Genomic DNA, 134,416 nt, shown 5'->3' with positions numbered 1-134,416 from the left:
GCTCCTGGCGAGAGTTGAATGATGGCAAACACCCAAGGCCCTCCTTCGGCCGGCGGTCTAAAGGTGCCATCCCTCAGAGCTAAGGGAAGCAGCCTTGGCTGTTCCCCACAGCCAGGGTGGAGTCATAAGTCTAATGGGCGTGGCCCATAGCCTGTCAGACTCACATCTGAGCCCAGCGTATTTGCTGTTTGGCTCTTACCTCTCCCCTTGGGGACCTGAAAGCTTTCTGATGGACTGAATCCTCAGAGCACTCAGGCATTGGGGGGGGGGGGCCACACAGACCCAAGGAGAAACTATAGATATTGGATAGCTGTTCCTGGGAGGACAGAGGACTCAGAAGTGAAACAGGGAAGAATGGCCCCAGTCCCAGGTGGAGGCTCCCAATGACCTCTGTGTGCAAGGAGACAGGTGGAGAGCCAACTCCTTTAGCTCAGCAGTGACCTGCCAGGTCTCTCCAGGGAACCTCCTAGGGAACCCTTCTAACCCCATGGACCTCTCTAAGCATACTTCATCATCAAGAGGAGAAACCGTCTCCAATAAGAACTCCTCAACTCCTCTGCCTCAAGAGGAGTGGAACCAGAGATGTACCTCACTAGTAAGGTACCTACCCAGAATATGTCAATGAGGGATTGGGGACATGGCTCAGGGGTGGAGCCTCTGCCTAGAATCTCCCAGTGAGGGGTTGGGGTGTGGCTCAGTGGTAGAGCCCCTGCCTAGAATCCCCCAGTGAGGGGTTGGGGTGTGGCTCAGTGGTAGAGCCCCTGCCTAGAATCCCCCAGTGAGGGGCTGGGGTGTGGCTCAGTGGTAGAGCCCCTGCCTAGAATCCCCCAGTGAGGGGTTGGGGTGTGGCTCAGTGGTAGAGCCCCTGCCTAGAATCCCCCAGTGAGGGGCTGGGGATGTGGTTCAGGGGTAGAGCCCCTGCCTAGAATCCCCCAGTGAGGGGCTGGGGATGTGGTTCAGGGGTAAGGCTACTTAAAATCTACCAGTGAGGACCTAGCAGTACAGTTCAACGGTAGAGTGTTGCCCACCATTCATATTCATTCACAAGGCCTTGGGTTCAATCTCCTGAACTACACACACACACACACACACACACACACACACACACACACGAGAGTAAAATGCCTTAGAAAACAGAAACATAAAAAATGCTCTGCTCCGCTTTTATTTCAATAATACTACATTAGACTGCAAAGCTGAGACTCTACCACACCCAGTCCACAAGGTTAGCAGAGGACAATGTCAGAAAGAGAGATGGGTCCAAGGACCCCCTCGTTTCCCGCCAGCCGTGCGTCCTAGAAACTGTCCAGGCCACCTACTCCGTCTCCAGGACAGCCAGCCACCATACCATACGTAAAGGAAAAAACACAGAAGAGGGACCAGCTACCACGCAAGCCCTGTTTGTGCTGAAGACAGAGGCCCCTATGGTCAGAGCTGCCTCCTACACTCCATGGGCGTAATGGGAGAGAGGACTAACCCGCCCCTGCTTAGGGGAACCTGTCAATCATCTTCATCAAGGTCCGATTCCCCAAAGACATGTTTTAATCTAATAACATCCCTTTAAGGCTTACAAGGAGACGGACAGGTGTTTTCTGAGACACACACACCCCACTCCTGTCCTGCTCAAGGCCAAGGCTGCTATTAAAGGGAGAAGAGGCGGCCTGTTCCCGAGGGCTCATGCTGGATCTCGGGAAAGGAAATCTAAGTCGCGAAGACACACTGGGAGCAGAAGGCTTCAGAGGGATCCTGAGCTGGGGACACCTCAGCCGGTGTCCACTGAGGCAGGCGAGCGGCACAGCTTGGGGAGCAGACCTCGGCATTATTCCGGTGTGCAGAATGCATTCTCTACCAACCGTCACTCATGTTTCAACGGTAGCTCTGGAGGCAACTTCATTCAGCCAACCACAGCCCAGAGTGGCTTAAAGCCCAGGGGTTGAACTTGCCCCACACTTTTAGGGGATGCCATAGGGAGCTCAGACACTGGCGTTTGCTCCGAGTCCCTCCGTAGGGCTGAGCTTGGGGCACACTTAGCCAGTGGGCAAAAATAAATGCACTTTTCAAACCCCGTGCCACGTGTGAGACCATCAAAACATTACTAAGCGAAGGCGGGGTCTGTGTTTGCACGCTCAGCCCCCGCAGGGCCACTGTCACCGCACAGAGCACACTATTGGGGTGACGCTGGCTTGATCTCTGACCCCATGAGGGGTAGAGTCCGCTGGCCTGGCTGTGCCTGGCGCCCTACCTTAGAATTTGGAACAGAGGAAAGAGACGCTGAGCGACCCTGTCAGGAAGTCCACTGAACCCTGCAGGCCCCCAGCAGGAAGGCGGACCCTGGGCTCTGGGGTCACTCCATCCCTAACTGCAGCCAGCCAGCCCTTGAGTTTTTCTGGGCAGCCTTCACTTCCGCATCGTCCCAGGGGCTGCCCACTACCTGAGCCGCGGTGAGCGGTGAGCGGTGAGCATGTCCTTCTGCCTCGAGCACGGTAAGGTGGTCTGGAGTCCCACCCACTGGGAGGAAGGCTGGATCCATTCCAAGACCGCGGCTCTCTGTCCAGCCTTCTCGGGGAACATTTCTATTTTGAGGGAGTTTAATTTGAGTCCAGTCAGAATCACAGTGGATGGGTTTGCCTCAAACATGCGAAGATGCAGACAGCTGCTCAATAAAAAAAAAAGGAAAAAAGAAAAAGAAAAAAAAATCCCCAAATAGCCCTTGCTCTATTTTTTTTTTTTTTTTGCATTTTTATAAGTTCTTTGAAAGGAAAAAGAGGAAAAGAAAGATGAAGAAATGCCTAGTTTCTCCTTCTCCGCACGCCCTTCCCAGTGTTAAGAAAGTCCTAGAACGGAGGGCAACGGGACTAAGGAGAGGACCCCGGGCATGGTTTTGCAGGGGGCACCCCACCCACTGCATACATACCTGCCCGTCCCCTCTGGTTCTGCTTTGAAAAGAGGAGACATATCCTCCAACGCGCTTGCTCCCCGGGATCCTGGAAAGACGGCCCACTGCGACATCCATACACCGGGGTCCAGGGCCCACGGACTCAGCCCTGCTGGACCTGGAGACCCACAGCTGGGACCCGCTGGGCCGCCCTCAGGGGTTAGGATGAGGACAAAGGGACAACACCCTGATTTGATCCTTTGTTTGAAATGCACCAGCCCCAGCCACAGGGTCGGTCTCTCCCTTTCTGAAGGGACATCCATTTGCCTGCAAGACACCCTTACAAATCCCATATCCTCCTCGCTACAGAATTCAAACGAGGTCTCCAAACTGCCGCTGCTGTAGAGCTAGGCACTGGGAAAGTCTGAATGACCTTTTATTAACATTTTTCCAAACCAATATGTGTTGGGTAGGGTGTGTTTTGTGGCTGAACTGAGTGGGTGATTTATTTATTTATTTGCTTTGCTACAAGCACCCTAAGGAATTATGAAAAATACTTGGTTTCTGTAGTTTATCCCATATGCTCTTAATAGGCTCACAAATATAATACCATTATAAAAAAAAAAGAAAAACTGCCAAGTCTGCTAAAAAAATTGTCATAACACTAAATTATTATATAAATATAAAACGAGTATGTCTGTAAAATATTCAGTCAATGAACATCCCTAGGTGATGGTTTCGCCGTGTTGTTTTTATTCCTGAGAGATCCATAACGCATTTGGGTACGCCACGCGTCACCACGTGAGTCAGGCAGTTAACGCATGTGCTTTTCGGAAGGGTGTCTTCCCCATAGAACAAGCTATAAAAAAAATGGAGAGATCTGGTTGCTTTGTGTGATAGGCATAATTTAATGTCTTGCTTATAACACTGCATCTTAAGGAAAAATACACACTGTCCTGTGTGGTTATTTACAATATATTGCTAAGTCTATGCAAATGGGTTTCCCGAGCCCGGGATTATATAACAAAGGTCAACAATGTTTGAAATATTTTGAAGCATATTCCCAGTATGCTCAGAGTACGTTGCTAATGTCCGATATATGCACATATATCTTAATATATTTCCAGATACTTCTGTTCGCTGTTCTCTCCGATGCTTCCCACGGAATACCATTAGGAGGGTGTTTGGCTTTCTGAAGGGAGCCAAATGTTGCTATCCGTCTCGGAAAAATTTATTAAGGTGGCTAATTATGCGGTCCTTAATATCGGGTTAGTAAGGAGGCTCCTTGATGCCGCTGTAGAAGAGGGAAAACCAGAAGCATTTCCTTGGCACCGAAATGAGATTCTCAACAAACAAGAAGCTGAGTGCACACTTAGGAGGTCTTAGTTTGTGGTCACAGATTTCCAAATTAGGCGTGTGTGTGTGTGTGTGTGTGTGTGTGTGTGTGTGTGTGTGTGTGTATACAAGTGCTTGCTATCAGGTGTTCACAGAACCAGCATGGAACATCACATACACACACGCGCGCGCGCGCACATACACACACACACACACACATGCACGCACTTCCCAGGTGAAGACTCCATTCTCAGTTTTTTTAAGAATTTGTTTTCATTTTTAACCCTGTGCATGCATGTGTCTGTGTCTGTGTGTGTATGTAATGCGTGTGTCCAATGGAGACCAGAGGTATTGGACTCCCCTGGAGCTGGAGTTACAGGCTTTACCTGGGTGCTGGGACTCGAACTCCAGCCCTCTCTCTGGAAGAGGGGTGGCACAGACTTGTACCCTCTGAGCGACCTCTCCCACCCTCGTTCTTATTTTTTTTTTAATGTGGGAATTATTTGGCCATAAATAATTCAGATACTGAGGGGAAACTGGCTGGTCGATTGCACGAAGATGGGAAAAGGTTTCTGAACGTCAGATTTCCTGCGTCTAAGCTCTGCCCCAGAGAGGATGCAAAGAGAGCTCTGCTTGTTTCGAAGGTGTCTTGACAGAGCCCTCAAAGCAGCCCTCCGTCCCTGCTCATCATGAAATCACTAGGTTGCACTGCGACACCACATGGGAAGCCACTAGAAGAATGTGGCCATCTCCGCCTTCTTATGGCTGAGACCCCGTGTCGAAGTCACAAACGCTGAGCCAGCTTCAGGTCACCCTGATCTTTAAAGTCCTCAAAACTACAGAGCAAGCCGGGCTTGGTGGCACACTTCCGAAATCCCAGAATGTAGGAGGCTGTGGAGAGAGAATTGTGAGTCCCAGACCAAGCCTGGACTACATAGCAAGTCCAAAGCTTTCAGCCTAGGCTACATAAAATGTCCAAGGTGAGTCTGAGCTGTGTAACAAACGCAAAGTCAACCCCGGGCTTCATTAGCAAGTTCCAGGCTAACTAGCGTAGGCTCCGTACTGAGTTTCAGGCCAAAAAAAAGGAAAAAAAAACAGTCAGGGTGTGAGAGGAGTTCAAGGCGGCTCCATGATGAAGGACGCCAGCTGCCAAGTGCTGTCCCCTGAGTTCCATCCTATGACCCATACTGCTGAAGGTGAGCACTGACTCCTCAAGTTGTCCTCTGACCACACCACACACGCTAAGGCATGCACAGACACAGACACAGACACACACACACACACACACACACAGAGTCATGCACAGACACAGAGAGAGAGACAGAGACAGAGAGAGAGAGAGAGAGAAAGAGAGAGAGAGAGAGAGAGAGAGAGAGGGTGTGTGTTTTGCTTTGTCTTTAATTCTTAAAGCTCTTTGCAGACGAATTCCCTTGAGCAGGTGAGAGGGCTCAGCCTATCAAGGAGCTCACCATCAGGCCTGGTGGCCGGAGTTCCATCTCCGAGACCCACGTTGTGGAAGGAGGGAACCGGCCCCTGCAAAGTGTCCCCAGACCGCTACACACAAACCCACTGTGGCGCGTGCAAGCCCTCATGCGTGCATGCACAAATAATGCAAAGAAATAAACGTTAACTTTTTTAAAAATCTTTAAAGCACAAAACAAACTTCCAAGGTAAAAAAACCTTCTGGTGAATCCATTGTTTTGTTTTGTTTTGTTTTTCAGACATTGACCAACCCCCCCTAATAGCCTTGAATAGTAGGAGGTCTTTCTTTCCGGATGTGATGGGGGGGGCTTTCAACACATTCCATGCGCCCTCATCAATACACCAATCACGATCTACCCGGTGACTCCTTTGCAAGGGACAGAACCGACGGGCCCGGACTTCCCCTAAATAATGTCTTGCAGTCATGAACCACAAAAAGGAGTGCTGTAGAGCCATCTGGAACAGCGTTCCTGGTTATCAACTGGGCATACCTGGGGAGAAGGGACCTCAGCGGAAGAATTGCCTAGATAAGGGCATTTTCATAATTAATGATTGACATGGGAGGGCCCAGTCTACCATGGGCAGTACAACCCCTAGGCACTGAGACAGCCACGGGGAGCCAGTCAGTTCCGTTCCCATCTCCTCCAGGTTCCTGCCCCAACTTTCCTTCATGATGGACTACGACCCTATAAACTGAAATCGACCCTTTCCTCCCCAGATCGCTTTTGGTCACGATGCTTATCACAGCAAACACACACACACACACACACACACACACACACACACAGAAGCAGAATACCGATCTCCCCAAAAGAGGCCAGTTTGCTCTTCCTCCGGAAGAGGGCACCACGGCCACACCTGGCTCCCCCACCCCCCATGCCTTCTTTGGCTTGAGCTTCCCTGAACCCCAAAACGATGATCCCTCTTGTGGGGGGAAGGTGGGAAGGTATGTGTGAGCGGCTAAAAACAGCCCTTGTGTCCTCCCAAACCTCAAAGGGGCTCTGTGGAACGCTCCAGAAGGTTTGGAGAAAGGGATTTCAAAAGAACCCAGAGAGCTATGAGCATCTTTGTTCTCCCGCTGGAAACTCAACGGTATATAAGAGAGAGCAAATGTTAAATCATTTAAAGAGAGCCATTCCTCATAGTTCTCAGTACATAAATGTGTTTCGGTACGTGTTATTGTAAAATAGTGTCCCTACTTACATTCTTATACATCTGTTGTTGTGTTTACTCATCTCTAGTTCTGACTTTTAGAAATAGCAATAAATCTATTTTTTAATCCCCTCTCCTGATGACTGATTATTCATCGCTAAAAGGGATGGAGGGGAGTCCATGTGAGGAGTGATCCACCCTCCCCAGCAAACTCCACTTTTACAAGATAAACAGGGTCCGGGGAGATTCCTCTCCTGTCCTGGGTAGTTTATGCAAACTAAATAAGGAGTTGGTGGCAGCTCAAATAAATATAAATTACCCTCCGGTGGAGACTCCAACCACTTGTTACAGCCTATTTCAACAAGAAGGAGGCAATGGTGACATCTACACAAACAATGCAATTCATTTTTACGCCGCAACCCTAATGCAAAGATCACAAATGGCTTCACGGAGACTCAGTCATCACGGAGCTAATCTGAAGGGGATGGGAAGCTGGAAAGGCAGGAAGAGGAGGGATGGGATGGAGTCGCCATCTCTGAACCTGGGGGAGAGGGGAATCACCAAACCAAGGGCCCGGAGTCTTGGTTGTTTTAGCCACAGCAAGGGTGGGTGTCTTACTCTCAAGAAACGTGCAACTCTGTGAAACTCACGAGGGTGGGTTCCATCCTGTAAAGTCACCCACTCCATCTGCACAGGAGCCAGGAAATTTAGGAGAACGGAAGGGCATCATCCTTGGCGAACAATTCTTTCTCTGCCACAAGTGACAGATTACTTCCCAGTCAATAAACCAGTTCACATGACTGGAAAGGAAGACAGCCACCATAACTTTGTGCACGCTAGGCAAGCATCCTAGCACCGACCTATGTCCAACCCTTGTTTGGTTTTGTTTGTTTGTTTGCTTGCTTGCTTTGTTTTGTTTTTAAGACGGCTCTTGCTGCGTAGCCCAAGCTGGCCTCAAATTCTCTGTCCCCTACCTTCACCCCTGGAGTACCTGGATTACAGTGGGTACCACCATGTCCCAGTAGTTTAACTGGCTTCTTTGAGGTTAAGTGACAACACCAGTCTAACAGGCAAATGCAAAGATGGAAAACTGAAGATCTATACATGTACATGGTTAGTGCACACATGCAGATTGTTAGAAATTGCAGTAACTATTTGACCAACTTTGCAGCATGCTGAGTCAGGGACTAGAGCTGACCTCACACAGAGGAATCATCAGTTGGTGTCACTCATTTGTTCCCATCTGATATCTACCTGGTTGCTTTAGAAGGTTTGTTTTAATATATCTGCCATTTAAAGTGCCTTCCTGTTTTATATGTGGTAACTTACACCCCAGTCTTCTGGACAGTATTTTTTTTAGTAAATTCCAACTATGTCCTAGAATACCTGATAATGCATAGTGAAACACTCTCTCAAAAAAAAAAGGTTAAGATATGTTACAATGAATCTATAAGAGGGCCATACTTGGTTCTAATGGTGTAGTGGTGTAGGGTTGTTTCTGTTTTTGATGTTGTTAATTTTTGGTTAGCCATTAACTACAAGCTATCCTTCCCAGATGCTTCCTGGAAACATAGTGTCTCTGGGCCACACAACAAAAGCACATCGGGATGTGATGGAGAAAAAGACAGAACCTTCCTCGGCAGGCGCACTTGGAGTTGGCATGGGATGGCAGAGCCTGGGGTTTGAGCTCGAGTTCTAATCTCAGCTTTACCAGGGGCATGCTTGGCCGGCCTCCATCACACAGCATCAGTTTTGGGTTTCTCCTGGCATGAAGAAGGGCAGTATGGGAAGGATTACATAAGACGGCGTGTCTAGGGGGTCAGGAGAGGTGGCTCAGGGGTTAAGAACACTGGCTGCTCCTGCAGAGGACCTGGGTTCAGTTCCCAGCACCCAAGTGGCCGGAGTCTCACAATCATCTGTAACTCTAGCTCCAAGGGATCTGGCGCCCTCTTCCGGCCTCTGTAGGTACTGCGTGCACAAGATGACACTCATACACACACCAAAAAATAAATAAATAAATGAATCTTTTTCAAAAATAAAAAAGCTGCCATGCTAAGGATGGTGGCTGGGTAAGTACTGGACATGTCCTTGGAGTCTCTTAAGCTCCAGTCAACCCCTGGAACCTCTCCAGACACCTGAAGTGTGACGCAACCAGACCGCGGGAAGCCATTACAGGGTGTGTTGATGAAATGGAGCCCCATGGGAACCGCTTCGGGACTTAAACCGAGACCTCACACACATCCCACCACACAGCCATTCAGCTTGTAGATTCCCCAGCATTGCCAAGGCCAAGTGTAGCCTTGGCTGTGGAGATCTCCGGTATCGTGACAGACGTGTCTGGTGGCTGGAGTCGCGTTATTCCTGGGACCCTCACTTGACTCTCAACCACAATGCCCCACCCCACCCCCAGGAAGGCTTTTTTCAACCGAATTACAAAACACAAAGATAAAATACTAGGAAGTACCCATTTTTCACTGGAAAGCCAGCCGGCAGAGCCTATAGGTTGCAAGCATTTTTAATATTATACTTTTGTGCTTTCCTAAACTAATTTAGCCTGCTAATTTTCTGTAATTACCTGAACGCTCGTAACTTCGCCTGGTCAGATGAGTTCTGCAAGGCTTATATAACCGACATTAAAAAAGACGCATTTAGCCACTCCGATTGTTGAAGTAACAAAGCCCTTGCAATCCGGGGGTTATTGTATTCTCCCAAAAGTACTTAAATAATAGCCTAAAATCTGAAGAATTACTTTAATACTTCAATAAAAATAACCCAATTCAAAACATTTTCAAAGAAACATAGTTCTTTGCTCTAGGCTACCAAGTAATGGCTGAGAGAAAGTATATAGCCTGTCACTTCTGATTAGAGGGCTGAGCCTCTGCGCTCTGAGTGAGGGGCATGTCTGGTAATAGGAAGTGCAGATATTAAAGTTAATAAAATAATGCGGAATACGATCTATATGAAACTTGACCAAGTATTGCTCTGACTAGCACATGCATTAGTCTGCTCAGTCAACTGCTGTGGCCCCGGCGCCTAATGGGCAGGCTTAATTTCTGTTTCCGACCAGAGTACAGCTAAAAATTACAATCTCCAGATTAGACAAATATTTTATCTGACTCCCTAACAAATGTAACCAAGGGTGGCTGACACATCTACACAGATGCCCGGTCCACCGTGAGAAAGAACGACAAACGTTAGAGACCACTCGGCTTGAAAACTCCGAGAAACCCCATCATCACTGGGGTCATTATAAATAATTAGCTGTTGGTGGCTGGGAAAGGACAAGGGTCCTTTCTCCATTTCTCTCCCCTCCCTCAGAGGCTCTTGGCTCCCCCTTGGCACAATTAGGGCCTCTCCAAAGAACTAAGGCCCCTGCACACTCATTATTGCATCTTTAATCTAAAATCCCAACACCGACCGTAATGGTTTTGCTTTTCGATACATTAACCTTCAACTTGTATTTCCACTATTAAATAACCCCGGCTCTGAGAACCACCTAGAATTCCTTTTTTTTTTCCCTAGTCACCTTCATGAAGCCACGCGGTAGCCATGATGTGACCCTCTTCGGGGATTTAAAAGCAATTCCACGGGCTAATCTCAGCAAACCCAGAATTAAAGTTCTTGTTTCTATATTTCACTTTCAAAATATTTAGAACTTTGACGTATGTGACATTATGTTTTCATTAAAACAGCTGATTTCAGAATGCTGCGCTGAGCAGAAACGCCATAAACACTTTATGATGAACTGCCACGCTCTTAATTAAAACAATAAATCCAGCACACAATATTTGTGCAGCCTCGGGTCTGACCTTTGCCTCCTGCTATCCGCCGCCAAGCCGCTGCTGCGCTCCCAACGCCCGACGTGGAAGGGTTTAAAACATGGTCTGCAAAGGCACTAAAGATAAAATAAGAGAAAAGCTACCATTACTCTTTGCAGTTATGATTAATTCAGTTCATATTTTACAATCTGGTTATGGAGTAAAACTGCGGATTTTACATCAAGCATTTGCCGTGTCTGTACCTAATGTATAAAAATGCTGGATATTTTAGGAAATGGCACCTCGCTGGCGCGCCCCTGACGCCGTGAAGGACGGGGACCGGGAGTAATCAAAGTAGACCAGAGTGGCTTATCCATCTGAAGCGGTGGACAGGGCTCACCCGCTGGTCAGCTTCAGACAACGATGGCACCCGTTAGAACCCGGCCTTTCTGCGTCACCTGTGCTGGAGTAGTTCAGATGCAAACGGTCACTCGGTTTACAACATCCACCCCCCCCCCCCCAAAAGCAGGCGGCAAAGAAGGTTGCTAATTGAAGGCGTAGTGACGGTGCACTCTCTGCGCTGGCGTGGCGTCACTAAGCAACCTTGTGGACCACCGCCATCTCTCCAGGGGCAAGGGCTGTTCTGAATTGCGCCAGTGCGCACTCCTAAGAGAGGGGCCTAATGAGTGTCTGGAGACTCCGGGCTATATCTCTCACCACTAGATGGAAGGGCAGGTGGCAGGTGGGTTCCAAGAGAAACGTAAGCAGCATCCCCGTCTACGGTTGAGGCAGAGACCTCCGGCAAGGAGGGGCTAGAAAGGACCACAACGCCGTAATCCCTGTAGTACTGTATCCCTTCTGCGCCTCCCCTGATAGGAGCAGATGTTCTTCGGCCCTGGCAGTCCTCTGTCTTTCCAACCTTCTTTTTTTTTAGATCTATTTTTATTATTTTAACTATGTGAGTGTGTGTGTGACTACGTGTGTATGTGTACATGTGAGTGCAGTTGCTCATGGAGGCCAGAAGAGGGCATCAGATCCCCCTGGCAGGCAGTCAGTTGTGAGCTACCCAACAGGTTGACTGCTCCGTAATGAACTCAGGCCCTCTGCAAAGGCACTGCACACTCCGCTAGCCGTCCCTCCAGGCCTTTCCAACCTTCTCCAGCGTCCCAAACCTGCTGTGTGTTCATTTGATAGACACCTCCTGTGCACGCGCACAGAGCCCCTGAGCCCAGGGTGTCTGCTCCTGCGGGCTATAGTCAGAGCTCATCAAGGTTCTAGAAAGAGGTAGGCCAGGGAAGCTGTCAGGATCACAGGAAACCATCCAGACTCCCAGTCCAGGACCTGGGTCTTTTCTACCTACTACAGTTGGAGAAATGGAAACCCGGGGTGGCCAGTGTCCACTGCAAAGACAAGATCTCCCCGCCCTCGATTACTGGGCTTCGGGAGAACAAACGAGAGCCGTGGAGCTTGGTGCCTGGACGTCGCTTCTGCCTCAGCGTGGGGAGTGAGGCTTAACCAGGATATTTAACACAACGTGTGTTTTTCCCCAGCTCCCTTCCTGTGGGGTGAACCCTGGCTGCACACAGAAATCTACCTGGAAGGACCAACTGCAATCGACCAAAACACTTCAGGGGGCCGGGGGGAATGTATTCCGGCTTTCGAGGCTTTGGGATTTTTCTGTCTGTGGTCACCTAGTCCCATTGGTTTGGGCCTAAGGTGAAGCAGGATGTTATGGCGAGGAGGGGATGGAGGAACAGACCTTGTCAACTCGTGACAACAGGAACCAGGGCACACCTTCAACGCATGAGCCCTTTTCCGGGGAGAGGGGGGTAGTCTGTGCCCAAAGCATAATAGGAGGTAATGGAAGGAGATACCCCTTAACCACATATGGTTCCAAGAAACAAAATGCGGTGGGAGAAATAGGCAGCCTCGCGCGCGCGCGCACACACACACACACCCGCAAACGAGCCATTTCACCCATCTGGAAACAGCCTGTGATGCTCGGTCGGTGAGTCTAAACTGGTGTCCCACGTCTTCCTCGCCACTAAACGAACGCTGCTGTCTAAAACGTTTCACCGTTCAGTGTGTGCTTTGTTTGCGACGGTGACTTGGCTTTACAGTTGTTGCGTGAAAGCCGCAAGAGGAGCCGGCCAACGACTTTCGTAAAAATCTGAAGTGGAGAGTGTTGACTACTGCCTCCTCTGCTGGGCGACGGTGGGGATCAATTGCAATCCTGCAGGAGGGAGGCCGAGGGGAGGTCTTAGCAAGGTGTGCCCGCTGCTCTCAGAGGGGACCCAAGTTCAGTTCCCAGCACCCGGGTCGGGAGGCTCACAAGCAGGGGATGAGACGCCTCCTCCAGCCTCTGCAGACACTGTACTCGTGTGCATGTGTGCAAACACACAGGCACACACACACACACACACAATGTGGTTAAAAAATAAAAATAATGTTGTTTCATTCACAGCACCAGGCATAGAAGAAAAGAACCCAGTCAATGTTGTTGAATAAGGGCAGGGGAGGGACTGTCTCTCTTTACCCCATTGCTCGGGCCTGGCTGAACCCCTATTTCTGGGAACTGGCTGCACCTTCTCACGCAAACCTAGATTCAAGCTAAGCTCTCTCAGCCTAGGGAATAGAAGAGCACAGTCCCCTGGAGCCACCAGGTAGGATGCGGGGGTTCCCGTTGGCTGGACACTCTGATGATGCTTGCACACATGATAGTGTTCTGTGCCTCCCTCTCAGAACGAGCGAGAACGACACGATGGACTTCGAGTTGTTAGCCTCTCCCAAGGTGACTGCACATGGTGGTATATCCTGCACACTCTCCTACCTGGTTAATAAGACAGACTAGGTAGGAGGGCTGATATCCCGGAGGACAAAATCCACAGGGTGAAGGGCAATGTCAGCTTTATCACTGCTGTGACCAAATTCCTAAGAAAATCAACTTAAAGGGAAGAAGGATCTGTGTGGACCTGTGGTTCCAAAAGGCCCGACCCAAAGCCCTTGGTTCCGTTGATTCTGGACCCCGTGGTAGGTCAGACATCCATAGTAACAAAAGAGCTTACTGGGAGCTACTTTTCTGTAGAAGACGGCTCTGCCAACTGTCTTCTACAAGACAGAATCTGAGTTGGTGTGTAGGGGGGGCCGTAGACACAATATGCACCAGGCAGCTTCAGCCTGTGGCCAGTCACAGTTCCCCACCTCATGCCTGGCCACCAAACACCCAGATGAACCACCCACTGCCCCTGTCCCCAGTGCCACTACGTGCAGAAATGCCAAGCATCCACACCAGATTTGGGCAATCCATGGCACCTTCCCACTGTCGCTGTACCTGCTGGGCTGGTCCCTAAGCGGGCGTGCCATCAGGCGTGGCGTCCAGCTGGGGCCCTGGAGCCCCTAAGAAACCTAGTTTTTACCCCCACCGCTGCCCATTCCTCCCTGGGTACCTGCCTGCAGCCCTGCTATTGTGCCCAGCTCTCTGCAGAAGATGGAGGCCAGGGCTGCATGAGGAGAGCAGGGGCTCTCCCAGGGCTCAGCCCCGCTTCACAAGGGGACAAATGGACCATTTCATTTCCCAAAACAGTCTTCCAAGAACACTCCCGTACGGGGCCATAAAAAAAAAAAAAAGGCTTAGACCCAAGATTTTTTAAGAAGGTATTTTATATCTGTGAATATCTACTGAGTTTTATGCCCCTTCGGGGTGTCCGTGGGCTGTGGACAGAGTGGAAAAGGTCTCTCTGCAAGCAATGGCGAGAAACAAGTTGGGCTCTCCGCCCTCTGGTTTTAGGGTAATCCTTGGGAGTTTTGAAAGTCCCTTTTCCTGCCTAGAGCCGGCAGTGGGCTGAAGCACAGCGCCCTCTGGTGGTTGATCGGCGTTCAGAGTCCCAGTTCCAGGTCCTGCAGGAGACTGGAAGCCTGGGTTGCCCCGCCAAGGCAAACAACAGCAGTGCAGGATGGATGGGGACCTTCAGGGGACCAGCCGACCTGCAGCATCGGCTCAGCACAGGTGCCCCCTGTGTGCATGCGGTCATGCAACGGGCGTATGCATGTGTGTGTACATGCAGGGTAGGCCTCTGACCCAGGAAGCGTCAGAGCCTCTCTTCCTGGGGTGGCCACTCCCCAGTGCCCAGGTCTTAGAGCTGGGACCCCCAGTGTTTACCTGTCATTCATCATCTTCACTCATCCTTTATAGCATGTTTCTTACACAGAGAGAGAGAGAGGAGAGAGAGGGAGAAAGAGAGGGGGAGGGAAATAGAGAGAGGGAGAGAGAGAGAGAGAGAGAGGGAGGGAGGGAGAGAGAGAGGGAGAGAGAGACAGAGATAGAGAGAGGGAGAGACAGAGAGAGAGAGGGAGAGACAGAGACAGAGAGGGAGAGAGACAGAGAGAGAGAGAGAGACAGAGAGAGAGAGAGAGAGAGAGAGAGAGAGAGAGAGAGAGAGAGAGAGAGACCCAGGAAAGGGGGTCCATTTTTAAAATGCTTAGGACACACACACACCGTAAGGAACTCTTGTAACAACCTGAGAGAGTGTTCTGACACGGGACACTTGTACTTCCTGAGGTTGGTGAGCAGGGAGTTGCGTTGGCCAGAAGGGGAAGGATGGCTGGGAACCCGGCCCGTGTCCCATTTCCTAACAGTGCACGCGGACAGCTCACGGCTGAGGGCCTGCAAGATGTGACCACAAGTCCCCACGGCGAGCCTCAACACGCCCGCCCTTCCGCCATCTACCTGTTGGAAGCCCGGCAGCAGGTTCCACGGCCCAACCTGGACTTAAAGGGGGCATATCACAGCCAAGCCACTTACTGAACCCATGACTCAGTTTCCTCATCCTGACAGAGGGAGACCGGCCCGGAGCATGCTTCCCCGGGGTTAAGATAAAAGAGCAGACACTAGCCGCTCGCACGCCTGGCGGGCGCTGCTGTGACAAAAAAAAAAAAAAAAAAAAAACACTGACCAAAAGTGACCTGGGAGGAAAAGGTTTATTTAGGTTCACTGCTCTCAAATCACCGCGTCCACCACCGAGGGAACTTAGGCAGGGACAGAAGAGCATGGAAAAGCACTGCTTACTGGCTCGCAGGAGGCAATTTCTCAGCTGAAAGCCCCTCTTCCCGGGTGACTCTAGCTTGTGTGGAATTGACGCAAACCCCACCAGCACACCTGGCCTGTACCTGAACACTAACCCTTACCCGTCACCGTCCTAACCACTACCTTCCTCACTAACGCCACCCACCCCACCCAGTGTGAACAGCAGCCCAGTGACCCGTAAAAGGGCCCAACGATCTCCGTCTCCCATCAGCCTCTGAGGACACAGGACGTCTGCCTGCCCGAGGGATCCCATAGGCATCAGACTCAAGCCTGACCGGCTGCCCCCCCCCGTCCCCGTGTCTGTCTGCAGGCTTAATTCTTTCTCTCACTCTGAGGTCCCTACTGTCAAGCTTCCCTGTCGCACGGATCATGGGCGGAGGCTAAGACAGCCAGTGCAGAGGTCCAGGAACAGCTCCGAGGGGACGAGGAAGGATCCTAGTGTGTCCCCAAGTCTGTTTCCATCTGGAACTCCGAAACGTCTCCAGAGACGCCCCTTCGCTCTGCAATGGAAGCGAGCCCCCGCCATTCCAAAGCAACCCTCCGCTGCTCCCCCAAAGCTTGCATCCAGAGCACCCCACGAAACACAGGTTGCAGCTAAGAAGTATGGAAATCAGGAAGCGGGACTCTGCTAACTCTCACGGCAGCATTAACTCATTCACTTGCACATATGGGGTATTTGGATTCCAGTGGGTCTGCTATATATACAGCTTATTATACAGTAGGTGCGACTTGGGAGAATTAATGTTACCATAGGAACATTTGGATCAAGGCTGGCTTCCAGGGAGGAGAGAGAAAAAATAAGTTTTTCCTGCTCAGCGTACTTCTCTGTTTGGAGTTGCAGAGAGGAAGGAGTCGTGTACTGGAGTCAAACGAGGCAAGAAGGGGCTTCCCCTGGTGGCTTGGGGAAGGTGAGAATTCCTGGAAGCAGTTTGCTGGGGAGGGAAAAAACAGAAAGTTGGGAATCGAAGCCAGAAGCCCCTGTGTGTAGCTCAGATGGCTGGGAGGGAGGGTTGGGGGAACAAAGCCCTCCCTGGCTAGAAGAGAGAGGCTGGGTGGCAGATTTGGAGCACTGCCTTGGGGACAAGCTAAAATACCCCCCCTCCATCTCTAAAATAAGATGTCCTCACTCCCCACCACCATACGCCTTCTTCAGGAGTCCCTGGTCATAGAAATAAACACCATTTAAGGCCAAAGGCAGGTCCAGGGTGAGTTAGGCGCTCTGTTTCTGGTTAGGTGCATCGCAGGGACCCATCCTAGGCTGAAAGGAGTGGAAAATAGATTGGGAGCTGTTTCACCCATGGCGAGTACAGCACTTCTCGGTGGAAAGCAACGGCCTTGTGTCTATCTGTAGATGACCCCCCGCCCCGCCCCGAGTCAAACTCCACTGGTAAAAAATTAGAGTACCCATCCACTAGCCTATTCTCGACACATCTAGGTATGCGCTGAGTCCCCACAGGTTCTGAAAGTCATGTGCCTGCCATGTCTTTTTTGGTAAGCACAAGGTCTGATGTCTCCCCCCCCCCCCGTCCATGTCTTTGCACATCTAGGGGTTCTAACAAACCACAGACGCTGCGATGGAGCCGGCGTGGTCATTCCACACAAACCAAAGGCAGCGTTGCAACCCTGGAGACTCACGACCCAGGTAAAGCCAACCCCCCACCCAGGGAGCCGTGTTATCGACCTCTCTGCATCCCTAGAGCGTGGCAACACACCAGGCATGCAGAGCTGGCCCGAAACAACTTGGCTGAAGGAGCGAATGTCGGGTCCAAGATGAGAACAAAAGGAAAAGGTTGATAAGGGGCTGGAGAGACGGCCCAGTGGTTAAGAGCGTTTGCAGCTTTCACAGGGGATCCGAGTTTGGTCTCCAACCCTCAGGTAGGGAGGCTCTAAACCACCTACAGTTCTAGTCCCAGGGGATTCAGTGAGCTGTTCTCATCTCCACAGACAGACAGACAGACAGACGCGCGCACGCGCGCACACACACACACACACACACACCACACTTACAAAAAATTTTTAAGTTCTTCTAAAAAGAAGAACAAAGAAAGAACAGGGCAAAATCCAACCACTGCCCACTTTGTAGCAAGGCTCTGTTGCACCCAGGAAGATGTGTAGATAATGAGACATTACTGCCTTCAAAATAGGGGGTAGGTGAAACATCGCCACACTTAACTCCCGTCTCTCCAGGATCCAGGCCTACACCGACCTAGAACAGACACCCCCTGCCAACACCTCCAACAGCATCAAGATGGCCAAGAGGCAGAGACCTGCCTGCTCAGGAGACGTGAGAAGCCTCACACAGTAGGGGGGGTGGGGCTCACTCTGAACCACTGACCACCCACACACCCTGTGGGTCCCACACGCACCCAGGCTACCTGATGACTGTAACTGAAGCTCCCTCCCCGCTAGGCACTTCAGACACCTCTCCAACACCGTGACAGCAGTTCAGGGGGCGCTGTCAAAGAGGAGGGCAGAAAGAACACAGGGTCTTACCAGGGGGAGGCGGGGGAGGCGCTGTGAAACGCTGTGTCTGGACACTGCATGGCTGTTTTGCACTCGTGAACTGACAGCAGCCTTGGTTTCCTGCACAAGACCAAACCAGCAAGATCAGCTACCATTCCCGCAGGCAGCACTGACTGCACTCGGGGGGGGGAGCTCGTGAAAGAGGGAAGGAGAGGGTGTTGAGGGTGTTGGGGAGGGGGAGGTGACCATGACCAAGATATATTATATGCATGTATGAAATTGTCAATGAATAAATAACAGACTTTTTTTTGGATTTTCCAAACAGGCATTTCTCTGTATTGTTTTGGAGCCTGTCCTGGAACTCGCTCTGTAGACCAGGCTGGCCTCGAACTCACAGAGATCCGCCTGCCTCTGCCTCCCCGAGCGCTGGGATCAAAGGCGTGCGCCGCCAACGCCCGGCAGATAATTTTTTTAATGCAACAGGAAAAATAGAAGGACTGCCCCCCAGTTCATTTGAAGCCAGGTCATGAAAGATATGCAATAGTGGGGTGGGGTGTCTCAGTCTTCCCAGGGTACCCCAGCTCGGCGGTACCCTAACACCCTGGGTGGGAGGGAGCAACTCCTAGAGATGGGAGGAAGTCCCCCTGCATCCTCAAGGAAGGCTGCATTTTCTCTTCCCTCCTGTCAGTTAAAATAAGGGAGGACTTGCAGTGTTCTCCAGCCGGTGTTTGCCAAGTTTCTCACGGCAGACCCGCAAGGGCGAAGGTGATTTTTAACCAGATACCGGCTGTCCTCCGAGGAGGACAGACAGCTGGCTGAGGGTTTATCTGTTTAACCATCCAAAGACCCCGACCGTAGCCCCACAGCACCCGACATGTTACCACTCTGCTCTGTGTCGAAGATGTTTTCTCTGTTCCTTTCACTCACTTTTGCTCAAGCGTGGTCGGTTTTTTTTTCCGTTCTGTCTATGGCACGGATTTTGAAATTAAGCAGTTTGTGTGCAGACAGCTGGTGGTTACAACTGGCCTGTTCCCTTCAGCCCGACCACAGAGAGCCAACTTGCAAGGTATACAGCCCCGGGGAAGGGGGGCACTTACACACAACACCCACCCATCCTACCCACCAAGGGGGCAGCTCGTGGTGGAGGGAGGGGCTGTGGTGTCAGGGTATGAGGATGCCACAGATAAAAACGTAGAAAGGTCTCTGGGCTCTGGGGACACCCTGGAACAGGATGTGAATCACACATAAGTGGGGGCGGGATTATTATAAGCCCCTCCCCCTGTATGCAAAGTCGGCCAGCTTTAGAAAGGAACAGACAAAAGTTGCCTTACCCAGGCTCCTGTGCCAGCTACACCTCGGGACCCCTGGAAATTCTTTTTCACTAGCTTGACACGTCTGTCGGACTCACTGTTGTCTTCTCCTTGAGGCTCTGGGCCATCGTAATTCAGACCCTTTCCTTATTATCACTGCGGTTTGGTTTTTACATTGCTGGTCTCGTGCACGCTAGGCTGAGCTCTATAACAAGCGCGCCTTCCCATTTTGTTTTTGTTTTGTTTCTTGTCATCGTTGTTTTACTCTTGCTGTGTGGGGTGGGTGTGTGTGTGTGTGTGTGTGTGTGTGTGTGTGTGTGTGTGTCAGCGCGTGTACACACTTGCCCAAGTTAATGTACACCATAAGCATGCAGTACCCAGTGAGGCCAGAAGAGGGCACTGGGTTTCCCCTGGAGCTCCAACTGGACATATGCTTGTGCCTGTACGCGTGTGTTTATTTGTGGGCATGGGTGTGTTGGTGTCACAGCGTGGTAATCAGAGGGCAACCTCAGGTGATTGCTCATTAACGGCCCAGTCCACTGTGGGTGGTGCCATCCCTAGGCAGAGGGCCTAAGCTATAAAATAAAAGTGGCTGGGCAAGCCAGTAACCAGTATTCCTCATGCCCCTGCTTCAGCTCCTGCCTCCAAGTCCCTGCTTTGGTGTCCCTCGGCGACGGGCTGTGACCTGTGACGTGAAACAGGCCACCCTTTCCTCCCAAGTTTGTTTCCGTCATTATTTTACCAGGACAAGAGAAAACAAACGAAAGACGCCCTGCCCTTGTGTCCAGATTGTTCTGGGTGCTGGGGATTTGAACTGGGGTTCTCAGGGGGTTTTTGGGTTTGCAGGGCTTGCCCCCCACCCGCTGCGCCCGTGCCCAGCCCCCACGAGGCCTCTCGCGCCGTGAAACCTGGACTGACTGCCGTTGCCTTCCAGAGTGTTCCATCTCCCATCCCTGCCTCCCCAGTCCCCACGAAGCAGAATCCCCACGCCACTCGGCTTTCCCACGCCACAGTGCCAAGTCCTCCCCACCTGTAGACCACCTTTATCTCATACTCCCTGTGTTTGGCCGGCTCTTCTACATTCTTCAGGGACCCACCGTGTGGGTGCCGGGAACCGAACCCCGGGTCCTCTGCAAGAGCAGCCAGTGCTCTTAACCGCCGAGCCACCCCTCCAACCCCCCTGAAACTGCGTTTTTCGGCGCCTTTCTAGCTGCAGAGGCAAGATCTGCCTGTTTTCCTTCCTCCCGGGAGGCCCTTGAGATCGGGATGCTCTTGCCTCAGCCTCCTCCCGAGTGCTGGGACTGCAGGCGAGCGCCGCATGCCCAGCTACAAAAAGACACGTTTTTTAAGGAAGCCCTGGTTTGCATTATTAAGCCACGTACCCCGAAAAGCTGCCGTCAAGTGAAGGAAACCAAAAAAAAAAAAAAATAGGACCTCATCAAAATGTCGAAAACTTTTACTCTGGAAAAAAAAACAAAACCGTGAAGAAGCTGAAACAACAGTCTGTGAATGAGGAGAAAATAGTTGCAAACCATAGGGACTATGCAAAGAACCACCAAACTTCAACAGTTAAAGCACCTGATTCAATGGTGTCTCGAAAAAACAAGGAAAAAAAAACCTGATTCAATGGACCCGAAATGAAAGACACTCCATAGCAAAGGGGTATGCTCCCACGTTAAATGGTCTCATGAAAGACAGGGGAGATGCTAAAGGGCTTGCTGTCCAAGCATAGTGCCCTGAGTTCAGATCCCAGCACCCATGTAAAAGGCTCTGTGTGCCGACATACCTGTAGCCCCAGACTTGGGAGGACCCACGGAAGGATGCTTGCTGTCCAGCCAGTCTAGCCAACTAGGAAGTCCCAGAATTTACACAATGGAGGACTATTCAGCCAAAAAAAACCAATGGAATCTTGAAATTCACAGCCACATGGGCGGCACTAGAAGAAACCATCCTGAGTGAGGAAACCCAGTCACAAAAAGAGAAACATGGTATGTACTCACTCATATATGGATTTTAGACATGGATCAGGGGAGTGCCATCATACAATAGCACTGCCAGAGAGTATGGGTAACAGAGCCTTCATCCAGGGACTGATGGAAGCAGAGGCAGACTCCCACAGCTATACACTGAGCTGAACTCAAGGAATCCAGTGACAGAGAGGGAGGACTGATGAGCAAAGGGGTCAAGACTGGGCTGGTTTAACCCACAGAAACAGCTGACCTGAACAAGGGGGAGCTCTTGGACCCCAGACTGATGGTTGTGTGGAAAGCATGGGATTGACCCAGACCCCCTGAATGTGGGTGTCAGTGAGGAGGCCTAGGAAATCTATGGGGCCTTGGGTAGTAGATCAGAATTTATACCTGGCGTACAAATGGACTTTGGGTGCCCATCCCACAATGAGGGATGCTCTCTCAGCCTGGACTCTTGGGGAAGGGCCTAGACCCTGCCCTGGATGAAATGACAGACTCTGGAGATCCACCATGGAGGGCCTTACCCTACCTGGGGATTGGAGTAGAGATTGGGTGGGGGACTGGGGGACCTGGTGGGGAGGGTGGGGGAGAAGGGGAGGGAGAGGGAGCTGGGATTGACATGTGAAACAAGCTTGTTTCTTGTGAGGAGCCGCCCTCGCTATCGCTATTGCCGTTAGAAGATGGCGCTGACATCCACTGTCAGTTGGAGTTAACTGTCGCTGTCAGTTGGAGTTAACTGTCGCTGTCAGTTGGAGTTAACTGTCGCTGTCAGTTGGAGTTAACCGTTTAAACTGTGCCTCTCCCGTGACGTCATCTGGGGTGATGTGCAAACCACCAATCCCGGCTCTACACATCTCACTCGGAGCTCCTAGGCTTATATAAGGGGCTGGGTTTCTTAGCTTGGGGTCTCCCTCTAAGAAGCTGATCATCTATCTCTCAAGATGCATTAAAGCTTTACTGCAGAAGGATCCGAGTGTTCTGCGTCGTTCTTGCTGGCGAGACGGTAGCGCGGGACATCTGGTGCCGAAACCCGGGAACTCTTCAACATCGCCGGCGCCGCGGGAGACCCCTCGGAAAACGGGGCGGATTCAGAACTGCAGGGACGTAGGTTCAGAGAGGTATGCTTTATCCTGAACAACCCTTTTCTCGACTTTGGCCTTAGTTTGTCATCACCGTGGGACGGGTCAGTGGAGGCTTTGGTGCTAGTCCTGTTTGTCCTTCTCCTTCATCGTGGCTGGTGCTGACAGAACGGCGCTGTCCGTCTGGCGCTGTCCGTCTGGCGCTGTCCGTCTGGCGCTGTCCATCTGGCGCTGTCCATCTGGCGCTGTCCATCTGGCGCTGTCAGTCTGGTGCTGTCAGTCTGGTGCTGTCAGTCTGGTGCTGTCAGTCTGGTAACGGAGTTGAGCGCGTTTTTTAGATAAGCTGTCAGCGCGATGGGGTCGTCACAGTCAGTGGTTACAGCCTTACAGACTGTGCTAAAACAAAGAGATCTTAAAATTGCACCACGAACACTTCAAAATTTTGTGAAGGAGGTAGATAGAGTGGCACCATGGTATGCTTGTTCCGGGTCCCTCACTGTGGCCTCATGGAACAAGCTAGGTAAAGAACTAGACAGGAAGCATGCAGAAGGAGATCTCTGCTTAGGTACCAAAGCCATTTGGAAGCTAGTTAAAAACTGCTTGGAGGATGAGGCCTGTCACCCTGCTATAATAGAAAGTCAGGGAACCTTAGAGGAAGTTCAGGATAGCATGTCAGAAACTGAACGGAGTGAGAGAATGGGAGCTCGCAAAAGAAAAGACATGTCTAAGAAAAAAGGCCCTCCCAGGAAGTTAAGAAAGGGGAGAGAAAGAAGGGAGTTATCATTCACCCCTTAACAAATCTAAGAAAAAGAAAAAGCCAGAATCTAGTCTATACCCTGCAGTAGAGCTAGAAGCCTTGGAGCTAGATAATTCTGATTCTGACACTCTGGATTCTAGCGAAGAAGGTGGTCTAGAGGAGGAGGTGGCACGGTATGAGGAAAAAAGATATCACCCTGATAGACACCGGCCACTGAAAACAAAAATGAATGTGAGGCCACCGCCTATAAATCCGGCGGGCTCACGCCCCTCAGCGCCTCCGCAGTATGAGCTTCGGCTGAATACTGGTACTGACTCCTTTTTACCTTTAGAGGAACGGAGAAAAATACAAATGGCTTTTCCAGTATTCGAGAATGTGGAAGGCGGAAGAGTACATACCCCCGTAGATTACAATCAAATTAAAGAATTGGCCGAATCCGTTCGTAATTATGGGGTCAATGCTAACTTTACCACATTACAGGTGGAAAGGCTTGCTAATTTTGCCATGACTCCCACTGACTGGCAAACGACAGTGAAAGCAGTGCTTCCCAACATGGGACAATACATGGAATGGAAGGCTCTCTGGTATGATGCAGCCCAGGCACAAGCTAGAGTTAATGCCACGGCTGAAGATGAGAATCAGAGGCAGTGGACATTTGAAATGCTGACAGGTCAGGGTCAACATGCCCTTAATCAAACCAACTACATCTGGGGCGTCTATGGTCAGGTGTCGGCCGCCGCTATTAAAGCATGGAAGGCCCTCACAAAAGGGGAGAGTCCAGTGGACACCTTACAAAGATTGTCCAAGGACCCCAAGAGCCATTTTCAGACTTTGTGGCCAGAATGACAGAGGCCGCCAGTCGCATCTTTGGTGATTCAGAACAAGCTATGCCCCTGATTGAGCAACTTGTCTATGAACAAGCAACCCAGGAATGTCGAGCGGCTATCGCCCCTCGCAAAAGCAAAGGTTTACAAGATTGGCTCAGAGTGTGCAGGGAGCTGGGGGGACCCCTAACCAATGCAGGACTAGCTGCCGCCATTTTACAAACGCACAGGTATAGAGATTTATCTAATCGAAAAGCTTGTTTTAATTGTGGGAGAATGGGGCACCTTAAGAAAGATTGTCAAGCCCCTGAAAGAACAAGAGAATCGAAGCTTTGCTATCGTTGTGGTAAAGGTTATCATAGGGCTAGCGAATGCAGGTCAGTCCGGGATGTAAAGGGAGGCTTCTGCCCCCTATTGAAGAATCCAAGGTACCCCAATCAAAAAACGGGTCACGGGGCCCATGGTCCCAGGGCCCTCAGAAATATGGGAACCAATTTCAGAAAAGCAATCAAGAGGAAGTAGAGGTTTCCGAGGAACCTCCGGAATGGACTTGCGTGCCGCCTCCGACTTCTTACTCATGCCCCAAATGAATGTTCAACCGGTCCCAGTCCATTCCCCTGGACCTTTGCCCCCTGCCACCATTGGGCTTATTCTGGGCCGTGGCTCCTTAACTTTACAGGGACTCATTATATATCCTGGGATTGTTGACCCATATCATAAAGAGGAGATTCAAGTTCTCTGTTCTAGCCCTCGGGGTGTATTTTCTATAAAGCAGGGAGATAGAATTGCACAACTGGTGTTGCTGCCCTCCCTCGGGGATGGAGAAACCTACACTTTACAAAAAAGGGCTATGGGATCTTCTGGAAGTGATTCAGCCTATCTGGCTATACCCTAAATGAGAGACCTACAATAAAATTGTTAATTAATGGAAAAGAATTTGAAGGGATAATGGATTCGGGAGCAGACAAAAGCATTATTTCACTCCATTGGTGGCCGAAGTCTTGGCCCACTGTTGTTTCATCTCATTCTCTACAAGGTCTTGGATACCAGTCCTCTCCTGCCATCAGTGCCTCAGCCTTAACCTGGCGGGATGCTGAAGGCAAACAGGGATGTTTTACCCCCTATGTGTTGCCACTCCCTGTAAATTTATGGGGACGAGATGTGTTACAAGCCATGGGCATGACCCTAACTAATGAATACTCCCCCAGGCATCAGCCATTATGGCAAAGATGGGGTATACAAATGGTAGAGGCTTGGGTAGGCAAGAACAAGGCAGAATAAAACCCATTACACAACACGGAAATCGGGGTAGAAAAGGACTGGGTTTTATTTAGGGGCCGTTGAGGCTTCACGACCCATACCATGGAAAACAGAGGAGCCGTTATGGGTCTCTCAATGGCCTCTATCCTCTGAAAAATTAGAGGCTGTCACAAGATTAGTGCAAGAACAGGAACGGCTGGGGCATCTAGAGCCTTCTACCTCCCCATGGAATACACCAATTTTTGTTATTAAGAAGAAATCTGGGAAGTGGAGATTACTCCACGACCTGCGGGCCATTAACAATCAGATGCATCTTTTTGGCCCTGTTCAAAGAGGCCTTCCTTTGCTTTCTGCACTTCCTCAAGATTGGAAGCTTATTATTATAGATATTAAGGATTGTTTCTTCTCTATTCCACTTTACCCACGGGATAGACCAAGGTTTGCCTTCACTATCCCTTCTCTTAATCATATGGAACCAGACAAGAGATTTCAGTGGAAGGTACTGCCGCAAGGCATGGCCAATAGCCCAACAATATGTCAGCTATATGTGCAGGAGGCTTTGGAGCCAATTAGGAAGCAATTTACATCTTTAATCGTTATCCATTATATGGACGATATTCTTATTTGTCACAAAGAGTTAGATGTTTTACAAAAGGCTTTTCCCATGCTGGTGGCTGAATTAAAACAGTGGGGATTAGAGATTGCCTCAGAAAAGGTTCAAATTGCAGATACAGGCCTCTTTTTGGGCTCAAAGATTACTCCCAAAAATATAGTTCCTCAGAAAATAGAAATTCGCAAAGACCACTTACAAACATTAAATGATTTTCAGAAACTTCTGGGAGATATAAATTGGTTGAGGCCCTTTTTAAAAATTCCATCTGCTGATCTAAAACCCCTCTTCGATCTCCTGGAGGGTGAGCCTCATATCTCCTCACCCAGAAAATTTACCCCTGCCGCCCACCGAGCCTTACAGATGGTGGAAGAGGCCTTACAGGAAGCACAATTACAACGAATTGAGGAGTCACTACCTTTTAATCTGTGTGTTTTTAAGACAGCTCAATTGCCAACTGCAGTCCTGTGGCAACATGGACCATTACTTTGGATTCATCCAAATGCTTCCCCTGCTAAGATTATTGACTGGTACCCTGATGCTGTTGCACAGCTCGCGCTTCGTGGAATAAAAGCAGCTGTTACACATTTTGGCAGGGATCCTGATTCCTTGATTGTGCCTTATACTGCTGCACAAGTTCAGACCTTGGCAGCCACATCTAGTGATTGGGCAGTTTTAGTTACTTCCTTTTCAGGACAAATTGATAATCATTTTCCAAAGCATCCAATTTTACAGTTTGCCCTAAACCAGGCTATAGTGTTTCCACAAGTGACAGCTAAAGACCCACTCCCAGATGGGACTGTGGTGTACACTGATGGATCAAAAACTGGTATGGGAGCTTATGTGGTCAAGGATAGGGTTATATCTAAACAATATAATGAAACTTCACCTCAAGTTGTAGAATGTCTGATAGTACTGGAGGTTCTTGAGGCTTTTCCAGGACCCCTCAATATTGTATCAGATTCCTCTTATGTGGTTAATGCAGTTAATCTCCTTGAGATAGCTGGAATAATAAGATCCTCCAGCAGAGTTGCTAACATCTTTCAGAAGATACAAGCTGCCTTGTTAAATAGGAGATTTCCTGTTTTCATTACCCATGTCCGAGCACATTCTGGACTCCCAGGTCCCATGTCCTTAGGGAATGACTTAGCGGACAAGGCTACAAAGCTGGTGGCCGCTGCCTTGTCTACCCATGCACAAGCAGCAAAAGAATTCCATAAGCGCTTTCATGTGACGGCTGAGACCTTGCGCCGTCGTTTTGCTCTATCCAGGAAAGAGGCTAGGGAAATTGTTACTCAATGCCAGAATTGCTGCGAATTCTTACCTACTCCCCACATGGGAATAAACCCACGTGGCATTAGACCATTGCAGATGTGGCAGATGGATGTTACTCATATTCCCTCTTTTGGAAGGCTTCAATATGTTCATGTTTCTGTTGACACCTGTTCTGGCGTAATGTTTGCCACACCCCTAACAGGGGAAAAGGCCTCATATGTGATTCAACATTGCCTTGAGGCCTGGAGTGCTTGGGGAAAACCCAGAATTTTAAAAACAGACAATGGACCAGCATATACCTCTCAAAAATTCCGACAGTTTTGTCGGCAAATGGATGTTACCCATCTAACTGGCCTACCTTATAACCCTCAAGGACAGAGTTAACTGTCGCTGTCAGTTGGAGTTAACCGTTTAAACTGTGCCTCTCCCGTGACGTCATCTGGGGTGATGTGCAAACCACCAATCCCGGCTCTACACATCTCACTCGGAGCTCCTAGGCTTATATAAGGGGCTGGGTTTCTTAGCTTGGGGTCTCCCTCTAAGAAGCTGATCATCTATCTCTCAAGATGCATTAAAGCTTTACTGCAGAAGGATCCGAGTGTTCTGCGTCGTTCTTGCTGGCGAGACGGTAGCGCGGGACAGTTTCTAACTTAAATTTTAAAATGCTGAGGTGGCCCAGTAGTAAAGACTGATGCTTGCTCTTCCAGAGGACCCAAGTTCAGTTCCCAGTTCCCCTCATCAAGGATTTCACAGCTGCCTACAACCTCAGACCCAAAAGATTTGATGCCGCTGTTTAGGAATCACAATGCAAATATCTGGTCTTCGGTGACCCCAGTGGAAGGGCCACTGGACTGCAAAGGGGTCGAGGCCTGCAGGTTGAGAGCCACTGCCCTAGAGGAACCAGAAACATGCAGTGAGAACTCCGGCTGAAGTGAAGAACTCCGGGTACACCTTTTACTCACAGCGTTGACCACACCAAGTCTCCAGCTACAAGGCATCGGTTGAATAAATTGTGTTTTACCCAAAAATGTCTAGAATTTAAACTCAGAGGGGCAAAACCTTTGATTCTTGGGCACCGGCATATCTTAAGTGTCTCAGAACGGGCATCGGTGGCATTTTTAGACCGATCTGAACCTAGTGACCAGACGCTGGCATCCCAGGAACCATGATGCTCGCAGCTCAGAAAGTGAAAGGGGAGAAAGAGACTCTAAAACTGTCTACACGCCCTCGGTTTTGTTTTTAAAGAGGGCGAGTGCATTGCTGCATGTTAAAAGGCAAAAGCAAAGTCATCTAAGTTGTGTGTGTGTGTGTGGTGTGTGAGTGTGTGTGTGTGAGTGTGTGAGTGTGAATGTATTAATGTGTGTGGTGTGTTGGTATGTGTGAGTGTGAGTATGTGAGCATGTGAGTGTGTATGAGTGTCTGGTGTGTGTGAGTGTGTGTGAGCATGAGTGTGTGGAGTGTGTGAGTGAGTGTGTGTGTATTAATGTGTGAGTGTGGAGTGTGTGTGAGTGTGAGTGTGTGCGTGAGTGTATTCAGTGAATGTGAGTGTGTGTCCCAGCACATGCACATGCCTGTAAAAGGGCACACATGTGAGTGCAATGCTCTTGGAAGCCAGAAGAGGGCATCAGATTCTCTGGAGCTGGGCTTACAAGTGGTTGTAAACCGCCTTACACACAGCTGGGAAGCAAATGCCATTCCTCTGGAAGAGCGGTAAGTGCTTTTAGTCACCTCTCCAGCCCCTGTCCCAAATTTTCAACAAAGAACTTTTTTTCCCTTTTTCAGTCAAAAAATACACAGGGGGGGTGTTTGATGGGTTGTTGAGCTTGGGTTTGTTTGTTTGGGGTTTCTCAAGACAGTGTCCACTCCATAGTCCAAGCTGGCCTCAGACTCAAAACCTTCCCAAACCTTACAAGTTCTGGGATTAGAGGCATTCATCGTCACACATAGCTTTCAGTGGTTTTTAATTTGTTTAATTGACACATAGCAATTGTTCGTCTTTCTAAGTTTAGTCTGGTGTTTCAATACATGCACGCATTATGTGATAATCAAATCAAGGTAATTAGCATATCCATCACTCCAAACATCCATCAAGTCTTTGGGGCTTGGCGGGGGTGTAGTTCTATTTTTAATTGGCCCACAACAACTGTACGTGGCAGCAGTATTCCCAAATAGCTTTGAATCCATGCAAAGCCACAATGATTTCTGAAACAATACAGGAGTTCCAGGGACATTTCCCAGGTCAACGCCCCTCACACGGTACCTTCAGATCCCTCCCACAAGCCAACATGTCTTATTCACTCAATTTTTTTTCCTGAGTCTCTTTATCTAAAGAAATTTATTTAGAAGGAATCTTTATCATGCCCATAAAGGGAAATCAGCATCACTTGTCATAAATACAATGAAATGATACAGTAAATGCCATTTTAAACGGTGTTATTTAGCGCCAGCTGAAAACTGTTGCCTGCAGAATGTCCTGAATCCAGCGTCTGCCCTGCGTTTGTCGAATAAGGAGAGGTTAGCAAAGACAAAGAGGCAGGTGCTAAAGGCGTATTCGAACCAAGAGTCCCAGCTCCTGACACAGTCAAGAGGCCTCAAAGCAGGTTGGTGGAGAAATTGCACCGAATTCAGGGTCCGTTGCCTGGATTCTGTAGCCACCAGTGGGACACATCTCACGCCCCAAGCTCGCCAGACTTCCAGAACAAGGTGTGGGCAGCATGGAGACTGGTCAGTCCCCTACTGACGGCCTTCTGAGGGAGCCCTGACCCTGACCGCCACTGGGCCCTCCCCGCAACGCCACTGTGAGTCCTTGGGTAACACCATCCTCTGCCCCAGGAAGGAAGGAGTCAGATTCGAAAGAAGCAAATTCCTGTCCTCCCTCTAGTCCAGGGAAGGGGTAAGAGACGCATTCCTGGGTGCATTATAGGAAGAGAGCAGGCAAACCGCACGCACTCACATATTTGAGCTACCATGGGGGGGGGTGTATCTCTCGGTGTCTAGAGTGTTGTCAAGGGAACTGCACCAACTCCACTAGCGTTGGAAGCTTCCATCTGAAATCACTGACGCTGCGGCTTTGCCTGGGATGCATTCTTCTCTGACCAGAGATTCTGTTACATGCGAATCCCATGCTAAGCAGTTGTTACCAATAGACCCAGGCAAGTGGCATCTGAAGCAACCTCCTTTCTCTATTTCAGACCTCATCAGGCAGCAGAGGATGGATGTGTGGGGGCTTTCACGACCAGAAGTGATTGACATATGCCCTGAGATGGAGGGCTTTCCCCCTACCCCATTCCCTCTGGCGTGGGGGAGGGGTGAGGGGAGGGGTGAGGGAGGGGGAGAGGTGGGTCCCATCCCTCTGCCCTGCTTCAGTGAGCAAATATGAGAACTGACACACCACAGGAGGGGGCGCATACAGAGTACATCCCAAACATCGTTTTAAGATTTGATTCTTGGGGTGGCGGGGCTGGAGAGATGCCTCGGCAGCTGAGAACATTAATGGTTATTGCAGAGGACCTGAGTTGGATCCCCGACACTCATCTGTTTCCAGGGGATCTGATACTAACTTGTGGCCCTCTGCAGGTACCAGGCACCCATGTGGTGCACGCACATACTTGCAGGCAAAATACTCACTCATAGGATTAAAAAACATAATAATAGCCGGGCGGTGGTGGTGCACGCCTTTAATCCCAGCACTCAGGAGGCAGAGGCAGGTGGATCTCTGTGAGTTCGAGGCCGGGCTGGACCGACAGCCTCCAAAACAATACAGAGAAACCCTGTCTCGTAAAAACCAATAATAATAATAATAATAATAATAATAATAATAATAATAATAATAATTGTCTTTTAAATTATATGTGTGAGGGTGCAATGCCCAAAAAGGCCAGGAGAGGGCATCAGGCTCCCCTGGAGCCGGTGTCATCCATGATTGTGAGCCACCCAGGCTGGGTGCTGGAAGTCCAGCTTGGGTCCCCTGGGAAAGCAGTACACGTTCCTAACTCAACAGCCACCTCCCCAGCCCCACACACACACACCCCCATCCAAAAATTCTTCTTAAGTGGAACCTAACCAGGGATAAATGATTCCAGTGGGCTGCTGAACATCCTTTGGTACCTAGCATTCCCTTCCAGCCAGAGAGAGGGAAAAGAGGTTATCCACTGATAAACATTGTTAGGGTGTGATTAAACATGCCCGCCCCCCAGCCCGCCCCACCAAGTTCACGTTTTTTGAACAGTCGACACTCCCCCACTTGCAAGACAGTTTCCTCCTGGCTTGGCTTGTGAAGTGAGTCCTGGGGGCAGACCCTTACTCCGTGCTCTCTGTCTGCCACCGTGGGACGGTTATCCTTAGGTTCCCACTGCGCAACCATCACCATGCCTTCCCTGCCACGAGGGGCTGCAATCCCCCTGAAACCCGCCCCCACCCGGCCCTTCCACATTCCCTTCCGTCTCCCAGCCCAGGGAGTTTAAGAAGCTATCCTGGCGCCATCTTGGTTGAGGGCAGAGGGGGGCGGGGCTTAGGTTATCTGACTTAGACTTAGAGCAATGCTCTCAACAAGCCTCTAAGTTAAAACCAATCGACTCGTGCTCGGTTGCTTCTTTGGGGTGCATTAGTCACAGCAGTGAAAGGCAGAACTAACACAACTATCACAAACCGTTTGTTCTGGAGTTCGATAGCAGGTGATTTTTTTTGAAACTATTTTTAAATTTCCGGGAGGATGAAGGCAGGAGCTATTGGAGACAGGGACATGGGTCTTGAGAGAGAAGCAGATCCTGCAGTTTGGGTCCCGGTGGTGTCTCTCAGGGGACTGTCTCAAAAGGTGGCATTCATTGGACGCATGAGGCCTCCTAATCGCTCTGCGTCTGCTTTGGGGTTCATCCTTTCCAGGGGAACAATTACCAGAAATACCATGATAACAGGGGTACGGTGTAGACCCGTCCACACAGCACAATGGGGCGGGCGAGGAGTGGGGGGGCATACAGAAAGATGGTTTTCCTCGGGTTCCTATAACCGATGCATCCATCCGTGGGTGCTTCTGCTGAGGAATGCTGGCTTGAAGACCCTCCGGTGTAGAGCTGCTGGTCAAGTCCGTGGGACGCACTCACAGAATCAGCTGGGCCGAGTTACCATGAGGACAACTACAGCTGGGCAAGCAACCAAGTTGACAGAGTAAAGGAAATGTTCAGCTGGGAAAAAAGCTCCGTGCTTGGATTTGACAATTTGACAAAAGGTGCCCAAGAGCCTGGGAGGACCAGGGCCGAGGAGGTGGGAAGTCAGGAAAGCACGTGTCAGTACACCCACGACAACCTGAGTTCCGACCCAGGACCCACATAAAAGTCATGTTTCTAAGACGCTGGGGGCCGCGGCAGAAACCTGTAATGCCAGTGCTAAGGAGGGGGAAACGGAAGATCCTCCGACAAGCTCTGGGATCAGCCAGAGGCGCTACCCCAAAAAACTAAAGCGGAGAGAGATGGGGAAAGACACCCAACGTTGACCTCTGACACACACACTCACACATGCACACACATACACAAATGAAACATACACATACTCACACATGCACACACATACACACACATATACACACGAAGCCTACACACACACTCACACATACACACACATATACACACGAAGCCTACACACACACTCACACATACACACACACATGAGGCATACACACACACTCACACATACACACACATATACACACGAAGCCTACACACACACTCACACATACACACACACATGAGGCATACACACACACTCACACATACACACACATATACACACGAAGCCTACACACACACTCACACATACACATACACACAAGGCATACACACACACAACCACAGGCATGCCGAAAAAAAGAAAGAAAAGACAATTTCTCTGCAGCAGTGAGAGAGCGTTCAGAAGCATGTAGCCGGGGTAGCCTTGGACACCCACAGTGGCCAAGGGCTGAGGTTGCTGCCCACACATAGTGCCTGCCGGGGTAGCCTTGGACACCCACAGTGGCTGCCCACACATAGTGCCTGCCGGGGTAGCCTTGGACACCCACAGTGGCTGCCCACACATAGTGCTTTCCTGTCATGTTCACGGACTTGGCTTCCGTCTCCAGCGCAACGGGACAGGGGTGTCAAGAAATTGCCAGCAGCGAACAGGTTAGGGTGTGGCCCCGGTGGCACCACCCCGGCTTGTCATGTCAAGTCCAGGAAACAAAGACCAAACTAAGCCGAGAAGTAAAAACTGCCAGGTGCTCGGACACGGTGGGGGCCACGTCCTTGAAGCAGAACCCATGCTTACCCTTGAGGCTCCCCCACCCCATAGGCAGTTTCTCCCTCCCACCGCAGGTTCATGGTCTCTTTAGAGCCAAGGCTACAAATTGCGCGAAGAACAAGTAATTCAATTAACTCTATAGTCTGTGATGAAAAAAATTGGGCCATTTTGCTAGCTCTAGTGGCGAACCAGTTTAACCCCGGTGCTCAAGAAATTCCCAGGCCAGACAGCGTATTAAACCAGATCTTCAACTTAAGAACAATTACTGTCATTTATCAGCCTGAATAGCAATAACGCACAAATCGACAGCTTTCGGGAGGCAAAAAAGCTAGCTAGGTATAATGATATGCAAAGCCACAGCAGTCTACATTCTGAGCTGTCTCCTACCCATCAATACATCTCCAGCTACCTACAATTTATCAATACAAATGTTGTGCGAATGAAGGCGAGACCAAGAAGATAAATACGAACGGGGTGAGGGGAGAAAGGGCTCCGAAATGTTTGAATTTTAAAATGATGAAGCGCTGACCAGATTCTTAACGCGTTTTACATGCAATGACCCGATCACGTCAAGTCCTCTTTGCAGAGAGGAGAGAGGAGAGGGGTTTTTTTTTCTCTCTCTCTCCTACCCCAAGGTTGCAGGCAGACACTGCTCTTGTTTCCTTCCCTCTTCCTAGACCACGTCTTTAGAGGTGTGTGATCACGGAGGGCTCTAATAAAAAGTCGTAACGGTGATGCTAATTACAGTGAGGGATTTACAGCCACCCCCTACCGCTACCACCTACCCACCCTCCGCATCCTGACACAGTCAGAGCCCACCAAGGACCCACTGTGTAAGTGGAGTTGAGAGGGGAGGGGAGGGGAGGCAGAGAGAGAATTTCACGTCTCCAAACCGGTGGCAGCACCCGGTGAGCACCTACTATGTGAAAACCGCTGGCAAGAACGAAGGAAAGCCAAGTACCACACAGGTGTGGCTTGTGGTCCTGTCCCCACCCCTGGCATCCCCAGCCCTCCCAGCCACACCCTGACGTTCTGCTGAAGGGCACCACTCGGTCTGATGGAGGAAGTAGACTCTCCGTGCGCAGGGAAGCCGGGGAGGACGGTACCCAAAGCAGAGAGCATCCTTCCAGAGGCAGGGATGGGATCCCACCAGAGCTCCTGATGCAAGTCCAGCAAACAAACCGCCCCTACCCGCTTGCCTCCAAGGACTTGCTCTACCCAATGTGGCGTCTTCTCCCAGCGGCTTCCACAGATCTAGTCAGACCGCCCAGCCGCCCCGTCAAAGACACTCATCATTCCAACCCTGGAATCTCGCAGCAGCTTCCAGCTCTGACGTGCAAACTCCCCCCCCCCACCTTCCAACAAGTCGTAACAGTAACACACTTGAAAAGGAAAATGGTGATTGGTCTAAAATAAAATAGATTATTTGCTTGCCTGTCTGTTTGGAAGAGGGGTGCTCTGTGTGTGTGTGTGTGTGTGTGTGTGTGTGTGTGTGTGTGTGTGTGTGTGTGTGTGAGAGAGAGAGAGAGAGAGAGAGACGCTTCCTCGCCTGTACATCTGCCCGTGGAGACCAGAGGTCAGGTGACGTCCAGTACCACTCTCTTGTGTTTTTGAGACACATCCCTCACTGACCCTGGAGCTTGCTGATTGCCTAGATTGGTTAACCAGTGTGCTCCAGGGAATGACCTGTCTTCCCGTCTCTCTCTGTCTCTCTCTGTCTCTCTCTGTCTCTCTCTCTGTCTCTCTCTCTCTCTCTCTCTCTCTCTCTCACACACACACACACACACACACACACACACACACACCAGCCCTGGGGTTACTGACTCACACGACTACGCTCAGCGTGTATATGGCTGCTGCAATTCCAGCATCATGACTCACACGACTACGCTCAGCGTGTATATGGCTGCTGCAATTCCAGTCTCATGACTCACACGACTACGCTCAGCGTGTATATGGCTGCTGCAATTCCAGCATCATGACTCACATGACTACGCTCAGCGTGTATATGGCTGCTGCAATTCCAGTCTCATGACTCACACGACTACGCTCAGCGTGTATATGGCTGCTGCCCACCAAGCCATCTCCTAGTTTAGGCTTTTTTTCCTTATGCTTATCTTCCTGTTTTTATTTTTTATTACAGGAAGCAGAGGCAGGAGGGTCCCAAAGTCAAGGCCAAGCCTGAGCTACATAACGAGACCTTGTCTTAGTGGGGGCCAGGCAGGAGATGGGAAGGGAAGGAAGAAGAACCTTGTCGTGGCGGATTGAATGAGAAAGGCCCCCATGGGCCCATGTGTTTGAATGCTTGCTCTCCTGCTGGTGGAACTGTTTGAGAAGGATTAGGAGGCGTGGCCTTGTTGGAGGAGATGAGTCACTGGGAAAGGCTCTGAGGTTTCAAAAGCCCACGCCATCCCCAGTCTCTCTCTCTGCCTCCTGCTTTCTGGGTCAAGCGGTGAGTCCTTAGCCGCTGTCCTAGTGCTGTGACAGTTTGTCTCTTGCCGTGCTCCCCACCATAACGGTCACAGACTCTAACTCTCTGTAACTGCAAGCCCCAAATAAACTCTTTCTTCTGTAAGTTGCTTTGGTCATGTTGTCTGTCTTATCATACCACTAGAAAAGTAACTAAGACACTCGTACAAGAATTTGGGCGAGCTGAAATCTTGCGTTCTCGCTTTCCCCCTTTTATTAAGAAATATTCTTTTCTCATGCAATAGATCCTGGTTACAGTTTCCCCTTCCTCTACTCCCCCAAGTTCCTCCCCCACTTCCCTCCCCATCCATGCCCACCCGTCTCTGCCTCTCGTTAGAAAAGAGCGGGCTTCTGAGGTGTAACAACAAAACATGACAAAACAAAATATAAAGTAAAGCAAAAAGGCAACACATCAAAGTTGGACGAGGCAAACCAAACAGAAGGAAAAGCCCCCAAGAGAAGGCCCAAGAATCATCTAATATAAATGCAGAAAACCTGTGTGGACCTGTGCAGGCCCTGTAACCGTGACTTCAGTCTCCGTGAGGTCAAACAAGCTTTACTCGGCTGATTCAGAGGGTCTTTGTTGGGTAAAGCCCCTTCCTGCCAGTCTGGTTCCAGAGCTGCATCAGTCCCAAATGAACACACAGGAGGCTATGTTAATTAGGAAGCTGTTGGCCTTGCTTGTTTCTTACGGCTATCTCTGACTTAAGTATTTACCCCATAATTGTTAATCTAAGTATGTCTCTTACCGGAGAAAGGGTCCGGACCTCTTCTATGGCGGTCTACATGACGACTGCCTGTGTCTCTCTTTCCCAGAATCCTCCTCGACTCCTAGTCCCACCTATCTTGCTTCCCTATTGGCCAACAGTGCTTTATTGACATTTACACAGGACTTCCCCCATCAGGTCCTATTCTCCTGGTGTCCTCTGTCCCCTCTCTCTGCCTCCTCTTCCACTGGGTTGGTTCCCTGAGCTCAGAGGGGAGGGAGTTAATGGAGACATCCCATTTAGAGCTGTGTGTTCCAAGGTCTCTAAGTAATGCCTGGCTGTGGGTCTCTGTATTCCTTTCCATCTGAGGCCAGAGGAAGCTTCCCTGATGATGCCTGAGCAAGGAACCGATCTATGAGCAGAGCAGCATAGCGTTAGGAGTTATTTTATTGTTAGGAATTTTTTTACCTGTAATACTAAGGCTTACTGAAGAGCCCCAACAGTTAGCCCCCCCAATAGTTGGAAAATTACTAAGCTGTCTCGACGGTCAGGAGAGGGTGGCCGTTAAATTTCACCCCACCGTTCTTGTGAGGAAACCTCCAGGTTACAGTGGGCAGAGAATGGATGAGCAGAGCACCCTGGAGATGAACGTTCCGCCTGCTAGGATCCAGAGCGTCGCCCAGGGAACAGCGTAAACAATGCCACGGAGCCCCGCCTCATCTGTACTTAAATTTTTTTTTCATGGCAAAGCAGATTAGGTAACTACTGCAAGATACACAGAGAGAGGGACATGAAAATACTTTTAAGAAAACAATGTTTTATTTAATTGGTCGTAGCCCTTTTTCTGTCTTTGTTAAGCTTAATTTGGGGACGTAGCTTAGTACTAGAGCCCTTGCCTAACATGTGTGAAGCCCTAAGTCCCATCACCTGTACTTGGGTTGTTTTCTTTCTTTTTTTTTTTAAATCTTTACTCTTTGGGGGAGGGGTGACACTCAGCTCCCAAATAACCACACGGAGACTTGTTCTTTCTTATAAGTGCCCGGCCTTAGCTTGGCTCGTTTCTAGCCAGCTTTTCTTAATTTAAGTTATCCTGTCTGTCTTTTGCCTGAGGCTGTTATCTTTCTCTGTTCTATATACCTCTCTTTACTTATTTCTCCGTGGCTGGCCACCTAGCTGGGCATCCGGCCCCTAAAGTCCTCCTCTCCTTCTCCTTTTTTTTTCCTGCTCCATCTTTTCTCCCCAGAGTTCCCCTCCTATTTATTCTCTCTACCTAGCAGCCCTGTCTGTCCTTTCTCCTGCCTAACTACTGGCTCTTCAGGTCTTTATTGGACCAATCAGGCGTCTTAAGCAACAGAGCAACCACAGACAAACAAACGGAGCACGAAAGAGTGCAGCCCATCTTTGCACCGCTAAATGCTCCCCAGCATAAGCCAACGTAGCGCGTCATCAACTAATACTCTGCGTCTTCAACTAATCGTCTACAGCAATCGCCTGCGCTAAACGCGAGGGAATGTATAGATACATAGAGACATACTGTGGTAAAGGAAGACCCCGCACACAGAGACAATGATGAGCACTGGATCTCGGAATCACTAAAGTGCAGAAGCGTGCTTTGTGGACATCTGCAAAGTCAGGGACACACAGAAGCATTGCAGAGAATAGCTTTTACAGCCCTGGACACAGATTCCTCCCGTTTCCTCTTTGGCGAAGTCATCAAGGTACAAGCCTACCCACCACCTGCCCCTCATATATCTGTTTCCCAACAGAGGACGTTCACAGGTTCCACCCACATTGTGTGAGTGGCCCCATCACTTCTGCAAGTTGTTATGCAGGCTTGACTTGTTGTTGTAGTAGTAGTAGTTATTGTTGTTTGGTTTTTGAGCCAGGGTTTCTCTGTGTAGCTCTCTATAGACCAGGCTGGCCTCAAACTCACAGAGATCCAACTGCCTCTACCTCCTGAGTGCTGGGATTAAAGGGGCGCGCGCGCGTGTGTGTGTGTGTGTGTGTGTGTGTGTGTGTGTATGTGTGTGTGTTGTGTGTGTGCATTTGTGTGTACGTGTGTGTGTGTGTGTGGTGTGTGTGTGGTGTGTGTGATGTGTGTGTGCGTTTGTGTGTACGTGTGTGTGTGTGTGTGTGTGTGTGGTGTGTGGTGTGTGTGGGTATGTGGGGTGTGTGTGTGTGTGTGGGTGGGTATGTGGGGTGTGTGTGTGCGTTTGTGTGTACGTGTGTGTGGTGTGTGGTGTGTGTGGGTATGTGGGGTGTGTGTGTGTGTGTGTGTGTGTGTGACCACTCCCCCGCCTGTTGTGGGGAGCTAGCCTGACTCATGTTAGCAGGGACAGCATCTTCTTTTCATCTGCAGCTGTCCTCAAGCTGGATCAAGGCACTTTTGCCTTAACAATGAACCATTTTTGTTTGTTCGTTTCTTAAGATACACTTATTTTTATTCTACGCATGTGGGTGTTTTGCCTGTGTTCTGGCTAGTTTTATGTCACCTTGACACAAGGCCAGGTCATTTTGGAGGAGGGAACATTGACTGAGAAAAAAACGCCCTTGCTAGATTGGCCTGAGGGCAAACATATGATGTGTTCTTTTCTTCTTGATTGATGATTGATGTAGGAGGGCCCATCCCATGGTGGGTGGTACCATCTCTGGGCTGGTGGTCTTGGGTTCTATAAGGAAGCAGGCTGAGCAAGCCATGGGGAGCAAGCCAGTGAGCAGCACGCTCCATGGCCTCTGCATCAGCTCCTGCCTCTGGGCTCCTGCCCTGCTTGAGTTCCTGTCCTGAGTTATTTCTATGAGCTGCAATAAGTAAGTGTCAGACAAAGGTTGCTTCTCATCTTCACCACAGCAATGGAAACCCTAAGGAAAACAGTCTACCTATATGTGTGTGCAACCTATGCGTGCCTAGGACCCTCAGAGGCTAGGGGAGGGTGTTGGATCTCCTGGAAGTGGAGTTACAGATGGTTGCGAGCTGCCATGTGGATACTGGGAACTAAACTTGGGTCTTCTGCAAAATCAGCAAGTGCTCGTAACCACTGATCCATCTCTCCAGCCTGTTTGGTTTTTCTCGCCATATGGGCAAATGTGCATCCTAAACGCATACCTCAACTTGTTATCCCAAACTAAGCACACTTAAGTCACCGTTCCTGAAGCCAAGAGCTAGAACAGTATCCCTTCTGTGCCCTCTGCCAATCACGCCTGCACCCTGCTACCCAAAGGTACTTACTGCAGCAACGTCTAACAGCACAGTTCAAGTTATCCTTAGTTGAGGAATTTTATGTAAATGGAGTTTCGAAGCAACGCCCTAGAACCTAGAACTCCTCTTTCAAAAGAGGAGAAGGGGCGGGGTGTTGATCAAAGCACAACATACATGTGTGAAATCCTCAAACAATAAAAAAGAGTCACTCAGATTGTCAGACATAAACTGGCGCATTTGTTTTTCTTGTCACTTAATAATCCTTTATATGAATGCCCTGTAGCTTATGTATCCAATCTGTTAATGGGGACCACTGGGGATTTTTTAAAATATTTTTAATATTTATTTTTATCATATGCGTGTATGTTTTGCCTGCATGTACGTACGTGTACCGTGTGAACGCAGTATCCTTGGAGGCCAGAAGGCTAGCGTCAGATCCCCTGGAAACGGAGTTACCGATGGCTGTGAGCCAGCGTGAGGGTGCTGGGAATCAAACTCAGGTCCCCTGGAAGAGCGACCCGTGCTCTTGAACCCTGAAACTCTCTTTGCAGACTTTGGCGTTGTAAACATTCTGGTGCCCGTACAAACGTTTCTGCTGGGTTTCTTCTGTGTAGGAAGAGAAGTCTGAGGTCACATGTCTCAGCCTCAGAAGATAAAAACAAAGTCTTCCAAGTGCGTAATCAATTCACGCTTCCAGACGCAACAGCGCCTTTCTGTATAGTTCATTCACTTCTGCTCCTAAGACTCAACTCAAGGAGACCTTGCCTAGGCATGGACCATGGGAGAGAGCTAGAGATTCCTTTGTAAAGGGCAGGAATGTGAATTAGAACATCCAGTGTGGGCGTCAGCAGAGGCCCATCAAAATATTAAAGATAGGGCTCATAACATCAAGCTAGAGCCTGGCTGGGACACAATCAACAGAACCAAAATCAGATCGCTGCAAAGATCCCCGCAGAATTATGCATGCAAGGCCCAGACCATGCAGCAAGACCCAGACCCGTGAATGCAAGACCCAGACCCGTGCACACAAGGCCCAGACCCAAGAATGCAAGACCCAGACCCGTGCACACAAGGCCCAGACCCAAGCATGCAAGGCCCAGTCCCATGCATGCAAGGTCCAGACCCAAGCATGCAAGGCCCAGACCCAAGCATGCAAGGCCCAGACTCATGCATGCAAGGCCCAGACCCAAGCACGCAAGGCAAGGCCCATCAGCGGATGACAAGTAGATAAACAAAGTGTGAATTACACACACGACGCAGTGTTACTCGGGTATAAAGAGGAAGGGAATCGCGTTTCTTGCTGGGAAATGGCTGAAAATGAAGGATTGCGGTGCTGAGTGGAATGAACCAGTCTCACAAAGAGAAGCAGCACAGCTGGGCTCTCTCCTCCTGTACAGAACTTCAGGGGAGCAAAGAGCGGACTCGGCGATGTGAGAGAGGCCACGGGCCGGGGCGAGACAGAGAAGTCAAGTGCAGTGGCTATGACCACTGTGTGTGCACAGACCCCTCACTTTGTGACGCTAACAGTCACTAGTAAAAACTCCTAGCCTCGCTGGCTGCTAGCTACGCACTTTTCCTTGGGGAATTTCAGGCAACCTCAGACCCCCGACCTGTGAAAGGCCCATAATCAGAAAAACTCGAGTTGGATTTTATAGTGAAGTGGGCATCCTCAGATGGCCTTGAAGTCAAGTGATGCAGGGTGGATTGCTCCTGCAACGTTAGCAGGAAGAACAGAAGCTGGGGAGGTGGGGGGGGGGCAGGGAGCCTGGGCTACTGTGTTATATCTGAGGTTTCAGTCAGTTTCTCTGAGCCTCAGTTTTTCAAGCTGAGAAGTGGGGACCATAAGACGGACCCTGTGGGAATTATGAGGATCAAAAGCTTTTATACAAAATTATCAATTAATAGAATTCAGCTCTTCTTCTTCTTCTTCTTTGGTTTTTCGAGACAGGGTTTCTCTGTATTGTTTTGGAGGCTGTCTTGGAACTCACTCTGTAGACCAGGCTGGCCTCGAACTCACAGAGATCCACCTGCCTCTGCCTCCCAAGTGCTGGGATTAAAGGCATGCGCCACCAACGCCTGGCGAAACTCAGCTTTCCTTTCCCAAGATTTCAACCCTCCTGTTCCAGTGACTCGGGCATTTCTCCTATCCAGAATGTCTGTGTTTCAACCCCCTGGAGAAGGCTTACCGTCAGGAGAGATTAAACGCCATGCTGGCTTTTGATTCTGGAACAGTCATGGGATGTCAGGGCTAGAAGGACCCGAGGACACAAAGCCCACTTAGCTGTTGTAACAGATGGGGAAACCGAGGTCACGCATCTGTTTTGACACAGCCGGTTAGCAACGTGGCCGGCTCTGTTGCCAGTGGCCCAAGGCTGGTTCTTTATTGCCCATTTTAATGAAGAGTCAGTTTATCAAGTGCCATTCGAGTGGTGGGCAAAGAGCTAAAGCCACGCGTGCTGTCTGTCCTGCTAATTAATCGCTTTTCGCTAAAATGTAAAACACAGGCGCGGGCAAATAGATATCAGCGTTTATATTTCAAATGACTTCTCACTGAAGAAATACTGGAGAACTCTGACTTCCAGCCCTGCCGGAATAACTGATATGAGCCTTTCCCGACTGCCAAAAAACAACTATAAGACTAGACAAATACACGAGGCAACTGTTTGCAGACCCTGAAGAGCAGGCAGTGCTGGGCTGAGAAGAAAAGCAGACACATGAGCTGAACCCCCTTATTTCTCTGGCTTCTTCCTACAGCAGCTTTCTTACAATATGCCTGAGTGTGGGGCGGGGCGGGGGAGCAGGGGCCAGACCAGGTGCAGTTGCTGTCCTGTGCTGAGCAGGTGGGGGCCAGGGCCCCAGGCCGGTGAAGTGTCTGTTTCAGAGCAGAATGACAAACAATAGAAGCTTCGTAAAGAGGGACTCCGGATAGAGCTCTCTAGAACATCTGGCTGAGGCCTGGGAAGCCTTACAGATAAATGGCTTTTGTTTAGGAACTGTGAAACACAGCACTTAGGCTTTACCGAAAAGCACTGGCGTGTGTCAGCCGCACTAAAGTACACATTTCATGGGCTCCCCAAACCTCCAGGGGAGATCTCAAAAAGACCACGCACTTGAGTGAAGAAGAGCCATGATCTACACTTTAGACCACGTCTAAGCAACACCTTAAGGCTTCATTTAAAATTATAATAGATGGGTCTGGGGAATTGCTTAGTGGTTAGGGCCTGAGCTGAGTTCCCAACACCTATACAGCATCTGTAACACCAATTCCAGGGGATCCAACACCCTCTTCTGGCCCCTGAAGGCACCCACACGATGGCTCGCAAGCCTGTGTAACTCGAGGACCAGGGAATCTGATACCCTCTTCTGACTTTCACGGGCACCAAAGCACACTCATGGTGCATATACACTCACACGGGCAAAACATGCACACATAAAATAAAATTTGTAAAGAGAAGCCTTCCCGCCAGCCTGGTTCCAGAGCCGCATCAGTCCCAAATAACACACAGGAGGCTGTATTAATTATGAAGCTGTTGGCCTTGCTTGTTTCTCACTGGCTAGCTCTGACTTAAGTATTTATCCCATAATTGTTAATCTAAGTATTTCTCTTACCGGAGAAATTTCCAGGCTTCTTATCCCTATGGCGGTTACATCTCGACTTCCTGTGTTTCTCCTCCCCAGAGTCCTCCTGGGCTCCTAGTCCCACCTATCTTGGTTCCCTATTGGCCAACAGTGCTTTATTGACATATACACAGGACTTCCCCAACAAGAAATTAATAGATATTGTTAAAAACTAAGATTGATCTTAACAACAAATGAAGCAAACCTTAGCAGAACGAAAAGGGACCTCCAATAACGCCGCCCCTGGATGGGCTCCAAAAGAACACCAAGCATGGAGAGACACACACCTGCAACCCCGGCACTTGAAATGGAGACAGAAAAATCAAGGGTTCAAGTAGTGTGTCCTCAGCCACCTAACAAGTTCAAGGTCAGGCTCAGCTAAATGAGACCTCGTCTCAAAACAGGCAACAGAAGAGACCCTTTGATGCAAAGATGTCACAGTCTGGAATCACCACAGTCACCAAGCTCATTCACAGGGTGCACTATAAAGTCAGGGATTACCAACTCATGAAAGTTGTATGTGTCAAGGTATGTGCTTACCCCCCCCCCATACACATACGGAGACAAGATGGATGGATAGACGGACGGACGGACGGACGGACTGACAGACAAAGTAAGTGATTTGCTGTAGGTTGGAGGCTCACAGGGTATGGTTAGGTTCTGAGCTAGGATCTGTAATTGGGTTTTCACTCATGAGCTGAATATCTTCATGTAAGTTACTTTAAAGGTACACGGGCAAGTCAGTTTTCTATACCTCATTTTCCATGCCCCCCAAAAATTGGGATAACCACCTGACCTGCTGTGACAGTTGAAATAATAAATGTGCCCTAGAGGGTCAAATGCTCATTGCCCGCTCCCCACCTAGAGGAACTATTTTGAGGGGCCTCAGGGAACTTGAGGAAGTAGAAGCTATCTGGAAGAAGTTGGTCCCTGGGCCAGGGCCTTGGGGGCATAGAACCCTTTTATCCGCCACGCTTTGTAATCGCTGTCCGGGGTAATGTGACTATGTAGCCTCTGCCATGTGCTGCTACTGTGATGTTCTTCTGTTCAGGGGTATGGGCCCAGAGACCACGGGCAGAACCCTCCGAAATCATGAACCACGATACGTCTTTATCTCCCTGACGTTGCTTCTGTCGTGAATTCTTTTGTCGTATTAATAGAAAGTAAGTAACGCTGACTTCCAGGGACATAGGGTGAGAACGGTACCTAGAACCAACCATACCCCATTTGAATGTCTGTTTAATAGGTCGTAAACATTAACTGGAATTGTCTCCCGGAGCTTCGAAAGGGGGATGTTTACCTAGAGGGAGAAAACTGGCTGAAGCAGCCAAAACTCGGACACGTACTCATTTAAATCCACCACTCAGCCACTAAATCACACAACAGGCTCACTTGTTGGTCTCCAGCAGGTGGCGCTATTTTGAGAGCTTGTTTTAAAAAAACAAAAAAATTAGCAGCTAGCCCTAGCTAGAAAAGTAGGTCTTGGGGTGGGCATGGGGGTCCTTGAGGGTATATTATCCCTGACTGCTTCCTGGTTCGCCACAAAGTGAATAGCTCTATGCCTCCACACATCCCCCCATCACCATGAGCTTGTCCAAGTCGAGAAGACCAAGCAAACATGAGCAAAAAAAAAAAAAAAAAAACCTCTGAAACTGTGAACCAATACAAAACCTTAAGTTGTTTCTGTCCATCAAAGCATCAAAAGGCTACAAACACACCCAACGAGGCCACACGGTCTAGGAGAAGGCAGCATATCTACAAATATGCCAGCATATAATAAATATGAATTCAGTGCCCACCCCATGCCACGGTCGCCCTTAGGAGCATGAGACCAAGGATGATCCCAGCCATGGTGGTGCCAACCTTTCGGTTAAAAGAGACCAAACGATAGCAGTGAACTTCACTGGCGGGCAGTATTACATAGCATGTAATATGAAAAGGTGCTAAGTGTTCTGGAAAACAAAATGGGATAAAGAGTGGAGTTACTGGGTGGAGGTCAGAGTGGGCTGCAGAGTTTAGGAGGGCAAAGTAGTGTCGGGCATGGGTTAAGAGGAGGAGACAAAGAAGATTCCTGAACAAAAGTTTTCGGCAGTATCTTGGGTTCACAGTCATACAAAAAGATGAGAACCCATGGCAGTCCTCCCTTCTCCCCAAGGGAAAAAAATTGTCTCCTTAAATGGCACATCCCAGACACCTCCTCACTCTCGTCAGCCTCATTCAGGTTCTGAGTGGCAAGCCTCTTTGACGAGGTTTCGGGCAAAACAATCTTGAAAAAGATCAAGGTGGAAAGCTTCACCCTCCCTGGTGTGGGAAAACTTACACTAAACTTTGGGAGCAAATACAAGCACATGGACTAATACAGCAAGGGCAGGAGTAAACCCTTCACACCTGTGGGCTAACGGCTCTCAGCAGGAATGCCAGGAACATTTGCTGGTGAGAGAACCACCATCCCTCTAACAACGGTAAATCAAAAGCTTAAATGTAAGACCTACAATCTATGAAACTCTTAGAATAAAACATAGGGAATAGTTCCATGGCATGGATTTAGCAAACACCTAAAATAGAAAGGAAATTACCAATTGGTTGGAATGCATACATACTCTAAACAGCTGTCACGAAAGGCACATGTGACTAGACCTGAGTTCAATCCCCATAACCTACATGGTAGAAGAGAGATCTGGGCAATGGTGGCGCACACCTTGGGAGCACTTGGGAGGCAAAGGCAGGCAGATCTCTATGAGTTTGAGCCCAGCCTGATCTACAGAGCAAGTTCCAGGACAACCAAGGCTACACGGAGAAACCCTGTCTTGAAAAACCAAAAATAGATAGATAGATAGATAGATAGATAGATAGATAGATAGATACATAGATACATACATACATACATACATACATACATACATACATAGATAAAAATAAGAGAGAACCAACTCCTCCAAGTTGTCCTCTGATAGTCACACACTATCAATTACTACAACTAAAAAGTTACTTGTAAACTTCTAAGGCATTGAAAGATACAATCGAGCCAGGCAGTAGTGGAGCATGTATTTAATCCCAGCACTCGGGAGGCAGAGGCAGACAGATCTCTGAATTCAAGACCAGCCTGTCTATAGAGTGAATTCCAAGACAGCCAGAGCTACATGCATGTTGGGGAAGTCTTATGCTAATAAAGCACTGTCTGGCCAATAGGAATCTAGATAGGTGGGGCTAGGAATCCAGGAGAACTCTGGGTAGGAGAAACACAAGACAGTCAACATGTGACGCCATGGGAGTAGGACACCGGGAACTATTCTCCGGTAAGAAACATACTTAGATTAACAATTATGGGGTAATTACTTAAGGCAAAGCTAGCCAGTAAGAGACAAGCAAGGCCAACAGCTTCATAATTAATATAGCCTCCTGTGTGTTTATTTGGGACTCATGCGGATCTAGAACCAGGCTGGCGCGGCAGAGCCCAGGCGACTGGCAGGGGATAAACCAAAGCGGCTAGCAAAAGAAAAAGCTTAACACATGCAGAAACCTTGTTTCAAAAAAATAAAAACAAAACAAAGAAAGGAAGGGAGGGAGGATGGGAGGGAGGAGGAAGATGCAATCAGTAGAGGAATAAATCTGTTGAGGGTTAAAATGTAGAATTTTAGATAACTCCAAACAACAGCCCACTTTGTAAAACAGGCAAAGAACTAACTTGTTCCTTCTTCAAGTAAGACTATACAATGGCCAGCACATGTGTGAAAAGATATTGTTTGTCACAGGGAAAATGCTAATCAAAGCCACAATGACGTACTGCCTCACACCTGATAGAACACGCTGTGGGTAAACCGTGCAATGACGAAGCCAGCCACTGCGGGGAAACAGTATGAAGCTTGATTCCTCAAAATACATAAAATGAAATTACTATCTGATATAGTGATGCCACTTCTGAGTATATGCCTAAAGGAATAGAAAGCAGGATCGCGCGGGAGGAAAAAAAATGATATGCCACATGTTCACTGCAGCACTGTTCACGATAGCCCAGAGGTGAACCCAAGTGTCCTTTGGCAGAGGACGGATAAACTACAGTGCAACCATATGATGAAATATTACCCAGGCTGAAAACACAAAAGCAATTCAGCTATGTGCTACACGATTGAACCTCAAGGACATTATATTAAGTGACATTAGCCAATCACAAAATACTATGGTATTACTCCCCCTGTAGGAAGTTCTTGACACAGTCAAAATTGTAGAGATAGACAGTAGAATGCAGATTTCAAGGAGCTGGGGATGGGGAGTGGCTGTTTAGTGAGTGTGGAGTTTTGGTTGCAAAATGACAGGTTCTGCAGAAGAAGGTGGAAACTTGCAGTCCCCAGCACTGAACTATCCATTTTAGAACGATTCCGATGGGAGCCGGAAGGACTGCTGAGTAGCTAGCCGCACTGCTGCCCTTGAAGGGGACTGGAATTCAGTTCTCAGCATCCGCACAGGGCAGCTCACAACCGCTTAGGACTCCAGCGCCCTCTTCTGGCCTCCACACACACCCGCACCCACAGACACACGCACACACTTGTTTATACACGCGTGTGATATTTTTCTTTTAAAATGTCAGGTTAACAAGGTCACTTTTACGTTACATGTATTAAGCGCAATTTTAACAAAAAAAAAAAAAGACAAAGAAGGTGGTGAATTTTGAGCCACAGTGACAGTGCGTGTGACTGCAGATCATCGCAGACATCCCCACAGGGCAAGGTCTTGGTCTTAGAGAAAACACACACTGCACTGAGCCAAAGCCCCAGAAGCCTCCGGGAGAGGGGAGAAGCCCAAGAGCAGAATGCTTGAGCTAGACTGAGATGCCCACAGCCATATTTGCCAAAAAGAAGCAAGCTTGCAGAGAGAGCACGAGATGAAAACATCAAGCATGCTCAAGAAAAGGAGTGAGGACCCCCCACCATAAGATCCCAAGGCTAAATGGACTTTTGTCGACTTGCCTTATTATCATTATCTTGCTCAATGCTTTACCACCCATCCCCTCTTCCCCACCCCCCACCCCCCACCCCCCGGTCTGATGATAGCGAGGTCCCAGACAAACCAGAGATTGAGCTGCAAAAGGTATCTGTGAACCACAGATCCTACAGCAGAACAGCCACCCAAAAGCACGAGAATGGGGTTGTTAGGAGCCTTTAAAATCCACTAATATTCTCGTGGGGTGAGCATGTTTTACGACACGGAGTGTTTGGGAGAAGGAGAAAAGTTGGCTGAGACCCGTGCTCTTCCGGGGGGGTGGGGGGCAAATGAGGCCATTCACCGGGATATGGCTGGATCTCCCTCACATTGGGGTCCTGGAAAGGTTCTGGAGGTTCCTAAGCGGCTGCTGTGCCGGTGGACATTTACAGGATTGGAGACAAACACAATGGGAGTCAGCACCCACCCGGAATCCCCACAGGCGGAGGGCAGAGGACCCTGGAAGTCAGGGAGAGAAAGATGCCTACCGTAAGCCTGGGCCTTGGTGTACACTCTCAAAGGAGAGTAAATGAGGACCCTCCCTACTGCTCATCCCCAAGCCTCTCTACAGCTTGCAACAGGGGCAGGATGGGGTGTCAGGATGTTGCTAAAATTCCTTCCCCTGGGGATACATAAGCAGTGTCTACCTTCCTCCTACGGTCCTTGCAGCAAACCAAGGTACGATTCCACCAGAGTTCACCGGGGAAACCGGGGTGAGCTTATTGGGCTTCCTTAAGAGCTATGGGTGAGGAGTTACACAGGCAGGAGCGTGGTGACAGCCACAGCAGAAGGGTCTGCCCCCAGCGGGAATGGCGGCTTCCCAACGCTTGTGTGGAGATAGTCCCTCCCCTCCTGCTCCCACACCTATATCCTCCAGCACCTCCCAGGGACCCCCAAGGCCACATGCACTTAAGGAAGATTCGAGTACGACCTGTTTGGATAATTGGTGACCCTTCTTCCAAAACAGAAGGTCACGATCGCAAGTCCTCCATGATGATCTTTGATGCCAGGGCTCGGCTGGACCCCTGGAGGATATTCCTGTACAACACAGGGTCATCCTGGCCTCTCAGTGGTGAGCCAGCCCTTGCTCAAAGCAGCGTCTGCCACTGTGGCTGCCTAATAACCACCCCTTCTTCTCAGGTCTCCGTTTTCTCCAAGGGGCCTCCCTCCTCTTGAGGGCTCTACCCTTCCCTAGCCCCGAGGCAACCATTCATCGGGGCTTAGCCATCTGCCGTGACTAACCTTGGCTGCCCGCAAGGGGGACCTCAGCTGAAGAGCGTGGCCCATAGCCATGCCTGCGGAGCTGTTTTCTTCGCTGCTAGCTGCTACAGGAGGGCAGAGCCCACCGTGGGCAGTGCCATGCCTGCGTTGGTGGGGGCAGGGAGGGGCGTGGGAGACAGCTGAGGTAAGCCTGGGAGCAAGCCAGGAAGCAGCACTCCTCCATGGCCTCTGCCTCAGGTACTGCCTGTGGGTTCCCACCTCAAGTCCCTTCCATGACTCCCCTCTTGTGATGGACTATAAACCGTAAGCTGAAATAAACCCAGGCTGCTTTAGGTCAAAACTGTTTTATCACATAACAGCAAACCGGATCGCCCCCTGGAGCTCCTTAACCTCAGGCCGTAGGGCTATAAGAGAAGAGGCACACACAGGGAGCAAGCCCTTTGATTCCAACGTTGGTGCCCGGACTTGCAGATATAGCCAGATGTCTACCGTTATCTGCAACTCTACCCAGATGTCTTCATCATCCCTGCTTCCTCTCGTTTCCCCAGGCCGTTTTCCTCCATGCTTCCCAGCCTCTCCAGAGCTGTCTGGAAGCCTTCCAGTAAATTCCTAATGTGTTGGAGTTAGTTTCAGTTGCCTGTCAGAAAAAAAAAAAGCCTGATGGGTACAGATGGGCACAGCCCCAGGGTATGCTACTAAGAAACATCAAAAGTGCTTGCACCAGCCAGACTGATGGCACAGGCTTGTTATCCCAGCTACTTTCAAGGCTGGAGCTGCATATCACAAGTTCAAGGTCTCCCTGGGCAACTTAGTAAGAGCATCTCAAATTAAAAAACAACAACAACAAAAAAAAAAAAAAAAAAAACTGAAGACAGAACTTATTGGCAGAACACCTACCTAGAATCCCCCAGTGAGGGGCTGGGGTGTGACTCAGTGGTAGAGCCCCTGCCTAGAATCCCCCAGTGAGGGGCTGGGGGTGTGACTCAGTGGTAAAGCCCCTGCCTAGAATCCCCCAGTGAGGGGCTGTGGGTGCGGCTCAGTGGTAGAGCCCCTGCCTAGAATCCCCCAGTGAGGGTTTGGGGGTGGGGCTCAGTGGTAGAGCCCCTGCCTAGAATTCCCCAGTGAGGGGCTGTGGGTGCGGCTCAGTGGTAGAGCACCTGCCTAATATGTGAAAGAGCTTAGATTCGATCCCAAATACCACAAAAGGGTGGCTCATCTCTAAGCAAACACCCCTTTTGCCCCCAGAGGCTCTGCCTTAGCAAGAGCAGTAAATCCCTTCAGAGATTGAAGTAAAGGCCTGCAGAACTATGAATCTGGCTTTCCTCGGGGCAGAGGGTAGACCTTGTGTTCTCTCGGGACCCCAACTAGATTCTCAGGTTGGAAGAGTCAGGGGCCATCCCAAACCAGATGCACAATACAGAATCCCAAGCTGGCTTTTACCTGTGGTGGAGCACCTAATGGCCCTGTGCTAGTTTGATTTTCTGCTGCTGTGATAAAATCCTGACCAAACAGACTTCCTCCTGGGAAAGGCATCGTACAGGTTACGGCCAAAGGAAGTCAGGGCGGTAACTCAAGGCAACAACCCGGAGATAGAGGCCAAAGCTAACACCCTGGAGGAGGCTGCTTACTGCCTTGCTCTCCTGGCTTGCTTGGTCTTTCTTCTACAAAACAGGCCTACTTGCCCAGGTGTGTCAGGACTCACAGTGGGCTGGGTCATCCCACACCAATCCTTAATCAAGAAAATGCCCCACAAGCCGGTACGATGGAGGCGTTCCTTTACTCATGGTTCCCTTTTGCCAAGTGACTCTCGTTTGTGCCGCCACGACGAGAATCTGACAAATAAAGCCCTCGCTCGTTCTCCCCTGGGACAGCCCAACAAACTCACAGGTTGACCAAGCTGGCCCCGGGTGAAGCCATCATCTAGGTTGTTGTGACCGTCGCCCTGTCTTTGACAGACATTTTTCACATCTCTGCAGCAAAAGATGATGCCACACCTGATCCCCGGTGCCTAGATGGGGCCGTAGTGCCACCAGGTCTTCCCAGATGTATATTTTGTCTCGTTCTTAGTGTCAACCTGACACACAGTGTCACCTAAGTGTCACAGCCTAGCGCGTCATCACCTGAGAAGAGGGACTGTCCTGATCAGATTGGCTTGCGACCAGGACTGTGAGCACGTCTTGATTGACAAACGGGTGTGTTAGGGCCCAGTCCACTGTGGGCAGCGCCATCCCCGGGGCAAATGGGCCTGGGCTGTGAGAGGAAGGGAGTTGAGCATGAAGTAGAGAGTTAGTCAGTTAACAGGGCTCTCCTGCGGTTTCTGCTTCAGCTCCTGCATCATCTTACCTGGGTGGAGGACCGTAACCTGAAACAAGCCCTTTCTTCCCCAAGTTGCATTCGGTCGGAACGACACTGGATCACAAGTCAATGCCTCGCGTCTGAGGGGCGTCTCTGTGCTTCCGTCTGTCACGCAAGGCCACCGTCTCTGAGCCCTCTGGCCCTCGCAGGCCTCAGCACCGACCGCCAGCTTCTCCCGCTGCTGAGAAGCCGGGCGCACCCCCTGAGTTCACTTAAATCTCAGCATCCATATTCCCTCGGGAGCATGCATGAGCGCTTGAAACCCTTAAACAACCCCTCGCCATATGTGTCGATTTAAAATGGAAACCAAACGGGGAAGGATTCTTACGGCAGTCTGTCACTGCCTGAGCCCTGCTTCCTCCGGCTAATTTATGTCTTCCGTAATCAAGTGGCTGCTTCTTAAAAGGCTCCACCTGGGAAGGCGCGTCTCCCCCCCCCCCATACGTTCACATTCGAAGGTCCCCAGCCTGGGTGTTAATCGTCATTTTAAGACTGCGCTGTCGGGGCGCTTTATCGTCCAAGCTCTTCACCTGTATTAATTAATTAGTGCTATAAATACGACCAGCACATGACTGTTCTGGAACTCATCAGTCACTGACTCCGCTCAGGACCTGGAGGGGAATTAGGAAAATCGAATCTTTCCAAAGTTGGGTCCAGACAAGGTAAGACTGTCAGTTCTGTCCTACGGGCTGACGGGGGAAGCGGCTGGCTCAGGATCTAGATGGGGACACCCGCAGTTTCCACCAGGACAAGCCGGGCAGCCCGAGCTGGAGGGGCACAGATCTATCCTAAGGGCGGTTGTGCTTTCTTGCTGGTGAAGTGTACCACAGTGGTTTGAGGTCTGTTCAGTGCCTGCCCCTGGGATGAACGCTGAGTGTTAGGAGATGGCAGAGACCTTTCCAGCTGAACTGTTCTGGAAGAATTAGGCAGGACCCAGACACAATAGAGGTCAGACACCTCCATCCCCCACCCCACCCAAAAAGAAAAAGAAGGAAGGAAGGAAGAGAGAAAGAAAGAAAGGAAGAAAGAAAGGAAGGAAGGAAGGAAGGAAGGAAGGAAGGAAGGAAGGAAGGAAGGAAGAAAGAAAGAAACTGCATAGAGAAAACATTACAGAACCAGTGAGTCACTCAAGAAGTGTTCATTATGGGGGTTGGAGAGATGATGACTCTGTGGTTAAGAGCACTTCTTTTTGTGGAAGATCCAGGTTTGATTCCCAGTACCTAAATGACATCCCACAACTGTCTGTAACTCCACTTTCGGGACATCGGATGCCCTCTTCTGGCCTCTAAGGACACCAGACATGCACATGGAGCACAGACATACATGGACATACATGCGGGCAAAACACTGGTACACAAACAATAGAAATAATTGTCAAAGTATTTATTAGAACATGGGATGTAAGCCAATGAAAGAACTATGTTTAACCCCCCCTACATCCTCCACAAAAAATACACAAGATACATGGATGGATAGATGGATGGATGGATGGATGGATGGATGGATGGATGGATGGACGGACAGACAGACAAATTGCATACCAGACTTTCTAGAGCTAAAAACAACTTGGTCTTCGCTCAAGCTTACAACTATTCAGAAAACATACTTGAAACCACACACACAAAAAAAAACCACCAACTGGAGGTCCAGGACTCCATGACACTTAAAGTCTTGGAGGCAGAGTCCAACAAAAAACCATTCTCTTTTCCTGAAGTCATCTGGCAGTGGACTTGCCCAAAAAGGCCAGAGAGAGAAAGTTCATTGACTTGACCATGGTTTTCCAAGACTACTCTTAATGCTGCCCCAGAACTACATTTTAAGTATAGACATTAGCTCCAGGTTTATGGGTTCAGTCTGACTCTGAATTTAGCTGCAGCGGATCCTGACAGCACGCAGGCATTGGCCACCGACCTGGCATCTTTCTGGATCAAAGACAAAAAATAGCTAAATGGCCAGCACTCGGGAGGCAGAGGCAGGCGGATCTCTGTGAGTTCGAGGCGGGGCTGGACCGACAGCCTCCAAAACAATACAGAGAAACCCTGTCTCGTAAAACCAAAAAAAAAAAAAAATAGCTAAGTGGGATGGTATGAGAAAGGTACCACTTGAGCCCCCACAGCTGACCTAGAACTGGTTTTGTTTATTTTTGTTTTATATATGTGAGTGCTTTGCCTGCATGTTTGTGTGTGTACCTCGTATGTGTCTGGTACCCACAGAGGTCACAGGAAGGCAGCGAAGTCCTTGGAGCTGGAACTGGAGCTGTGGACAGTTTGGATGGCTGTGAGCTGCCATGCGGGTCCTGGGAACGGAACCCCCACCATGTCTGGCCCCAAGCTCTCTTAGCTGCTGAACCAGTCCCCACGCTCGATTTCTTTGTTCCTCGCGATCTGAGAAGGGCATAACTTACCTCTCCTGGTGTCTTCCCAGGATTTGGAGGCTGGGGTTGGTATTGGGGCCTTTGAGTGGTCACCCCCAACACGCACTTGTCTTTTGCCCGGCTGGATGATTAAACACGTCACTATCACGTCCGTGGGGCACAGAACACAACGCCAAAGGGCTAAGAAGGCGAAACGGACACTGACCGCAGCCTGGAACTGAAGGCTTTCTGGGACTCTGGCTGGGTACTTGGGTCCTCTTAGGGACGCGTCCGTGGAAAACGGTGTCGAGTCCATAAGAGATGCTGACTGAGCCCTGGACCCTGGCCACTTAAGTGGGGAGGTGTGTAAGAGAGAGGTGTGAATTTGCTCCACTCCAGCCGGGTACGGTAAGAGCTGAATGAAAAAGAAAGCATTAGAGGGCAAGGGGCAGCTTGTGGGTAGGCCCCGCTGGGTACGTATTAGTAACTTTTCTGCAGGTGCAACAACAACAAAAAAACGCTCCGGCAAGAGCAACTTTCCATTCCCGAGCACCGTGGCCAGGATGGCACCAGAGGTCACAACTGCAAGGTCCCAGAAGCAGGGAGCTGGCTGATCACATTTTATCCACATACAGGATGGGTGGAGGGGAGAAAGTGGGGTAAGGCTACAAACCCTCAAAGCCAGCCGGGGCCCCCAGAGACTTCTGCAGCAAAGCTCCTCCTCCCAAAGGTCGCTTAGCTTCCACCAACAGCGCCACCAACTGGGGGTCCAGTTCATTTGCAACTTTTCTCACCCAAAACTCCCCACACTGAGTCCTGAGAATTGCAGTCCTGAGAACACTCTTGGACTTCTGCTCTTGGCAGATGACAAGTCCTCTTTCAGTCTCCCAGGCCCTTGGCCCTCTCCTGGGTCACACGTCTTCTGAGAGCAGCAGAAACAGGGACAGCCCCCCCCCCCCCCCGCCCTCCACGCAGCCATCCTGCGTCACTGGGACCTCCCCCATTCCTTCTGTAAAACCACGATGTGGTTCCATCCTAAGGCAGCCCCGCTAGGTAGAGAGAGGTGTTTCTCCCTCTCTTGCTGTGTTGGTGTAATAAATCCATCAGCTGCCCCCCCCCATACTTTCTCTTGGTGGATGAGTCCGAAGTCCAAAGGCTGTGTGGTGGCTTTGCTTAAAGTTTGAAAATGGTGAAGGAAAACACCAACCCTCGTTTTCTTAGAAATGCTTCCTTCAACCAGGACCAGGAACTTTTGGGGGTGGGGGGACCCTCTGGACATGCTCACTAGCCCTGGAACCAGCGAGAGACACACTAAGAATGTCTTTGAACCAACCATGGTACCATCTTCACCTCCTTGAATGGTTCCAGCTGGGGGCCATCACGGTGATTTTTCCTGTCGAAGATCTTTAGAACTGCCAAGCTGCTGCCTGAGCCAGGCACAGACCCCAACACCAAAATCCTGTGGCCTCCTTTCTCCCAGCGTTTGTGAAGTATGGCTGACAAGTAAAATAAAAAAAAAAAACAGCATGCTTTTAAAGAGTACAACATAATGGCTTGCCATAACTGTGAAATTATCCCTCGGTGTCTGTAGGGATTAGCTCCAGGTCTCCCAAGGACAGGCCGATATAACCTATGCAATCCTCCTGAATCCTTTAAGTCATCAATACAATGTAAGACCTCATGGAATACCAATGGATATTGTATTCAGAGGATGACAAGGAAAAAAAGGCTCACACATATTTCAAGTCAAGATGCAATTTTTTTTGTCTCCACCCACAGTTGGTTGGTTTCTGGGGATGTAGAAACCTGGTTACCATAATCAAGCTAATTAACATATCTACCTCCTTATGCAGTATAGGGGTTTGTGTGTGTGTGTGTGTGTGTGTGTGTGTGTGTGTGTATGTGTGTGTGTGTGATACAAGGCTGGGGATAGTGGTACACGCCTTCAATCCCAGCACTTGGGAAACAGAAGCCAATGTGTCTCTGGGAGTTCCAGGCCAAGCCTAGTCTACACAGTGAGTTCCAGGACAGCCAGGGCTACGTATCATCTCAAATAAACAAAAGAAACACGTGGAATCTGCTCTGTTGGCAAATGTCAAATCTAAGAGACAGCATAGAGTTGCCATGCTGCCCACTAGCTCTTGGGCATAAATGAAACTTTGTAGCACTAAGTCAGAATCTCCCCCTTTACACCCGCCAGCTCCTGATAATGCTTTAGGTGCATTTGAGTCCCACCCAGCACACAAATGCTTGCTTCTCTGTGTGTGGCTAATCTCACTCGGTGCCCTGCCCTCCGGATTCACATTACGATGAATGGCAGTCCCCTTTGTAAGGGCTAGATCAAATCTTGTTCCTTTGTGTGTGTGTGTGTGTGTGTGTGTGTGTGTGTGTGTGTGTGTGTAGCCGTAGAGGGGATGAAAAAGAGAGAGTAAAGAGAGAGAGGGGGAGGGAGAGAGAGAGACAGAGAGAGACAGAGAGAGAATCTGCCTCTCTATCCTTCTAACCGTGGACAGACTCAACTGATTACTTGGGATCTTGGCTGTTGTAAACAACACTGCATGCAGGGCCTGGAGGGGTGCACACATCTCAGTGCGGGGAGTCACCTCATGGCCTCTGGGTGTACACGACGTCTACGGAACATCTTTTCCCTCTGGACTTGACGGGAAACGTCACCACCGTGGATCAGAGCACCTGCAGTGAACTGAGGAAAACCTGGGCGCACAGTCATGGCAGTGAAATAAACGGAGAACTGTGCGTGGTTGCTGACACTCCTTCTGGAGAGTGGTTAGGGAGGCTCGGGAGATTCTCAGAGCCTACCTCAGCCCTCCAGGCACCACTTGGTCCTGCATCGTTTTAAAAAGTCCTGACGGCGGAGCCGCCCTGGAATTACCCATGCTGCTGTAAGTAAGCCCCTTGCTTTTTTTTTTTTTTTTTTTTTTTTTTTTGGTTTTGTTTGTTTGCTCGTTTTTGAGACTGAATCTCACTACGCAGTCCTGGCTGGCCTGGAACTCACTGAAATCCCCTTGCCTCTGCCTTCCCCAGAGTGGGGATTAAAGGCATGTGACATCACACCTGGCCTTACTGTGTTCACTTTGATGCTGTTTGTTGTAAAGGGGCCTTCTTTCAGGGGGGGTTATTTGGATAGTCAATTGATAATTATGGAAGACTGATTTTGTGTATTTACCTTCTATCCTGTAATTGTACCATATTTATTTACACTAATTCTTACAGTTTTGGGTGGAGTCACTGGTACTCTGTGCATATAAAACCACATCATCTGCAAATAGCAACAATTTTTCCTTTCCTGTCAAGGTCCCTTTTATAGCTTTTTATTCTGTAATTGTTCTGCCTTAAATAGCAGTGGCTCTTTTTATTGATAGATACAGTCTATTATTATTTTATGGAGTATTTTCCATTTACTTTCTTTTTTCAATCTTATCTTTTTTTTTTACATACCAATCCCAGTTCCCCCTCCTCCCCCACCCCACACCCCACCCACTCCTCAGAGAGAGGGTAAGGCCTCCCATGGAGAGTCCACAAAGTCTGTCCCATCACCATGTTGAGGCAGGACCAAGGCCCTCCCCCACCGTGTCCAAGCTGAGCAAGGTATCTCTCCACAAGGAGTAAACTCCAAAGATCCAGTTCGTGCACTAGAGATAGATCCTGGTGCCACCGCCAGTGGCCCCACAAACTGCCCAAGCCACACCGCTGTCACCCGCATTCAGGGGACCTAGTTTGGTCCCATGCAGGTTCCCCAGCTGTCAGTCTGGAGTCAGCGAGCTCCTGCTAGCTCAGGTCGCCTGTTTCTGTGGGTTTCCCCAGCATGACTTTGACCCCTTTGCTCATTGTAACATGGATTAATAAAAGACCCAGAGGCAAATATTGGGGTTCAAACTTCAAGCTAAAGCTCAGAAAAGCAAAGCTAATCCTTACCTCTACCTCAGACTGAAAAGGCTGACCCGCAAGTTCTCCTCAGAGCGTGGCTGGAGAATGAATGCCTCATACTGAGACCTTGCTCCTGTCTTATAAACCTCCCTAATGCGTGTGATCCCAGGTGTTGGGATCATCTTTGTGTGAGCTGTTTCTCTTTAAGACTGGGTCAACCTTGTGTAGATCTGGGTGGCGTTGGACTCACAGAGATCCGACTACCTCTTAAGGCTGAGTCCCAGGATTAAAGGTGTGCACCAACACCTCCTAGCTTCTGGCTGCTGGGGTTGAAGGTGCGTGCCTGGCTTCCATGGCTTGTGGCTGACTTTGCTTTAATAAATCATAAATAATACACCACTACAGCTCATAACATTGCTTCTCCCTCGACTGGACTCCAGGAGCTCAGCCCAGTGCTTGGCTGTGGATCTCTGCATCTGCTTCCATCAGTTGCTGGATGAAATTCTACAATGACAATCTGATTGGGGAGGGGAAGGCCAGTTCAGGCACCCTCTCCACTACTGCTTAAGTGTTTTGTCTTGGGTCATCCTTATGGATTCCTGGGAATTTCCCTAGTACTGGGCTTCCCGCTCACCCCCTAATGGCTCCCTCTATCAAGATATCTCTTTCCTTGTGGAGCAGGCATTCTGGTCCAGCTCCTAGCGGTACCCAGGTATTAGTGGTGGGTTTCCGGTGTGTTTTTGTGCTGAGGTGCGTCCCTCATACACATGAGTGTTTGAGTATTTTCTCACGGGGTGGCGTTAAACTTTCTCTAATATTTTTTCTCCATGTCAGCTGAGACAATGATCCAGTTTTTAATCCTTCGCCCGTTTATTGGTTTGCATTTGTTGAACCATCTTTGCACTACAGGGATGAGACCCGTTTGATCAGAGAGTATGCTTGAATGTGTCCTCACACTCAGTTCACTGGGATTTTTGTGGGGGGGTTCCGGCATCTAGCTTCAAAGATATTGGCCAGCCATTTTCTTTCCTTACAGTGTCATTGGCTTTGAGACTAGGACAACGCCACCATGTCCCTACCCACAGGACACTCAACGTGGGTCTAGTAGACACCTAGGAGAAAAATGGAGGGCAGGGGATACAAGAATGGACGCCAAGACAGGAGTCTGATCAAGGCGACCACTTTATTTCACCCCAAAGGGATTTACATAGGGGAAGGGAGGAGGGGAAGGAATGGGGGGGGGTGCTGTAGCTGCGATGAACCTGGCGGAGCAGGTCAGGGGGATGGGTAGGGCATCCTGTGTCCTCTGGTAACCTAACTGCAGACTCTAACTTTATCTTTCACAATCCACCTTCTATTGTTTAAGCCTACGCCATAGATGAGCCGCAGGTCTGTTTCTGGAATTTGGCAGGTAGCAGGGTGGTCCTGAGTCACGTACCCTCTATGAGGGTTGAGTCACGTCTTCTCTTATGAGTACATGAGGCGGCCGTATCTGGTTGATGGCCGGAGGGCCCTGACACCACCCTCATCAAATACATCTGAATGTTCCTCCCTCTTCAGTAGAATTCACCAGTAAAACCATCTGGCCCTAGGCTTTTCTTTGTTGGGAGATTTGGTTGGTTTGGGGTTTTGTTTTTGTTTTTTGGTTGTTGTTTTTGTTGTTGTTGTTGTTTTGTTATACTTTTGGTTCAATTTCCTTATGTGTTATTGCTCTGTTCGTATTTTCTAATTCTTCATAGTCCAGTCTTGCCACACTGCGCATATTGGTAAATTATCCACTTACGGTGAATTATCCAGTTCTTGCATGTGACAGATCACACACAGTGCTCTCTTGTGATCCTTCATGTTCCTGTGGAATCTGTTTTAATTGTTCGGGCCCATACATTTGGAAATCTATTCACCCTGTCTTTTAAGACGTCAGCTAAGCGGGCGGTGGTGGTGCACCCCTTTAATCCCAGCACTCGGGAGGCAGAGGCAGGCGGCCAGGCTGGACCGACAGCCTCCAAAACAATACAGAGAACCCTTGTCTCATAAAAACCAAAAAAAAAAAGAAAGATGTCAGCTAATACCTGCAGGATGTCCTGGCCTCCCGAGTGCTGGGATTAAAGGCTCCTATCTAAATAACAATAGACCTAGGCCAAGGTGAGTTTGTACCCGCCCTGAAAACTGGGTGAGACAGGGTGGTATGGATGGAGTGCCTATGTCTTCTGCCATTACCCCTATCTTTGGACGGTTACTTAAGGTGATGCGTCAATAAACTGGGTGCTTTCAGAATTAACTGACTGCCCTCCTGTTGTGAGCAGATGTCTCTGTCTTTTCTTTAACGCTGGATAGCTAGCCTTCCCTCACCCACGCTCCCCCACTCAGGAACAGACCCGGAGCCACCCGGCTGGTTCCGATCGAAGCCCCGAAGACACCAGTCCACGACATGCGGCCCCTCAATGTGGGCCTAATACAGACAGCCACCGACATTTAACGTCTCCTTTCACACATCTGATTTAGTCTTTCTTTCCCTCTCCGTCCAGCTAACGGCAATCCACTTGATTTATACACCCAAAAGCAGGATCTTTATTTCATTTATCTTTTCTGACTTTTTTCCCCTAGATGTGACCATTTCTATTTTAATCTCTAGTCCTTCTACTTCCCTTGGTTGGTGTCCCTTTTTCTAGGTCTTTGAAGTACAAAATTGGGTTGCTTGGGAATTCTTTTTACAGTTTATTGCATTTATTTATTTCTTTGCTGGTTTGTTCGTTTAGACTGCCTGTTGGAGGGACACGCATGTGACACCGCATGCATATGGATGTCATAGACCAACTTGGCAGGGGTCAATCCTCTTCTCCCATCATCTGGGTCCTGGGAATCGAAATCAGGTTGTCAGGCTGAGTGTGTGTGAGTGTGTGTGTGCGTGTGTGTGTGTGTGTGTGTGTGTGTGCGTGTGTGTGTGTGTGTGTGTGAGTGTGTGTGTGTGTGTGTGTGTGTGTGTGTATGGCGGTTGTCCAAGGAGACAGAGGCATGAAGTCCCTCTGGTGCTGTGGGTTCAGGCAGCTGTAAGCTGGCCAATGCGGGTGCTGGGAATGGACTCCACAAGAGCGCTGGGTGTGCGTCCTAGGGCTGAGCAACCTCTCCATCCCCTCTCAAATATTTAATCTCTCCTTTGATTCTTCTTCTAAAGCCATTGTTTGTAGCTGTGGTCTGAATGTTTGGGACACAAGCCCCCCACCCTGAGATCCTAACCAATGGGGAGATGTTATCCAGAGATGGGCCCTTGGCAAGTGTTTAAAGCATAAGGGGGGGGGGGTAACCTGGACCACTGCCCTGACACAGATCACAGAACAGGCAGCCCATCTTCTCCAGGCAAAGGCTTGATGGGAAGAAATCAGGACCTCCCAGACAACAAAAAAACATCAGTTTTCTCTTGGACTTAGATGCTTCCAGGACAAAGAAAAATGGGTGCAAATTGCTCATAAGCTGCCTGGCTTGGGCTTGGGGTGTACCTGGGACAGTTGTTTAAGGCCACATTATCTTATTCCCAAATGTGACAGTCTGCATGGGAATGGCCCCCATGGACTGGTGTGTTTGAATGCTTGGTCCGCCATTAGTGAAACTGTTTGAAAGGATGGGAAGGTGTGGCCTTGTTGGAGGAGGTGTGTCGCCGAGGATGGCTCTGAGGTTTCAAAAGCCCATGCCAAGCCCAGTGTCACTTTCTCTGCCTGCCGCCTGTGGATTGGGATGTGAAGCTCCCAGCTACTCTGCCAGCACCATGACTGCCTGCTTCCCTCCGTCATGGCTGTGAGCTAGTGTCCTAAAATTGTCGGCAGCCCCCGATCAAATGCTTTCTCTCGTAAGACTTGCCATGGGCATGGCGTCTCTTCACTGCAATAGAACAGCGACTAGGACACCAAGTGTTTATGATCGTGGCTTTATTCCAGCTTTTTTTTTTTAATTTTCTTGAGACAGGGTTTCCCTGTCTGGACCCCATCCTGGAACTAGCTCTTGTAGACCAGCCTGGCCTCGAACTCACAGAGACCCGCCTGCCTCTGCCTCCCGAGCGCTGGGGTTAAAGGCGTGCTCCACCATCAGCCAGCAGCTCGCACCTTCTTATATTGATTAAGACTTCTTTTGTGGCCAAAACATCCTGGAAAGGATGCCGCGTGTGCTTCAGAAGCTTGTATACCTAGTTGCCCCTGGATGCAAAATTCTAGCTACGTCCCTTAGGTCCGCTTGGCCTCACACATGGCTTGAGTCCAACGGCTCTGACGGATGTTTCATCCGGGTGGCCTACCAATGGCTAGAACTGGATACTGGAGCCTGTTACGATGATCGTGTTGCTGTCCATTTCTCCCATCAGATCTGTTCATATGTCTTTGCATACTTGGGTACATCATTGTTGGGTATGACATGTGTTCACAATTGTCCTATAGCCTTGATGGACTGCCTCCTTTGTTATACCACGATGATGATTTTCTTTGCCTCTTGTGATACTTTCAACTTCTCTAAGCTGTGACTGTCCTAAAGTTCAGCCTGGTCTCAAACTCTTGCTCCTCCTGTCTCACCTCCCAGGTGCTGGGAGGCGGGGTGCACCCCCAATGCCCCAGTTTCACCCCTTACTTTCAGACTCTGTATGCTCTTAAAGCCAACTTGAGTCTCTTACGGGGAACATAAAATTCATAATTCATTGAGAGTTTATTTCTTTCTTATTTCTTTTCCAAGTCAGGGTTTCTCTGCATAGCCCTGGCTGTCCTGGAACTCATAGACCAGGCTGGCCTCGAACTCACAGAGATCCATCTGCTTCTGCCTCTGCCTCCCAAGTGCTGGGATTAAAGGCTTGCACCATAACTGCCCAGCTGGTTTCATTTTTAACATCCGTTCAGCCACTCCACACCTTCTGGTCGGAGAATTTAAAGCCATTTCTATTCAAGGAAATTGTTGCTAGATAGGACAATTGCCACTTTGCCGACTGCCTAATTGTTTTGCCGTTCCTCTGTTCCCTCCTTCTATCTTCTACATAAAATCTCCACATTTTATGCTTTTGACACTGTAATATTTTGAGACAGGTTCTTGCTTGTGTGGTCCAGGCTGTCCTGGAACTCACTGTGTAGACCAAGCTGGCCTGGAATTCATAGAGACTCACCTGCCTCTGTCTCCCAGGTGCTGACATTAAAGGCATGTGCCCTCATGCCAAGCCAATTTACTTCTTTCAATGTTGGGTATCCACTAACAAACTATAGTAGCTACAGTTATTTTAGTGCGTCTGTCTTTTAACATATATGCTAGAGGCAAGCACCATCACGGTATTGAAGAAGCTGAAATTCCCACTCCCAGACATCTTTCCTCTGTCTTCCCCCCGGAAGCAGACAGCTCTGCCTCCAGGGTTTACAGCCTAGCATCAGGAAATGCCATTACCTCTCAGGCTAGCTTCAAATTCTGGGACCCTCCCACTCAGGACAGATGCTGAGAATCTCCTGCGTGTTCTGTTTTCCCTACTATGTGCCTGTAAAGTCTCATATCTGCGCGCCTTCCCCTAGTCTGGCATAGTGTGTGTCTGTGTGTGTGTGTGTGTGTCTGTGTGTGTGTGTGTGTGTGTGTCTGTGTGTGTGTGTGTCTGTGTGTGTGTGTCTGTGTGTGTGTCTGTGTGTGTGTGTGTCTGTGTGTGTGTGTGTCTGTGTGTGTGTGTGTCTGTGTGTGTGTGTGTCTGTGTGTGTGTGTGTCTGTGTGTGTGTGTCTGTGTGTGTGCGTGCGCGCGTGTGTGTGTGTGTGTGTGTGTGTGTCTGTCTGTGTGTGTGTGTGTGTGTGTGTGTGTGTGTGTGTGTTGTTAGCCACCTTCGAGGTTCGCGCTGCCATCCAGGGGCACTCAAGGAATCTGGGCATAAGGCGGCAAAGACAAGGTAGAGCATTGGGGTGCCCACAGGTCAGTGGAAGGAAGGGTCTGCAGGTGCAGCATCCCAAACAGATCATGAGAAGGCATCTTAACAGAGCCCACAAAACAGCAGGGTCATGCAGTTGGGTCCTGAGCCCAGGGCGCTCCCGGTCCCTGCCTCTCTATGCCGAGATGGCTTCATCCAGCCTTATAGCTGTGCCGATCACACACAGTAGGTGAGTGTCATGGTATCGCCCCACCTGACCTTAGCCCGGAAGGGCCTGTCCTAGCACTGAGTCGCAAATGCCTGGTGGGAAGCCGGAATTGAATACAGTAAGTGCTGTTCTCCGATTCTGCGATCCTGCTATGGGCTAGAAAATCACCGATGCTTTCCAATGAGGCGTTGGGCCTTGGACACGTATCACGAGCCCACCCAGGATTCCATCGCAAAATAGCACAAATTGGGCAGCCTATGAGAGAGTATTGATGGCCATTTTCTCAAAGTCCTGGAGGCTTTGAAGGCTGAGATCGAGACCAAGGCAACGGTGTGTTTTGTTGCCTGCTGTCCTGGTTGTTGTTGTTTTTGGGGTTTTTTTTTTTTTGCAACCTGGTGCAAACCTAGACACACCCAGTGTAGCGGCTAGAATGAGAACGACCCCCCGAGCCCCGTAGGCTCCTACATTCAAATACTTGATCCCCAATTGGTGGAGCTGTGGGGAAGGGTTAGGAAGCAGAGCAGTCATTGACAGAGAAGGTGTGTCCCAGGGGAGTGGGCCTTGGAGCCATCCCCAGGTAGCTGTCTCTCTGCCTCCTGCTAGCGCATGCGGGTAAGGCTGTGAACTCTCAGCTGCTGCCCCAGGGCCATCCCTGCGGCCATGCTCCCACCGTGATGGTCAGGGACTCACTCTCCAAAACTGTAAGCACCCAATGAGGTGTTTCTTCCATAAGGGTGCCTTGGGGGTGGTGTCTCTTCACAACAATAGGAAAGTAAGTAAGACAAGGGTGACAAGAAGAAACCTCAGCTGAGGAATTGCCTCCCTCAGAGGCCCAATCTGTGGAGCATTCCCTTGATTATTAACGATTGATGTGGAAGGGTCCAGCCCACTGCGGACAACGACAGAAGGGCCCAAGTTGAAAGCAGACCACGGAGAGGATGCCAGTATGCAGTGTGTTCCTCCACGGCTTCTACATCAGTCCCTGCCTCGAGTTCCTGCCTCAACTCCACTCCACGATGGGCTGTGACCCGGGAGGTGTAAAAATGAAGGGAACCTAACCCTTCCCAAGTTTGCTTTTGGTCACGGTGTTTACCGCAGCGATAGAAGATGGACTAGGACACCCAGTGAGTGTGACTTCTTGAAGATTTAAATCCTCGCGCCGTGACCCCCACCAGGAGGACGGGACTGGCTGCCCCGTGGTTGCTCCCCCGTGTTTATCGCCGCCTGCCACGTTTAGAATGCAAGCTCCCGGAAAGCAAGAACTCATCTGTCTTGTTCATGGCTCTTTCTTGAGTACCCTGGGAGGCAGCAGAAGCTCATTAGATAGTTGATGAATGAACAAATGAAATAAGAAATACTCAGCATCGAGGGCACTGGGTTATGTTGCGTGGCGTAATTCCCTGAAAAGTGGAACACCTGGATTCAAGGGGGCAGCCATGTCTTTACTAACTGATGCTCACCAACATTCCCCCTTGTGATGGAAGTGGGACGTCCCACCCCCTGACCTACAGTCTTCATGTGTGCACACACAAGCCTTCCTGAGCAAGCGTGTGTGCACACACACACACACACACACACACATCCATGTTCAACGTGCTCCCCCATGCAGGCACATGAAGAGATCTAATGCCCCAGCACTGCCATAACCAGGCATTCAGCCTGTGACATTCAGGCGGGTGGGCGGGCGTACACGGTGTACAGCCAGGGGTGAGTGAGAGAGAGGCCCCTCCTCACCCGACTGATGAGGGTGATTGGTCAGTGTGATCTCCCCTCCCGATGCTCTTTGCAGGAAGGGCCGGGCGTTTGCAAATGGCCTCTCGGGTCCCTAACCATCAGCCACAGCAGAAGCAGCAGCTAGCACTGCCCTGGCTCAATAAATGTTTAATTAATTAATCAATCAAGCCAAATCAAACATGAGCGCGATGGCCTAGGTATTTCTATCTACATGCCATGAGGAGGTTCATTAATTCCTTTTCCTCTTCTCTTAAACTTTCCTACCAAGACGAAAATGTGTTTGCGAATTATGTAGAGGTAGCCTCAGAGGTTTAAAGACAAAAAAAATGATAAGTATGAAATAGTCTCAGGGTACCCACCAGAGCAGATTGCTGATAAAAAACAATCGTTGTTATCCCAAAGTCAAAATGCCTTGCCGTTCATAATGCTGAGGTAATAAAATACTACAGCGTGTGAGGAGACAAGTTTAAAAAGAAAAAGAAAAAAAACCTGCAAACATGGTTCCATGAACATAAAAAGCCAAACTTGAGAGAACCTAAATCAGCACTATTTTGTCCAGGGTGAATGTCCTCACTTCCGCTAATCACAAGGACAAAAGGATTCTCTGCTGCCTGAGATCCTTAATTGTGCCTCTCCCTGTGGGATTCCGTCAAAATCTCCCAGCACTGCGGCTCCCTAAGAAAATATTGCATTGGGTCCAATGTAGGAAAGTGAAAGCCTAGTAATCAAATAACCACACTGGGCAGAAGAGCTGTCTGGTCCCCGTGCTTAATAAACTGGCAGTGCATGCTGGAGGTCTCTAAGAAACACCCCCACAGTTCAGGCATCTCCACTGGGTTCCATATCTTCACGCAGTCACTTAAGACCATAAATTATCTGCCTTGGTTTCATTTAAAGATCATAAGGTGCTGGGATTTTTGCACTGTTTATTTTGAGCTATAAATACTAGCCATGGTCTTCCTGGGTATTAACGCGAGGGTAATTGTATTCCTGGTGGATTTGGGACGGAATAAATGAATGGCATTCCTAAGACCAGCCATCCAGAGCTACTCCAGCAACTCAGCCCAAAACCCCAGACCTCAGGAAGGTGCAGTAGTCAGAGCCTGGAGCCCTAGCAAGGTTAGTACAGATGGAAATTTCTGATAGCTTACAGAAGGTAGAAACAATAGTAATAATTCACACACATAAAAAAACATATTTTCCTTACTCTCTCAAGATTTGCCTTGGTTTTTTTTTTTTTTTAAGCTCCACTGGGTTGAGTTCGAGCACTCAGTCACTCGCACACTCGTCTGGGAGGCAGTGATCTGGCAGCAGCCCACGGCTCCCTCGCAGACTGAGCCCCAGCACAGAGACGCGTGATCCCGACCATAAGCGCTGCCTTCACAGGCTGTCGGGGAGTGTGAACCCGGGACAAGCAGAGCTGGCTGGGAGCCCAGCAATAGCCACTTCCTTCTCCCTCGCCTCGGCGCTGCAAACATGCAGATCGACGCCGCCGTTGCTCTGGAGTCTGCGCCTCGCTCCAACGTTGTCAACACACGTTCAGCCACACACAGTCCACAAATACACACGCCAACACACACAGACATCACACGTCCGTCTCCGCCGTCAACTCTTTTACCTTCGAGTGATGCAAGGCGTGTGTCCTAGTTTGCTTTGCTGTCCCTGGGGTAAGCATCGGCCAAAACGAAGTTGGGGAGAGCGGGGCTGTGTTTGGCTTACAGGTTGCACCATACAGTACACTATTCAAAGAAAGCCAAGGCAGGAATTCACGGTGAGACCTTGGAGGCGGGAACTGAAAAAAAGAAAAAAATAACCACAGAGGAACACTGCTTACTGGCTTGCTCCCCATGGCTTGCTCAAGCTACCCTTCTCATGTAGTCAAACACACCCCTGCACGCGGATGGCATTGCCACTATAGCACCCCATCAATCGTTAATCAAGAAAATCCCCCACAGGTCAATCTGATGGAGGCAATCCCTCAATCCAGGTACCAGTAGGGTTGAACCAGGTCGTCAGAAACTGTGACAGCGTGCAAAGGAGTAGCCAAATCAGGCCTGCCACCGTCTCCCCAGAGCTCTAACCAAAAGCCATCCAAGTGCTGGATCTACTTCAGAGGACTCATCGCACGGGCTCTCAAGGGGTCTGAAGTCTAATCAAGTCACCAAGGCTTTGATGAGTAATCTGGGAATCTGGCAACCCTGAAAAAAAAACACCTGTGCTTTTTACAAGCCTGGGTCATGGATGAAGAGCGTGTACCCCAGGATCTGATCGTGCACCCCAGGACCTGATCGTGCACCCCAAGGATCTGGCCATGCACCCCAGGGACTGAGCTTGCACCCCAGGACCTGATCATGCACCCAAGGATCTGACCATGCACCCCAGGGACTGAGCTTGCACCCCAAGGTCTGACATGCACCCCAGGATCTGACCCTGAACCCAGGAGCTGCACCTACAAAGAAACACTGAGGCATCATAGGGAGGAGTAACGCTTAGATCCACAGAACCCCAAAGCAGGCATTTCCCCTCCCATAGGATTTGTGTTTTTCATACCTGACTCTTTTTCCACAGGGGACTCCACTGGAAGAGCCAGGTTCCAAAGAATTTGTGTCATCCACGTTTTAACAGAGAGACAGAGACAGAGACAGAGACAGAGACAGAGACACTCTTTTTCCACAGGGGACTCCACTGGAAGAGCCAGGTTCCAAAGAATCTGTGCCATCCATGTTTTAACAGAGAGAGAGAGAGACAGAGACAGAGACAGAGACAGAGAGAGACAGAGAGACAGAGAGAATCAAGCATGGTAATGTATATCTATGATCTCAGGTCTGGTAAGGCTGAAGGAACATCACAAAACCAAGGTCAGCCTGGGCTACATAGAAATAACCCTTCTTAAAAAGAAAGTGGTGGAGAGGGGAGACTGAACATTTCAAAAATCTCTTTTTGCTTGGCATAGCCGCACACTATTTTTTGGGGGGGAGGGGGACAGGGTTTCTCTATATTGCTTTGAAGCCTGTCCTGGAACTCGCTCTGTAGACCAGGCTGGCCTCAAACTCACGGAGATCGCCTGCCTCTGCTTCCCGAGTGCTGGGATTAAAGGCGTGCACCACCACCGCCCGGCTGAGGCAGGAAACTCTCCAATTCAAGGCCAGCTCGGATACACAGTGAAGCCAAGATCAGCTGCACTGAAGTGAGATCCTGTCTCAAAAGAAGTGGACAGATGACTGATTGGTAGATCAATCAGTAGACAGACAGATTATAGACAGGCAGGCAGGCAGATAAATGGAAGCTAGATAACAGATCAATAGCAGATTAGAGAGAGCAGGAAAGGCGAGGGAGACCGAAAGAGACAGAAACAGAGAACAGGCAATACTGCCTCTCCCGGAGGCCCTAACATTAAAGGCACCCAAGCTCCCTGGGAAGTGGGCAGTGTTGGCAACGGGAGATATGAGTTCAACTCTGGCTCCATCATTACTATCTAAATGGCTTTAAACAACTGATTCCCAATCTTTAGAATAAGGACGATGGCCTCCACCCCTTTTGTTTGTCGTGGGGGATGTGTATGCAATACTTACCGACCCCATGGAAACCTGGCGCGTGGAAATGGGGAGGGGGGACCAACAGTCAACCCACTAAACAAGAACACTCAGCCTCCTCCTGCCTGGGGTGCTGTGGAAGCAGAGATGGATTGGGGGAGGGGGGGCTGGAACGCAGCTCCGCGGTAGAACACTTGCCTCTGCTTGTACGAGGAGGCCCCAGGTTCAATGGCCAGCACACACGTAAAAATATTAAATCAGAAGCACAGACAAGAGCCACGGCAAGGAGGGGAGCCTCGGGACTGAGCCTGGGAAAGGAGAGTGGCAGGCATCTGGAGTGGAATCCAAGGGACGGAGTGTGGGCCGAGGCAGAGGCCTAGAGGAAGAACAGCACCAAACCCTTTGCCAACCCTTGCTGCTGCGGCACCAGGAGCCTTGCGCCCACACGCGGCTAGTACCCTCACCTGCAACTCCCCAACTCCTCTGATCACTGCCCACATGATGAACCGTTCAACAGGAGATCCCCAGCTCCGCCCACTCCTGAAAAAGCGTGAAGACTGGTCCTCTCTCTGCAGGTCACCAGAAATAATTACTCCCTGCTGTATTATCTAAGACTGCTGCAAAAAAAAAAAAAAAACAAAAAGCAAAAACAAAACAAACAAACAAAAAAAACCAAAGACCTCTGGAGGACTTTGACGTAGCAGGATCTTGGGGAAGGAGCTTCCCTTGTAGGACAGGTGAATTGAGAGGGCGCTGGCACCCCCAGGTGGGCGGTATGTCACGCAGACAGCCCGAGGAGGTTGCCTGTGCCATTCTGGTGGGATCCAAGCACTCAGTGGGGAGGTGGCTGGACAGGTTCCCCAGAGCAGAGCCTGGAAGGCCACAGGGAACGCAATTTGGGAGCCTGCAGAACGGAAGGTGTATGCAGCTCAGCGACACAGCCCCTTCCTGAGCGCGCACAAGGCCCTGGGAAAGGAAGGGAGGATGAGAGGAAGGAATGGTTTCATTTTGGACTTCAGCATCCTGGGAAAGAAAGAAAAAAACATGACCGGCTGGATACTGGGGCTCATGGCTGTAACTGCAGGGCGCAGGAAGCTGTGTGGTAGGGTGATAGTGAGAGCTGAGACACATTATTTAGCAAAACACTATCTTAAAAAAACAGACTGGGGAGGAGGGATTCCTGTCCAGAGGAGCTGCCAGGTGGGTATGTTCACCGATCTGACAGCTCACCAAATCTCCTTTGGTGTATGTTTTCAGGATGTAATCCCAGAGGTCAGCTGGTGAGAGGCAGAACATTCTCCCCTCTAATTGCTGGGTCTTTCCGGCCACCGGCCCCTTAGAGGCCCAACCTCAGTCCCCCTCATTAGCATAAATTCAGACGCCACTGGCAGGCCCGTTGTAGATAATCCCACCGCTCAGAAAACTCAGGAATTTGGGAGCTCTGAGCCAGGACTTTAGGATGAAGACTGAATATTGTTTGGTTTGTTCAGCTGTTTTGTTTTGTTTTGTTTTGTTTTTCCTTGGGGGGGTGAGCGAGGCAGGATCTGACCATGTGGAGCAGTCTGATCTTGACCTTGCTGCGTTGTCCAGAGTAAACTTGAACTCACGGCTCCCTGCCTGTCTCCTCCCAAGAGTGTGCACCACCATTCCTGGGACTTCAACCTTCCCTGATTGTCACAGACAGCCCTTTGCCATCACAACATCCGCTAAAGTTTTGTAGACAAAGACTTTAGGATTATCTAAGAGTGATGCCTAAGCTGTCGTGTAAGCCAAACACACACAGCACACGCGGGACCCAGGAGGCAGGGGATAACAGCAGAGATACCACCTGCCCTGGAGGGAAAGTAACCCGAGGAGAGGTCTCAGGTGACGAAGGCTCCTCCGGTGCAGTCTGGGCTCTACAGCTGAGCTCTTGAGGTCCCAGAGACGTTCCTTTCCGGCAGAGTCCTTGCCTTCCCAACCCGAGGACTCCAGCGTGAAGTGGCGGTGATTATCAAAACCGCCATCTATTGCTATAAAGTGTCCTTGGTGCCACAGTATAATGAATTCTCTCACGAATTCCGTGCACAAAGCGCTGCTCGGATTGAACTGTAAGATCACTTCTGATGCGCTATTGACTTTCATTATTTTAGTTTCCTCCATCCCTGAGCTCCTCGAAGCCGTTCCCCCAGTTTGGTTTTTATCCGGCAGAACAGCCTCTTTCTAGACAGTAGTTCATAAAAATCTCAGGACTCGGGAGCCTGAGGAAGGAAGCTGATTTACATAGAAGTTTCCTCCTTCCAGAGGGATGGTGGTTTCTGATCTCCTGGAGCCTGTGGGAACCTCCCCGGGCTGGCACAGTAGGCGTGCTGTGCGTAATCTTCCTCCGCGATAAAATAGTCCGTCTTGGAGGGAAGCGCCTTAAGACTGAGCATGCTCTAAGGGGTGGGGTGAAACACCCAGTCCTGCAGGGGAGCTCCTCAAGCTCCCCGGAAGAAAACAGAGGTTTCAGGAAGTCCCTGAAACTGACCAGGATACAAGGGAACGCCTCCCTCCTCAACCACACATAAGCTGTAAGGATGGCTGCGAGGCTGCCTCGGATCCAAAGAGCCTCCTGGAAGAGGTTAGGGCCAGCTGAGGACACTCCAACCTACCGAGCTGCAGACGGTGCACCGGGCTCCATCCAGGTTCCCAGCTTTTGTGAGCTGTCAGCCATGCTGGGTGGGCTCTAGTGATGCTGCTGTCTTTGAGTCATTTCTGTTCCCGTAAGTAATCCCTCACCCACGTTCCTGTGAGCAACCCCAGTAAAACTCATTGGGTGGGTCACCGAGTTAGACTTTGGTGGTGTCTTTCCTTGGTCTGTCATCAGTTCCCTATCTGGGAGGAGTAGACATTTATTCACGTACCCCCAGGAATGGCGTCGCACGGCCAGAGAATCGGGGTCATCAGGGAATCACCGGCCGAAGTGTGCATACACACACTCTTCCTATACAGAAACAAATGCAGCTTCTGTGGGGAAAAAGCATCCTCCCATCTTTCGGATGAAGCCGTAGGCTTTCCATGGGCGGCACTGGGCAGCCCCGACACATGGGGCTCTTCCAGGACTCACGTCACCCAGGACTCACGTCCCCACCCACTTCAATCTTCTCGCACTGTTTCCTGTAACAGCTGGGACACAGAGCATCGAGACAGAACCAGTCCTTGCAAGATAAGTGGGGTAATTTCCCAGCAGAGGCCTCTTTTGACTTTGCAGGGGCCATCCAGGAGGCTGGGATCCCTGGGGTGTCTCCGCAGTGCCTCTCCTCTTGACTCGCCGTCCTCGTGGAACAGATTACCTCTGCATCCAAGCAGCGGGATATTAAAATTGGACACCACGCTGCCTCTGATACTAGGGAGCAATCGCAGGTGGCTCTGTGTGGAAAGACTTCTGTGACAGAGCAACAAGATGTACAACTCCAAGGCTGTTAAAAAATAAAAAATAATAAAGTCACTTGCAGTAGCCAAGCTAGAAGGGCTGCCCAGGCAGCGACTTTCACAGGGACGGAGACTAAGTCAGGAGACCGGCCTCAGAGAAAGACATCAAGGACAGAGGAGACAGACAGACCTCTACGAGTTCAACCTGCTCTACATATAGAGGACAATCTAATGAGACCTTGTCTCAAAAAAAAAAGTTACAGATGTTAGGCAGAAAAGAGAACAGGATTGAATTATTAGGAAGTACTGGCAAGGCCGGGGTGGGGTGGCCATCTTACAGTCTAGATGATGGGGAAAGTGTCTGTTAGAAGACAGCATCCAAAATGGGTGTGGGGGAAAAAAACACGGATTGGGGAATTTGAAATGTTTGAGGGGATCTTGCACAACTTGAAGGAGACAAGTTCTCTGAGTGTCAAGGCTAACAGTCAACCCTTTTTAGAGTCTTGAGGGATGGCCCTGAGATTAAGAGCACTGGCTGCTCTTGCAGAGGATCCCCAGGTCCAGTCCCCAACACCCACCTGACAATGACTCCAATTCCAGAGGATCTGATGCCCTCTTCTGGCCTCCTCAGGCACTGCACAAATATAGTACACACACACACACACACACACACACACACACATATATGCAAGTGGGGGGGGCACGGATGGACAAAATGCTCATATACTTAAACCCTTTATTTTTTTTTTACCATTTTCAGGTATTTCTGGTTGGAGGTTCTGGTGCTTTTGTTTTTACACATTTAGGAGCCAGCTCACGTGAGATGTGAGTGGTGGTTAGCACTTGGCTCTACAACATGAGAAACATTTTAGATTTTTGTTTGCATATGATGATATTTTCTCTAACCTACTTCTTCAGCAGAACAAATGCCAAGCAGAGGTTAGAAAGAAATGTTAGCATAAATGTAAACATCAGCTTCGTGAAGACTCATGCCAAGGCAGGCCCCTTTTTCCCTGCCAAAACAATTTTTCCCCACTCCTTATCTGCAAGGGTTAGACAAGACAAGGCCTTAGCCTTGACTGTTGGGTTGGGAGTTCAAACTTCACACTCAACCCCATGGGTCTTGAAGCTAACCAAATGGGGAAGAGAGGGCCCCTTGGTGAAGGGACACTGTGTGTGCTGGGAGTGAGGAGGCTAAAGTAAATCGGGGGGCACTGGAGGGGGTAGATTCCTCAGAGAGGAGAGAGAGAGAGAGAGAGAGAGAGAGAGAGAGAGAGAGAGAGAGAGAGAGGAGAGAGAGAGAGGAGAGAAACTGCAAAACAGATTAGTGAGAATCTACCCAGCTGCCTAACACAAGCAGCACTCCTCCCCGCAAAGGAATCACGCTGACTGGTTCCAAGTGCTTTGGGTTGCGGCCTCTGCCTAATGAGACACAGCTTCCAGCCTGTTGGATTTCACACTGTTCGGTGCCAGCTTGGCAATTTGTTTCGCATCGAACTCTAAGGCCTGTTAACCTGGTGGGTAAGTCTTCCGGGTGGGCAGCCAGGATCCCTGCATGGTAGTTTGCTTTTCTTTTTTTTTCCGTTTTTTTTTTTTTTAAGATTTATTTATTATGTATACAGCATTCTCCTTGCATGTATGCCTGCAGGCCAGAAGAGGGCACCAGATCTCATTACAGATGGTTGTGAGCCACCATGTGGTTGTTGGGAATTGAACTCAGGACCTCTGGGAGAGCAGCCAATGCTCTTAACCCCTGAGCCATCTCTCCAGCCCCGGTAGTTTGCTTTTCTTAAAGAAAAATAATAAAAAGAAGAAGATGGTGGTGGTGGCAGCGGCGGCGGCGGCAGCGGTGATGTTGGTACCAGTGAGGATAAAGAGAGTGAGTTTCAGAGGCGGGCACGGTGGTACACACACCTGCAATTCTGATGATGTGTCAAGAGGCTGAGGCAGGAGGATCACAAGTTTAAGGCCACCCTGGGCTTATATAGCAAGAAAGGAAGGGAGGGACGGAGGGAGAGAGTGAGGGAAGGAGGGAGGGAGGGAGGATACAATCTTGAAACTTTGAACCCAACCTAGCAGTAGGTAGCTAGGAGCAATGGTGATGACCACCTGTGTGTAAAGAGAAGCTTTTTTTCTTGTTTGCCGCTTTGGTTTCTCTGCCCCCCCCCCGCCCCCCAGTCTCCTGGGCTCTGCCGTGCTGTCTGAACCCCCAAATGAACACACAGGGGGCTCTATTAATTATGAAGCTGTTGGCCTTGCTTGTTTCTTACTGGCTAGATCTGACGTAAGTATTTATCCCATAATTGCTAATCTAAGTATTTTCTCTTACCGGAGAAGTTTCCGGGCTTCTTACCCCTATGGCGGTTACATCTTGACTCCCTGTGTTTCTCCTACCCAGAGTCCTCCTGGACTCCTAGTCCCGCCTATCTTGCTTCCCTATTGGCCAACCGTGCCTTACTGACATATACACAGGACTCCCCCATCACCTGTGTTGTTTCGGAGCCCTCTTGGGGCTCCCGGACCAGTGCCTTCTGCGGGGGTACTGCACGCCCTACATGCCGTGTTTCATTCCACCCCATGCCTCTTGGGAGAGGCATCGTCCAGCCACGCCCCGCATTTGCATTTGATTTCTCTTTTGCTTAAACTGTACCTTGTAAATCACCTTATCCCCTAGGAAGCAAGACACTTTGGTCCTGAGCAAAGCAGCCCCCAGGGTGGGGGGGCGGGGCGAGAACTCAGACACAAACTCACCTGTGATGGTAACTGCGATTGTCAGCTTGACCACAGGAAAGAACGCCCGGGGGTTCCTGATGCCCACCTCTGAGTGAGGCGGTGTGTGCCATTTCCAGAGACAATTAGACCTTGGGGGCTCTGACCCTCACTAGGGGGTTATCCCAGGCAGGGCTTGTAATGCAATGGAAATGCTGGGAGGTGGCATAGGGTAGGAGGTGGGCGCTGGGTTTGAAGATGTGGGAGCAGTGTGGGTGTGGTCTTACGCCCCCCTAATCCTTTTCTGCGTCCTTTCCTCTGTTTCCTCTCCGCTGTCAGATGAGCCATCCTGTCAATTGTCGCCGCCACCATGACACACTGCTTAAGAAAATGGGACCCAGTTACTATGGACTTAAACCTCGGGAACTCTCTGTCTCCACGCCCCATCACAGTGAAAATAAAAGCAGCTAACACAGACTCTAACCTCATTCATCACAATGGTAAACACTTAAGTCCCCCTGGGGCCAGCGACAAGGCTCAGTGGGGGAAAATTCTTACAGCACAAGCCTGAGGACCTGAGTTTGAGCCCCAGAATCCTTGCAAAAAAAAAAAGTACACAGGGATACTCTAATCCCAGCGTGTCTAGGGCAAAATGGGAAGTGGAGACAGGAGAATTGCCTGGAAGCTCAGGGGCCAGCGCCAGCCTGGAGTATACAGTAGCAGAATAAGAGAGACCCTAAAGAGAAAGGAAGAGGCCTTGTTAGCCTTGACATTGGATGGGGCAGCATTGAAGGCTGGACACCCTCACTCCAAGGAGGGCCTGGCAGGGATGGATGTTTCTGTTTCTCCCTGAGACGGTCAGGAGTGAGGCAGAGAGGATGTATCTCTGTAGAGCCAAAACCTCTGTCTTCATCAGCATCCACTCCACTGAGAAAGAACTGCACAGAGCTAATCAGCCCCCCCCAACCAGGCTGCTGAGACAAGGCAATGAAAGCCCCTCCCCATACCTACAGGAAACTGATGAAATGACAGCTACCCAGGGCTTGGGGGGAGAGAGCAACACGCGCCTTTGACTTGCCGTGAAAGAGAAAGGGCTTCCTTGTCTTAGAGAGGTCATGAAAACAAAGGCACCCGCACGCAAAGGAACACGTGTCTGAGGGGTTATGGACTTTAACACATATGCCTCGCATGTGTGCGCGTGCGTGCATGTGTGCGTGCGTGCGTGCGTGCGTGCGTGTGTGTGTGTGTGTGTGTGTGTGTGTGTGTGTGTGTGTGTTTCAGGGCTCCAGAAGCTCAACTGTCTATTGATTTTCTGACAAGCTGTGTGGTCCCTCTCAGCTACTTTCAAAGACAGAAAGATGACCCTGAGCAGCGGAATACTCTGTCAAGAAAGTTCTGGAAGTTGCACACAAGGAAGCACTGAGCACTTGATTAGACTCAACATTGATGATTGATCCCAACAGTGTCTGCTCACGACGTGGTCAACCCTCCAGGCACCGTGGTCCCCTGGACTGAGACCAGATGCTGTCCGGCTTATGGGTTTTAAGCCTATGATGTGTGCTGGTTGGAAAATTGCAGCCCGGAGAACTAGGGATTTTCAAATTATTTTATCATCTAATCTCTTAAAATGGGTAGGGGAGAGGGCGCAAATGCAATCAGTTTTTGAAGACTGTTTTCTTTGTGGTTTGTATTTGTTACTTTGTATCACTAGGACCAAAATATGGGGGGGGGGGCGGACAAAAACACAGTGTGTGGGGGCAGGGAGTGTGCTTGGGCTCATGATTTCAAAGGGATTTCAGTCCCTGGAGTGAGCAGCTCTGCTCCCATAGTAGAGATCACTCACATCACAACAGACCAGAAAGAGGTGCAGGAACAGGGCCAGACTACAGCCTTCAAAGCTCCCTTCCTTCCAACCTCCACCAATTAGGCCCTGCCTCTAAAAGTTCCACAGCCTCCCCACGTTCAAACATGAGCCTTGGGCTGGGGATGTGGCTCGGTGGTTGAGAGCACTGTTCGCTCTCGCAGGGGATCTGAGTTCGATTCCCAGCACCCACATCAAGTGGCTCACTGCCACCTGTCACTCCAGCTCCAGGGAGATCCAACGCCTCTGGCCTCTTCAGGAGTGTGCACGTACCCACAGGAGGACACACGCGTATATACATAGCTCAAATAACTTTTAAACATTAATTCTGGTGAATAGGAGAGATGGCCCCTTGGTGAAGAGCACCGGTTCCTCTTGCAAAGGACCCGGGCTCAGTTCCCAGCACCTACACGGTGACTCACAACCATTCATAGCTCCCGTTTCAGAGGACACAGCGCCCTCTTCTGGCTTCCAAGGCACCCTGCATGCATATGGTACTCACATTCAGGCAAAACACCCATACACATACGTAAATAATAAATGAATAAGCATGAGCAGACTCGGCTGGGTTAGGTGCTTTAAGGGCCCCTGAACAACCCCTCTCCCTATTCATCTGTTTACACACCTACCCCTGTGTCTTTCTGCCATCACACCTTGGAATACGCTCCGAGAACAAGAAACTGCCACCTAAGGGAAGCTGCTCTCAATTTCGCTTCCGGCCTGCGTCACTGGGCCTCTCTCTCAGGACCTTCAGCCCGAGAAGCTGCGGCCACAACGCAGGTCAACTCTGAAGTCCATACGCACACGCTGTTGCTAGTGCAACCCAAAGGACGTTTTGTCTTGTGAGATCACTGTACTCAAACACTTCCCACACCACAGTCAACCGAGACCCTCAAACTGGCACCGTCACCCAAACTGAATCAACACTTCTCTGCAAGAGGGGAATAAGCATCTCATCTAATAACCGGATTTGCCGCGCTACTGAGACCAAAAGGCGGTTCTCTACTATTTACGCCTAACCCTGCATTGTTTCCATCTCTGTATCCATTGCACTCAGATAAAAATGTGAGCCTCTAATTGGATTCTGATTTGGATTGCCTGTGACATATCCGTCTGTAGCCATTTCCTGGGAGGAGAAGTCCACCAGTCAAAGGGGTGGTTATAGAAATCACTCAGCACCTACTTTCAACATAGCAGATTCTGGGCTTGAGCCACAGTGCAGGTGGGGTCCCTGCGCCTTGGCTGTATGGTGATTCATCTTCACCGTCAACTCGACTAGATTTGGGGTGACCTACGGGGCTGGTCAGGCACACGTGGTGGGGGTGGATATTTCTAGAGGAGTTTGACCTTCTGGGGTCCTAGTGATCCTGCATGTAGTTGACACATGCAGTGAACATAAAAATTCAGGAAATCTCTCTCTTTCTCTCTCTCTCTCACACATGCACACACACACACACACGATTACATGCTTACTACACTTCCAACACAATGTACAGTGTGTTAAACTCTCTCTCTCTCACACACACACACACACGATTACATGCTTACTACACTTCCAACACAATGTACAGTGTGTTAAACTCTCTCTCTCTCTCACACACACACACACACACACACACACGATTACATGCTTACTACACTTCCAACACAATGTACAGTGTGTTAAACTCTCTCTCACACACACACACACACACGATTACATGCTTACTACACTTCCAACACAATGTACAGTGTGTTAAACTCTCTCTCTCTCACACACACACACACACGATTACATGCTTACTACACTTCCAACACAATGTACAGTGTGTTAAACTCTCTCTCTCTCACACACACACACACACACACACACACACACGATTACATGCTTACTATACTTCCAACACAATGTACAGTGTGTTAAACTCTCTCTCTCTCTCTCTCTCACACACACACACATGATTGCATGCTTACCACACTTCCAACACACTGTACAGACAAAGTGAGGAGAAAAAGTCTCTAAGTCCACAGAACTTCAACAATTTGACTTCGAGTTCAAATCCTATCAAATGTCTGTGTACCACAGAAGAGCACCTCACGATGGAATTTTCTAAAAGCATCGTATCGAGTATGGCATCACGGTATATGCCTGTGATGCCAGCCCTGGGGAGGTCAAAGTCAGCCTGCACTACAGAGAAATTAAAAAAAAAAAACTATAGTAGCAGTGCATTCTGAATTTACCTTTCCAACATCCTATAAATGACATGTCAGCAGCCTATCTCCCAAAGAGTAAAAAAATGGGAAAATATGGGTGTATCTCCTAAAAAGTAAAAAAATGGGAAAATATGGGTGTAAGCGTTTTAGTGTCTTGTATCGTAAGCAACTATACAGTAGCACAGTGATAATCTGACAGCAACTGAGAAGATTGAAAAATGAAGGGTAATCAGGCATCGCGTCTGATATAAGCAGAGGGGGAGCCACCCGACACCCCCTTTCATGTCGCTGTTTTCCTGCGTGGACACCCTCTCCCCGTAACGAATATGCTATTAAGGAGGTTTACATGTGTATGTTTCTGCTATAGTCATTACTCAGTAAATTTCTCTGACTCCTTTCATAAATAAATTTCATTATTCCTCATTTAAAAAAAGAAAAGTCACCTTCTCCTTTCCTGAAGGAATGCCGTATATGAGACAACCCTCACTATATCAAACCGTGAATGACTAAGGGCCGGACGATAAGAAGCCATGTAAGCAGACAGCATGGACACGAAATGCAGTTGGGCAGACGTAAGGCATTGTGGGTACGCTAGCGTCTTCAAAAGGGATATTTTACAACGCGTAAAGAAGGTCTACTTTTACTACAGCATGAGACAAGTCCCAGCTCGCACACAATTTGCCACTGATTTCTTCATTTTGTTGCTTTTAAACGTGCTTTTAAGGACACGCCGGACAACTGGTAGGAACCGTACACAATGAAAATGGTGTTTTAGATAAGTTTTATTGACTCAATGCTCTGATAATAAAATTATAACAATCAGCGTTATTCTGATTTATTGAGATTTTTACTTTCACTTTGTTATGGACCGGGAGCATGGCAGAGTCGAATGGGACGCTGCTGCCATCTCAAGGTCACTCACTGGAAATGAGATGGCTCGTCTCAGCCTACACGCACTCCGGGCACATAAGTAACACAGGGCTTTATGGGTGGAAAGACCATGCGGCACAGTAAATCTGAACTTTTATTTGCAGAGCAAAACCATGGGTTTTATATGCAGTTTCCAGTGGAAACATATCCCAGGAATGCCGGTGTGCTGGGCATGACTTAATCCAGATGCAGAGGCTTCTTTAAGATGTTTCTCATTAATAAGGCCTCCTTGGTTCTTTTCCTTATCTCCAGTCTTATCTCCGTTGGCGACCTCCACGAATTTGGCACTCCCCAGCTGGATTTTCCTCAAGCACGCCTGGTACCAGCAAAGGAAACGGCAAGGCACTGACTCATCCTCATGGAAACCCCACGTTATCTTACTCTATTTTTAAAATTTGGGATTTACTTGTTTCTGTTTGGGCATGCGTCGCAAGTGCAGATGCTCCCAGAGGCCAAGAGAGGGTGTGAGATCCCCGCCCCCCAGAGCTGCAGTCACAGATGGTTGTGAGCCACCTGGCAAGGATGCTGGGGACCAAACTCAAGTCCTCTGCAAGAGCAATATAAACTCCAACCCACTGAGCCACCTCTCCAGCCCCAAGACTAAAGTTTTCTTAACAGACTATCAGAAACCAACTCTAGATAACACTGGCATTGCCAAGGTGAAACCGTAAACCAGAAATGAAGGAAATGCATCCATGCTATTTTTCCAAGTTTTAAAAATGCATACACCTTCTAACCAAGAAATCCCCCTGTTCTTGCAAAAAAAAAATTTTCCTTCCAGCACCTTGTACATGTGTCCCAACACTACCGGCTAACTCACTATAGCAAGGGACTTACAACCAAGTAAGTGTCCTTCAACACAAGACTTGTAAATGGGATTCTGCACCATCTTCACAGTCAGCGAGGCAGCTCTGTGCGTACCAATATGGCACCATTTCCCAAATCATATGGCTGAGTAAGGCAGGGGCGGGGGAGCGATATGTAAAACAGTGGGTGTGTGTAGTATGTACGTATTTACAGGGTCTCTGGAAAAAAAGATAATACAACAAGCCATTAGCAGTAGTTCCTTTGTAGGGGATGCTGGCAGCCTGTATAAGGAAGACGTCATTGTCACTGGGTGTCCATGTCTGTCTTGGGTAGGCGCTTATTAACGACTCAGAATGTGTAAATGAATAACAAAACCTTTGAAAACCGCATTGGGTTGCAATTCACACACGAAAGTCGGTAACTGTGGAGAAAAGACAGGGGAGGCTTGGAAGTGGAGAAGGAAGAGGTGAGAGCCATGGTCGGGGACGGAGGGAAAGGAGAGACTGCGGGCCAGGAGTAGGGGGTGGTGTCTTGTGAGAGCACTGTGTTCCAGTCCAGCCTGAGCCCGCATTCCTTCCCAGTCTCCCCCGCTTCCTCCCGTCCCCTCTTATTCGCCAATCCTCGTCCCTCCTAGTCACCCACCCCGCATTTCGACTTCTCTGATTCCGTGTGTTTCCGCCTGCCTCTTGAGGAGCCAGCCCTCCTGCTCCTGGTGCCAGTACGTGGCCGGGCTTGCCAGGTACGTACGCTTCGTGCACCCTGGACGTACAAAGAGTGTGAAGAAGCAGCACGGAGATTAACAGACCCATCTGCCACCCGCCCTCTACTGGAACCCAAAGTAGTCTGCTGAGTTGTCGGGGCGCCTGGCTTCTTTAAGATGCCTCAGCCATGAACTTATCCTCCCATCCGTCGAGCGAGCGTGCGCTCACGCGCAGAGCGCAGGGCCAGCATGCAGCAGGACGCCGCACTGGGGAGGTTGAGAAATCTAGAGAGATGAAATGCCACAAACTTGGGAGTCGAGTGGTGTTGTGCGCGGCGGATTCTGAAATGTCTCCCGCATATTTTTTTTTAAAGTTTCAAGTCCCTAGCTGGCAGTGCTATTTTCGGGAGGTTCTGGAAACTTTAGAAGGTAGAGCCTGGCTAGAGGGGGCGGGGGGCTTGGAAGGTATCTTTATTCCCCTGGCTCTCCCCCTTCCTCTCTCTGCCCCTTCCTCCCTTTTCCCCTCCCTCTCCTCTTCCTCTCAGCCCTGATTCGAACAGCTATCCTCTGCCACAAGCTCCCCCCAGCCGTAACATTATGCTCAGGTGCGAGGAACCACGCAGCCATGAGCACAAAAACGCGCTGAAACCGTGAGTCAAAATAAGTCTTTCTTTCCTGGTTTCCATCGTGAATTTTGGTTCCAGTGACACAAAGGGAACTAACACATGCATTCTCACAAACCGGACCCAGGGTCACAGCCAGTGAATTAGACGTCTGTGTTGGCGACCTCTGCAGAGGAGCCAAGCCCTACCAGCGAGGAAGGGAGGAGGGACGAGGGAGGGGAGGCTCCTGGCTTCACGCCTTCATTGGGTTCCCTTCCCCTTCCCCTTTTATTAAAACATCTCTTGATCCTTCTATAGGTTTCAACGACATATCGCTGACGGTGGAAGCCAAGATTCTATTTGGGATTCTGTACCACCTGGAAGTCCACCCAGTGCCCATCCGAACACTTTGGTTAAGTCGCGGGGGTATAGCATTTCACAAGCACGTACACTTCTGCTACCCCAACTCACCCACAGCAGGGATTGATTCTCTCTCTCGCCACCAACTAAAATGCTACAGCTAGAAGTTTCCTGCGCCAATCCAGGGTGTTCTTACAAGAGCCATCCACTTGAAAAAAAAAAACAGCCATGGCGTTTTTCACTGCGTTCGGAGGTTATTTGAAAAACTGGAAGCAGAGGCTGGAGAGGTGGCTCAGTGGTTAGGAGCATGGTTTTTGCTCTTGCAAAGGGCCCAGGTTTGGTTCCCATCACCTAGACCAGGTGACTCACAACCACCCGTCAACTCCTGTCCTGGGGGGAGCAGGAACTGATGCCCCCTTCCGGACTATAATGGCACTCACTGATATGTACAAACACACACACACACACACACACACACACACACACACACACACACACACGCACGCACGCACGCACGCACGCACATGCGTGCACACACATGCACATTAAAGTAAAAATGAAACTAAAGCTTTAAAAATTAAAAGCAAACTAGTGGTGGGAGATTTGGCCCAGCCGTTAAGAGCACTAGCGACCTGAGTTTGGTTCCCAGCACCCACACTAGGCAGTTAACTGTCACCTGTAAGTTTAGCTCAGAGGATCTGACGCCCGCTTCTGGCCTCTGTGGGCACCTGCATGTATATGATACATGTATTAGACTCAGACAAACATGCATACACATACAATAGGTAACAAATTTTTTTTTTGGTTTTTCCAAACAGGGTTTCTCTGTGTAGCTCTCTGTAAACTAGGCTGGTCTTGAACTCACAGAGATCCGCCTGCCTCTGCCTCCCAAGTGCTGGGATTAAAGGCGTGCGCCACCACCGCCCAGCTAAGGGCCTCAGGTTTCTAGAATGGCCCTTTCAGAACCACGTCTGGGCCACCTGCTCAGGTGGGAGTATTTTCAGACGTATCCACGCGTATGTTGGGGGGGATGACAGATAATTGCGAGGGAAAGAGAAGGGTGAACGTGGAGGCAGAGATGCTTTTGGCAGAGTCTCTTAGCGCGTGTGAAAGTCTTGACAAGATAGAAGGGACGGAGGGAAGTCGAGAGGGAAGAAGGAGGGAGAAAGAGAAGGAAGGAAGACAGGAAATGAAATGGGAGGAAGGGGGTGCATTTCCCATCTTTGGGTGGGCTGGGGCTTGATTTAAACTTTGGAAAATTTCCCTCCGTCGCTCTGTTTACCTCACAGTTTGTGTCCTGGGGTGGGTGAGAGCTGTCCATCCGTCTGTCCGTCCGTCCGTCCGTCAGGTGGGTGGTGAGTCCAGCCCTCCACCTACCTGGACATTCAGTAGACCCCGTCTTGGGCTCAGTTTCTGCACTTCCTTCCCTTCTGGAAGTTTCCTTTCTGTTGCTGGGACAAAGCACCCTGAGCAAGAGCCGCGTAGGTGAGGGACAGGGTTTATTTCAGTTTGCAGGTTCTAGTCCATCCCTGGGTGAATTCAGAGCGGGAGAGGCAAACAGGGACTTGAAGGCCGACGGTCTGGCGCACGCTCGTGGAGAGTTTCCTCCTGCCAGGCAGCTCGCCTCACAAAGAAACACACCAGGGACCACAGAGCAGGCTGTTGGCTGACTTGCCCACGGTCTTGCTTAACTACCTTTCTTATAAGGCCCAGAACCACCTGTTTTAATTTAAAAAAACCAAGACACGCCCCCAACAGACATGCCCACAGGCCGAACTAATCTGGGTGATGCTTCAATTGTGACCCTTCTCAGGTGCCCCAGGCGGTATCAAGTTGACAGTCAAAGCTAACCAGGACTCAGGGTGTGTGTGTGTGTGTGTGTGTGTGTGTGTGTGTGTGTGTGTGTGTGTGTGTGTGTGTGGTTAGCTTGTTCATCTTCTCTGGAGGGTGTAAGAAGAGTAACAGATTCCCACATGGGATAAAAACCTGTCACGGCACCTCTGTAAGGCAAAGAAAATGCCTTACTAGTTCATTTCTAACTTTAAAAGTTGCCAGGGGGAGCCGAGCGTTGGTGGCGCACGCCTCTAATCCCAGCCCTTGGAAGGCAGAGGCAGGTGGATCTCTGTGAGTTCGAGGCCAGCCTGGTCTACACGAGCGAGTTCCAGGACAGCCTCCAAAGCCACAGAGACAGCCTGTCTCGACAAACCACAAAAAAAAAAAAAAAAGAAGCCTGAGGCCTGCTGAAGATATAAGGTGTGTCAAGAGACGTGGAGAAGGGACGGAGTCGGTCTCTCTAAAACCATGGCTGGAGTCTCAGAGAACGGCCCCCTGAGCACATGGTGAAATGGTGAACCTAGAGTGATCACCCACGGGAGAGCAGGAACGGGGAGCCGGAGAGGAGGAGGGGGAGGGTGTAAAAGGACGCCTGGAGTCAGTGCCTGTGGGTGGGGGAAGGAACTCTCCAGAAGGGAAAAGCTGAGGACACCATATGACGAGAGGCTGGCTTGGTGGCCGACCGACCAACTCTCTGGCCTGGCATCTGCCATGATTGTCGTTGACCGTCGCCAACCTGATGCGACCTCTCCTTGCCCGCTGCATTCCGGCGCAGTGGCAAAGTGGATCAGACAGTCCTTCTACAACGTCGGTGGTGTGCCAGGGTTTCAAAGATTTTTTTTTTTTACTCCGCAATTACGAGATTTACAGGAAATCTCCAGGCGGCTAAGCGGAGGAGCTCAGGCTGTCTTTCATCTGGCTGGAAGCCAGCCACTTGGAGGGTGGCTTTAATTCCTGGGATATGGAGTCACACAGTCAGGAAGCAGCCCTGACCCCAATAAGGTCAGTGCCGTGGCCAACTACCCTGGGCTCAATTTAGAGACATAACTATGGCAACGACTGTGCCCGATCGGTTATTAGAGGAGATTTATTGACGGATATGCTTGAATAGCAGGGCCATTAATTGCAATTACCAGACAAGACACTTTGCTCATCTTGGGGGACTGAATACCAAAAAATGCCCTAACAACTTTAAAATCCCATTTGCTCCTGGACTCTCCTCTGGTCTCACGGTTTGCTCCAGATTTCCGGTCCTGGGGGCTGAGGGGCAGACGGAGGGAGAGGAGAAAAAGGGGCATCGCTTGAGAAGGTACCACCTGAAGAGAACAGCAAGAGCTCAGTGCGGGAGCAGGAGCTTAAGACTTGCAGTATGACTTAACACTCTTACATGACTCCTCACAAAGCAATCCCATCCACTCCACACCCTCTGGGTCCCACCAGCAGTCATAAAAAAAAATCCTTCCAACGTTGCTTTCTAGTCCAGAAAATGACCGTTTTCCCCAACATACTAAGTTCAGGTTCTACCTGCTGTTCTTCCCAAGCATCCCGAGCCTGGGAAACTCATCACAGGGTTTCACACTTTTGGTCTAACCTCAAGGTAGTCTCCCGTGAACGCTCCCTCTTGCAGCTTTGCACGGTCTTTCCTCGTAGCCCTGGCCGTCCAGGAACTCTCTCTGTAGACCAGGCTGGCCTCGAACTCACAGAGACCCGCCTGGCAAGGGGCGGAGGGGAGGGCAGGCGAAGAGAGGGGGTGGGGCAGCTCTCCCGCCCTCACACCCACCCGCCTGGCTGGTCTGCACCCCCGCCGGCAGGGTCAGCTTTGCTGTGCTGCCCAGGCGAGGAGATGCTGTGCTCTCCCGGACCACAGCTCTTATGAAGGAAAACATTTAATCGGGACTGGCTTCACAGTTTTCTGGTCCATCATCCTCATGGCGTGGCGTGCAGGGAGACGCGGTGAGAAGTCTACATCTGAAGGCAGTGCAAGCGACCGTGTGCCACACTGGGCAAGTAGGAGAACTCGGAGCCCACCCCCAGACAGTGACAGGCTTCCTCCAACAAGGCCACACCTACTCCGACAAGGCCACACCTCCCTAAGGGTGCCACTCCCTGGGGGGAGGCGTTTTCTCTTTCAAAACACCGCAGGCAGACATCGTTGATGGAGCCGAGGCAGGGGCAGCACCGGAGACATCAGGCTGGGCCTAAAAGGATTCCATCTGGAGATCCTTGGGCCCTTTCAGAAAGGGAGAGACTGGAGGGCTATCGCTGTAATTTGCATACGCTGCCCCCCCCAGAAGCCCCCGCATACGGGGGAGGCGGTGGAGACTTCAGGAGCTAGAGCAGGATACTAATGGGAAGAAATGGGGTGATGACAACAGTCCTCAAAACAGGCACTAGGTTCCCAACCCAAGACCCCCCCTTCTTATTTCTCTGCACTTCTCAGTTACCACAAGGCAAGCCGACCTGGCCCCTGGCCCGTCACATGTTCTTATCACAATGTCCTCCTGTTTTGGCTTCAGGCCCAAAGCAACAGGGGTCAGGAAGCCACGAGCCAAGGAAGCAAAGCTTGAGTTAATCTCAGGTATTTGTGGCAGCAACAGGAAGCTCAACACGGGCTAGCACACATGACAACCTACAGGTTAAATCGACAGCTCTCTGGGTGTCAGACCTCTGTGTTCTACTTGCCATAGCAGGAAACTGGGGGAAAAAATAGACAAAGGAGATCACAAAGAGAAGCCTTGTAACAGCAAGGTCAAAACGAAAAGGATCCCGCAGTCCTCTTAAAACAATCAGAGAAGGGGACAGAGATGGCTCGTAAGTGACCACAGCTTATTTCCCAGCACCCAACATCAGGCCGCTCAGTTAACCTGCAACTCCAGCTCCAGGTGGCTATCTGTCGCCCTCTTCTGGCCCCCACGGCACCTGCGCTCACATGTGCGTGCACACACACACACACACACACACACACACACACACACACACACACACACAGACCTATGCATATGCACATAATAAAAATAAAATCAGTGGAAACCAGAGAGAATGGCATTCAGGGAACACATCCTGAGAGAGGCATGTTAGGCCAGGCTTAACTACCCACCTCTACCCGCAGGGCTTTCGAAAACCAGTGGGAAATGAAGCACACGGCAGGTCAGCACCAGGGGGTCGATTCCGTCACCCAAGGAGCTGGACCCTACTTCACATTGCCGCCTTCCACTAACACACGGAAAGACAGTGTTCCTGGTGCTGGTGCCAGCATTACTAGGTGCCCACATGGCGGGGTGCTTATTTTGCTCTGCACAAAGATCACAGAATTTCCCTGCTTGGAGGAGGGACCTTAGGCAGTCTGACTATTTGTGCGCTTTCCCCAGCGCACTCCCATACGCTTTCATTAATACTTAGTTTCTTATCAGCATGCAAGTTTGAAACACTTTCTAAAGGTTTTTTTTTTTGCAATTTTTCTTATTGTGTGCATGAGTGTCTTGCCTCCCAATGTACCACACAAGTACCACACGGTATACACAGAGGCCTGAAGAGGGGGTAGGATCCCCTAGAACCGGAGTTGCAGAGGACAGTTGTAAGACACCATGTGGATACTGGGAATGGGACCCAGCATCCTCTGGACCAGCAGCCAGTGCTCTTCACCACTGAGTCATCTTTCCCGCCTGTGTTTGGAACAATTTAAATAAACCCTACGTGTTTTTTTTCATGGACTGGACCTATGTGTGTGTGTCCTTCCAAGCCTCCCTTACTCACATCTAAACAGTAGAATGGACGGACGGACACATACACAGAGAGAGAGAGAGACAGAGAGAGAGAGAGACAGAGAGAGAGAGACAGAGAGAGAGAGAGACAGAGAGAGAGAGACAGAGACAGAGAGAGACAGAGACAGAGAGAGACAGAGAGACAGAGAGAGAAGAATCTAGAAGCCAAGGCCTGGCCCCGTTCCACACAGGGAAGATGGATCCTTCCATCTGGTAGAATGGGCTTGGATCAAACAGAATACGAAGTGTGCCATGTAGCTGACTTACGGGTCAAAGGGAGGCAAGAGCAGTAGGCAATGCTGTCACTGTGGAAAGGGAGCCCTGTTCTTAGGTGACAGCTGAGGCCACTTTCCTTCCACTGATCCCTGAGTGTCACCCTGGCTACCAACCAAGTTCACGCACTCTTCGCTGACGTTCTCTGCGTAGGGGATGTGTTAGTGCGCTCCCTCTTCCAAACAGACAGCAGACATCTTGGGCGAAGCCTGGAGGAAACCAACCCGTCGATGTCATTTGCCGCTGATGAGATATCAAACCGGAGCGGTGTGGATCCGGGTGAGCCACTTAAATCATGCAAATTCTATTCGCTTGCAACACGTCAGTGTCGGGTCCAAAGGCTTCAGGACTCCTTAAACAAACGTATCTAAACCGCAGGGTGTGAGGGTGCGCTCAGTTGCCAACTGCGTAGGAGAGACAGGCCGAGCCCCGGCGTGGCCATGTTGTGACTTCGCTCTGGAGCTCACACGGCAACTCTAAGTCAAGGGCGGGCAGTGGGTAGGGTGGCTGGGTGACCCCACCCTCTTCCTCTCTTCCCTGTGCCCACCGATGGTCTGTCGTTGGCGTGCACGACACACTAAAGCTTCCCGCCCAGGGTGAGCCAAAGGAGCAGAGGGGCTGACCAGCTCTGAATCTTTTACAAATATTCTATTTATTGATCGCTTTCCATCGATCAGTCACATTGGTGCCTCATATACATTATGTCCTTTAAGCTTTTTTAGGGTGACTGGGGTTTTGCCTGCATATGTGGATGTGCGCCCATGCGCTTAAAGCACCCAAGGAGGCCAGGCGAGGGTGTTGGATCCCATGGAACTGGAGTCAAGACAGTTGTGAGCTACCAAGTGGGTGCTAGGAATTGAACCCCACTCCTCTGGAAAAACAGCCGGTGCTCTTAATTGCTGAGCGGCCTCTCCAGTCCCCCTTTAGACTTTTTAACAACACGATCCCCACACTGTGATAAAACGAGGCACAGAGGGGTTAAGTAAAACACTAAGTCACACAGCTAGCAGGCACTAACTAGAAGATTCTGAAACTAAGGGCAAAACCCAGCCCACAGGTGGACTCTTAGAACTCTCAAGCCATCACTAAGACCGATGCCTGGGTCCTAACTGCATGACAGCTTAGTTCTCTCTCCTAAGCCAACCCTCTCCCGGAATACTTTCTTTGTGGCCCGTATTAGTTCACTGAGACGAAGTCTCACTGGGCAGCCTAGGCTGGCCTCAAACTCTGCAATCCTCCTGCCTCACTCCCCCAGCTGGTAGCATCACAGGCATGCCCCCACCCTACCCAGCTCCAAAAGGCTGCTGTTTAGTGCCTCCTCTAGCTGAATCCACACCTCGGAGCGTGCGTGCGTGTGTGCGCGTGCGCGCTAAGTGAAATCGCTGTTTTATTCCATCGCCTCAGCCAGGGGAAATATCAATGAACAGGACTGGCAGGCTCCCGGAGCCTAGTGGGAGCTCAGTCCCACCAGGGCTGACAGATGCCGAGGCAGCAACAGCACCTGTGACTGATGACAGAGCAGCTCACATACAGATGTGTGAAGAAGCATGGCAGAGCCCCAGGCGCGGAGCCCTCCACCTGCAGAGCCCCACCCTATTCCCATCCCCGCCCGGGATGTTTTCCACCTGGCTCAGCCGCAGCTCCAAGATGCTTTTCCAGCTGCCCCGTTGCGCCTACACCAAGCCCCCGCCCCCGCCCCCGCCGCCCCGTGCCAGTCAGAGGACTCTCCAGCATTCAATCGCACCCGAAGTCACGCTGGTCTGTTGTTGTCACCTACACCCAGTGTCCCGAAAGTTTTAGTTTTAGTTTTTATGTGTGGGGGTGCCTTGCATGTATTTCTGCTTACCGGTGTGCACGCCGTCCGTGCCCAAGGAGGCCAGAAGAAGGCGTGGGATCCGCCCCCCCCACGGGGTGCTGGAGTCACAGACGGTTGTGAGCCACCACGAGGGTGCTGAGAATCTAACCAGGATCCTCCTCCGGAAGAGCAGCCGGTGCTCCCAACAGCTGAGCTGCTCTCTCCAGCCCCTGAGATGACGGCCTACTTTTTTTGAGGCTTGCTACCGAGAGCCGACCACAAGGTCATTCCTGAAGGTGACTCTGAGCCAGGAGCCGAAGGAGAAAGGGGGCGAGATGATGTCCCGGGGGCCTGGTCACCTCCTCACAAAAACCCTGAAGCTACCTGCGCGTCTGGTTCTGAGCATGCATCTCTCCTCCTTCCCCAGTGCTCCCCAGACTTGCTTTTTCATGGTGTATGAAGACATGCACGCAGAGGCCCTAAAGGCTACTTGCCGTGTGTGTGTGTGTGTGTGTGTGTGTGTGTGTGTGTGTGTGTGTGTGTGTTGGTTGTGGCTCCTTGGTTTGGTTTGGTTTGGTTTCAATCCTGGAGAGCCTCCCAAAGGCTAAGCAAGCATTCTGCTGCTAAACTATATCCCCATCTCCACCCCTTGGGACAAGTCTCGATACGTTGTCCAGGTTGGTCTTGAACTTGGAGTCCTCCTGCCTCAGGCTTTTGATTACTAGGGATCCCAGGCCTGCCCTACCTGGCTTGATAATCCATTTGGTCTTCTTCATTTTAAAACAGGGTCTCATTATGTGGCCCGGGCCAGCCTCAAACTTACAACCCTCCTCCTCGGCTCCCCCTAAGAGCCAGGAAGGCTGATACCAGCTTTGTTAGTCGCCGGAAGAAGCGAGAATCGGAAGTCCGTGCTGGTGGCTGCTGGCGGGTGCTGCTGCTGCTGGCTCCTCCTACCTGGCCTACCGCGTTGAGAAGAGCCGTCAAAATAACAAATGGCATATTTTGAAGCCCGGGATTGCCCCATCAGCAAGACTCCCTGGGTGTGATAGACAGTTACCTCTAACGTTAGTGTCTTTCTCCACCTCCCACACTTCATTTTCTTTCTCTGCCACCCTCATCAATAAAGGTCTCTCCGGAAAGCGCTCCTTCCCCAGGAAGAATTTAGCAGTGTCCTATTACAACCCTCCTCGGAAGGAAGCGGGTGCTAACACCCATCAACGGTGACGGGGGGGGGGGGGCAATAGCAAATAGCTCCCATCTCATCTCAGCTGGGCTCCTAGTCAGATAAAGTGGCAAAAGGAGACAGTCCTTTTGGAGACCTCAGAATCTCATTTTCGTTCCCCGGGCAGAGAGGAGAGTGGCTTTATTGACAGAGACGACTGAAAATTGCTCAGAAATTGCCAATAGCCAGTCTGCGTCGAGGCAGAGAGACGGTCTGGCTGAGGCTTGCTCCCCGCTCCATCGGGCAGCCCTCCTCCCCATGCCTCCTGCTGCTGCTGCCCCAAGTCTATGGCATGTGCGGACTCGACTACAAGGAGCCTCCTGTCATCCCCTACTCCCAGCCTGATGCTGTTTCCTGGATCCCCGCGGCACAGCATCGTGCATTCGGGGAATCGCTGCCGGAAGCCGGACTCCTGGATCGACCCAAGGACCCAAGGTCACGCCTGTGCCTTGGGCTAGCCGGACAGGGGAAAACAGTTTGTTCCCTTCCCACTGGAGCGCCTGGTGGCATAACTGCACATCCAAGATAGGCCACTAGGTGTCCCTGTTGTTGCTGCCTTTTTTTTTTTTTTTTTTTTTTTTTTTTTTGCCTCTAGCTCACCATCCTACCGTGGCCACCTCGCCGGTACTGGAGGACTTATGGTAACCTTTTCAAATATCTTCTTCTTCTTCTTCTTCTTCTTCTTCTTCTTCTTCTTCTTCTTCTTCTTCTTCTTCTTCTTCTTCTTCTTCCTCTTCTTCCTCTTCCTCTTCCTCTTCTTCTTCTTCTTCCTCTTCCTCTTCTTCTCCTTCTCCTCCTCCTCCCTCCTCCTCCTCCTCCTCCTCCTCCTTCTCCTTCTTCTTCTTCTTTTTTAAATGCTAGTAATAGAGCCCAGGCCATTGTCCAGTGAGGCCTCTCTCACCCCAAATTCATGCCCTCCAGCCCAGATCCTAGAGACGGAAGAGGCAGAGCTTCTCATCAAGGAGCACTCTATACTAACTAAGTCCCACCTCAGCCTTGATGACACAGCCTCTCTGCTTATTATGATGGGGTTCCCCAGGGGAAAACTTTTTAAAAACGAATTAGCATGGAAACAGCTGGGCTGAAACTTAAGCCAGACCCACAACAGCTAGAGCAATTGTCTCTGCCCCGTCCCCCTCGTTTTTCCCTGGCCAAGGACGGCTGCTGCATATTCAGCTGCTTGACTTCGGACCTCGGGGGAAATGAGCCGAGGGGCTGGGGCGATGGCTGGGTCGTTAAGAACACTGGCTGCGGAGTATGCTTGCAGAGGACCCAGGTTTGGTCCCCAGCACCTACCTGGTGGCTCCCAACCATCTGTGGCTCATTTCCAGGGTATCAGACCCCCTCTTCTGGCCTCTACAGTCACCAGACATGTACATGCTATATAGACATACATGTGGGCAAAACACTCACACACATACATTTTTTTAAAGTAATTATTTTGAGAATAGGTTAAAGCCAGGCATGCCAGCTTGCCCCTGTCATCCCGTCACAAGGATCAAGGTCCAAGGTCAGGCTGGGCAACGTGGAGACGCTGTCTCAAGAAAAAAAAAAAACAAAAGGGAGTGTGGACAGGAAGAACTCAGGTAGAACTCACAACACTAGAGCTTGCATGGCTTTTATTTATTTGTACTTTTGTGCGTTTGCACATGTGTGTCACGTGCATGTGCCTCGTGTGCAAACATCAATGTAGACACACCTGCACCGCGGCGCAGGTACAGATGTCAAGGGCGCTGCCTTCCACGTCACGTGAGACGGGGCCTCTTGCTGGCCTGTGATGCTCTAGAGGCTCTCCTGTTTGCGCCTCGTGCTGGGAATCGCAGACACTCACCACACTGGGTGTCCAGCTTCTTGTGAGTCCTAGGGACTCAACCTCTGGTCCTTGCACTTGCACGGAAAACACTTTTAACCCACCGAGCCAGCTTCCTGACCCCAGCACCAGCGACTCCAGATGCCAGTACGCTGCATTGGTAACAGGGGTCGGCGGCTCTTACGGGGAATGAATGACGGACAGGTGGATAATTTACGATGGTTCTTGAGACCCGAACTATGATTATGAAGTATTTCTAGGTATATATTCAGTGTACAAAATCCAGAGCTAATGTTAATTTATTACTGACAGCTAGATATATGATAATATATCATGTCTTTTAATCGTACATTCCTTTTGACTCTCATCGAGCAAACTTTTCATTCATTAATAAAGTCAAGACTCGCCATTACTCTTCATGATGAAGTTCCATTTTGAACCCAGAGGACCTCCTGTAATTAAACTCTGTACCTCCGCAGACTAGACATCTGAAGCTTGGAGGAAGGATAAATGGAACTTCCGGCTTTACAAGAGAGGTGAAAAATGTCAGGAGGATGGAGCCCATCTGCTCAGCGCCCTGGAAGAGAAAGCAAAGTCAGAGGCGATTGCTGACCCAGACTGTGTCCTTCGCCCTCCGAGCCTACTGCTGCCTCTCCCTCCGAGCCCTCTGAGACGGGCTGACTTTGCACTCGTGTGTGTGTGTGTGTGTGTGTGTGTGTAAGAGTGCCTCATACACGCCAGGTGCTCTCAGAGGCCAAAGCGAGCGTCTGGAGTTACAGTGGTTGTGGTTGTGAACCGAACCTGGGTCCTTGAGAAGAGCAGCAAGAGCTCACAGCCGCGAGGCATCTCTCCAGGCCCAATCTTTCGCTGTTTTGAGACAATATAAAGACGTATTGCTACCAGCCAGATGCAGTCGCAAATGTCTGTGATCCCAGCAGTTGAGAAGCCAACGCAGGAAGATCTGCAGTTCCGGGCCCAACACTGGCTCAAAAAGAAAGAAAAAAAGAGATTCTTAATCACTGTATTTCTTACTCAGGCCACTTGCCTCATTCAATTCCCCGCCCTGTTCAAAAGCCTTACATGATGGATCCCTCCACAAGAAGGCTAATCTAATCTTATTTTTTGCCAAAGACAAGGTGTCCTTCAGAGGTATCACAGGTTGGAAGGCTTTTGTTCATTCATTGCTCCTGTGTGTATGCTTGTTCTCACATGCAGACACACACACATACACACACACACACCATGGCACACATGTAGAGGTGGAGGAACACGTTCAGGTACGGGTTCTAACCCCCTTCCACCGTGTTGCTCTGGGTCACCGGGCTTGGCAACAAGCATCTTTGGGCTGTCTCACCCATCCAGAGACAAGACTTCCTTCAGGGTCCAACTGCTTGGGTGTCTCATTCAGCGTCTGGCCAGTCACCAACTTGCAATGCACTACTAAACTGCCTTTTGTGTCCCGCTCCCTCCCCCCCCTTTTAATATGGGTTGGGTAAAGCTGTATCCGACTCCGTGGTCACTTTGGAAGACACAGACCCACGATACTTGCCGACGTGAGACCCTTAACCTTATCAACTAATTAAGGAGCCCGAAGTAGAATGATGAGGTTGTGTGGAGACATGGACTCCGCTATCAGGGTCAGCGCTCACCGGAGCCCATTGAACAAGTACGAGATAATTGAGTAAGCAAGTTTCCTATCTGCAACATGAAACCTTGCAACGGCTGGTTAATTAAATCATGATTTAAAAAAAAAAACTTCCTGTGGCAGGTGCAAGGTGCGGAGAGTTTATTGAGATGTCCGCAACGGAACGATGCCTGGGTCCTCACATTCCTTCGGCTTTAGAAAATAGTTACTGAAATCATTCCGTAGAGGTTTTGTTTTGTTTTATTTTGGTTTTTTTTGGGGGGGGAGGGGAGGAGGTTGTTGTTTGGTTTCTTTGTTTTGTTTTGTTTTAGGAAAAGTTATAATAAACCGGACAGCGGTGGTGCAACACCTTTAATCCCAACACTCAGAAGGCAGAGGCAGGAGGATTTCTATGAGTTCCAGGCCAGCCTGGTCTACAGCTAGGGCTGTGCAGAGAAACCTTGCCTTGAAGAAAACAAAAAGGAAAAAGGAAAAAAAAATGTTATATTAAGCAGGCCTTTAAGGTGGTATCAACGCAGGCCTTTAATATCAGCTACTCAGAAATAGAGACGGGAGAATAGAAGATTCCACTTCAGCCTGGGCTACAGAAGTAAGTTCAAGGCTAGCCTGGGCAATTCTGGGAGAACCTGTCTCAAAATAAAAAATGAAAGGGTGACCTGGTGACCTAGCTAAGTGGCAGAACACTTGGCTAGCAGGCACGGAGTCCTGGACTCCAGCCCCAGCACCACAAAAGTGTGTGTGTGTGTGTGTGTGTGTGTGTGTGTGTGCGCGCGCGCGTGTGTGTGTGTGTGTGTGTGTGTGTGTGTGTCCACATGCATGCATTTGTGTGTGTGTGGTGTGCTCAGATATTTACATGGGTACAAGTGGGTGTATATACATATCTGTACATACATGTACATATGTATGCATGTATATATGTGTGCTCGCGCGCACACACGCGCGCACACACACACACATGTAACTACTAAAGTTTTGTGTCCCAGGCTTTTTGAAGTTGTCTGCATTTTCAATCAGATTTTGCATTTCATGCCTTCGTACTAGTTTGGTTTCTATTCCTGTGGTAAAACACCAACCAGAGCCAACTTAGGGGAGAAAAAGGGGTTTACTTGGTTTATCGTATGTTACTAGGGAAACAAGGGCAGGAACTGAACCAGAGGCCATGGAGGGGAGCTGCTCACGGACTTGCTCCCTACTGAGCCTGCTGTCTTATAGAACCCAGGCCCGCCTGCCCTGGGACGACACTGCCCATAGGGAACTGGGCCCTGCCCGGTGAACCATCAATCGAGAAAAAGCCCCACAGACTTGCCCGCAGGCCAGTCTAAAGGAGACACTTTCTCCATTGCTATTTCCTCCTCCCAGATGACTCCAGATGTGTCAAACGGCCAAAACCAAAACTAATGAGCGGACCAAAAAAAAAAGAAGAAGAAGAAGAAGAAGAAGAAGAAGAAGAAGAAGAAGAAGAAGAAGAAGAAGAAGAAGCAGCAGCACAGCCACCCACTGGTGTTATTTCCGAATCTTTTTTATTATCTTTTCCACCTGGAGTGGTTTCTTCCCCCGCCTCTCCCAGCTGCTTCCACAAGCACATTGGTAACGGCGAGGCTGTGCTGCAGTAACAGACAGCTCCCAGGCCTCAGGGACTGGCAGCCCTCATACCCGTGTGTAGAGAAACAGCCGGGGCCCACTGTCACTCTGTGACGACACAGACTGACAGGGCGGCCGCCGTTTCAAAAGCTTGCCGGTCATCAAACCAAACGGAGGGCCCCAGGGGGGCGGCACCGGCCTCTAGAAGTTCCAGTGCAGGGGTGATGCACTCTGCACACAACTCATCAGTCACAGGCCACACCCACAGGTCACTAGGGTACATTTGATCCGAAGGCACCAAAGACAGACGAGGGGAAGCTAGTGGATACCAGGAATGCCCGGCTGGGACTTCAGACAAAGCCAAGTGTGCTCATTTTTGCCTTGCTCGGAAACCTTCTGTTTTCTCTGTTGGGGACGGGGATGAGTCTGGCGCGGGATTTGGAACCCAGGGCCTCGTGTACCCGAAGCAAGCTCCATTTCCGAGCCACAGCCCGTTTCTCTAACATGTTTTTGCTCTGTCCCTTGACCCAAGACATTTCTGATTTCTCTCGCATCAACTTTCAGGTTCATGGACGTTACAGTGGACGTCACTCATTGGCACTTACAAAACTTGGAGGGGTTGCTTTTTGTTTGTTTGATTGTTTGTTTATCAGAAATTCCAGGGAAGGGGGAAAGGTGGAAGGGAGGGAAGAGAAGAGTGAAAGAGAAAGACAGAGAAGTCTGTGAACCAACAGACAGAATTCTAACTTTGTTGGTTTTCCAACAACCAAAGGTTGGTGACCTGTTTTCAAAGATTTGCTTTTATTATTTCTTTAAAGATTTATTTAATTATTTATTTGTTATGTATACATACAGTGTTCAGTGTTCTGCCTGCATGTGTGCCTGCAGGCCAGAAGAGGGCGCCAGATCTCATGACAGACGGTTGTGAGCCACCATGTGGTTGCTGGGAATTGAACTCGGGACCCCCTGGAAGAGCAGCCGGCGCTCTTAACCTGCTGAGCCATCCCTCCAGCCCCACTTTTACTATTTTTAGCTATGTGTGGGGAGCAAGTGGGTGCAGGTTGCCCGTGGAATCTAGGGGTGCCAGATCCCCCCGGAGCTGGAGACACGGGGTACTGTATGCGGCTGGCGTGAGTGCTGAGAACCAACAGGCTGTCTGCATGAGCAGAAAGCAATCTTAACCACTCGACCATCTCTGTAGCCTCCGACTTACGGGCGTTGTCCAGAGATGCAACCAACAAGATGGCGCCATACCTAAACACTAGTACACATTATTATTATTATTATTATTATTATTATCATTATTATCATCATCATCATCATCATCATTATTATTATTATTATTATGGCGTGTATTCTGGGTCTTCCTCTCATTTGGTAACTGGTAACTCAAGAGCTAAAGTGCTTGAATTGGTTTCTAAATATACAAGGTAACATCCAAAAGATAGCTCACCTGTCAAGTCCTGGCTGTGCCATCTTTAGACGCTCCGCCCCCGCGCACGCCCCTCCCTGTGCACGCCCCCGTGCATGCCCCCCTCCCACTGCCACTGAGTGCAGACCCAAGCGCCTGGCCATGTGGTTCCTGCCATCCCCTAGGCGCCTGCTTCCTCCCTGCTTAGAAGATGGGCGACATCGCTTCACGCACTTTGCATTTCGTGGTATCAGCACCAGGGAGGGCTTGTCACAGGAGAGTATGCAACTGACGAAACAGACCCAAATGACAAGCCAAACGGCTCACTCAGAGTTCCTAGGGCCAAGTTCGCCAAGTCAGACCCTACAACCCCTGAAAATCTTTCAGGGGTCTCAAGACGGCTCTGCAGGTAACGGAACCTTCAGCCAAGGCTGCAACCTTGGGGGTTCAGTCCTTGGGACCTACACGGTAGAGGCAGAGAGCCAGGTCCGGAAAACTGTCCTCTGACCTCCGAACAAAGGCTATGGCACACTCACACAAAAATAACTGAATGCAGGTTATTTTTATTTTTATTATTTTAAACTACATTTTTTAAAAAAGAGAAAGTGTTTTCAAGCAAAGAGATTCCTTCCATCAGACACCCGAGTTGCACATGGTTAGGGCCACTGCATTTTCCGCACACCTACACTCCTGGCTACCCTGGAGGACTGAGGCAGGAGGATCACAGCTTCAGTATCTGCCTGGGCTATGTGAGGAATAAGAAGCCAGACTGAGCCACCTGTCTCAAAAGGGCTGGGGAAGGCAGCTCCGAGGAAAAGCCCTCACCTGGGATGTGCAATCCTCAGTACTTCCGGGCAGGATATATGGTTCAATGGGGTAAAGGTGCTTGCCGCCAAACCGGAAGGAAAAGAATAGACACACCCCACCCAGAAGCCGTCTTTCGGGCCAGCAAAAGCCTCCACAAACACAATAAAAAAGCAAGCAAATGACGACCTAAAAATATTGAGGTTTCTTTTGTGTGCGTGGACGGTTTGCCTATCTGCACTGTGTGTGTGTGTGCGTGTGTGTAGGCCAGAAGAGGGTAAGAGTTTCAGACCTGCAGACACACATAATTGTAATTTACCACCGTATGGGTGCTGGGGACCAAACCCAGGTCTCCTACAAGAAGAGCGAGCGCCCTCAACCACTGAGCCATCTCTCCAGCCCCCGGTGAACCCTTTGAAAAAGAATAGCCCCAGCAGATCCGCCCTCGCAAGGGTGGAAAGAAAGATGGGGCAGGTGAGGGGATGAAGTATGCCCCGGTAGGTCGAGGCCACAGGGCAGATTCATTGCGTTCTACACCCACAAGGCGAGCCTGGATGCCATGGCCCAGGGCCCAAGGCCGGGAGACGGAGGAGGCGTGGCTTTGCGGTGGCCCCGCCCCGACTGGGGCGGCACAGGCGCCTGGATGCCACGGAACGTGCCCAGGGCCTACGGCCTGGGGAGGGAGGAGGCGTGGCTCTGCCGTGGCCCCGCCCCGACTGGGGCCGGACAGGCGCCTGGATGCCAAGGAACGTGCCCAGGGCCTAAGGCCTGAGGGGCGTGGCTTCGCGGTGGTTTCCCCGCCCCGCCCCCGGCGCGGGCCCCGCCCCCCGCCGCGCGCCTCCAGGCTCACCTGACCGGGCCCGCTGCTCACGTGACCGGTCCCGGCGGCGGCGCCATCTTGGAGCGTCGGCCGAGGAGGGGGCCGAAGCGGGGCGGGGGGAGGGCAAAGAGAGAGGCGGGGGGCAAAAGAAAGACCGGAGTCGGGAGCGAGGCGGGGAGGACGACGAGGGCGAGGTCCCGGCCGGCCAGAGGAGGCTCGCGAAGCCGCATCCCGCCGCCCGACCGCAGGTACCCGGCCCGGGGCCGCCCGTCCGCTAGCAGAGCGCCGCGGGCCATGTGCGGCCTCCGCGGTGACGCCGCCGCCGCCTCCGGGGCCTCGAGTGCGGCGTCCTTTCCCCTGCCGGGGCCCCGAGTGCGGCGTCCTTTCCCCTCCGGGGCCTCGAGTGCGGCGTCCTTTCCCCTCCGGGGCCTCGAGTGCGGCGTCCTTTCCCTGCCGGCCCCGCTGCTCCCCAGTCCCCGCTGCTCCTCAGTCCCCGCTGCTCCCCAGTCCCCGCTGCTCCTCCTCAGTCCCCGCTGCTCCTCAGGCCCCGCTGCTCCCCAGTCCCCGCTGCTCCCCAGTCCCCGCTGCTCCCCAGTCCCCGCTGCTCCCCAGTCCCCGCTGCTCCCCAGTCCCCGCTGCTCCCCAGTCCCCGCTGCTCCTCAGTCCCCGCTGCTCCTCAGTCCCCGCTGCTCCCCAGTCCCCGCTGCTCCCCAGTCCCCGCTGCTCCCCAGTCCCCGCTGCTCCTCAGTCCCCGCTGCTCCTCAGTCCCCGCTGCTCCCCAGTCCCCGCCGCTCCTCAGTCCCCGCCGCTCCTCAGTCCCCGCTGCTCCTCCTCAGTCCCCGCTGCTCCTCAGTCCCCGCTGCTCCTCCTCAGTCCCCGCTGCTCCTCAGTCCCCGCTGCTCCTCCCCAGTCCCCGCTGCTCCCCAGTCCCCGCTGCTCCTCCCCAGTCCCCGCTGCTCCCCAGTCCCCGCTGCTCCCCAGTCCCCGCTGCTCCTCAGTCCCCGCTGCTCCTCAGTCCCCGCTGCTCCCCAGTCCCCGCTGCTACTCCCCAGTCCCCGCTGCTCCTCAGTCCCCGCTTCTCCTCCTCAGTCCCCTCCCCGCCGCTCCTCCTCAGTCCCCGCTGCTCCCCAGTCCCCGCTGCTCCTCCTCAGTCCCCGCTGCTCCTCCTCAGTCCCCGCTGCTGCTCCTCAGTCCCCGCTGCTCCTCAGTCCCTGCCGCTCCTCAGTCCCCGCCGCTCCTCAGTCCCCGCCGCTCCCCAGTTCCCGCTGCTCCTCCTCAGTCCCCGCTGCTCCCCAGTCCCCGCTGCTACTCCCCAGTCCCCGCTGCTCCTCCTCAGTCCCCGCTGCTCCTCCTCAGTCCCCGCTGCTCCTCCTCAGTCCCCGCTGCTCCTCCTCAGTCCCCGCTGCTCCTCAGTCCCCGCTGCTCCTCCTCAGTCCCCGCTGCTCCTCAGTCCCCGCTGCTCCTCCTCAGTCCCCGCTGCTGCTCCTCAGTCCCCGCCGCTCCTCAGTCCCCGCCGCTCCTCAGTCCCCGCTGCTCCTCAGTCCCCGCCGCTCCCCAGTTCCCGCTGCTCCTCCTCAGTCCCCGCTGCTCCCCAGTCCCCGCTGCTACTCCCCAGTCCCCGCTGCTCCTCCTCAGTCCCCGCTGCTCCTCCTCAGTCCCCGCTGCTCCTCCTCAGTCCCCGCTGCTCCTCCTCAGTCCCCGCTGCTCCTCCTCAGTCCCCTCTGCTCCTCAGTCCCCGCTGCTCCTCAGTCCCCGCTGCTCCTCAGTCCCCGCTGCTCCCCAGTCCCCGCTGCTCCTCCTCAGTCCCCGCTGCTACTCCCCAGTCCCCGCTGCTACTCCCCAGTCCCCGCTGCTCCTCAGTCCCCGCTGCTCCTCAGTCCCCGCTGCTCCCCAGTCCCCGCTGCTCCCCAGTCCCCGCTGCTCCTTCCCAGTCCCTGCTGCTCCTCAGTCCCCGCTGCTCCCCAGTTCCCGCTGCTCCTCCCCAGTCCCCGCTGCTCCTTCCCAGTTCCCGCTGCTCCTCCCCAGTCCCCGCTGCTCCTCAGTCCCCGCTGCTCCTCCTCAGTCCCCACTGCTACTCCCCAGTCCCCGCTGCTACTCCCCAGTCCCCGCTGCTCCCCAGTCCCCGCTGCTCCTCAGTCCCCGCTGCTCCTCAGTCCCCGCTACTCCCCAGTCCCCTGTTTGCAGTGCCGCGAGCCCCGGGTGATGAGTCCGGGCCCAGCAGCCTTTTGTAGGCACCTGCCGTGGGCTGCAGTCTGCCCTCAGTCACCGGCTTGTCACCCTTTCTGAGTTGGCGCCTCCCACCTGAGTTGGCGCCTCCCACTGTCCTGAAGTCTCCATTGGGTGTATGGATGGGCTCGCTGGAAGTTAACCTCGGAGAATGCCCCGGCAGTGTGGACTAGTTTTACCTAACTGTCCTCGTAGAAAGTTAACTTTCCACACCAGCCGGATGCACATCCTTTTAAAGCAGCCGTAGGAAAGGACCAGGGCAGGAAACTGCATTGGAAAATAAATAAATAAATACACACGCACACACATGTGTACACGCACACGCGGGTCAAGCCACACCGCCCTATCTTTTTCCTGCTGCCATTCTGCCCACTGTGTTTGGCTAATTAGGCTGTAATTTCGGTGAAAGTTAAAATAGCAATATGTCATTATTCCATACTGGTTAGGAGATTATGTCAGTAAAACCAGCAGTTTGCTGAGTAAATTACTTACAAGGTGGGTTGGGGGGAGGCTTAAAATACACAATTGTTAGATGTTTCCAGACTCATTCTGTCTTAGCTTCTGCAAAAATCCTCTACTTGTTAAGTAAATTATGTAAATTCGCCTCACGTAAATTACATTGCATCAACAGCCTTCCGAAATTTCTCTTTAATGTTAAGTACCGGAAGTTTCTTCCCCAGCTAAAATAACTTTACTGCGTTTCATCAAGAAAGAAAGGTTTGATTCTGTTTACTTTCCTCCTCGGCTAGGTTGTCAAGACCGATCCAGGAGCCAGCGTTAATCTCAGGAACCGATCTGCCCGCTACCAGCCATGTGACCCTGGGTAAGTCGCTTACGCCTCCCTGAGCTGCCGTACTTACAGACCTTGGCACGGCTGTGACCAGAGGCAAAGAATTCTGGGGATCGAGTGCAGGGAGATGTTTGTTGCTGTCTGCCACGCAGAGCTGTCTCTCGTCAGCGTTCCCCTTGAGGATGGAGCCTGCCCCGTGTTCCAGAGGAAGCGTGGTCGGAGAATGCCACTGGCCGCTCTCCAACCCGGGGCCACCTCTCATCCGTGAGCCTCAGGTGTGTCCCGTTGCACCCCGCCTCACGAGCAGGGGCTGGGTGCCAGGAACCAGAGGAACGGACGGTGCAGGAAACGGGTGAAGGCCCCACTCCGTGCCTGCGTCCACTGCTCGGGGACAGCGGTCTCCAGCCCCTGCCTGGCCTGCGCGTGTCATAAGTCACAGTGAAGCTGAAAGCACTGCTCGATGTCACTTAGGCCTGGGTCTTAGTTGTAGCCACTAAGTCAGAGTATCGTCTAGACCAGGACACCCATGTACCGACATATTTACACTTTGTTTTTCTCGTGGTAGCTATTATTACATTCAGCTTAGAAGATTTTGAACTAATTATGGTTGACATTAGGAAGGTCTAAAGTATGAGTTGCTTTTAGGTTAGTTTTAATAGTCAGTCTGTAATTCCATGCTCCAAAAGTTTGTCCAGCTTTACCCTCACATTAACTTCAGAACAATCTAAACTTGCTCCAGGTCACACAGCACTTCAGAGGAGGAGAGGAACCCTGGCTTCTTTTGGTCGAAACAAATATCAAGATACTTTAAATTTTTGAGACTCTGAAAGTGTGACATTCGTTGACCGTCACTTCTGTTTTTGGGAGCTTGGGGTTCTTGTTTGTTTGTTTGCCTAGTGGGTGAGAGTAATCCTTAGTCTGAAAGAGAATGTTGTGTACGTCATCTTGTTCTGTCTTCACATATGCCTGGAAAATTACAGCCCTTTCCCTGAGCCCACATGAATTGTAGTCATATTGCTATAACTAAAAGGAACTAATTAGGTACACAGATACACCAAATAATAAATTCTAAGAAAATAAAGACAACTGAACTTGCTCACTTTTCTTGGGAAAGACACTAATTACAAGCTGTTTCCTGTGGATTACTATTGTCAAGGACAGATCTGAGAGACTGTGGAACATTTCTGGTTTGGGAGGAGAGAGTGTTTACTTGGGCTGACTTGATCTTCTGATCTAATGGTGCAGCTAGTGATTCCAAACAAGAGGCCCCTCTTGACTGACGTCTCTAGACTTGGGGCCTAGTGACCCTTCCCGCTCAGCCACTCAGGGAGCGGGTTCTTCCTCATCCCCCAGCCTTCTTGTCGCTCTTACCCTGTTGTTAACAGCAGCCAACTCAAATCAGGATAGCTCAGGAAGGCGGTATTTACAAAGAGTATTAATCCACGCACTGGGCTCCTCCGTATGGGCAGCTCACAGGGATGGTGGACTTAGTGGGAGCAGCAGGAAAAGGCAGGGCAGTATCAAAGCCAGAAAGAGATTTGTGGCGAGCAGCCGTTTGGGAACCGCCTGTTAAGAAACAGACAGTAATCCACGGTGACATGAAGTAGGGAGCGAGGACGTGGACTGGCCCTCTGGTCCTCATGGCTCTCCTCCATTGGCAGTACCCAGCCAGAGGACCAGGGATCAGGTCGCGGGGCTACATCTGCAGTGCCCCCTTCCAGAAGCCTTGTGCCAGCTCTGTCCAGAGGAGCCTTCCCAGCCTCTGGGCACTGGGCCATTGTGTACTTAGCACTTAGTACTGTGGTTCCTTCCTCTCCGTGCCTGTCTCTCCCATCTGTGAGTGATTGTAAAATGTTCCTGTCCTACCTCATTGCTTCCCGCCTCACACCTGATTGTGGCTCTGCTTTTTTCCAGGGCGGGGCGGGGGGGGCATTTTTATTTCCAGCTGTTTCTGTTATAGACACTCTGCACAAGCAGAAAGAAGAGTATAGTGAACAGGTAGTTGTCCCCACCGTCCCACCCTCCTTCCATCCCCCCTGACCTTCTGTTTGCTTGTCTGTTTTGAGCTGTTTGCTGCAGTCCTTTGAGTCCAAGGGTGGTGTTCCGGGCTGTGAGTTGAGTCAGTGGGGCAGGGTGCTGAATCTTTCTTTTCATCTCCCTAGTCAAGGGAAGTTTAGCTCACTTGACATCTATAATGTATAAATACATATCTACACATTTACAGGTTCTGTGTGTATCTCACACATGGACTACATGAACGGTCTAGAGAAAAATTGTGGGCATTGAAGAGTTGCTTTTAATGACCTCCTCTCCCGTGTACTTTACTAGGGGCTGTATGTGACCTTTTATTTAACAGACTTTTCTTCTAATGAGTTTCTGCTTGCTTGTTGGTTTTGCCTGCAGACCTAAATGGTTTTTTCAGGTGTTTCTTGATGCGTTTTATGTTGTCATATCGGTTTGATAGCTGCCTTACTGTACTTATCCCCAAATGTATGCAGCCTCTAAAATGAGATACTTACATAAACGTTCTGGGGAAATTGGAGCATCTGCCGCAAGTGGCCATTAGCTCTTAATGCCTGAGCACACACAGCTTTGAAAGTGTGTGTTGTGTCAAATTCTTTTGTATTAGTCTTTTTCTTGAGCTTAGATGAACTCCTCCTCCTGATCTAAGGAACACACTGAACTATCCATGGGGAGCAATTTGCACTGCTCTGTCTTCCTCTTATTGGATCATTCAGCAGAAGAGAGAATCAGGAGTCACCTTTGGAACACTAGGTGTGAGGTCTGTGGAGCAAACTGTTCTCTGGGTTATCAGTTACCCTGTATGGCTGTTATAAAGGGGGACCTTGGCTTTACAGTAGTATAGAGCTGGATCAGGCCAAGAAACTGCCAATGTGTGTGGGCTTTGCTACTTTTAGTATGTAACTAATATACCTTTAATGTTGAACTGAATGACAACAAGAATCCTTCAGCTTGCCGGGCGGTAGTGGCACACACCTTTAATCCCAGCACTCGGGAGGCAGAGGCAGGCGGATCTCTGTGAGTTCGAGGCCGAGCTGGACTGACAGCCTCCAAAACAATACAGAGAAACCCTGTCTCATAAAAACCAAAAAAAAAAAAAAGAATCCTTCAGCTCTGGTCCCATAGGGAAATCAGCATGAGCATGAAGAGCACGGCTCCCTTTCGCCAAAATACACTGGATTCTTGTTTTGTCTGGACTGGTCTGTGCGTAACCCTTGCATGGGTGGAGGGCAGAGGTCCACGTCAGGTGTCTTCCTCTCTTGATTGCCATAGCGTCCGCCTACCCCTACCCTGCCAAGACAAGGTGTCTTCGTGTAACAGCTCAGTGCCAGCTTTTATGTGGGTGCTGGGAACTCAGACTCAGGCCGTCATGCTTGCAGCAAGCCCTTTACCCACTGAGCCCACTGAAAACGGGGCTCTTGAGACCGTGAGAGGTGTCTGAGAAGCCACAGACAGGGCTTTCTGTTTTTTCCTGAAGAACAACATTGTTCTCTATGAGTCTCTTCTGTAGCAGCTGCAACTTTGGTGTAGAAGTCTAGAAAGATTTGTTCTTCCTGAGGATAACAAAAAGACAAATGTTCCAAGGGGTGTTTGCAGAGCTGAGGTGGCTCTGTTATGGCTCTGGAATACACCCTCCATTAGATGGCTGTTCCAGGCTGGTTCTAGAAGAAAAGCGGGTGTTAGCTTTTAGGATGAGACATCTGCGTACATGGACCTAGACGAAGGAGGTCCATGCTGGAAAGAGTGGGACATGGAGAGGACAGAGGCTGAGATGGGCAGACCCGAGGTGCAGGTGCAGGTCGGGAACACTGGAGCCTGCCCGATGGGTTAGGTGTGACCCTGGGGGTGGGTGGAGCCTGCCTGATGGGTTAGGTGTGACCCTGGTGGGGAGGGGGGAGCCTGCCCGATGGGTTAGGTGTGACCCTGGGGTGGGTGGGGCCTGCCCGATGGGTTAGGTGTGACCCTGGGGTGGGTGGGGCCTGCCCGATGGGTTAGGTGTGACCCTGGGGTGGGTGGGGCCTGCCCGATGGGTTAGGTGTGATCAGGGCTGGGAGCTAAAGGACCTTATGCAGAATTCAGCCATGTGGGGAGAAGAGCAAAGTCTGTTACTGGAATTTAAGATTGGTGCCTAGTTTTTGGTCTATAGCTTGTGGTGCTGAAAATCGTTCTGGCATTTATTGAATGTTGTGAATGTACCTAAAATGTGGAAAAACAAAACTTATTGCTGGAAAAGAGCCTAAACTTAAAAATGTGATCCAAGTCAACAAAATAATCTCACTTTAAGTCAAAGGAAATGTCTGAAGTGAGAGGGCTGCCAGGAAGTATAAAGAATATTCAGAGGCCTAGAGGGAGTGTGATTGTGGAGTGTGCTGTGCTTGCAAAGTTCCCTGCCTTGCTGCATTATTCAAGCCTAATAACTCCTTACCCTCCTTCTTTCTGGAGCTGAACCAGAACTGGAGTGACGGCGTGTTCTCTCGCTGTCCCCTTCCCTGTTCAGGAAGGAGAAGCATGGCTGGGAATGAGGAACAGCTGACCACTGAGGTGACCTCTAGGAAGCCACAGCATAGTTTGTGGTTTATCTGGTGGACCATAAGAGAGGAGAGAGGAGGAAGTGGAGCCTTGTTCTCACTTGTTCATTTGCATAGTACTTCCCAAAATTCAGGGTTCTTTAGAGTGGGTTAAGATGAATGTATTCTCAGAAGTTCAAACATTCGACCGTAACTGTGATTCCATTATCTACAGTTAAAATTTGGCATAAGAAATAGCTTACCTAGAGTTGTATCATATCATGTTGGCTTCCACGCACTGATGGTTCCCAGTAGCTTGAGGTGACTCTGAAGGCCCTAAGGTTGGCCGTGTTTCTTCAAAGAATCGGTGTCTCTTTCATTCTAGAATTTCAGGAGAGAGGCAAAGCAGGGTGGGGATGCAGGATAAAGGTGTTAAAGTCATTCCCAAGGAGCTCAAGGTCTCCATCTGTCTCTAGGACAGTGGCTCTTAGCCTCTGGGTCATGACCCCTTTGGCAAACCTCTATCTCTGAAAATATTTGCAAAACGATTCATAACAGTAGCAAAATGACAGTTATGAAGTAGCAACAAAAAAAAGTATGGTTGTGGGTCACCAGAACCTGAGGAACTGTATTAAAAAGTCACAGCACTGGGAAGATGAGAACCACCGCTCTAGGAGATTGCATTTCAGAGTGGAATTCTGAACTGTTTAGGTCTGTATCGGGGACCTCCCAACTTAGAGGATGGTAGTGAGACACCAGAGTCGATGTTGGTTTTCTGCATTACGTGCATGTGATTATCCCATAACCCAAGCTCTCTGCTGTGCACTGTCCCTAGATATGGAAGAAAGAAGCAGCACTGCCGTGTTGGTGCCAGAGACTGGAGAGCAGGAGGCTGTGGTAACTGCTGCAGGAGTCCTCAGCCCTGCCTCACAGGGTGACGAACAAAGAAAAGCCAACGCGGATCCTTTGGTCCATGTCATCCAGAAGCTAAGCAAGATAGTGGGGCATGAAAAGTCACAAAAATGTCTTCTGATTGGGAAAAAGCGCCCGTGCCCAAGTGTGACGCCACCCTCTCTTGAAACCCCAGAGCACTGTGAGATTCCAACTAAGACAGCCGAGTCCCCTGCCGCTGAGATGTCACAAGCAAGTCCCACTCCAGACTCCGTTGCCTCGAATGATGGGAAGGCTATGTTCTACCAGTGTAGCCTGTGTAAGTTCCTGTCGTCATCCTTCTCTGTGTTGAAAGAGCACATCAGGCAGCATGGGCAGCAGGGTGACGTGATGCTCATGTGCTCGGAGTGCCACGTCACCTCCAGAAGCCAGCAGGAGCTCGAGGCTCACGTGGTGAGCGAGCACGAAAACGGCGCCAGCGGCCGCAGTCAGCCCGCCTTCTCCTGCCAGGGAGCCCCAGACAGAAAGAGCCAGGCCGGGGTCGATGTCCCAGTGAGCATGGGCACTTCACAGGCCCGGGCTGTCCAAAGCGCAGCCGGGGCGGAGCTGGGCAGGAGGAAGTGGTATGCCTACGAGCAGTACGGCATGTACCGCTGCCTGTTCTGTAGTTACACCTGCGGCCAGCAGCGGATGTTGAAGACGCACGCTTGGAAGCATGCGGGTGACGCTAACTGCTCCTATCCAGTCTTTGAGAATGAGAGTGAGCCCTTGGGCCTCCTGGCTTCTTCAGTGTCGGCCGCACCCGGTGGGGTCGACGCCGTTGTCATTGCTATAGGGGACAGCGAGCTGAGCATCCACAATGGGCCGTCTGTCCAAGTACAGATCTGCAGCCCTGAGCCACTGTCCTCCCCATCTCCCTTAGAGGAGAGCACCGTGGAGGGAGTCCACCTAAGCCAGTCAGTCACCCTGGACTCTAACGAGGAAGAAATGCTGGAGGTGATGTCTGATTCTGAGGAGACTCTGTTTGCTGATAGTTTGCTCTCGTCGGCACAGAAAATCATTAGCAGCAGCCCAAACAGAAAAGGTCACGTGAACGTCATTGTGGAGCGTTTGCCGAGTGCGGAAGAAACCCTCCCGCCAAAACATTTCCTCATGGATGCTGAGATGGAAGAGGGGAAGAGCCTGAGGCCTGCCGATGCGCAGACCGGCCGTGGAGGAGCAGGAGATACGTGCCACGCCGATAAATGTACTGTTGATATTGGGGGGCTGCTCATCGGCTGGAGCAGCGCAGACAAGAAAGACAGCGAGCCAAGTAAGGGCCTGGCTGCTGATGAGAACGCCCCACCAGGACGGAGAAGGACAAACTCGGAGTCTCTCAGGCTGCACTCCTTAGCTGCAGAAGCCCTTGTCACCATGCCCATAAGAGCTGCTGAACTAACGAGAGCAGGCCTTAGCCACTATGGGGACAGAAACCTTTTAGATCCAGACACTGGACAAAGGCAGGTCAGTGGTCCCTTGGCAGCATACTCAAAAAAACTCGTGTCTCCTCTTAAGAACTCTTCAGATGGAGTGGCGAGCTTTAACCAGAGCAGTTCCGCTGTGGTAGCCCTCCCCGAGGGGAGGCAGGAATTGTCAGATGGGCGAGTTAAGACCGGCATCAGCATGTCCCTTCTTACAGTAATAGAGAAACTGAGGGAAAGGACAGACCAGAACGCGTCAGATGACGACATTTTGAAAGAGTTGCAGGACAACGCCCAGTGTCAGCCCAACAGCGATGGCGGTTTGTTAGGGTCCAGCGTGGTGGAGTACATCCCAGATGCCGAGCGGCCCTACCGCTGCCGCCTGTGCCACTACTCGAGCGGCAACAGGGGCTACATCAAGCAGCACCTGCGTGTGCATCGGCAGAGGCAGCCTTACCAGTGCCCCATCTGCGAGCACATAGCGGACAACAGCAAAGACCTGCAGGGCCACATGATCAACCACTGCAAAGCCAGGGTTCACCAGTGTAAGCAGTGCAAAGAGTCTTTCCATTACAAGGTGAGCGGCCACGGTGGCGGATCCAGGGGCTCTGTAGATGTAGCCCAGCCACCTCCTTTTGTGTGTCAAGAAAACGAGTTCCAGGGGGAGTTGGGTGATGGCCCAGCGACACCCCCAACAAATGAACCTTGAAGATGGGTCTGAGAGCGAGGTCTGCACAGTCGCCATCCAGAAGCCGCCTCCTTTGTAGCTTCAGTGCCTGTTCTGTTGTGTGCGTTTTCATGTGTGTGTTTTAGGCACTGGTTTTCACTCCTAAAGGAATGTAGAGTGGGCTGATAGGCACACATTTTACACAACGCGCTATACCAGCTGCCACACGATCAGCAGAGGTGGTTTGTGTCACTGCAGAAGGAAGTGGGCAGTGAGGTTTACCGTAGAAGCAGAGCTCTTTATCTGCTGGGGATCCGCCCAGCACCCCACACCCGCCTGGCACGTGCTTGGCTGCAGGAGCACATCCCCAGCCCTTGGTCTTGTGAGTCTTGCTGAATGTCCCAGGCAGCACTCGAATTTGCAGTCTTTTTCAAGCTCGCTCTTGTGTGCTGAGATCACAGGGCTCTGCCCCCACATAAATGGACTCAGGTGGATATTCAAGTCAGATGTTTATCTACGTATGGAGCCAGAGGCCGGTATAAAATGTTACTACCCTTTGTAGAGGGTACCTGCAGTCGATCCTGGGGTCCTTGTTGACTTAGCTCTCCTTCAGGGTGCCAGGCATTGAAAACGGGTTTTTGTTGGCCAGCTGGGTATAAACTGTCTCACAGATTACCTACAGCTGGGGGTCCAGGTGGCGAATTTTTAAAAAAAGGATCAAAAGTTGCTTCTGTCTGAGGTTCATTGGAGCTTGGATTACACTCATGAAATTCCAAATAGCACATTTAGAGAGGTTACGGTAACAAGTTCTAGAAGTATCCAGAGTTGCTTTGCTGCCTCTGACCTCCTGGTTTGGGGTGGGACTGGTTTCTGTAGCATGTGTAGCTGGTGTCAGAAGGCAGAAGTTAACAAAGCCTGTGGTTGCTGGTGAAGTTTCTGTTTGCAGGCATGTCCAGTTATCCCCTTACCGCGTGCTCCTTAGTCTGTAGCCTGCCGACCATGTGGGAGGCACGCGCCACGCTGGGTGTGAACACCTCCCAAGACAGACCTGGAAGAGAGTGATGGGCTTGTGTACTGTTGGGAGACCTGAAAGAGAGTGATGGGCTTGTGTAGGAGATTGCAGTCACCTAGTGTCTGTCTTTTCTTTTCTTTTCTTTTTTTTTTTTTTTTTTTTTTTTTTTTTTTTGGTTTTTCGAGACAGGGTTTCTCTGTGGCTTTGGAGGCTGTCCTGGAACTCGCTCGGCAGACCAGGCTGGTCTCGAACTCACAGTGATCCGCCTGCCTCTGCCTCCCGAGTGCTGGGATTAAAGGCGTGCGCCACCAACGCCCGGCCGTGTCTGTCTTTTCTATAATTTCACATGCGCCAAATGGTTTCTAGTAGATGTGACTTCAAAATACTAGTTTTTAAAAAAACAAGTAGTAAATTCGTAAGGACTTGGCTGCAACTGAGCGAGGAGATGGGGTCCAGGTGATGATTTTTTAAAAAGAGGAGCAAAAGCTGCTTTAAAAAAGAAAAAAAAATCACTCTAGCACCCAATTGGTAATGGATTATAGGCCAAAGGTCCCAAAAGCAGTCACCAGTCAACCCCTTGCATAGCCTTCTGGTAACCCTGAAGGTGTATTTGCTGGAAGTTACGGGTTAATTTTCTTGCCTTTTGTTTTTCCTTCAGAGCCAACTGAGGAATCATGAGAGAGATCAGCACTGTCTGCCCAACACCTTGTCAGTAGCTTCAGACGAGCCAAGACTTTGCCGTGATGCAGCTGAGGGAAACTGTGCTCAGGAAGGTATCTGCACTTTGATTAGCGTCTATTAGCTGTGCAGGATGACGGTTTTCATTAGGACATCTTTGTAATGATGGTGTTCACACACACCGCGTCGTCCTCACGCGTGCCTTGGGGTACAGGCTGCACTGGCAGGCCTGGGAGGCGAGAACGGAGCAGTCTGTGTGCTCTCCTCTGGCTGTGCTGGGGACGCCATCCTGAGAACTGACTGGAGTAAGTTCCATCCAGTTCTGGGGCGGAGCCCTCCATCTGTAAGAACTTGGCTGCAGCCGCACAAGTAGATGGCACAAGTACAGACATTGGCAGGGGTCTGTAAGCCAGGCTACAGCAGAGACCCTTAGAAGGTAACGGATCAGCAAGCCAGAGAAGCTGGAGCCCGGAAAGCCAGCCTCCGCCCTCTCCAGCACCAAATGACCTGCGGAGGAGAGCTTTTGCAGATGGTAGCCCCCACCTCCAACTTTAACTGAGGCGCCCTGCTGTGATCTTACTCTTCTCCAAGGATGACTGCCAGACTTCATCTGCATTATTTAAACACACACAGGAACCTTTTATGTACTAGTTAGGTGCTAGTCAGCCGAGGATCTGGTAATAGGAATATTAGAATCAAAAGATTTAATTAGAGTTCCATGAAAAGGCGGATGCCACATCCCGAGAATGAGGGATAGAGTGTAATAAGCTGTGCTTCCTGGCATTGGTTCATGTAAATTGATATGCTTTAAGTGTCTCCAGTGTGGTACATAGTGTTTATGGGAAATAAACATATTGGGGTGACTTTCCTTTTTAGATTTCCTAAGAATTAAAGTTAGAACGACTGCAGAGTAAAATGTTTTACCATAATGTCTCATTAAATTATACCACAGAAAGCATAACTGATTCCAGAATGTTTCTGAAGGAACTGATTTTGACACCACCATAGTACCAGAATCCCCTTGTCAAACAGATGCCATCCCCGTAAAACCGTCCTGAACAAAAGGAGTTTACGACATGGCATCTGCTTCCGAGGTGGGTGGCTGGGCGAAAACAGTTTTGTTTCCTTTCTACAGAATAGCCCTAAATGCCTCTTTTTATTTTAATTCATTATGTTTCCATATCCCTTCTAAAGGAGACATTAAGCATTAGACATGATTGGCCCGTAAATCCTAATGAGGGAATAAAGCACACGTGACTCGGTAGCGCCACCTGCAGTTGGCTCCAGTGCTGGACCGGTTTCCAGCAGCATCCAAGAGAGCAAGGGCTTAAGACCACCCAGCGGTCTTAGCAGGTTCAGTGAAGACTTCAACGTGGCCGCTGCAGTGTCATTGTTCGCACCTTACCCTGCTCTGCAGTCTTTAATCTGTGATTTATTCACCTGCTCCTGGGATTAGAAATGCATAGGTTTAAAATTGTGTACCACGATCATCTCGTGGTTTGCTGTGGTTTGGGCAGTTTTGTTTTTCAATAGTTATTTATTTTCGTGGTGCTGAGCAAGCACGCTACAGCCAGCCTTCACCCCAGGTCTTACTACCTAGCGGCATTTGCTGTTCTGTTATAGTAGTGTAGCAGGCACAGCTGATGTCTTCCGTCCTGGATGGGTACATGATTAATTCCTCATGTCACGATTCATGCTTTGTTACAGTTGTCTTAGCTATTCTGTAAGCTCACGGGAGGAAGGTGCGCGACTGCAACCCCAGTCTTGTTGTATAGTGCAGACTCCGTTCAGCATGCTTTCTGCACAAAGACCTGATGTCACACAAAAGGCACCGCACGCCTGTCTTGAGCAGGCTGTCTTGCCAGGTGCTGGGAGTGGGGTGAATGGCATCGGGACCCTTGAGGGAGTCAGAACTTCGCCAGTGGGTATGACGTCAGCAAATGGCCTGGCCTGGCACCTCCCGAATTCCAGACAGTGTCTCTTTTCTTAGCGACCTGTGTCTTGTGCAGCCCTGGATTTTGATGCCAACACTGTAGATGTGCCTGGACATGTGCAGAAAGAGTACAAGTCTTCAAGCCATTTGGTGAGGTCTACCGCTTCCCACCCTGTAGAAAGATAACTGGGGCCTCTAGAGGTGACGTGATTTGCTCGTTCTCAGACCAGTGGCAGAGCAGAAATCAGACCAAGTTGTTAAACTTTAAATCCAGTCTTGATTCTGTTGGAAACATTTGCCTGAGGTAGCACGGGCTCTCAGTCTGTGCTGTATTAGGGTTTTCCATCTGTCAGTTTTATTAGTTGTCATTGATCTGTAATATTTTTCAGAAAAACCATTATCCAATATTTCACACTTCATTTTTTTCAGGTCTTTTTTTAATAAAAACCTATATTTGGAACAATGCCATTTATAATCAAGTCCAAGTTTTTAACCTACCAATTAAGAGCAATACTTAGATTGTAATTATGATTAGTGTATTAATGTTACAGATTTATACCAGAAAATTGGGACATTTTGTTCTGCCTGGCAGTAGTTATTAGCCAAAGAAAATCTCAATTTTAGAAAGCTTAAATTTAACTTAAGAGTTTTCTTTGTCGAAATTACAGTGTGGGTTTTCTTTTCTTCTGTAGTTTTACTTTGACACTGTGTGCGTTCCTTCCCAGCTAGGCTTGTTTCCTACCAAAAGCACACATTCTTCCTTCTCTGCCTGATCCCTGAGCTTCCATGCTTACCCGTTGTCTGAAAATAACATACTTAGAGTCAGGATGCCCTGGGCACCAGTAAACAAAGCAAGCCGAGCTTATGATGGAGTCGGTCCTACATCTTATGTCGCCCTGTGTGAGCTGCTCGTTTGGAGGATGAGCTAGTCCTAGGGCCTGTCTCCACTGAATCCAGGTTCGCCATACGTGAGGGAGCTGTGTACTTACAGCCTTTGTCCCAAAGCCGTCAGCCTCCTAGGTGTGACCTTGAAGGCTGACATTTGACAATAAATCCAGCAAACACCCAGGGTAAAAACTTGAGACTTTTGTAAGTAGCTCACTGTGTATGTATGACTTACGGCCTCACTGTGTTTTCACTTCATGTGGATCTCTGTTTTGCTGCTAGTATATATGTGTACTACCTGAACACGGTGCCCAGAGAGACCAGAAGAAGATCCCCTAGACCTCAGGTCACAGATGAGTTACAGACAGTAGAGAGAGCCACCATGCGGGTGCTTGGAACTAGGTCTGGTTCCCCTGCAAAACCAGCCTGTGCTTTTAACCACTGAGCTGTCTCTCCAGCCTCTTGCCACACTTTATAATACTTTGTTATTTTAGCCTGTTGGCAAATAAGTGTTTCTTTAAGACACAGTGCCCTTTGTTGGTTAGTGACACCTTTTGGATTCACACTGTATCTTGGTTAATTTAACTGCTAGACAGTCAGCATAGCAGCTGGGAGCGAGCTCATTCTGCTGTAGAACTTGGAAGGTGGTTCCGTGTTCACAGGTCAGAGGGTGTTCACCTCATGCCTGCTGATGGTCTGGGTGCAGGATAGTCTAGGGAGGTAACTGCTTAACACGTGTTAATTATACTGTGGGAGAGCCTCAATTCAAATGCTGGTACGTTGTATTTTAATTACTTCTTCATGCTGGGGTGTAAGTGCTGCCATGCGAGTCTTACCAAATCATGCTTCTAAATCTCTCTCCTTCAAGGGAACAAGTCTTCAATCCAGAAGCAGTATAGGTGCGATGTGTGTGATTACACAAGTACAACATATGTTGGTGTCAGAAACCACAGGCGAATCCATAACTCAGATAAGCCATACAGGTAAGTGTGACGACTCTACAGTTCTAATGCTTGTTTTCAAATGTATGGGACTTATTTAAACACATGTTAAAAACTTAGAAATGGGGCCAGGCAGTGGTGGTGCACGCCTTTAATTGCAACATTCAGAAGGCAGAGACAGGTGGATCTCTGTGAGTTTGAGACCCGTCTGTTCTATAGAGCAAGTTCCAGGATGAGAAACTCTCGAAAACCAGACAAACAGAAATCAAAAACTTAGAAATGGTTACATACTGGTTTCTTTTCTTGTCTTTTTTCAGTTTTACGAGACAGGGTTTCTCTGTATTGTTTTGGAGAGCCCAGCCTCGAACTCACAGAGATCCGCCTGCCTCTGTCTCCCAAGTGAATGCTGGATTAAAGGTGTGCACCACTGCCGGCCGGCTGGCTACATACTGGCTTCTTAATCTTTTAATTTGTTAAGAAATGTTAATCGTGAGTCTTAGGTATTCTGGGACAGTTGGAATATTGGAAGATGTCCATGTCCACCAATTTTATGCTCTCATTTCACTTGAGTATAAATTATAGCAGTGTTCAGTGCTTTAGAGCCCGGTACCATGATGTAAGGTCAGATTCCTGCATATCCTAGCAAAAAGTCATAAATGTCCCTGGGGAAAGTTTTGTTTCTGAATATTAAGCTACTGTGGTTTGAGCCATGTCATTTGATAAGTTTTGTCACAAAAGCTAGTTTTGTCTAATGTGACCACTGTTTAGTAAACTTTACTTCATGAAGGTAAAACGCTACGTACCGTAAAGGCGAGAGCATTTTCAGAGTCTGTCCACCCATCACAGCAGGCACTGTCGAACGGCTGGGAGCGTGAATGCTGATGAGTCTGAACAGGTTGCTCCAGTGATGTAAATCACGCCTTTAGCTCTGCCTACTCATGACCCCTTTTCACTTGAGAAACTGTAGGTACATAAAATAGGTATGCAAGTCACTTCATGTCAAACGTTACTCGGTATTTATATACTTTACCATTTATTAGAGACAGAAGCAGTGTTAATGAGAGATGTGTACGTATTTTACATAAATATTACACCTTGGTTGAGCAATTGAAGCTGAAGGACATAGATCATCTTCAGCATTTTTCAGAGTTGATCAATATTTTGATTTTATAATCATCAAAGCTGAGAGTATCACTGCACATAAATACCTAATACAAAGTAGCAGAATTGTGTTTGGGGTCATTTTAGGAATTTTTTTTTTTTTAATTCAAGTCAGTATTTCAAGCAGCAATTTTTAAAGTCAAACTTTCTAATGAAACACAATCTAAAGAAATGCGGATTTGATAACTATACAGGAGCTGGGAATGTCACTCTGTTTATGGAGTGCTTGCCTTGCATGCACGAGCAGCGGCACTTGGAAGTTAGAGGCAAGTGGATCAGAAGTTGAGGGCCATCCTCAGCTCCATGTGGAGTTTGAAGCCAGCATGTGCTATATGAAACTGTGTCTCAAAAAGAAAATTAAGTCTGTTTTTCTGTATTTAAACTGTGTACACTTATAAAAGCAGAAAGATATGCAGGCACAGTGAAAAAAAAAAAACCCCTGCGATTGAGAAGGTCACACAGTCTGGGATCTCAGCTGAGGTGTATCAGGCAGCACCCACCGGCACTTCCTGACATCACAGGCTGCTCGGGCAGGGTGTGCATGCCCGTGTTCAGAGCTCAGACTGCATACAGTGAAGCTACCCGATTCAGCACAGGTGAGTGCTGCCAGAAACAGCTCAGAGTCCTCGCACGTTTGAATTTACATTTGTTTATTGTGTGTCCAGAAACCCTTTACTGCCGCTATGTTGTTCAGTGGCCCAGCTTAAGAGGCTGGGAGCAAATGAAAACTGGACGCACTGTTACCTCATACGGCGTGGCTCTTGGGCTTGGGGGGTTGGCTCGGTGATTAACACTGGCTGCTCTTCCAGAGGACCTAAGTTCAGTTCCCAGCGCTTACAGGGCGGCTCGCAACCACCTAACCTTCAGTGACGCAAGTTCTAAGAGATCCAAAGCCTCCTTTAACAGCATGTGCACGTGGTGAACGATAGACCTACAGACAAAACACCCACATACCTTAAATCATTTTAATGTGGTTCTAACATGTGATGTGACTGTGTGTGTGCACGCGTGCGTGTGTGTGTGCGTGCGCGTGCATGAGTGCGTGCATGCGTTGCTAGCTTTGGGCCTGCAAGCCTCTCCTGGAGTTGGAGTTCTGGAAGACACTCAGCTTTGCCTTAAACCTCTGTTTTCAAGGTAAAGGATTTTTCACAAAACATGACGGCCACATACTATTGGTAGTCACTCAGTGCTGTACGTTGTACGTGAGGAGTGGTAGCTGGGGTGAACGCGTGGTTACACAGTGGTCATGTGAGGAAACACCTAGGAGAACCTGGTAGAGACAGGCCCGGCTTTCCCGTTAGTGCCTTTATTCTTGAATATATTAGTAGTTGTGCCAAACTCAGGAGATTTGGGCAGGAAATGTCTCAGGCAGGCCTAGAATTAAATCATACATTCACTCATTGAGAAATAATGTCACAAATATTATGTCCCAAGTGTTTTGTGAGGTTCATGGGCTGTATTTCTAACAGAAAAGGCATCTTTACCATCACAGGGCTTGTGTCTCAGACATGGGTTCCAAGCCCTGATCAACAGGACTGGGCAAGACGTAAACTCACTGAGGAACAGCATAATGGAACAAGAATTATACTGTACATCCTAGCCAAAATGGAAACACTCAGAAAATACTGTACAGAAGTACCCTCAGTGTGCATATAAGGTGTATATGAAACATAGGTGGGTTTGCTTAGATTTGAGTCTCGTTATAAAATGCCGAGTCTGCGCCACTTTTGCTCTGACTCTGTAGAGGAGGCTTCGCAAGTACAAGAGGCTCGCAGTTGTCTGCTGGCATTGTGAGGGTGTGGTGTGTTCTTAAAATAGTCACAGATTTTCAGGGCAGCCACTGCTGTCCAGGTCTGGCTCTCTGGCCTTGCCACAGTCCTTCGAACCATCAGGTCTTTGTTTGAGTCTTGCCCTGTCCTGCCGCGGGGTTATGCACTCAGATGCTCTGCCAGGACTTTGTCTCCTGGGTATAGGTCTGCGACTGACTCGCTGAGCTTCTCCTGGGTATAGGTCTGCGACTGACTCGCTGAGCTTCTCCTGGGTATAGGTCTGCGACTGACTCGCTGAGCTTGGCGTCTGGCTTTCCCCTGAGGACCACAGTAGTCCTTTCTGGTTACTTCAGAACCAGTCTGGTTCCCTCTTATTGCCTGGTAAACTTAGGGAGGGTGTTTGGACTTGTCCTCACAGTCACCTTGTGCCCATGTCTGCTGGTTTCCTTGTTTCCTCTCTTTAGAGCAGGCGTGCCTTTTTGTACAGATAGCTAGTCTTTGTACACATGCACAGGGGGCTCCTCGTGTTTGAGCAGCCTCCGGTGTTACGGCTTTTCTGCAGTAACGACATCTTTGCTTGCCTTTTGGTTTTCTCTGTTGTGATTCCAGTCAGTCCCAGCCTGTCTGTGTGATCTGGCCGGTACCCTGTCGTGTGAGCACTCTGCCTGTGCCAGTGTTAGTCCTGGTCTTCAGTCTGACCCCTCCAATTTAATAGAGTTTGGTCTAAATTCAGAGCTCCCTGCCTGACATATCGTAGATGCTCAGTAAGGGCTGGCTTGTGGTTTCTGATGTGCCTCAGATTTGCTCATTTATAAAGTGGCTCTGGTTTGCTGTACCATATTCATTGAAAAATAAACGCATGCTAGTATTACTACGCCTTTTAAAATCTGGCCAAATGTATATGCTAAATTGTATACTACCTATCAAAAACATTGCTAGATTTTCCCATAAACATTAGTTTGCTCAAATGGGAACCTTACAAGATCAAAACACTAAGTTTTATTGTTAGGCTCTCCTTCCTTCCCCCCACTCCCTTCTTTGTTTCTTTGTGATGTGTGGGTGTTTGCCTACATGTGTGTCTGTGTAGTATCTGCATGCAGCGCCCATGGAGACCAACCAGAACAATTAGTCACATTCCCTGGGGCTGGATTAGAGAAGGCTTGATCTACCACCTGGGTGTTGTGACTCGAACTCGGGTCCTGTGGGAGAGCAACCAGTGCTTTTAGCTGTGGTCGTCTCTCTAGCTCCTTTGGTTAAGGTTTTTATCTCTCTGTCCCCCTCCCTTCTTCCTCGCTCCCCCTCCTTCCTCCTCTCTCTTCTAAATATCTTAAGTCGTCTTGTTGACTGACATAGCATACATCCTGGGAGTTACATAAATCCAAATTCACACTTGATAAATAATCATAAATTCTTCTCCAGCTTTTGGCAACACACCCTTCTTGGGCTTGCTGTCATTAAGTTCCTTCACCCCTTTCTCACAAGCGCCATCTTGACTGGTAGCATCATAAATTAGTTTTGTGTGTTTTGAACTGAATAGAAATAGAGCCATATGGTGCATGGACTTTTATGCCTTTTTACTCATTGCTGTGTGTGTGAATGCTAGTAAATTTCGTTTCCATATTACATTCTATTCTAAGACCATAATACGTATCTGCTGGTATAGCTCAGAGGCAGGGGGTTTGCCTATGTGCACAAAACCCTGAGATTGATCCCTGGAGCTACCAAACCAGTTACTTACTCATTCGTTCTGTTATTGATAGACACTTGGATTTCCACCAGATTTTCTTCCTTGTTAGCAGTAATTCCATCTTGAACATTCCTTGTTTGGAGTGTACACAGGAAACAAGCTGGTTTCTGGTCAGTTGACACACAGGAGTAGGGTTTCTGGAGTGGTAATGTGAGCTCCTGCCTGCCTTTGGTACTGTGTGTTGTCATCGGGTGTGGCGGGTGCCCTGGTCCCTGGTGTAGCTGCTGCCCACTGCTGTGATGGTTTGTTTGCCTGTCTTCGGTGGTGTGTAGGAGTTCGTCTTTATTCTGTACAGAAGTCCTTTGTGCCAAGCAGTGATGGCTCACACTTTTACCCCAGCACTCAAGAGGCAGGTGCAGGCAGATCTCTTTAGTTCAAGGACGACGAGGACTACACAGAGAAACCCTGTCTCAAAGAAGTCCTTTGCTTGTGCACTGCTGACACCTGTCCTGTGCGGTGGCTTCCCTGATATATGATGTACAGAAGCTTCTAGTTTTCCTAAGAACAGGTTTGTTCATTTGTATCTGAACTCTTATGTATTTAACTCTGAAAGTAGCTTTGATTTTTCTCAGAAACCCAGGAAGTAATGCTTAAAGAAGTAAGAATATAGCATAATAACTAACATAAATAAATAAACCTTAAAACCAGAGCTTTCCAGGTTTGTGGCAGTGGGAACAGCAGAGAGGCCTGTGGGCAGTGTCCGCAGTGATGGGTGGCGTGTTAGAGCACACTGGGCTGGGCCATGTGCTAAGTGAGTCTGGTGTATCTAGGGTTATCTTCCTGCCAGCTGTCCTAGGCGTGTGAACGGGCTGGAATACGTGAAGTGCCTTTCCCCAAGCCACACTTGAAGTCAGTTTGAACCCTTGCTCCTGGGGACCTGCCTGCCTGTGTGGTGCCCTGGAGGCAGCGTGCCGGGCCACTCGACATCAGTAGTGTGAGACAGCAGGCACTTCCTGTGCTCAGGGACTCTGGTCGGGAATGTGGAAAGGGCACATTCCTCATGGCAGGCCTGGGGCCTCTGCGGGGAGGGGAGCAGACAGCTGGCTAAGGCTCTCTGGCAAGTCTGTGGTGGGTGCTGTGCTGGCTGTACCTCAGCTGGAACGTGGCCACAGGCGTGCAGATCACGTTCCTCATGTCAGGTGACATGGTGTTTCCACATAGTCTGTCTCCCATGTGTGTCAGTAGCTCTAGCTTACATCTACTACAGCGGCGGTGCAGTGTTAGATAACGGAGGCAGAGCATGTGCAGATTTAGTGCAGATGAAGTGTTGTACAGATCACTGTTTTCCTGATAACTTAATGTGAACAGTGCTGTGGATGGTGGGGTTTGAAGGACCAAGCTGAAGGAACTTGTTCCCACCATGATGGGAGCCTTTAAAGGCATCTCAGCTTTACTGGATGCCTTTTTTGGTTTGTTTTTTTTTTTTTTTTTTTTTTTCCCAGACAGGGTTTCTCTGTGGCTTTGGAGGCTGTCCTGGAACTCACTCTGTAGACCAGGCTGGCCTCGAACTCACAGAGATCCGCCTGCCTCTGCCTCCCGAGTGCTGGGATTAAAGGCATGCACCACCAACGCCCGGCTTTTACTGGATGACTCAAATCACCATTTTGCTGCCTGTCAGAAAGTCACCACTGCCTGGAAGCCCGGGGTGCAGAGCCAGTCTCTGACTGTCAGAATGCCCCATTCGGGTGGGCATTGCTTCTTGCTCAGCCTCACCATTTGTCACCGTTGTCTTCACATGGGACCCCTGCCATAATGTCCCGTTGTTAGTGTCCTTGTTGTAGCTCAGAAAGGTTCCTGGAGCCCTGGCGTCATTATAAAGCAGAACAGCTTCCGCCGTCTTCATAGGGAAGTGTAGCAATGAGCCAGATCAGAACAGTGTGCAGACACCTGCCCGGTGGAGAGCCTTGTGAGGAGTCTATTTCCTCCTACAACTCATGAGAAGAAAAAGGGAAGACTCCACCTTTACACCAATGACACAGGACTTCTGAGACTGTGTGGGCCCTGTCTTTTGGCCTCCCTAATCTTTTTTTCTTTATTAATTATTTACATTCTGATCCCAGTTCCCCTCCCTCCTCTCTTCTGCTCCCTCCCCCACCTCCCATCTGCTCCTCAGAGAGCGTAAGGCCTCCCCTATGTCTACTAAGTCTGTCCCGTCTCCATGCTTTAAGCACAGTGAGCAAATGGAGTGCTCTGTGCGGTACCAAAGAGTGTTTCTGCTTACAAGATTTTGCAGAAAGTTTTGTTCAAAAAATCTTTTTGTTATTGTTTTTTTTTTTGAGACAAGTTTTCTCTGTGTAGCCCTGGCTGCACTGGAACTTGCACTGTAGACCAGTCTGCCCTCGAACTCACAGAGATCCGCCTGCCTCTGCCTCCCATGCCCAGCTCTCCCAAACTCTTTCAAATGTGTTTGTCCTTCACAGACCTCCATAAGTAATTTGGACATTTATATCTAAAACAACGTGATTCACTCTCTACATAAGTATCTATGACATTTATGTCATCATTCCTGGTTTATCCTTGACCCTATTCATGCTGAAACTGCTTTCAAAGTGCTATGCCCCAGGCTGGAGCGATAACTCAATGGTTAAGAGCCCTGACTGCTCTCCTGGAGGACCCAAGTTTGATTCCCATCACCACAGAGCTCTCTGCAACTCCAGTTCCAGGAGGTGTGGGGCTCTCTTCTGGCCTCCACAGGCACTTGGTGCACACATGGTACACAGGCATATATGCAAGCAAAACACTCATGCACAGAAAATAAAAATAAGTAAATTGCAAAAACATTTTTTTTTTCTTTTAAGTGCTGTTCTCCATACTCCAGGAAAGATTAGGGAGGCCCAACGAGATGACGGGACAGACTTAGTAGACATGCTAGGGGGAGGCCTTACGCTCTCTGAGGAGCAGATGGGAGGTGGGGGAGGGAGCAGAAGAGAGGAGGGAGGGGGAACTGGGATCAGAATGTAAATAATAAAGAAAAAAAGATTAGGGAGGCCAAAAGACAGGGCCCACACAGTCTCAGAAGTCCTGTGTCATTGGTGTAAAGGTGGAGTTTTCCCTTTTTCTTCTCATGAGTTGTAGGAGGAAATAGACTCCCCAAAAGAAAGGTCAGTGACATGTCTGTTTGATATTTTTATTAATGTGTTACTTAGGTATCTGTTATGGCACTTCACATGACAGAGAGAACAAACAGTTCGACAGTGCTGGTAGAGTAACTTCCCTGGTGTAGGGTGTCACACCCCGCTGAAATACTAATTTTAGTGAGAAAACATTCAGAACAGCCATCGTAGCTCTGGGTACAGATTGACATCCACCTTAGGAGTTTTACATCTGCGGTTTCTTCCAAAGAAAGGAGAGGTGCAAGAGTGAAATCAGAGTGGACGCAGGCACCTGCTAAGCTAAGGAAGCCCACACCGCCCATGCAACGTCTCAGGAGTGGGCCCCGGAGCGGCGCCTGAGGCAGAATGGAGAGTGCACGTGAAAAGTAGGGATACAGGGAGTAAAGACATCCCAAATTCCACCCGTGTCTCCTTTGGGAGGGCAGGCTCGAGATCGGGGAGACACGGCCCCTCCCGAGGTGTGGGGGCAGTATTCTTCAGCAGGGGTTAGGTGCCAGCCATGTGAATTGCATTCATACTGCTTTCCCATGATGCATTTTACATTCGGCTGAATGTAAATATTAAACACATTTTATGGTCGATAAGAAGTAGAGTTCAGGGCCAGCAAGATGGCTCTGTGTTGGTGAAGGCACTTGCCACCAAGCCTGACAACCTGAGGTCAGTTCCGGAACCCACATAGGGAAGGGGAGGACTGGCTTCCTGGAAGCTGTCACCTGGGTGCCCTCCTGAACACAGCAAGAGAGTGCAATGTAAGGAAGAATGGAGTGTTGGGTTTAGTAGGTATTTCTTACCATTTTGAATGAATGGTATGCAGATACACATGAATTTTGTAATTAGCCTTTCTGGTTTTCTCTTAAATTACTCTGTTGTTACATTGAGAGCATGTTAAACTTCTAGGTTAATATAGAAAAAATAACAGCTTTACAGGATGGGCTTTTCAGTTGGTTCAACTTTGCACATAAGTCATGTTTTAAACTTGTCTTCGTATATATAACTAAAAGAATCTTTTCTTTGTTGGGTTTTTTTATTGTTTTCTGCATTTTTGAGATGTGGGGTCTTATTGTATAACCTTAAATTTATAATCTCCTGCCTCAGCCTCCTGAGTTGCTAGTTTTGAAGGCCTGCGTTAGAGAGAGAGAGAGAGAGAGAGAGAGAGAGAGAGAGAGAGAGAGAGAGAGAGAGAGAGAGAGAGAGAGAGAACAGAGAACACACACACGGAAGGAGACGGCTAACTGTAAAACCTTGTCTTCTCACCTCCACACAAGCACATGCTCACACACACACACACTCACACACATATGCGGAAGGAGATGGCTAACTGTAAAACCTTGTCTTCTCACCTCCACACAAGCACATGCTCACACACACACAAGCACATGCTCACACACATATGCGGAAGGAGACGGCTAACTGTAAAACCTTGTCTTCTCACCTCCACACAAGCACATGCTCACACACACACACTCACACACATATGCGGAAGGAGATGGCTAACTGTAAAACTTTGTCTTCTCACCTCCACACAAGCACATGCTCACACACACACAAGCACATGCTCACACACATATGCGGAAGGAGACGGCTAACTGTAAAACTTTGTCTTCTCACCTCCACACAAGCACATGCTCACACACACACACACTCACACACATATGCGGAAGGAGATGGCTAACTGTAAAACCTTGTCTTCTCACCTCCACACAAGCACATGCTCACACACACACAAGCACACACTCACACACATATGCGGAAGGAGATGGCTAACTGTAAAACCTTGTCTTCTCACCTCCACACAAGCACACACACGCAAGCACACACTCACACACACACACAACAGATAAAAGGTACCAAGAACCTTTCTTGCTGGTTTTTTTTTTTTTTTTTTTTTTTTTTTTTTTGCTGACTATTGTTGACACTGGTTTGTGAGGAATAGGTGCAGTTTTTGGTGGTGGTGGTGGTGGTGGTGTTCCTCTGTCATGTTCCATTATGTAAAATGATCCAGTGTGTTTTCTGTGTTCTGGTGGGAAAGAGTAGTTGTAAGCTTCATCCTCTTTGTCGTCCACAGCTAGAGTGGCCGACTCTGTGCACGTGTGCCGGCCTGTAGGGCAGAGGCCCAGGGACACTTGTGGGCCTGCAGATGTGTGCCAAATGCCATCCGTTGTGTTCATCCCTGTGTACAGCTGGTGCATTCCCGTCTCTCCACACCTGGGAAGACTCTTCGTAAACACTGGTCTTTCCTCCCTGTAGTCCTGTGATTGTAGTGAGGCTCAGAGCCCTTTCAGGGTTCTGGTTTTTAGAAATTCTGGGGCTGGCGGGAAGGCTCAGTGGTGAAGAACACTGGCTGCTCTTCCAGAGGACTGGGGTTCAACTCCCGGTGCCACATTGCCACTCACAACCACCTGTAACTGCACTTCCAGGGGACCCAAGGCCCCCTTCTGCCCTTTGAGGGCACAGACAGGCATAAAAGTGAAAACCTGCATACAGGTGTTTATAATAACTATTCATAATAGCAAAAGCTGGAAGCAAGCATGGCGATGTCCACCACAGCTGCAGAACTCACAGAAGGAAGAGCTAAAAAGGCATGGTGGTGCTTGTGACCCCAGTCTGAGGGGCAGAGACTGCTGCTTCCTGGGGCTAGTAACTGGCCGGCAGCCCAGTGTACTTGGTGAGCTCCAGACCAACCGGTTAGACACCCTTTAGTCTCCAGAAACAAGGTGGAGTGGTGGTGCCAGGAGGGAGGGGTGAATAGGCAGAGCACAGAGGACTGGGGGGCTCTGCAGTGGGGTCCACAACACTGTGTTTCTCCAGTTCCATGCAGAAATAGACACACTACGAGCACGACTTTAAACTGCGGAGTTGTGACAAATCACACTAATGCAAGATACTCAGATTGCTTTAAACAGAATTTGGGGCTGGAAAGCTGGCCCAGCAGTTAAGAACACAGGCTGCACTTCCAGAGGACGTGGTTCCATTCCCAGCACCCATGTGGTGGCCACTTATGTGTGGAAGGCTACACCATCTCTCCAGCTCAGCTTCTCTCTCCCTCTCTCCCTCTCCCTCCCTCTCCCTCTCCAGTGGTTTTATGTGTATGAGTGTTTTGCAACATGTATGTAGTATCCATGAAGGTCAGAAATGGGCATCGGGTCCCCTGAGGCTGGAGTTAAAGGTGGCTGTGAGCACCATGTGGGTGCTGGGGATCCATTCTGGGGTCTCCACAAGAGCAGCCAGAGTCTCTCCAGCCCCAACTCCACATTTTGCTCTCTTGATTAACAGTGGAATAAATCATTATGCCTGTGGTTGAAGAAATTAGAACAAAAATTGTGTACTTTACTATGTTGGAAAATTTTTTCCATCATGTATTTTAGCTAAAGTAAAATGGAATGTTTATTTAGATTCCTAGAAAGTCTTTATATTATAAAACACCTCCTGCCCTTGGTTTTTTCTTGTTGTTTACCCTTCTTTCTGGTACCCTGTGAAGTCAGTGTGTGCCTTAGAACCACTGAAAATGTAAATTCTGTGAATGGTGGCTCAACTGGGAACGCTTAGGGGTCACAGTTAGAGCTACTGTGAGTTTGTAAAAACTTATTTTTGGCCGGGCGTTGGTGGTGCTCGCCTTTAGTCCCAGCACTCTGGAGGCAGAGGCAGACGGATCTCTGTGATTTCCAAGCCAGCCTGGTCTGCATAGCAAGCAATACAGAGAAACCCTGTATCGGAAAAACAACAGCAAAAATTTTATTTTTAATGTTTTTTATTTAAATAGCTTTGCATCACGTCCCGCCTCGCTTTCTTCCCTTCAGTCCCTCCCAGCCGTCCTCCCTCACACCTCTCCCGTGTCCTCCCCCATTCAAGTTGATAGTACTTGAGTATATATTCACAATGTATACAGGACCACTTACTGAGCCTGTTGTTGTTGTGTGTCTGTGATTACAACCCTGACCACCCTGCTCTGGACAGCCAGTGTGAGGAGGTTCATCCCGGGAAGAGGCTGACTCCCTCTCTGAGCAGTCATCAGTTGCCGGTGGCTGTTGTCCAGGCCTGGGGTCCTGTGGGATTCTCCCCTGCAGGGTTAACAAGACCACTGACTCTGCCTCTGTCCCGTCTTGTTTATGCGGCCATTCCGGAGAGGCTGTTTCACAGCAGACTTCCTGGTATTCTGGCTCTCACAATCTCTTCTCCCTCTCTCAGTTGGTGTTCCCTGAGCCACAGATGCAGGAACTGTGATGTAAATGTGTGCAGTTGGGGTTTTCTGTGGTGGTCCCCGCTTGCTGTGGAGAGACACTTACCCAGGACGGGTGGCACTCACATAAAACCGTTGTGGATCCTCAGTCGTGCTGTGAGGTGGTTGTGACTTTCTTGGCCCTGTCTCCAGGTGCTCCTTGTGTGGGTACGTATGCAGCCACCCCCCCTCCTTGAAGTCACACATGTGGAAGCATGCGAGCGACCAGAACTACAACTACGAGCAAGTTAACAAGGCCATCAACGACGCAATCTCTCAAAGCAGCAGGTATGCCACCCCATCCCTCGTTTGAGTGCTAGCTACTGAGCAACGCTAGGGGTCACCTCCCAGCCCACAGCATAACCCACTGAAGGTTGGCTCTGTTCTGTTTTTATAAGAGGTCTGGGGAAATCCCCTGGGAAACCAGTTTTAACCAGCAGTGGAGAGAGAGCTGACCCTACCACCGGCAGTCCAGAAGACTTGGTGACATCCTCAGAGCTGACCTCGCAGCTGCCCAGTGAAGTCATAGATGCCAGCGAGCTTGAGAAACTCAGCCCCACAGGCAGCAGCTCTGACGGCCCAGGAAGGGGCTGCAGCGTGGCTACACCAGGCCCCGAGTACTGCGTGCTGCTCTTCTGCTGCTGCATCTGTGGCTTCGAGTCGACCAACAAGGACAGCCTCCTGGAGCACATGAAGGAGCATGAGGGGGAGATCGTCAGCATCATCCTGAACAAGGACCACGGCACAGCCCTGAACGCCAACTAGCTGGGAGCGTGTGGGGGGAGCCCTCTAGGCGTGTGTGGGGAGCCCTCCGGGACTATGGGGGGAGCCCTCCGGGCCTGTGGGGGGAGCCCTCCGGGCCTGTGGGGGGAGCCCTCTGAGCTGCAGGTCAACCTCAGTGCTGTCACTGGCCTCATTGCACAGGGGGAAGGCAGGTGGTGTGACTGGTATTTCAGTGTTTGATTGAGGCTAAAGAGCTGTGACCCTGTGTGAGCCTCTGTCACTCCTTAGTATCAAGTGCTTACTATTAAAAGCTTACCATAGTTCAGAATCTGCAAGTAGATGAGTTGAGAAGGCCACACAGAGTCACCCTGGCCAGCTCTCCAGTGGCCCGGGCTGGTAGGGAAGTCAGCAAATGGGAGAGGGTGGTGTCCACTGTCTCCAGTGGGCAGCGGGCTGTGGGGTAGCTTCAAATATGGCTTCCCTTGTAGATAAGAATTTATCACAGACTCAGTGTAGGGTATGGTTTTTTTACTCCCTAAAAAAGATGGAAGAGGGATCCCAGAGCACATTTGGGAAGTAAATTATTGTTTCGAATTCACAGTGACTCCCCACAAGACTCAACCAAATCTCAGGTTCCCAGAAGTGGTGACTTCACAGAGGTTCTATACAGTGTGAACACACCGAGCCCATATCTCCACCAGCAGCAGCAGACCTGACAGCCTCCTCCAGCAACAGAGGATGGAGACGGTGCTGCATCACCAGGACGTAGACATAGCTTGAGCGCCAAGATAAAGATCTTTGGGGAGGTTGGGAGTGGTGGCACAGACCGAAATCCATACCTGGGGTTCTGATCAGGAGATTGCAGGTTTGAGACCAGCCTGGACCAGCAGGGCTGGGCCTCCTGGGGTTAAAAAAAAAAAAGAGAGACCAGTTGGAGAGTAAGAGCTGAAAGTCAGCTGCTGAGCTTTCCCCCCTTAGAGTTTATTGCTGCCGTTACATTTAACAGAGCAAGGCAGTACGGCTAAAGTACAGTAGAACTTGAGACTAGTTTAATAAGTCAGGTGATTTCTGAGTTTGAGGCTAACCTGGTCTACGTAGCAAGTTCCAGGTGAGATCCTGTCTCAAAAAACTGAACTAAATATAATTTCAAAAAGGACTGGAGAGATGGCTCAGCAGGTAAGAGCACTGGCTGCTCTTGTACAGGATCCAGGTTTGGACCACATGGCGACTCAACCTTCTGTAATTGTAGTTCTGGGGGAGCTGCTACCCTCTGGCCCTCCTCAGGTACCAGATATGTGTGTGGTACACAGTCATACATTCAGGCAAAACGCTAGTCAACTAAAGCCTCTGAGAAGCAGAACGGAGACTTGAGGGTGTGGCTCAGCAGTTAGGCGCTTCTCTGGTGAGCATCTAGCGACGAGAAAACAAGCAAAAGCAAACTTGTCAGAAACACCATTTGTTAGCATGCAAGACACAGTGAAAACTCACAGTACACTGCTAAAGTTTACGTCGTGCAGATAGGACCTCACTAGTCACGTGTTGTGAGGGCAGGGCGGACAGGGTGCTGACATTTCTGTAGTTCTGACCACTCTCACACTGCTCCATTAAAGCAGATTCTGCCTTGCTGTCACACACCCAGAGCCGACGGGCAGCTCTTGGAAGGAAAGGGTCCATGGGTGCTGACAAGATTTACAACTTTTGTTCCCAGGGTTCAAGTGTCCAAGAAATGAGTTCTTAGCTGTCAGTTGGCACTGGGGGCTGCTGCGTGGGGCAGGTATGTGGAAACAGTTTCTGATTTGTTTTATCTTTTCCCCCCACCAGTCTTTTTTTTCCTTTTGGTTTTTCGAGACAGAGTTTCTCTGTATTGCTTTGGAGGCTGTCCTGGAACTCGCTCTGTAGACCAGGCTGGCCTTGAACTCACAGAGATCCACCTGCCTCTGCCTCCCGAGTGCTGGGATTACAGCTGTGCGCCACCAACACCTGTCTCCCCCAGTCAGTTTAATGACACTGTTTAGAGAAAATTGGCTAAAACTTTGCCACTCTTTGATTTGATTTTAGGTAGCTTTTTTTTTTTCTTTTTCTTTTTCTATGTAGCCTTGGCTGACTTGGAACTCACTTTGAAGACCAGGTTGGTCTTGAGCTCAGAGATCCATTTGCCTCAGCTTCCTGAGTGCTGGGATTAAAGACAACTGCCATCATGTTTGGCCAAGGTAGGCTTAATTTATTTATGAAAGTTGATTCATTTCTGATACATGGATTTTAATAAGAAAATTAATTTCTTGATCTAATTAGATTGCCCTAATTTCACTCTGTGGATTTAAATAGGTTTTTCTCATATTTTTACAATTAAAATATTTATATTTAATGCCAACTGCAAGTAATTTCCGTGTTTATCACCCATTGCTGTTGCACACACTAGATCTGTTTTCCATTGTGCTGTTAGTCTAACACTATTAGCCTTCCATGAGTTTCCTGTGGCTTTAATTTTCTAGAATTGTTTAAAAAATAGTAATCACCCACAACATCCCACCATTCCAGCAGTGTGACTCTTGAGATGATGCTTCCCAGATTACATGATTTCGATCATCAGTTTAAAATCTCCCCCACCCCATGGGGGAAATTAACCCAGAAGTTCAAAGCCTCCACACTGTTGTGTGTTCCTGTGAGCTCTCTGGATGGGTACACCGCACACCTGCTAACATTTTGCAGTAAGCCTTAACCAGTCTCTACCAAGGAGCAGTTTCGCAGTAACAGAAATTGTGTGTGTGCGGTTTTCATCGTTGGAGACGTAGTCAGGGTCACCAGCCACAGGAGTGTGCTGGCCACTGGTGTAGGCATTGGCATGGGAACCCTGTGTCTGTCTGCTGCCCTGGCCACCTGCAGTTCTGAGACTGGATGGGGAATACTGTTTTAAAGACACTCACTGGGCTCAGTAAACACGAGACGGAGAGGTGATGATGGCTGTGATCCTTATTATTACTATCTTAGGGCTTTATCGTCTTACCCTTGCTGTGACCATAGGAGTGCTCCCCCCGGCCTGTCAGCCACATGCTTCTTCAATTTATCTGTGATAGACCACGTCGAGCAGCGGTACCACCTGAAGCTTTAGACCTGGACCTTTCAGTCCTGCTTGAGGTAACCACTGGTGGCTCCGTAACTGCTCTGGTTTTGTCCTCACAAAACAAACGTGAGCGTCATGTTTACATCACACCTCCCCAGCGTCCTTGGCTTGACAGAAGACGCGCAGGCACCTCTGTTTCTCAGTTTCATAAACACTTATTTAATCCTTTGTTTTTTAATTGTACGGCAAGGTGCTCAAAGTAATAGTCTATAAATATATTTAATAGTAACTTGAGTTTGACATTCATGGGCATAAAGATGTGTATTTTTTTAAAGAAATAAGTATTGTGTAACATGGCTTTGCTTCTGTAGCCAAAGTAGAGAAACTTCTGGAATACCATGTAACAAAAAAAGCGACAGTTGATTCTGACACTGTGTCACTAAAACTGGACAATTGGCATTTGGTCATGTTATGTTGCACATTGAGCTGCAAGCCTTAAAAGCCAAAACTCTAGAGTTGTGTTTGTGGTAGAGCAGGCCACCTGTACAGAAGAGTCGGCAAGCCACCAGGCACCTCTTTACCTTCAGAAGTACTGTGCAAAATTAGAATAATTTATTTTGCTTTACAGGAGTTTGTCATGTATTGACTTAAATATTGTATTTTGGTAATAAATTTTTTGTTACAAATACTTGTTTCTAAGTTTCATTAACAGCACATGTACATTCTTGTCTTGGGTTTATTGATTTAGAACCTTGTGTTTGAATCAGCAGCTTCCCAAGAGCCTATTAGTGGACTCTGCTAATTTGCCGAGCTATACCTGGCTGGCAGTTGCTACATTCTGTGGGCAGCATTTGGAGGCTCTGGGTGGTCTTCCTTGGCGTCAGCACAGAAATGCTTTCAGTGCTGACCTGTGAGTGCTAGCTCCCTTCTGTGACTGGAACTCTGCTGAGGGCCAGTGATGGCAGGGTTGGCGCAGACTTTGACCCTTTCCTGGTCTATCACCAGACAATCTTTTGACATAAGATTCATTGCAGATGCCAGGCGGTGGTGGTGCACACCTTTAATCCCAGCACTCGGGAGGCAGAGGCAGGCGGATCTCTGTGAGTTCGAGGCCGGGCTGGACCGACAGCCTCCAAAACAATACAGAGAAACCCTGTCTCGTAAAAAAAAAAAAAAAAAAAAAAAAAAAAGATTCATTGCACAGGCCAGGGTGCTTCACCTAAGAACAGCACAGTTTGTGCCCTGGAACCCCAGGCCTTCCCAGCTAGAGGTGACTGAGACCAAATATCTCTCCTTGATAGCTATAACCCCTTGTCCTGTCTCTTACTTTCAAACGGCCAAATCTCAACACTGCTGTGACAAGCACGGGGGTCCTAGATCCAGATCACAAGGTCCTGCAGGACAGCCGTAGTCATAACTGCTGAGCATTAGAGATGCGGGACTCTGCACAAAGTGTAGAAAATAACAGTTGCAAAGATTTAATACAAAAGGAATTACAGTATCTCAGTAGTTTTATTTATTGAGTGTGTGTTAAAATATTTGGGATATAATGAGTTAATGTTGTAGCAGAATACCTAAAAAAAAAAAAACTGGGCCGTTGGTGGCACACACCTTTGATCCCAGCAGGAGGCAGAGACAGGCAGGGTCTCTGTAAGTTCAAGGCCAGCCTGGTCTACAGAGAGAGTTCTGGGACAACCAGTGCTACATAGAGAAACCCTGTCCTGAAAAACCAAAAACAAACAGAACAAAACCAAAAAAACACTTAGAAAGGTTGACTTGGTCCGTGGGTTCAGAGGCGTCTCCTGCTATCACACTGCAGTGAGGCAGGGTGTCAGGGTGGGGACCTGTGAACCAGACTGTACAGCTCCCAGTGACAAGGAAGCAGAAGGGGAAGACAGCCTCATCCAGGGCATAGCCAGGAGCTGCTTCCTCCAGCCAGTCCCCGCCTGCTGATAGTAGCATCAAACGGTGGGTTGGTGGCTGGGCTGGTTGGAACCCTAATGATGCAGTCAGTTCCCCAAAGCTCACAGCCAAACCTAACCCATGTACCTTTGCGGCCACGTATATCCAAACCACAGCACACGTGAGTGTGGTCACTAGAGACTTTAATTACATGCATGGTTTGCAGTGTTTCCCTTGGCTAGTGCTGGTGTAGATGAGAGATGGGCAAACGGTGGCCTCCATTCCAAATCCAGCGTGCCCCTTGCTTCCATAAATAAAAGTTTTATTGAATCCCAGCCACATCCGTTTTGAACTTTTTTATCAGCTGTTTTCTAGGGTGTTACTGCGGCGTTTGGGCTGTGTGACCCACAAAGCCCACATATTTACTAGGTGATAGAGCTGCTGAACCCCAGCTCTTGAGATCTGGGCTCTACAGCTACTAGAAACTGAAATACATTATAAAGAACACGGTGGTGTTCAGAGCTAGGTCGCATTTCCTCCTTTGTAGCCGTGCTGCGTGAGTAGGGCATGCATGTACCACAG

General features: G+C 49.9%; 2 protein-coding genes and 2 long non-coding RNA genes across 4 annotated transcripts; 1 reads left to right on the top strand and 3 right to left on the bottom strand.

Annotated features, from left to right (window-relative positions):
• Positions 1-50,016: 50,016 nt before the first annotated feature.
• Positions 50,017-52,394, bottom strand: LOC110343034. The gene is made up of 2 exons (XR_002385224.2): positions 52,032-52,394; positions 50,017-50,325 (listed from the first exon to the last, which is right to left on the bottom strand). It is a non-coding gene; the product is annotated as an uncharacterized LOC110343034 (long non-coding RNA).
• Positions 52,395-80,540: 28,146 nt separating this feature from the next.
• Positions 80,541-84,872, bottom strand: LOC110343033. Its single transcript, XR_002385219.2, has 3 exons — positions 84,553-84,872; positions 81,544-81,731; positions 80,541-81,022 (listed from the first exon to the last, which is right to left on the bottom strand). It is a non-coding gene; the product is annotated as an uncharacterized LOC110343033 (long non-coding RNA).
• An 8,789-nt stretch (positions 84,873-93,661) lies between these two features.
• On the bottom strand, positions 93,662-103,684 carry LOC121135979 (translation initiation factor IF-2-like). Its single transcript, XM_040735448.1, has 4 exons — positions 103,679-103,684; positions 100,161-100,580; positions 94,671-94,850; positions 93,662-94,446 (listed from the first exon to the last, which is right to left on the bottom strand). The coding sequence occupies exons 1-4, from the start codon at positions 103,682-103,684 to the stop codon at positions 94,279-94,281; spliced, it is 774 nt and encodes a 257-aa protein (XP_040591382.1). The 3' UTR covers positions 93,662-94,278.
• On the top strand, positions 100,276-132,618 carry Znf507 (zinc finger protein 507). Its single transcript, XM_005081767.4, has 7 exons — positions 100,276-100,378; positions 103,106-103,179; positions 108,511-110,603; positions 112,364-112,478; positions 116,070-116,184; positions 128,302-128,436; positions 128,547-132,618. The coding sequence occupies exons 3-7, from the start codon at positions 108,513-108,515 to the stop codon at positions 128,911-128,913; spliced, it is 2,823 nt and encodes a 940-aa protein (XP_005081824.1). The 5' UTR covers positions 100,276-100,378; positions 103,106-103,179; positions 108,511-108,512; the 3' UTR covers positions 128,914-132,618.
• Positions 132,619-134,416: the final 1,798 nt, after the last annotated feature.

This window comes from Mesocricetus auratus, unplaced genomic scaffold, assembly GCF_017639785.1.
Source record: "Mesocricetus auratus isolate SY011 unplaced genomic scaffold, BCM_Maur_2.0 Super-Scaffold_100046, whole genome shotgun sequence".
Classification (NCBI taxonomy): Eukaryota; Metazoa; Chordata; class Mammalia; order Rodentia; family Cricetidae; genus Mesocricetus; species Mesocricetus auratus.
Note: the sequence above shows the minus strand (reverse complement) of the source record. Positions and strands in the feature narration are given on the sequence as shown.

Excerpts from the sequence above, each read along its gene's own strand:
- LOC121135979 (XM_040735448.1), bottom strand. Across the intron at positions 94,851-100,160 it reads TGAGCAGCGGGCCCGGTCAG|TGTTGGGCCCGGAACTGCAG; the intron begins GTGAGCCTGGAG and ends TTTTTGAGCCAG. Across the intron at positions 94,447-94,670 it reads TGCTCTTCTCAAGGACCCAG|GGCGCTGAGCAGATGGGCTC; the intron begins GTTCGGTTCACA and ends TTTCTCTTCCAG.
- Znf507 (XM_005081767.4), top strand. The coding sequence starts at position 108,513 with ATGGAAGAAAGAAGCAGCACTGCCGTGTTGGTGCCAGAGACTGGAGAG. Across the intron at positions 110,604-112,363 it reads AAGAGTCTTTCCATTACAAG|AGCCAACTGAGGAATCATGA; the intron begins GTGAGCGGCCAC and ends TTTTTCCTTCAG. Across the intron at positions 116,185-128,301 it reads AACTCAGATAAGCCATACAG|GTGCTCCTTGTGTGGGTACG; the intron begins GTAAGTGTGACG and ends CCCTGTCTCCAG.